A 144,179-nucleotide genomic window follows, 5' to 3' on the forward strand; every position below is an offset into this window, starting at 1 on the left:
AGGTTTAAGGGAAAGCCTTTCCATCTTCCATCATTACCATCACTATATTTTTCCTGTTCCTTAATTGTTTGAATCCTGGACATTTTACTTCATATTATGAGGCATGTCTTGCCTTGCATCAATGTAACCTAGAGCCACAATCCCACCATAGAAACATGGAGGCAATTATTTAATTTAGACTTCCTCATTATGCGTTCTCCTGTTCTATTGGTTTTCTTTCAACTGTCTTTCATTGCCTAGCAGCCAAAGACATTATCCTTGTCATATTAACAACCCATTATCCTAGTCATATTAACAATCCATTATCCTATTCATTATCCCAGTCATATTAACAACCCATTATCACAGTCATATTAACAACCAATTATCCCAGTCATATTAACAACCCATTATCCTAGTCATATTAACAACCCATTATCCCAGTCATATTAACAATCCATTATCCCAGTCATATTAACAACCCACTATCCCTGTCATATTAACAACCCATTATCCCAGTCATATTAACAACCCATTATCCCAGTCATATTAACAACCCATTATCCCAGTCATATTAACAACCCATTATCCTAGTCATATTAACAACCATTTATCCTAGTCATATTAACAACTACATTTGACCAGGGTCTATAGGACTCTGTAGTGCACTCCATTTGACCAGGGTCTATAGGACTCTGTAGTGCACTCCATTTGACCAGGGTCTATAGGACTCTGTAGTGCACTCCATTTGACCAGGGTCTATAGGGCTCTGTAGTGCACTCCATTTGACCAGGGTCTATAGGACTCTGTAGTGCACTCCATTTGACCAGGGTCTATAGGACTCTGTAGTGCACTCCATTTGACCAGGGTCTATAGGACTCTGTAGTGCACTCCATTTGACCAGGGTCTATAGGGCTCTGTAGTGCACTCCATTTGACCAGGGTCTATAGGACTCTGTAGTGCACTCCATTTGACCAGGGTCTATAGGACTCTGTAGTGCACTCCATTTGACCAGGGTCTATAGGACTCTGTAGTGCAGTCCATTTGACCAGGGTCTATAGGGCTCTGTAGTGCACTCCATTTGACCAGGGTCTATAGGACTCTGTAGTGCACTCCATTTGACCAGGGTCTATAGGACTCTGTAGTGCACTCCATTTGACCAGGGTCTATAGGACTCTGTAGTGCACTCCATTTGACCAGGGTCTATAGGGCTCTGTAGTGCACTCCATTTGACCAGGGTCTATAGGACTCTGTAGTGCACTCCATTTGACCAGGGTCTATAGGACTCTGTAGTGCACTCCATTCGACCAGGGTCTATAGGGCTCTGTAGTGCACTCCATTCGACCAGGGTCTCCTATTCCTATTCCCTTAATTTGTGCACTACCTTTGACCAGGACATGTGGGGAAGAGGGTCCCATTTCAGAGAAACCAAATCATCTCCCATAATAGTGGTGTCACACCTCCTCTCCTCCGTCATCGGTTCTCAGTGTTCGATACTAAAGAGCCGAAGACGTTTCCGATCGACAGTGACGTCAACAACAAGGTTAAAATTTCACCAATCAGCATTTTCATTATGACTGATCATTTTCAGTGTTTTACTCTGGGTGTTTTTTTCTCTTTATATTCACTTTGCATATTTTCCGTTGATAAATGGAAACTCTTTTACCAGAATAATAAACTGTACACCTGAATTGGTGGTTTGGTATTACTGGTACTGAGGTATATATGTGCTGTCTATGGCGTCGATCATCGCACAATCTCAAACGTCTTTCCGAAAGACTTGGTAATATAAAAGTCTGAGAAGATCATTTTTTGGGGCGAGGTACACTTCTTCTCATCATCATGAGTCTCAGCCTGTTGACATTTCTCTGTCTCGGTCTTTGCCTCCCAGTGTGGAATGGTGAGTACCTTTTCAAATATGATACAAGACATTTCTTTATTAAGGACTAGATTTAGCCAATGCAGAGTTAGTTGTTAGTTGTATTGTGTTGTTGGGACCTTAGGTGTTATGAGGTGGACCCCTATGTCTGGATGATGCGGACCTGTATTGGATACAAGCTCAGCAACAGCAGTGAGTGAATCTTTACTCTCTTTCTCTCTCTCTCTCTACCCACCTCTCTCTCTCTCTCTCTCTCTACCCACCTCTCTCCAGCCCTGAAGGTTTCCCAGCCGTACCGTGTGGTGAGTCATCGTGGTGAGGTGGAGTTATTCTGCTCCTACCACCACACGGGGAGACATGAACCGGAGGAGCTAAGGATCGCTCTGTATCGGGGGATGTACGGCGAGCAGGAAGAACAGAAGGTGTGCACCTCCTCCTTCACCAACACAAATACAGACTTCCAGACGGAGGGAGAGGCAGAGAGGACGGTGCGTTGTCGAGGCCAGTTAGAGCCTGGCAAGGTGAACCTAACTATCTCTGGTCTCCGGGGTAACGACACTGACCTGTACCGCTGTGCCATAGAAGTCCTGTACCCTCCGCCATACCTCAGGACGTTTGGGAATGGCACCCTTCTCTATATAACAGGTAATATTGAATGCTAACTGTATATTAGGGATACATACATCTAAAGGCTGAATGATAATGACATTATGTACGTACCTATCATGTGGACTTTGAACCACGCTTTGATTCGATTGTGATTTGTGTGAGAATATTGGGGTTGGGTTAAAGACGCAGATTTGAAGTTAGCATTGAGCCCTAGTTCTCAAAACATTATGCTTATTGAATTCAGATATGACTGTTGATAAGCTTGTGTATTTTGGTGAATTTCTGTAGAGGAACCAGAGTGCTTTACCCCAGAGGCCCAGAGAAGAGATGATGTAACGGGAGAGACGTCAGTCAGACTACCCCTAGCAGGACTGGCCGCTGCCACCATATTAATAGTCATCTCTGCCATTGTTATCCTCTTCGTTCATCAGGTGAGCTCTTACAAAAACACGACTTCTGCTTTAACGCCGACCACTCCTTCACGAGCAACAACATTATAACCTGATAACAAGAGTCACTTTCTGTTGATACTCTGTGTCCGGTTTTTAATAGATTTAATAATATATTTAACCTTCTAGGTTCTACAGAGGAAGAGGAGATTTGAAACAATAATACCAATGGCGTCACAGAATGACGGAAGATTTGATTATGGGAACTTCCAATGAAGAATTTTTAAAATAAATTATATATATTTTTTAATCCATTCCATATGTTTCATTGTGTTGTAATATAAAGAAATTGCAGACTAGTGAAATCAAGTCTACGACTAGCCTCGAATAAATTGTTTTTGTTTTTGATCAATAATTTCCGTCTTTGTCACAATCATTTCTTATAAACACACGTTTTGTTGAATAGCCAATTGGTTACTGAACACTCAAGAGTGTGATGATGATCTTACGCAGAGATTTCACCAGTAGCACTAATATCTAGATGGCATTTCAAATTAAATGACTACACATTTACTGAGATTTCTTTGTCTAACTCAACAACAACAAAAAAACACTAGACCACGATAAAGATCAATATTGAGATTGTGGTCGAGACTCAAGACAGCCTTTGATGAGTTATCACTTCCTGTCTGGATTGACAGCCGACAGCTGGAGAAATATTCAAATAAACATGTGTAGGCTATTATAATTAGTTTTACCTTTTAGAAATATGTATTTACCAATCACTCACAAAATCCTAAAATGTGTGTCTTTTTAAGAACCGTATAGCAGAATAATTCCTTAACCTATAGGGCTCTGTAGTGCACTCCATTTGACCAGGGTCTATAGGACTCTGTAGTGCACTCCATTTGACCAGGGTCTATAGGACTCTGTAGTGCACTCCATTTGACCAGGGTCTATAGGGCTCTGTAGTGCACTCCATTTGACCAGGGTCTATAGGACTCTGTAGTGCACTCCATTTGACCAGGGTCTATAGGGCTCTGTAGTGCACTCCATTCGACCAGGGTCTATAGGACTCTGTAGTGCACTCCATTTGACCAGGGTCTATAGGGCTCTGTAGTGCACTCCATTTGACCAGGGTCTATAGGGCTCTGTAGTGCACTCCATTTGACCAGGGTCTTTTAGGACTCTGTAGTGCACTCCATTTGACCAGGGTCTATAGGGCTCTGTAGTGCACTCCATTTGACCAGGGTCTTTTAGGACTCTGTAGTGCACTCCATTTGACCAGGGTCTATAGGGCTCTGTAGTGCACTCCATTTGACCAGGGTCTATAGGACTCTGTAGTGCACTCCATTTGACCAGGGTCTATAGGACTCTGTAGTGCACTCCATTTGACCAGGGTCTATAGGGCTCTGTAGTGCACTCCATTTGACCAGGGTCTATAGGGCTCTGTAGTGCACTCCATTTGACCAGGGTCTTTTAGGACTCTGTAGTGCACTCCATTTGACCAGGGTCTATAGGGCTCTGTAGTGCACTCCATTTGACCAGGGTCTTTTAGGACTCTGTAGTGCACTCCATTTGACCAGGGTCTATAGGGCTCTGTAGTGCACTCCATTTGACCAGGGTCTATAGGACTCTGTAGTGCACTCCATTTGACCAGGGTCTATAGGACTCTGTAGTGCACTCCATTTGACCAGGGTCTATAGGGCTCTGTAGTGCACTCCATTTGACCAGGGTCTATAGGACTCTGTAGTGCACTCCATTTGACCAGGGTCTATAGGACTCTGTAGTGCACTCCATTTGACCAGGGTCTATAGGACTCTGTAGTGCACTCCATTTGACCAGGGTCTATAGGACTCTGTAGTGCACTCCATTTGACCAGGGTCTATAGGGCTCTGTAGTGCACTCCATTTGACCAGGGTCTATAGGACTCTGTAGTGCACTCCATTTGACCAGGGTCTATAGGGCTCTGTAGTGCACTCCATTCGACCAGGGTCTATAGGACTCTGTAGTGCACTCCATTTGACCAGGGTCTATAGGGCTCTGTAGTGCACTCCATTTGACCAGGGTCTATAGGGCTCTGTAGTGCACTCCATTTGACCAGGGTCTTTTAGGACTCTGTAGTGCACTCCATTTGACCAGGGTCTATAGGGCTCTGTAGTGCACTCCATTTGACCAGGGTCTTTTAGGACTCTGTAGTGCACTCCATTTGACCAGGGTCTATAGGGCTCTGTAGTGCACTCCATTTGACCAGGGTCTATAGGACTCTGTAGTGCACTCCATTTGACCAGGGTCTATAGGACTCTGTAGTGCACTCCATTTGACCAGGGTCTATAGGGCTCTGTAGTGCACTCCATTTGACCAGGGTCTATAGGACTCTGTAGTGCACTCCATTTGACCAGGGTCTATAGGACTCTGTAGTGCACTCCATTTGACCAGGGTCTATAGGACTCTGTAGTGCACTCCATTTGACCAGGGTCTTTTAGGACTCTGTAGTGCACTCCATTTGACCAGGGTCTTTTAGGACTCTGTAGTGCACTCCATTTGACCAGGGTCTATAGGACTCTGTAGTGCACTCCATTTGACCAGGGTCTATAGGACTCTGTAGTGCACTCCATTTGACCAGGGTCTATAGGGCTCTGTAGTGCACTCCATTCGACCAGGGTCTATAGGACTCTGTAGTGCACTCCATTTGACCAGGGTCTATAGGACTCTGTAGTGCACTCCATTTGACCAGGGTCTATAGGACTCTGTAGTGCACTCCATTTGACCAGGGTCTATAGGACTCTGTAGTGCACTCCATTTGACCAGGGTCTATAGGGCTCTGTAGTGCACTCCATTTGACCAGGGTCTATAGGACTCTGTAGTGCACTCCATTTGACCAGGGTCTATAGGGCTCTGTAGTGCACTCCATTTGACCAGGGTCTATAGGACTCTGTAGTGCACTCCATTTGACCAGGGTCTATAGGGCTCTGTAGTGCACTCCATTTGACCAGGGTCTATAGGGCTCTGTAGTGCACTCCATTTGACCAGGGTCTTTTAGGACTCTGTAGTGCACTCCATTTGACCAGGGTCTATAGGGCTCTGTAGTGCACTCCATTTGACCAGGGTCTTTTAGGACTCTGTAGTGCACTCCATTTGACCAGGGTCTATAGGGCTCTGTAGTGCACTCCATTTGACCAGGGTCTATAGGACTCTGTAGTGCACTCCATTTGACCAGGGTCTATAGGACTCTGTAGTGCACTCCATTTGACCAGGGTCTATAGGGCTCTGTAGTGCACTCCATTTGACCAGGGTCTATAGGACTCTGTAGTGCACTCCATTTGACCAGGGTCTATAGGACTCTGTAGTGCACTCCATTTGACCAGGGTCTATAGGACTCTGTAGTGCACTCCATTTGACCAGGGTCTATAGGACTCTGTAGTGCACTCCATTTGACCAGGGTCTATAGGGCTCTGTAGTGCACTCCATTTGACCAGGGTCTATAGGACTCTGTAGTGCACTCCATTTGACCAGGGTCTATAGGGCTCTGTAGTGCACTCCATTCGACCAGGGTCTATAGGACTCTGTAGTGCACTCCATTTGACCAGGGTCTATAGGGCTCTGTAGTGCACTCCATTTGACCAGGGTCTATAGGGCTCTGTAGTGCACTCCATTTGACCAGGGTCTTTTAGGACTCTGTAGTGCACTCCATTTGACCAGGGTCTATAGGGCTCTGTAGTGCACTCCATTTGACCAGGGTCTTTTAGGACTCTGTAGTGCACTCCATTTGACCAGGGTCTATAGGGCTCTGTAGTGCACTCCATTTGACCAGGGTCTATAGGACTCTGTAGTGCACTCCATTTGACCAGGGTCTATAGGACTCTGTAGTGCACTCCATTTGACCAGGGTCTATAGGGCTCTGTAGTGCACTCCATTTGACCAGGGTCTATAGGACTCTGTAGTGCACTCCATTTGACCAGGGTCTATAGGACTCTGTAGTGCACTCCATTTGACCAGGGTCTATAGGACTCTGTAGTGCACTCCATTTGACCAGGGTCTTTTAGGACTCTGTAGTGCACTCCATTTGACCAGGGTCTTTTAGGACTCTGTAGTGCACTCCATTTGACCAGGGTCTATAGGACTCTGTAGTGCACTCCATTTGACCAGGGTCTATAGGACTCTGTAGTGCACTCCATTTGACCAGGGTCTATAGGGCTCTGTAGTGCACTCCATTCGACCAGGGTCTATAGGACTCTGTAGTGCACTCCATTTGACCAGGGTCTATAGGACTCTGTAGTGCACTCCATTTGACCAGGGTCTATAGGACTCTGTAGTGCACTCCATTTGACCAGGGTCTATAGGACTCTGTAGTGCACTCCATTTGACCAGGGTCTATAGGGCTCTGTAGTGCACTCCATTTGACCAGGGTCTATAGGACTCTGTAGTGCACTCCATTTGACCAGGGTCTATAGGGCTCTGTAGTGCACTCCATTTGACCAGGGTCTATAGGACTCTGTAGTGCACTCCATTTGACCAGGTTCTAACAGTAATTCAATTCATGATACAGTGTCCTTCAGAAAGTATTCACACCCCATTACTTTTCCCACATTTTATTGTTACAGCCTGAAATTTAAATCGATTCAATTGAGATTGTGTGTCACTGGGCCTACACACAACACACCATAATGTCAAAGTGGAATTATGTCTTTAGACATTTTTTACAAATTAATTAAAAATTAGAAGCTTAAAGGTCTTGAGTCAATAACTATTCAACTTTGTTATGTCGAACCTAAATAAGTTCAGGAATAAACATTTGCTTAACAATCACATTATACTGTTGCGTGGACTCACTCTATGTGCAATAATAGTGTTTAATATGATTTCTGAATGACTACCTCATCTCTGTACCCCTCACATACAGATAATTGTAAGGTCCTTCAGTTGAGCAGTGAATTTCAAACACAGATTCAACCACAAAGACCAGGGAGGTTTTCCAATGCCTCACAAAGAAGGGCACCTATTGGTAGATGGGTAAAAATATAAAAAGCAGACATTGAATTATCCTTTGAGCATGTTGAAGTTATTAATTACACTTTGGGTGGTGTATCAATACACCCAGTCACTCCAAAGATACAGGCGTCCTTCCTAACTCAGTTGCTGGAGTTACTCCACAAAACTAACCTAAATTACTCCACAAAACTAACCTAGCTTACTCCACAAAACTAACCTAAATTACTCCACAAAACTAACCTAGCTTACTCCACAAAACTAACCTAAATTACTCCACAAAACTAACCTAGCTTACTCCACAATACTAACCTAAATTACTCCACAAAACTAACCTAAATTACTCCACAAAACTAACCTAAATTACTCCACAATACTAACCTAAATTACTCCACAATACTAACCTAAATTACTCCACAATACTAACCTAAATTACTCCACAATACTAACCTAAATTACTCCGCAATACTAACCTAAATTACTCCACAATACTAACCTAAATGACAGAGTGAAAAGAAGGAAGCCTGTACAGAATAAAAATATTCCAAAACATGCACTCTGGTGGTGACTGCATCATGTTATTGGTATGCTTGTCATCGGCAAGGACTAGGGAGTTTTTCAGAATAAAAAATAAATGGAATAGAGCTAAGCCCAGGTAAAATACTGGAGGAAAACCTAGTTTAGTCTGCTTTCCAACAGACACTGGGAGACGAATCCACCTTTCAGCAGGACAATAACCTAAAACACAAGGCTATATACATGTAATATTCCTGAAGAGCTGGCCTATTACATTTTTGACTAAAATTGTCTTGAACATCTATGTCAATACTTGAAAATGGCTTTCTAGCAATGATCACAACCAACTTGACAAAGCTTGAAGAATATTAAAGAGAATAATGTGCAAATATTGTACAATCAAGATGAGTAAAGCTCTTCGATACTTACTCAGAAATACTCACAGCTGTAATCGCAGCCAACGGTGAATCTAACATGTGTTGACTAAAGGGTGTGAATACTTATTTTTGTTTAAAAAAAAAAAAATAATAATTTTCAATAAAATTAGCAAACATTTCTAAAAATCATATTTTCACTTTTTCATTGTGAAGTAAATGGGTTTTAGCAGCACAACAATGTAAATGGGTTTTAGCAGCACAACAATGTAAATGGGTTTTAGCAGCACAACAATGTAAATGGGTTTTAGCAGCACAACAATGTAAATGGGTTTTAGCAGCATAACAATGTAAATGGGTTTTAGCAGCACAACAATGTAAATGGGTTTTAGCAGCACAACAATGTAAATGGGTTTTAGCAGCACAACAATGTAAATGGGTTTTAGCAGCATAACAATGTAAATGGGTTTTAGCAGCACAACAATGTAAATGGGTTTTAGCAGCACAACAATGTAAATGGGTTTTAGCAGCACAACAATGTAAATGGGTTTTAGCAGCACAACAATGTAAATGGGTTTTAGCAGCACAACAATGTAAATGGGTTTTAGCAGCACAACAATGTAAATGGGTTTTAGCAGCACAACAATGTAAATGGGTTTTAGCAGCACAACAATGTAAATGGGTTTTAGCAGCACAACAATACGTGGAATCATTTCAGGGGTATAAATACTTTCGGAAGGCATTGTAGATTACCAGGTGCCAAGAACTTTGACCGTTGACCCCCACAACAACCGTTGACCCCCCCCACAACAACCGTTGACCCCCCCACAACAACCGTTGACCCCCCCCACAACAACCGTTGACCCCCCCACAACAACCGTTGACCCCCCCACAACAACCGTTGACCCCCACAACAACCGTTGACCCCCACAACAACCGTTGACCCCCACAACAACATTTTCTTAAAAATATTCCTCTAAGTTGATGCAGTCTTATTTTGTTACCATAGTAATAATAAGAAAGAAAAGTGAATCAAACCTCAAAAGCACTTCTTCATTATCAATCCATCTCCCAGTGTCTGTCAGTTTCCCCACGGACACCCTGTTCCCTACGTAGCGCACTGCTTCTAACCAGGGCCCATAGGACACGTTGGTAGCGAATAGCGTGCCATTTGGGACACAGTTTCCAGCGTGTGCTTTTACAGCATAATAACAGGATGTCAGGATCGGGGCCCCATGCAGCTCTGGGGTTCAAGTACTATTTGAAATCACTTCAAATGCTTTAGCTGGGCTTGATTGGCTGCTTGACAGTTACAATGGAACCAGCAGGAAGTTCCTATACGCCCCAAACCCTGTCCATCTGCTACTCCAGGCAGGCTAGAGCTAACACTTACAAGTATTTGAAAGATTTCAAATAGTATTTGAACCCAGGCGTGCCTTACAGGAGGCCTCTTCTTCTAGAGACTACCGCACCTTTACAGCTAGTGTGCGTCCCAAACGGCACCCTATTCCCTACATAGTGCACTACTTTAGACCAGAGCCCTATGGGCCGTAGCACCCTATTCCCTACATAGTGCACTACTTTAGACCAAAGCCCTATGGGCCGTAGCACCCTATTCCCTACATAGTGCACTACTTTAGACCAGAGCCCTATGGGCCGTAGCACCCTTTTCCCTACATAGCGCACTACTTTTTACCAGAGTCCTATGGCACCCTATGTAGGGAATAGAATGCCATTTGGGACGCAGGGCCCAGCCTCTTTACTGCTGACTGACTTCGGTCTAGTTCCTAGTGACAAACTTCAGAGAAACACACTCAACACAACAGGATGTGGCATTAACATCAACCACTGATTAGGCTCACCTAGTTAGAAATCAAAGGGTTTTTCCTTTTTTACTGATAACAGAAAATGTCCGTAAACATGCTGGTACAGCAGATTTACATGGCCTACAACAAAAATGACGAAAATGGAGAAAAGGAAAATGTGTACATTTAATAACTAACAAGGTACGGGTGCTGTAATTACCCTATTTAGTGGAGCCTATTAGTCTGCTAACAACAGAAAAACACAACCGTACCACTGGTAAGGAACCTGTTAAGCTAACTCCATTTATTCTCATGGGAATGCAAATGCCTCCATATTTCCATTTCTACTAAATCAAAACTAGAAAGATTTTCAAGTGTGGTCAAAAGTGTTTAACCGTGAACAAGTCCTCTGTCTTCACTTTAACCATTCACAGTCACTATCCATTTTAGCGTATGAAATGGTCTTTCATAATAATAGACATTAGATATTAAAATAAATGTGAGGGGGGGGGGGGGGGGCATCACAGTTTAATATGTTTTAACATCTTTATTAATATTTTCAAAATTACATTAAATAAAAAAAATTAAAAAAAAATTAAAATTAAAAATGACATTAAATAAATCATAGACAACAACCTGCTTTAGTCGGGAATCCATCTATACTTTACCACTTGGTGTCTGTGACACTCTCGATGACAGACAAGTACACCAATTAAAGCCTCGTGATAGGAGGAGAGCTAGAGAGTTATGAGGAGAGATTTCCCCTCTAGTCATCACTGTTCATTTGGGCGTCTGTCAGAGTTAGGCTCAGCTAGCTAAAGGTTCAAACACAAAAAATAATAAGAAGAAGAGTTGAAATGCGATTTGGAATCATCTCAGTGGCTGCCTGGTTTCTGACCCTTCTCTGCTCCAGCCACGGTGAGATCTCTACCTTATGTTTCATTACATACAATATATATCAATGTTAGTAATGTCATACTTTTTTTGGGGGAAAATGGAGATTGTATTTATATCCACCTGACACATAATAACGAAAAGTCATGGAAATGTATATAAGTTTATCCTCTTCAACCTGTCTGGGATAAAAGTCCTCAAGAAATGAGTCTGTCTAAAATACCATTGTTTTCCATAGATTCATTTTTTGTGAGACAAAGTGCCACGTCTTCCTCAAACAAATGACTTTCCGTTGAGATTCTACAGTATGTTATCTTCTCTCTTCGCGTTTCACTCTGACTGTCTCTCCCCTCCCAGGGTTTCAGGTGATGCAGCCTGTGAAACAGACACTCAACCCCGACGGTACTGTCTCCATCACCTGTAGTCACACAGACCCAGTTGAGCTCTTTGTCATTGACGCCAGGCTAAACAGACTCAATAACTCTCATGTTACCATGGTTTGTCAGGTGAGTGACAGACCATGGACCGCTCTAGCCACTCCCCACTGCTTTCAAGTCCCCATGACAGGTGTCCAGACCGTAGGGGGACCGAGCACTCCCTTTGTCCTGGGCCTATGGATTGCTCTCCCTGTGACCATCTGAAAGACGCTCCAGCCACAGACCAACTCTATCTGTCAAGACTCTTTTGGCCTTGTTTTTTAACTGCCTTGATTCTTTAATTCAATTCAATTCAACTTTATAACTTTATGACTTTATTAATTTATGACTTCATAACTTTATAAATGTATGACTTTATGACTTTATAACTTCATTAATTTATGACTTTATAACTTTATTAATTTATGACGTTATAACTTTATAACTTTATAAATTTATGACTTTATAACTTTGTATTTTTTGTCTTTATTGTTTGTTTGTTGTTTAGTTTCTGCCTACGTAGAGTATTGAGATTCCTCTGTATATTAAATGTATTATTAGGTGAATAACAGTCAGTTGGCTGACTGCACCTACATGAAGGTGACATGGAACCAGTACAAGTTCACGTTACACAACTTAAAGGCCGAGGACATCAGTTGTCTGTTCCAGTGTGAGTTCTCATTGACATCTGCTTTGACCATGAAACCCATCACAACTGTAATGGGGAACCCCTCCACCAAACTGCTGCCAGGTTAGTGGAACATTTTCCATTGTACATTTAGGTTACGTCCCAAGTGCTGTAATAGCTATTAGGGTGCACTACTTTTGACCAGGGATCTGGTCTGAATTAGTGCACCATACACTATAGGGTTCTACTTGGGACACAAACCTTAGATTGATTACCTGTGTTTTATGTTTATAAAGTTCAAATGATGCATGTGATGTACAGCAGGTTACAGTATGTAACTAAATGATGCATGTGATGTACAGCAGGTTACAGTATGTAACTAAATGATGCATGTGATGTACAGCAGGTTACAGTATGTAACTAAATGTTGCATTTGATAGTGATACAAATCCACTAGGAATTACTGCAGTGTCTGACTGGCATACGGTAGTGTCTAGATAATCCATGAAGTACTTCATAATGTATTATGATAATGGTCGTTTCTAGATATTCCATGAAGTACTTCATAATGTATTATGATAACGGTAGTGTATAGATATTCCATGATGTACTTCATAAAGAGCTTCAATGCCATACAACACTCCTTCCGTGGCCTCCAACTGCTTTTAAATGCAAGTAAAACTAAATGCTTTCTCTTCAACCGACTGCTGCCCGCTCCCTCCCGCCCGACTACCATCACTACTCTGGACGGACAAATACCTAGGTGTCTGGTTAGACTGTAAACTCTCCTTCCAGACTCAAATTAAGCATCTCCAATCCAAAATTAAATCTAGAATTGGCTTCCTATTTCGCAAACAAAGCCTCCTTCACTCATGCTGCCAAACATACCTTCGTAAAACTGACTTGTCAGGACCCGGTGCGAGAAACAGTCACTAATAATCGTCAGAACCCAGAAGATGAGGCAGACACAGCAGTACTAGAGATGGTGGTTTAATTAAAGAACAAAATCTTCAGGCAAAGAAACTAAATCCACAATGTCCAAAAATAAAGCCAAAAGGCACAAAATGGAAATCCTCCAAAATACAAAAGAAACTCCACAAAGTGGTAAAAACAGCAGGGAAAAACAAACCTCAAAAGACTACTCAAATAATACACAAGAACTAAACCAGAGAACCTCTGGAAAATCCAACAAGAGAAATATCTGTATAAAACAAGGCTTGGGCTGGGGCTGGGTGCTAACTTACAAACACTGAGCAAGGAACTGAGGAACACACAGGGTTTAAATACTAACAAGGGAATGACCTACAGGTGCAAACAATAATAAGAGCAAGAAAAACAAAAGGTACAAAAAAGGTGCAATGGGGACATCTAGTGACCAAAACCCGAACAGTCTTGGCCAAAACCTGACATGACTATCCTACCGATCCTCGACTTCGGCGATGTAATTTACAAAATAGCCTCCAACACTCTACTCAGCAAATTGGATGCAGTCTATCACAGTGCCAGCCGTTTTGTCACCAAAGCCCCATATACTACCCACCACTGCGACCTGTATGCTCTCGTTGGCTGGCCCTCGCTTCATATTCGTCGCCAAACCCACTGGCTCCAGGTCATCTATAAGTCTTTGCTAGGTAAAGCTCTGCCTTATCTCAGCTCACTGGTCACCATTGCAGCACTCACCCGTAGCACGCGCTCCAGCAGGTATATTTCACTGGTCATCCCCAAAGCCAACACCTCCTTTGGCTGCCTTTCCTTCCAGGTCTCTGCTGCCAATGACTGGAACGAAGTGCAAAAATCACTGAAGCTGGAGACTCATATCTCCCTGTCTAACTTTAAGCATCAGCTGTCAGAGCAGCTTACCGATCACTGTACCTTTACACAGCCCATCTGTAAATAGCACACCCAACTACCTCATCCCCATATTGTTATTAATGTATTTATTTTTGTCATGCCCTGACCTTAGTTATGTTTTCTGTATTATTTTGGTCAGGTCAGGGTGTGACGAGGGTGGGTATGTGTGTTTTTGTCCTGTCTAGGGTTTTTGTTTATCTATGGGGATTTTGTATGTCTAAGTAATGTAGGTCTGTGGTGGCCTGAATTGGTTCCCAATCAGAGACAGCTGTTTATCGTTGTCTCTGATTGGGGATCCTATGTAGGTTGCCATTTCCCTTTTGGTTTTGTGGGTTATTGTCTATGTGTAGTTGCATGTCAGCACTTGTTGTGAAATAGCGTCACGTTCGTTTTTGTTGTTTTGTTAGTTTGTTTAGTGTTTAATTACTTCATTAAAATAGAATGTATTCATATCACACTGCGCCTTGGTCTCCTCTATACGACGAACGTGACAATTTTGCTCTTTTGCACCCCAGTATCTCTACTTGCACATCTATCACTCCAGTGTTAATGCTAAATTTAAATTATTTCGCCACTATGGCCTATTTAAATAAAGGTGAAATATATATATTTTTCAATAATGATAATAATGTATTATGATAATGGTAGTTTCTAGATAATCCATGAAGTACTTCATAATGTATTACGATAATGGTAGTTTCTAGATATTCCATGAAGTACTTCATAATGTATTACGATAATGGTCGTTTCTAGATAATCCATGAAGTACTTCATAATGTATTATGATAATGGTCGTTTCTAGATATTCCATGAAGTACTTCATAATCTATTATGATAACGGTAGTTTCTAGATAATCCATGAAGTACTTCATAATGTATTATGATAATGGTAGTGTATAGATATTCCATGAAGTACTTACGAGTTAATACTTATGTATTACGATAATGTATTGTCTCATGTCTAAACTCCATTTCCTCCTCTGTCGTGTTTGCTATACTTTATGTTTTCCCGGAGAAGGTTGTGTTGAAGATATTCCATGTGTTTGACTGTCTGTTCCCAGGACTAGCAGGAGATGCTCCTGTCCCCGTGTGTCCTTCACCTCTACCCGAGTCTCTTGAGGCTGAGCTGATTCACCGACTGAAGTGGATTGTGATTGGCCTGTCTGTGTTCCTCTGCTTCTACAGCTTCACCGTCACCTTCTTCTATATCAGGCTGAGGGTCAGGCTCATTATAATATATAAAAACGTTACAGCTGATTGGCTGATTGAAATGTCAGGAGAGGAAAACAATCAACAGGCTTTAAGAACAACTTGTGTTCGGAACACGTTGTCTAGTATTCATGTCAAAGCCATCATTATTTCAACTTGTGTTAGGAACACGTTGTCTAGTATTCATGTCAAAGCCATCATTATTTCAAGCTATGTTTGTGTATATTGGAGTTTCTCTACCTTATTGTTATTCATTGCCAAGCACCAGACTTTTCTTTTGTTTACTTCTCTGATCTCTAGTGTTTTGGGGTCATTTTTTTTCAGGTCCTTCGATCTGAGGAGCTGTATGATTCGCTGACATACGTCCCCATGCAGGTTTGGATCCTTTTTTTTTTTAATGAGAGATCAAATTTGAGTCCAACCAATATAGGACTGGTTTCCTGGAAACAGATTACGTCTTGGACTAGGCTCAATCTGTGTCCGGGAAACGGCCCATTCATGTTTGAAGTGCTGGCACAACCTAAAGCTCTTACACTGAGTTCAAGTTGTTGCAGTGACCAACATATACAGAGCCTTCAGAAAGACCCGTTGACTTTTTCTCCATTTTGTTACGTTACAGCCTTATTCTAAAATCGACACAATACCCCATAATGACAAAGCGAAAACAGATTTATAAAAAAATGTAAAACAGAAATACCTTATTTTCATAAGTATTCAGACCCTTTGCTATGTGACTTGAAATTGAGCTCAGGTGCATCCTGTTTTCATTGATCATCCTTGAGATGTTTCTGCTACTTCATTGGAGTCCACCTGTGGTAAATTCAATTGATTGGACATGATTCGTGAGGGTGGCATGTAGCCTGGTGGTTAGAGCGTTGGGCCAGTAACCGAAAGGTTGCTAGATCGAATCCCCGAGCTGACAAGGTAAAAATATATCGTTATGCCCCTGAACAAGGCAGTTAACCCACTGTTCCCCGGTAGGCCATCATTGTAAATAAGAATTTGTTCTTAACTGACTTGCCTAGTTAAATAAAATAAAAAAATGTCTGTAGAGCTCCGAGACAGGATTGTGTCGAGGCACAGCTCTGGGGAAGGGTACCAAAAAAATGTCTGCAGCATTTAAGGTCCCCAAGAACACAGTGGCCTCCATCATTCTTAAATGGAAGAAGTTTGGAACCACCAAGACTTCTCCAAGAGCTGGCCGCCCGGCTAAACTGAGCAATCGGGGGAGAAGGGCCTTGGTCAGGGAGGTGACCAAGAACCTTCCAGAACCCTGCAGCACTCCACCAATCAGGCCTTTATGGTAGAGTGGCCAGGCAGAAGCCACTACTCAGTAAAAGGCACATGACAGCCCGCTTGGAGTTTGCCAAAAGTCACCTAAAGGACTCTCAGACCATACGAAACAAGATTCTCTGGTCTGGTGAAACCAGATTTAACTCTTTGGCCTGAATGCCTGGAAGAAACCTGGCACCATCCCTACAGTGTAGCATGGTGGTGGCAGTATCATGCTGTGGGTATGCTTTTCAGGGACTGGGAGACTAGTCAGGATCGAGGGAAAGATGAATGGAGCAAAGTACAGAGAGATCCTTGATGAAAGCCTGCTACAGAGGGCTCAGGACCTCAGATTGGGGAGAAGGTTCACCGTCCAACAGGACAACGACCCTAAGCACACAGCCAAGACAACGCAGGAGTGACTTCGGGACAAGTCTCTGAATGTCCTTGAGTGGCCCAGTCAGAGCCTGGACTTGAACCCGATCTAACATCTCTAGAGTCCTGAAAATAGCTGTGCAGTGACGCTCCCCATCCAACCTGACAGAGCTTGAGAGGATCTGCAGAGAAGGATGGGAGAAACTCCCCAAATACAGGTGTGCCAAGCTTGTAGCGTCATACCCAAGAATACTCGAGCCTGTAATCGCTGCCAAAGGTGCTTCAACAAAGTACTGAGTAAAGGGTCTGAATACTTATGTAAATGTGAGATTTCTGTTTTGTAGCAAAAATTGTGTTTTGGCATTGTGTGTGTGTAGATTGATGAGGAAAAGTAACAATTTAATCAATTTTAGCATTGGGCTGTAACCTAACAACATTTTGAAAGAGTCAAGGTGTCTGAATACTTTTCAAAGGCAATGTAATTGCACAGTTATAAAAGCACATCTTGAAGCCAATATATTGGACAATTCTGTACATAATCTTCAAAACAAAATAATGAAAATGTTAAAATAATAATATTTCTGTTCTAATTTGTTTCCTCAGCCTAATCAGACCCAACCTACGGTGAGAATATTCAATACACGTGCTTCCAACATTGTCACAACAGTAGTTCCCTGTGCTTCCAACGTTGTCACAACAGTAGTTCCCTGTGCTTCCTACGTTGTCACAACAGTAGTTCCCTGTGCTTCCTACGTTGTCACAACAGTAGTTCCCTGTGCTTCCAACGTTGTCACAACAGTAGTTCCCTGTGCTTCCTACGTTGTCACAACAGTAGTTCCCTGTGCTTCCAACATTGTCACAACAGTAGTTCCCTGTGCTTCCAACGTTGTCACAACAGTAGTTCCCTGTGCTTCCTACGTTGTCACAACAGTAGTTCCCTGTGCTTCCTACGTTGTCACAACAGTAGTTCCCTGTGCTTCCAACGTTGTCACAACAGTAGTTCCCTGTGCTTCCTACGTTGTCACAACAGTAGTTCCCTGTGCTTCCAACGTTGTCACAACAGTAGTTCCCTGTGCTTCCTACGTTGTCACAACAGTAGTTCCCTGTGCTTCCTACGTTGTCACAACAGTAGTTCCCTGTGCTTCCTACGTTGTCACAACAGTAGTTCCCTGTGCTTCCTACGTTGTCACAACAGTAGTTCCCTATGCTTCCTACGTTGTCACAACAGTAGTTCCCTGTGCTTCCTACGTTGTCACAACAGTAGTTCCCTGTGCTTCCTACGTTGTCACAACAGTAGTTCCCTGTGCTTCCTACGTTGTCACAACAGTAGTTCCCTGTGCTTCCTACGTTGTCACAACAGTAGTTCCCTGTGCTTCCTACGTTGTCACAACAGTAGTTCCCTGTGCTTCCAACGTTGTCACAACAGTAGTTCCCTGTGCTTCCTACGTTGTCACAACAGTAGTTCCCTGTGCTTCCTACGTTGTCACAACAGTAGTTCCCTGTGCTTCCTACGTTGTCACAACAGTAGTTCCCTGTGCTTCCTACGTTGTCACAACAGTAGTTCCCTGTGCTTCCTACGTTGTCACAACAGTAGTTCCCTGTGCTTCCTACGTTGTCACAACAGTAGTTCCCTGTGCTTCCAACGTTGTCACAACAGTAGTTCCCTGTGCTTCCTACGTTGTCACAACAGTAGTTCCCTGTGCTTCCTACGTTGTCACAACAGTAGTTCCCTGTGCTTCCTACGTTGTCACAACAGTAGTTCCCTGTGCTTCCTACGTTGTCACAACAGTAGTTCCCTGTGCTTCCTACGTTGTCACAACAGTAGTTCCCTGTGCTTCCTACGTTGTCACAACAGTAGTTCCCTGTGCTTCCTACGTTGTCACAACAGTAGTTCCCTGTGCTTCCTACGTTGTCACAACAGTAGTTCCCTGTGCTTCCAACATTGTCACAACAGTAGTTCCCTGTGCTTCCTACGTTGTCACAACAGTAGTTCCCTGTGCTTCCTACGTTGTCACAACAGTAGTTCCCTGTGCTTCCGACGTTGTCACAACAGTAGTTCCCTGTGCTTCCTACGTTGTCACAACAGTAGTTCCCTGTGCTTCCTACGTTGTCACAACAGTAGTTCCCTGTGCTTCCTACGTTGTCACAACAGTAGTTCCCTGTGCTTCCAACATTGTCACAACAGTAGTTCCCTGTGCTTCCTACGTTGTCACAACAGTAGTTCCCTGTGCTTCCTACGTTGTCACAACAGTAGTTATAACTTGTCAACAATGTGATCTAACTTCTTGTTAAAAACCCAATGGGTCTTTCCTCCTGGTTTAGGATCACTAATTATCCATGTTAGCGACGCATATCATTAAATAATGATCCTACTTATTCATTCCAGTCTAAAAGGGTAAATTATAAAAGGTTCAAGTTGACACAGTTGATATTTTCTGTATTTCAGACGGGAAGAGGGAACATTAATTCAACCTACATGGATATGAGGAAGGTACCAGTTGGAGTGAGAGGCTCACGATCCATCAACCACAATTCCCAATTCAATTGTTGACCAAGTAAAGAGACCTTCAACGGATCAGATCAATGAAATCAGATTCAGAACCTTTTGAAGCCTAATGTATGAAAGAGCCGGTAACACTTAAAAGGCCCATTGTTTTATTAGTTATAAGAATGTATAGGAGGCTTTCTAAAGTCCCATCCCGCTGGGCACAGACGTCAGCTCAACGTTCAGTTTTGTTTCACATTTGGTTGAGTTGTAAACTAAATGTGAATTCAAAGTGAACTCATTTTTAATTATTATTTTTTTTAAATGGGTGAAAACAATTATTTCTTTACGTCGATGACATTTTGCACGTTGATTCTTTACGTCGATGACATTGTGCACGTTGATTCAGCATCATCACACCGAGAGAGAAAAAAAGTTTTGAAATGATGTGAAAACAACGTTACGTTTTTGCCAAGTGCGATGCTGCTTACTAGTCTAGAATGTGTATAATATATATAGATATGCTTACTAGTCTAGAATGTGTATAATATATATAGATATAAGTGCCTAAGTAAGGCTTTCCCGACTCGTCACAATGATTGTAGAAACAGAAAAAGTGCTGCTTGTTATATTCAAATGGAATTTTAATAAACTCATGATGCATATTGGAGAGAGCAGAGTATAGTACGTGAAGTGGATTTACATCTGGGTAACAGAATTGCGGTAACAGAATTTCATCATGGGTCCCTGATCTGTACCACACAGAAATGCATAATTCTGAATATTAATGTCATTTTCTTCTTGATGATGTATCCTAAATAGATACACAAAGGTAGAAATATGCAATACTCTCCTTTGCATATTTGTGTATTATTCTACACACGGGCTATTATTCTAATGAGCTCGGCCCCTAAACAAGACCAAATTTGATTGGTTCGGACCGGATCTAATCTGAACCAATCGTAGGTGTCTGTCTATGTTTCACAAGTTTGTACATGACAGTATAGTACAGATGAAGCAGCGGTTCTCAAGCTATTTGACCCGGGACCCATGATTCAAGATTGTGACACTCCCAATGATGTATATAAACCCTGGATGGCTGATGTCATGTATTTGCCAGTGAGAGGCATTGAAGCCACAGTTCGGCCATATTGGTATTCCCCAGAAGAAGCAGTCCTCCATAGGAATGAATTGAATTCAACTGTATTTCAATTAGATGTTTCAAGGACAAAATTACACGTATTAAAGTATTTTCTTGTTGTTTTGAGGACAGTAAACTTTCAAAAAAATTATACTTGACAAAAAATGTTTTTATATATTTTATTAAAAATATAAATATGTTTAGCTCACATAATATAACTTAAAAGTAGGCTTTCAATTGTCTGTAATAGAATAAACCTGGCAAAAAACAAACGTAGACATTAATAAATGCATTTTTTATAGCTTCTAAAATATATTTTTTACACTGGTGGGGGAATGCTAAGATGGAGGCGCGGAGGCTTCAGAACAGCGCCCTGTCGGCCGTCTGTCGGCCGTCTAGTGTATATCTGAATGATTGGTCACTACAGCCAATCATTTTCAAAATGGATGGATGGTTGTGGATTGGTGTGCGTTATAACGCAAACATCTAGCAACCCAAAGGTTGCATGTTTGAATCTCATCAAGGACAACTTTAGCATTTGAGCAACTTTGCCACTACTTGCTACTTTGCAACTTCTTAGCATCTTAACCCTAAACTAACTCCTAACCTTAACCATTAGCCCTATGACATGTAGGAGTGTTGGGCCAGTGACCGAAAAGGTTGCTGGATCGAATCCCCAAGGCAAAAATATGTGGTTCTGCCCCTGAGCAAGGCAGTTAACCCATTGTTCCCCGGGCGCCAATGTCGATTAAGGCAGCCCCCCCCCCCCCCCCCCGCACCTCTCTGATTCAGAGGGGTTGGGTTAAATGCGGAAGACACATTTCAGTTTAGTTGTACAACTGACTAGGTATCCCCGTTTCCTAACCTGGCTAACATTAGCAACCTAGCTAACATTAGCATTAGCCACATAGCTAACTTTAGCCACAACAAATTGGATTTTCGTAACATATCATATGTTTGGTAAATTTATAACATATTATACAAATTACAATTTGTCACATATTGTACGAATTGCAATTCGTAACATATACTCATAAACTCAAAAAGTCATAAACTCCTCCTGAGTTTATCAGGAAGTGTTTAGGAGATGTTGTACCCACTGTGACTATTAACACCTACCCTAACCAGAAACCGTGGATAGATGGCGGTATTCGCGTAAAAAATTGAAAGCGTAAACCAACGCATTCAAACGTGGGAATATGGCCGAATACAAACAGTGTAGTTATTCCCTGATCCTCAACACTGGGGCCCCACAATCCCCTCCTGTACTCATAACATGGGATCCCGAGTGGCGCAGCGGTCTAATGCACGGCATCGCAGTGCTTGAGGCGTCAAGCACCATAAATTAATACATATCATACTAAATTGAGTGTGCTGGATTTACGTTTACTATGTTCCGTCTAATCTATGAGACCAGGCTGGTCTGTCTGCACTGCACACTATCACTTTGAAGGGCAGCCTGCCTGCAGAATGCTAGTTGCTAACTAGGTAGCCCCTTCCCCCCCCCAACATATACCAGAATATGTGACATCTTCATCCCATAATATTGAAGGCAGTACTATGTTACAGCTGCTTATCTTTATACATATAGCCAGTAGCCACCCAACCTTATCTGAAACATGATCAATCAAATCGCCAGGTTATTGATATGCCTCCGTAGTAGATTTATATGTATTTTATATGGATAATATAAACGTTCCACTGGTTGGACAGACTATGCTTTCCATCTGATCCAAACTGATTAATAAATCAACGTTGTTTCAACGTAATTTGTCAACGTATGGTGACGTGGAATCTGCGTGGAAAATGCTTTTTATTTTATTTTTAAAAAGTAATCACCGTAAACTGTTGTTGTTTTGAGGGTGAAATTATAACCAGAGAATTGTCATTATGGTAACAAAATGTCAACAAAGACATTGGATAAAATATGTTGATTTCGTACCTTTTAAAACAAAGTCAGAACCTCACTTTGAGAACCACTGTAGTAGAGTTCAGTAGTTGTATGAAAAGCTGCCAGCTTTCGACCTGTTCTCAGTGGACCTGTTCTCTTTGGAGAGAGCTGAAAGTCCGTATTGCCCAGCGACAGCCCCGAAACCTGAAGGATCTGGAGAAGGTCTGTATGGAGGAGTGGGCCAAAATCCCTGCTGCAGTGTGTGCAAACCTGGTCAAGAACTACAGGAAACGTATGATCTCTGTGTTTGCAAACAAAGGTTTCTGTACCAAATATTAAGTTCTGCTTTTCTGATGTATCAAATACTTATGTCATGCAATAAAATGCAAATTAATTACTTAAAAATCATACAATGTGATTTTCTGGATTTTTGTTTTAGATTCCATCTCTCACAGTTGAAGTGTACCTATGACAAAAATTACAGACCTCTACATGCTTTGTAAGTAGGAAAACCTGCAAAATCATCAGTGTATCAAATACTTGTTCTCCCCACTGTATATATATTATGATTCCTTTAGTAACCACTCATACGCACGCTGGGTTAGTTAATCACTAAACATCTGAGAATTAAGAGCTTATTCAAAAGCCTCAGAAGTGCTGATCTAGGATCAGGTTATAAACATCTGAGAATTAAGAGCCTATTCAAAAGCCTCAGAAGTGCTGATCTAGGATCAGGTTATAAACATCTGAGAATTAAGAGCCTATTCAAAAGCCTCAGAAGTGCTGATCTAGGATCAGGTTATAAACATCTGAGAATTAAGAGCCTATTCAAAAGCCTCAGAAGTGCTGATCTAGGATCAGGTTATAAACATCTGAGAATTAAGAGCCTATTCAAAAGCCTCAGAAGTGCTGATCTAGGATCAGGTTATAAACATCTGAGAATTAAGAGCCTATTCAAAAGCCTCAGAAGTGCTGATGTAGGATCAGGTTATTCATTGTGATTTAGGCCTAAAGGTCAAACTGATCCTAGATCACCGCTCTAACTCTGAGACGCTTTGTAAATATGAGCGTTTGTGAATATGGACGCTTTGTAAACATACTGTATTTAGAACCGTATGTCAAAGTTAACATTTTCTCAACATTGAGAGGTAACATCTATCTCCTACTGGGCTCCCAGTGGCGTAGTGGTCTAAGGCACTGCATCTCAGTGCAAGAGGCGTCACTACAGTTCCTGGTTCAAATCCAGGCTGAATCACAACCAGCGGTGATTGGGAGTCCCATAGGGCAGCACGCAATTGGCACAGGTTTGGCCGGAGTAGGCCGTCATTGTAAATAAGAATTTGTTCTTAACTGACTTGCCTAGTTAAATAAAGAAGAGGTGTCACTACAGTCCCTGGTTCAAATTGTGAAGGATGGTTTTGTTCTCCTTTTAACAAAAATGTATGCCTTATATAAATAGGACATGTTAATCACAAACATAGTGTGTTGCTAACCCAGCTATTATAGTGTTGCACAAAAATAGCGTGACTGCAGTAAAGCTGTTGCTAATCTGGGGTGTCGACTGTGCAAACCACAAGGTTGAGACAAGATGGAAAAATGCTGAATAACAACAAAACAGGAACTGAGGAATGTGTAGCAATCGACAACTCAGCTCAATCTTCACAACAATATTCTCGGACATCTGAATACTGAGTGCTGTGGGGCTGGGACCAGCCTGGGCACCACCGATAGGCTAGCAAGTTTAAACCACGCTAAGCCTCTACGGTGACAGGCCAACTCTAAAGTTGGAACTACCTCTGTCCCAGTATAAAAGAAGATGTCTGTACTATTCTAGTCAGTTCTTTGCTTTACCCTGCATGGTGATACAGTGAACCCGTATATACAAAAATTGCATTTACCATTTATCGCTTATGTTAAATAAAAATACTTAAAGTATATTCGGTGACTGAATCACATTTTATCCTGATACCAGATTCGATTGACGCAACCCTTTACAAAATCCAGGCTGAATCACAACTGCCGGTGATTGGGAGTCCCATTGGGTGGTCCAGGTTTGGTCGGAGTAGGCCGTCATTGTAAATAAGAATTTGTTCTTAACTGACTTGCCGCTAGTTAAATAAAGGTAACATTTGAGACTCCACCTCGTCAACAACATCACACACGCTGATCTATCTTTGTCTCCATCTCAAAACTTTCCCAGTCAGCGGAAAACTACCTGGGTGTGAGTCACTCAGACACTGTTACTGGTTCTTTCATCATCAAACAGGCCACAGCATCGCCACAACATCACGTCCGCACTCATCTGGTTGTGACGAACTGCTGAAAACAGCAATAACATTAGGTCTACAAGCCTAATTTGTCCCTGTGTAACTCTGTGTTGTTGTTTTTGTCGCACTGCTTTGCTTTATCTTGGTCAGGTCGCAGTTGTAAATGAGAACTTGTTCTCAACTGGCCTACCTGGTTAAATAAAGGTGAAATAAATATATATTTTTTAAAAACAATCCTTGATATGTGTCTAAAGCCATATAGGAGTCAACAGTCATGTTTCCGGGTATAGGCCTACCTACTTACACTGAGAGCAAAACATATTACCATGCTTTAAAGCCAATTACTCCTAAATCTATAACTCTTATGTGACTAAATGCAACTTCAAAATTCTAATTTTAGCAAACGACATTGTATTAAAGCCACATAAATCCATACTTTACACAGCAAACCTTTTTACCCACTAGGCACACCACATCATTCCAACTTGGAAATGTGTGTAATATTATTTGGTTGAGATGTTGATCAATGAGATTTTAACCTTTATTCATCCACTCAAAAAGTCTGTTGAAGTCTGTTGAATTCCCAATGTGTTATCACTATGCTTTCAACCATTTAAAAGCACAACCAAGTTTCAAAATGTGAATACAATGTCAGATATTTTGTATTTATACAACAAATGAATGTGTTTCCACTGTGCTTCATATAATAGCACAACCAAATGAACTGCATTAGAGTTGAGATTACATTTAACGTACATACTGCAAATGGTAAATGCTGTTGGAGATTCTGCACAGATTATTACAGTGGTGGTGAAGTTCTCCACAGACCTGCATGCTTTCTATGACGACATATGAAGGCATTTATAGTTACAGGAACCTCCAAATATGGCCGTGGATGATACTCATTTCAAGGTTGAATAAATACTGTTACATTCGTTTGTAAAATAGTCTTAACTTTTAGTCTATTAACTGTATTACAAAAGTATTATTGATTTTTGTTTAGTTGTCAACGCAACCAAATATCTAAATTAAAGAATAAGACTACAAGTTTTATTTAGTCCTATTAATTAACTGTGATTTTTAAGTTGAGATGGAGACATGAATCCAGCAAATCAATTATGGATTTGTAGACAAACTGGAATTAAAGCCAAACTAAGTCAGTGTCTCAGATGGAACTATCCATGTAGAAGATACAGCTCCTTTAAATGTTGATATTTGTTTGCGCTGACAACCAAAGACTATTTAATATCCAGTTTGTCTACAAATTAAGAATTGATACGTTAGATTCACATCTCATCATCCAACATATTATTTATTAACTTGAATATTCAATTTGTAATGAGCCAAAGCTAGTCTATTTTTAGTTGGACACTGTGTTGAATTGAAACAGTAGCTGTTGATCACTTCCCTAATGCAATATAGGCCTAAAGAGTTGAATTGCTGATTTATAAAGTATGGGTTAATGTACATTTAATTGGATCTGTTAAACCTACCCTTTGGATTGACCTTGATAGCAATAGTGAATATTTTAAGTTATTAAAAGATCTCTCAATAATACTTTTTTAAAGATAACACATTGGCAGTAGTCAGTGACAAATATCACAGTTAAGCAAGGGTTGGGTTTGGTTAAAAGCCTGGATGAGAGACCAAATGGATAGTTGTAGATTGATCAACTCACCAGTAGGAGATGCTGCCCAGCCAATTTTTTGGGGGTAGTGGATATAACGTTCAAGATCTGATGTTGTTTCAAAGGTACAAATTCAACATTTTATATACAAGGTTTGTCTATGTTGCCAATTGGTTACCATGCTGACAATCCTGTGGTTGTAATGTCACCATCAAAAAACAATAGTTGATTACTAATCCAAAGTATTATTCACATAGATTCCACATCACAATGCGTTGACAAATAACGTTGAAACAACTTTGATTCAACCAGTTTGTGTCCAGTGTGTAGGTCATCAAATATGTATTGTACCTTCCCGGAACTTAAACCACCAGAGATGACGGACGCATTTGATGAAACACAGGAAATATCAAAGGAAGAATACCTTTGTTTACATTGGTCCGAAGAAGCAGGAAACGCTTCAATTTGATTAGTTTAGAAATTATCTAGGCACGTTTTCTTGTTGAATCACTTTGCAAAACAATGAAAAACGATCCAATTGTCTTGTTTAGTTAGCTCTCTGGAGCATGGTGATGATGTCAGCTTGCTACGATGGTAGCTAGCTAGCTATCTCGACGTTAGCAACAATCAGTCGCTAGCTAAACAGTTCACGGAGGACGACTGACTATGATTTTTGACCTCCGATGTTATTAAGAAATTAAAAGATTTATAAACGTTTAAACAAAATGGATATCAGTCTAACAGTTTCCCTAATGCAGGGCCAGATGGGTACCGTGATAGAGAGAGCGGTGAGTGCCGCTGTTGAGACGGTGTTAGGGGAGATGCTGAAGGTGGTCGGTATTAAATTCGACGAGCTGAAGAGGGAGGTCGCAGCAAAAGAAAAAGAGACCGAGGGCATCAGACAGATGCTGGACATATCCCGATCTCAGATGAAGACAATGCGGAAGTACATGAACGCTCTGGGTGCCAGGCAGCAGGAGCACTCTGCCACTTACCGGACCAACCAGAGTACAGCATTCGGCCATTCGGATCCGCATAGACCTCACGGTTCCTCAGCGGCTGCATCCGAGGCAGCACAGTCCTCAGGTTTACCACAACCACAGAGAAGGACGGTTACCAACACCCACATTGGCATTACAAATGGAAACGTACAGTCAAGAAATCAAATCACTATCGCCCTACCTTTTGATAACTTAGCCGGTTCCTCCCAACCTTCTGAGAATATTATCAGGGCCACATCATCATCGTTTGACAGCCATGATGACCTGACTGCCACGGTCTCACAAGCTCTGGAGGGCCCATCGTTGATCACCACTGTCTCTGCAATAAACAGTTCATCAGAGCACCTGGAACCTTTGAAAGGTAAAATAAAATATGCTTTGTTGAGTATGTATGGGTATTTTTCAGTGTTTGCTTGAATATGTAAATTGATGACCTGACTGATGGCCCTATTGACTGAGACCTAGTACGGCCGTAGTGACTGAGACCTAGTACAGCCCTATTGACTGAGACCTAGTACGGCCCTATTGACTGAGACCTAGTACGGCCCTATAGACTGAGACCTAGTACAGCCCTATTGACTGAGACCTAGTACAGCCCTATTGACTGAGACCTAGTACGGTTCTATTGACTGAGACCTAGTACAGCCCTATTGACTGAGACCTAGTACGGCCCTATTGACTGAGACCTAGTACGGCCCTATTGACTGAGACCTAGTACGGTCCTATTGACTGAGACCTAGTACGGCCCTATTGACTGAGACCTAGTACGGCCCTATTGACTGAGACCTAGTACGGCCCTATTGACTGAGACCTAGTACAGCCCTATTGACTGAGACCTAGTACGGCCCTATTGACTGAGACCTAGTACAGCCCTATTGACTGAGACCTAGTACGGCCGTAGTGACTGAGACCTAGTACGGCCGTAGTGACTGAGACCTAGTACAGCCCTATTGACTGAGACCTAGTACGGCCCTATAGACTGAGACCTAGTACGGCCCTATTGACTGAGACCTAGTACGGCCCTATTGACTGAGACCTAGTACGGTCCTATTGACTGAGACCTAGTACGGCCCTATTGACTGAGACCTAGTACGGCCCTATTGACTGAGACCTAGTACAGCCCTATTGACTGAGACCTAGTACAGCCCTATTGACTGAGACCTAGTACGGCCCTATTGACTGAGACCTAGTACGGCCCTATTGACTGAGACCTAGTACGGTCCTATTGACTGAGACCTAGTACGGCCCTATTGACTGAGACCTAGTACGGCCCTATTGACTGAGACCTAGTACGGTCCTACTGACTGAGACCTAGTACGGCCCTACTGACTGAGACCTAGTACGGTCCTATTGACTGAGACCTAGTACGGCCCTATTGACTGAGACCTAGTACGGTCCTATTGACTGAGACCTAGTATGGCCGTAGTGACTGAGATCTATTTTCTCCCTGTGTTAGTTGACCAACATGTTCCCTCTCTATCCCTCCAGAGGAGCCCCTAGCCCCCCTTGACCCCGAGGTGTCTGATGAGAGCCAGAGGAGGGAGGAGGAAGAAGAGTGTCTGGCTGAGTGGACCATCATTACACAGCCACCAGAGACCAGCACAGACCCTGGGGACCAGCCGGTCCTCTCCCCACCCAGGACTGACGGAGCAGATTGCTTTGCCACCACGGCTGCTGGGAGTGCCCAGCCACCCTCTCAGTTCCTGTCCCAGCCTCGGCTCCAGGTGAAAGAGGAGGAGGCCGAGGTGGACATCATCTGTATCAAGCAGGAACCTGAGGACGTCGAGAGTTTGCTGTTCAACCTGGCTGCTGAGGTCCTCAACGCCCAGGGAAACCTTTTAGACAGGCACACTCAGGGGAGCCTCCTGGACTGTCACAGGACAGTAGCCTCACAGGGCCAGAGCGACAGGACAGTAGCCTCACAGGGCCAGAGCGTCAGGACAGTAGCCTCACAGGGCCAGAGAGACAGGACAGTACCCTCACAGGGCCAGAGAGACAGGACAGTACCCTCACAGGGCCAGAGAGAGAGGACAGTACCCTCACAGAGCCAGAGGACATTAACAGAGCACACAGTGTTCAGCTCAGCCAGCCCTTGTACATGTGAGTAGAGTAAAGTTCTGCTGTGTTGTTGTTTTACTGTGTTGTCAGTTCAGTAGGATGTCACCTAGCCTGGTCCCAGATCTGTTTGTGCTGTATAGCCAAGTCCTATGGTCGTATTACCAGAGGACTTGGCCAGACAGCACAAACACATCTTTTTATTTATTTATTTTATTTAACCTTTATTTAACCAGGTAGGCAAATTGAGAACACGTTCTCATTTACAATTGCGACCTGGCCAAGATAAAGCAAAGCAGTTCGACACATACAACACATAGTTACACATGGAGTAAAACAAACATATAGTCAATAATACAGTGAAAAAAAATAAATAAGTCTATATACAATGTGAGCAAGTGAGGTGAGATAAGGGAGGTGAAGGCAAACAAATATATGTATAAATAAATAAAAATATAAAAGGCCATGGAGGCGAAGTGAGTACAACACAGCAAGTAAAATAAAAACTAAAAAAAACAAACAATGGAATGGTTGGTTTGCAGTGGAAGAAAGTGCAAAGTAGAGACAGAAATAATGGGGTGCAAAGTAGCAAAATAAATTAATAAATAAATACAGTAGGTAAAGAGGTAGTTGTTTGGGCTAAATTGTAGATGGGTTATGTACAGGTGCAGTAATCTATGAGCTGCTCTGACAGCTGGTGCTTAAAGCTAGTGAGGGAGATAGGTGTTTCCAGTTTCAGAGATTTTTGTAGTTCGTTCCAGTCATTGGCAGCAGAGAACTGGAAGGAGAGGCGTCCAAAGGAAGAATTGGTTTTGGGGGTGACTAGAGAGATATACCTGCTGGAGCGCGTGCTACAGGTAGGTGCTGCTATGGTGACCAGCGAGCTGAGATAAGGGGGGACTTTACCTAGCAGGGTCTTGTAGATGACCTGGAACCAGTGGGTTTGGCGACGAGTATGAAGCGAGGGCCAGCCAACGAGAGTGTACAGGTCGCAGTGGTGGGTAGTATATGGGGCTTTGGTGACAAAACGGATGGCACTGTGATAGACTGCATCCAATTTATTGAGTAGGGTTTTGGAGGCTATTTTGTAAATGACATCACCGAAGTCGAGGATTGGTAGGATGGTCAGTTTTACAAGGGTATGTTTGGCAGCATGAGTAAAGGATGCTTTGTTGCGGAATAGGAAGCCAATTCTAGATTTAACTTTGGATTGGAGATGTTTGATGTGAGTCTGGAAGGAGAGTTTACAGTCTAACCAGACACCTAGGTATTTGTAGGTGTTCACATATTCTAAGTCAGAGCCGTCCAAAGTAGTGATGTTGGACAGGCGGGCAGGAGCAGGCAGTGATCGGTTGAAGAGCATGCATTTGGTTTTACTTGTATTTAAGAGCAGTTGGAGGCCACGGAAGGAGAGTTGTATGGCATTGAAGCTCGCCTGGAGGGTTGTTAACACAGTGTCAAAAGAAGGGCCAGAAGTATACAGAATAGTGTCGTCTGCGTAGAGGTGGATCAGAGAATCACCAGCAGCAAGAGCGACATCATTGATGTAAACAGAGAAGAGAGTCGGTCCAAGAATTGAACCCTGTGGCACCCCCATAGAGACTGCCAGAGGCCCGGACAACAGACCCTCCGATTTGACACACTGAACTCGATCAGAGAAGTAGTTGGTGAACCAGGCGAGGCAATCATTAGAGAAACCAAGGCTGTCGAGTCTGCCAATGAGGATGTGGTGATTGACAGAGTCAAAGGCCTTGGCCAGGTCAATGAATACGGCTGCACAGTATTGTTTCCTATCGATGGCGGTTACGATATCGTTTATGACCTTGAGCGTGGCTGAGGTGCACCCATGACCAGCTCTGAAACCAGATTGCATTGCGGAGAAGGTGTGGTGGGATTCGAAATGGTCGGTAATCTGTTTGTTGACTTGGCTTTCGAAGACCTTAGAAAGGCAGGGTAGGATAGATATAGGTCTGTAGCAGTTAGGGTCAAGGGTGTCCCCCCCTTTGAAGAGGGGGATAACCGCAGCTGCTTTCCAATCTTTGGGGATCTCAGACGACACGAAAGAGAGGTTGAAGAGGCTAGTAATAGGGGTGGCAACAATTTCAGCAGATAGTTTTAGAAAGAAAGGGTCCAGATTATCTAGCCCGGCTGATTTGTAAGGGTCCAGATTTTGCAGCTCATTTAGAACATCAGCTGACTGTATTTGGGAGAAAGAGAAATGGGGAAGGCTTGGGCGAGTAGCAGAGGGGAGGGCAGTGCTGTTGTCCGGGGTAGGGGTAGCCAGGTGGAAGGCATGGCCAGCCGTAGAAAAATGCTTATTGAAATTCTCAATTATAGTGGATTTGTCGGTGGTGACAGTGTTTCCTATCTTCAGAGCGGTTGGAAGCTGGGAGGAGGTGTTCTTATTCTCCATGGACTTTACGGTGTCCCAGAACTTTTTTGAATTTGTGTTGCAGGAAGCAAATTTCTGCTTGAAAAAGCTAGCCTTGGCTGTTCTAACTGCCTGTGTATATTGGTTTCTGGCTTCCCTGAAAAGTTGCATATCACGGGGGCTGTTCGATGCTAATGCAGAACGCCATAGGATGTTTTTCTGTTGGTTAAGGGCAGTCAGGTCAGGAGAGAACCAAGGGCTATATCTGTTCCTGGTTCTAAATTTCTTGAATGGGGCATGCTTATTCAAGATGGTGAGGAAGGCATTTTTAAAAAATGACCAGGCATCCTCTACTGACGGGATGAGATCAATATCCTTCCAGGATACCCCGGCCAGGTCGATTAGAAAGGCCTGCTCGCTGAAGTGTTTCAGGGAGCGTTTGACAGTGATGAGTGGAGGTCGTTTGACCGCTGACCCATTACGGATGCAGGCAATGAGGCAGTGATCGCTGAGATCTTGGTTGAAAACAGCAGAGGTGTATTTGGAGGGCAAGTTTGTTAGGATGATATCTATGAGGGTACCCGTGTTTACGGAATTGGGGTGGTACCTGGTAGGTTCATTTATAATTTGTGTGAGATTGAGGGCATCAAGCTTAGATTGTAGGGTGGCTGGGGTGTTGAGCATGTTCAAATTTAGGTCGCCTAGCAGCACGAGCTCTGAAGATAGATGGGGGGCAATCAGTTCACATATAGTGTCCAGAGCACAGCTGGGGGCAGAGGGTGGTCTATAGCAGGCGGCAACGGTGAGAGACTTGTTTTTAGAGAGGTGGATTTTTAAAAGTAGAAGTTCAAATTGTTTGGGAACAGACCTGGATAGTATAACAGAACTCTGCAGGCAGTCTTTGCAGTAGATTGCAACACCGCCCCCTTTGGCCGTTCTATCTTGTCTGAAAATCTTGTAATTGGGGATGAAAATGTCTGAATTTTTGGTGGTCTTTCTAAGCCAGGATTCAGACACGGCTAAAACATCCGGGTTGGCAGGAACCAGGCTACATATTATTCACCTGAACTAATGACTTGTCTGTCCTCTTCATCCTCAGATGGGCTGTCCCAGGCAGTATATCTAATGGAATGTTGTTTGTCCTCTTCATCCTCAGATGGGCTGTCCCAGGCAGTGATATCTAATGACTTGTTGTCTGTCCTCTTCATCCTCAGATGGGCTGTCCCAGCCAGTGATATCTAATGACTTGTTGTCTGTCCTCTTCATCCTCAGATGGGCTGTCCCAGCCAGTGATATCTAATGACTTGTTGTCTGTCCTCTTCATCCTCAGATGGGCTGTCCCAGCCAGTGATATCTAATGACTTGTTGTCTGTCCTCTTCATCCTCAGATGGGCTGTCCCAGCCAGTGATGTCCATGTCACGCGGAGTTGCTCCCAGGCCGATGGTGCGTCCGTGGCCCAAAGACCTGAGTCTCTACGAGGAGTTTAAAATGAGACGAACTGAGCTGAGGAGGAGGAGCCAGACCCGTCGGAGGGAGATGGAGAAGAACCTTCCCCAGCCTCTATTAGCTGACCTGGTGAAGGAGAGACGGGAGAAGACCCGGCTCAGAGTGGCCCGCTGGAGAGCCAAGAGGAAGATGCAGGCCTGTCTACTGACTCAGATGAGCAAGACACAACACCAGGCTGGACCGGGTCTGGGCCAGGGGAACAGTGGGCTGGGGAATCATAGCCCGATTAGCCACCACACACAGCACAAAACCACAGGCCCCACTCAGGCTCAGCAGAGGAACCATGCTGCCGTCTCTCAGTCCAATCACAGTTTTCTGTACAACAGAAGTCAGTGTGAGACTGGGGCTGGTCACGTTGACCCTCTCCACTTCAACTCCTCCTCTCTAATGCCGGGGCAACGTGGAGGACACAATATGGTGGAACCTGTTATGCAGCCTGCCGTGATGTCATCCTCACAGCAGGGCCTCTCACTGACTGACTCAGAGCTCTACCAGTAACAGAACAACGGGACCAGTTCTACTCTACCAGTAACAGAACAACGGGACCAGTTCTACTCTACCAGTAACAGAACAACGGTACCAGTAACAGAACAACGGTACCAGTTCTACTCTACCAGTAACAGAACTCAACGGTACCAGTTCTACTCTACCAGTAACAGAACAACGGTACCAGTTCTACTCTACCAGTAACAGAACAACGGTACCAGTAACAGAACAACGGTACCAGTTCTACTCTACCAGTAACAGAACTCAACGGTACCAGTTCTACTCTACCAGTAACAGAACAACGGTACCAGTTCTACTCTACCAGTAACAGAACAACGGTACCAGTTCTACTCTACCAGTAACAGAACAACAGTACCAGTTCTACTCTACCAGTAACAGAACAACGGTACCAGTTCTACTCTACCAGTAACAGAACAACGGTACCAGTTCTACTCTACCAGTAACAGAACAACGGTACCAGTTCTACTCTACCAGTAACAGAACAACGGTACCAGTTCTACTCTACCAGTAACAGAGCTCAACGGTACCAGTTCTACTCTACCAGTAACAGAACAACGGTACCAGTTCTACTCTACCAGTAACAGAACAACGGTACCAGTTCTACTCTACCAGTAACAGATCAACGGTACCAGTTCTACTCTACCAGTAACAGAACAACGGTACCAGTTCTACTCTACCAGTAACAGAGCTCAACGGTACCAGTTCTACTCTACCAGTAACAGATCAACGGTACCAGTTCTACTCTACCAGTAACAGAACAACGGTACCAGTTCTACTCTACCAGTAACAGAACAACGGTACCAGTTCTACTCTACCAGTAACAGAACAACGGTACCAGTTCTACTCTACCAGTAACAGAACAACGGTACCAGTTCTACTCTACCAGTAACAGAACAACGGTACCAGTTCTACTCTACCAGTAACAGATCAACGGTACCAGTTCTACTCTACCAGTAACAGAACAACGGTACCAGTTCTACTCTACCAGTAACAGAACAACGGTACCAGTTCTACTCTACCAGTAACAGAACAACGGTACCAGTTCTACTCTACCAGTAACAGAACAACGGTACCAGTTCTATTCTACCAGTAACAGAACAACGGTACCAGTTCTACTCTACCAGTAACAGAACAACGGTACCAGTTCTACTCTACCAGTAACAGAACTCAACGGTACCAGTTCTACTCTACCAGTAACAGAACAACGGTACCAGTTCTACTCTACCAGTAACAGAACAACGGTACCAGTTCTACTCTACCAGTAACAGAACAACGGTACCAGTTCTACTCTACCAGTAACAGAACAACGGTACCAGTTCTACTCTACCAGTAACAGAACAACGGTACCAGTTCTACTCTACCAGTAACAGAACAACGGTACCAGTTCTACTCTACCAGTAACAGAACAACGGTACCAGTTCTACTCTACCAGTAACAGAACAACGGTACCAGTTCTACTCTACCAGTAACAGAACAACGGTACCAGTTCTACTCTACCAGTAACAGAACAACGGTACCAGTTCTACTCTACCAGTAACAGAACAACTGTACCAGTTCTACTCTACCAGTAACAGAACAACGGTACCAGTTCTACTCTACCAGTAACAGAACAACGGTACCAGTTCTACTCTACCAGTAACAGAACAACGGTACCAGTTCTACTCTACCAGTAACAGAACAACGGTACCAGTTCTACTCTACCAGTAACAGAACAACGGTACCAGTTCTACTCTACCAGTAACAGAGCTCAACGGTACCAGTTCTACTCTACCAGTAACAGAACAACGGTACCAGTTCTACTCTACCAGTAACAGAACAACGGTACCAGTTCTACTCTACCAGTAACAGATCAACGGTACCAGTTCTACTCTACCAGTAACAGAACAACGGTACCAGTTCTACTCTACCAGTAACAGAGCTCAACGGTACCAGTTCTACTCTACCAGTAACAGATCAACGGTACCAGTTCTACTCTACCAGTAACAGAACAACGGTACCAGTTCTACTCTACCAGTAACAGAACAACGGTACCAGTTCTACTCTACCAGTAACAGAACAACGGTACCAGTTCTACTCTACCAGTAACAGAACAACGGTACCAGTTCTACTCTACCAGTAACAGAACAACGGTACCAGTAACAGAACAACGGTACCAGTTCTACTCTACCAGTAACAGATCAACGGTACCAGTTCTACTCTACCAGTAACAGAACAACGGTACCAGTTCTACTCTACCAGTAACAGAACAACGGTACCAGTTCTACTCTACCAGTAACAGAACAACGGTACCAGTTCTACTCTACCAGTAACAGAACAACGGTACCAGTTCTATTCTACCAGTAACAGAACAACGGTACCAGTTCTACTCTACCAGTAACAGAACAACGGTACCAGTTCTACTCTACCAGTAACAGAACTCAACGGTACCAGTTCTACTCTACCAGTAACAGAACAACGGTACCAGTTCTACTCTACCAGTAACAGAACAACGGTACCAGTTCTACTCTACCAGTAACAGAACAACGGTACCAGTTCTACTCTACCAGTAACAGAACAACGGTACCAGTTCTACTCTACCAGGATCAGAACAACGGTACCAGTTCTACTCTACCAGTAACAGAACAACGGTACCAGTTCTACTCTACCAGTAACAGAACAACGGTACCAGTTCTACTCTACCAGTAACAGAACAACGGTACCAGTTCTACTCTACCAGTAACAGAACAACGGTACCAGTTCTACTCTACCAGTAACAGAACAACGGTACCAGTTCTATTCTACCAGTAACAGAACAACGGTACCAGTTCTACTCTACCAGTAACAGAACAACGGTACCAGTTCTACTCTACCAGTAACAGAACAACGGTACCAGTTCTACTCTACCAGTAACAGAACAACGGTACCAGTTCTACTCTACCAGTAACAGAACAACGATACCAGTTCTACTCTACCAGTAACAGAACAACGGTACCAGTTCTATTCTACCAGTAACAGATCAACGGGACCAGTTCTACTCTACCAGTAACAGAACAACGGTACCAGTTCTACTCTACCAGTAACAGAACAACGGTACCAGTTCTACTCTACCAGTAACAGAACAACGGTACCAGTTCTACTCTACCAGTAACAGAACAACGGTACCAGTTCTACTCTACCAGTAACAGAACAACGGTACCAGTTCTATTCTACCAGTAACAGAACAACGGTACCAGTTCTACTCTACCAGTAACAGAACAACGGGACCAGTTCTACTCTACCAGTAACAGATCAACGGTACCAGTTCTACTCTACCAGTAACAGAACAACGGTACCAGTTCTACTCTACCAGTAACAGAACAACGGTACCAGTTCTACTCTACCAGTAACAGAACAACGGTACCAGTTCTATTCTACCAGTAACAGATCAACGGTACCAGTTCTACTCTACCAGTAACAGAACAACGGTACCAGTTCTATTCTACCAGTAACAGAACAACGGTACCAGTTCTACTCTACCAGTAACAGAACAACGGTACCAGTTCTACTCTACCAGTAACAGATCAACGGTACCAGTTCTACTCTACCAGTAACAGAACAACGGTACCAGTTCTACTCTACCAGTAACAGAACAACGGTACCAGTTCTACTCTACCAGTAACAGAACAACGGGACCAGTTCTATTCTACCAGTAACAGAACAACGGTACCAGTTCTACTCTACCAGTAACAGAACAACGGTACCAGTTCTACTCTACCAGTAACAGAACAACGGTACCAGTTCTACTCTACCAGTAACAGAACAACGGTACCAGTTCTACTCTACCAGTAACAGAACAACGGTACCAGTTCTACTCTACCAGTAACAGAACAACGGTACCAGTTCTACTCTACCAGTAACAGAACAACGGTACCAGTTCTACTCTACCAGTAACAGAACAACGGGACCAGTTCTACTCTACCAGTAACAGAACAACGGTACCAGTTCTACTCTACCAGTAACAGAACAACGGTACCAGTTCTACTCTACCAGTAACAGAACAACGGTACCAGTTCTACTCTACCAGTAACAGAACAACGGTACCAGTTCTACTCTACCAGTAACAGAACAACGGTACCAGTTCTATTCTACCAGTAACAGAACAACGGTACCAGTTCTACTCTACCAGTAACAGAACAACGGTACCAGTTCTACTCTACCAGTAACAGAACTCAACGGTACCAGTTCTACTCTACCAGTAACAGAACAACGGTACCAGTTCTACTCTACCAGTAACAGAACAACGGTACCAGTTCTACTCTACCAGTAACAGAACAACGGTACCAGTTCTACTCTACCAGTAACAGAACAACGGTACCAGTTCTACTCTACCAGTAACAGAACAACGGTACCAGTTCTACTCTACCAGTAACAGAGCTCAACGGTACCAGTTCTACTCTACCAGTAACAGAACAACGGTACCAGTTCTACTCTACCAGTAACAGAACAACGGTACCAGTTCTACTCTACCAGTAACAGATCAACGGTACCAGTTCTACTCTACCAGTAACAGAACAACGGTACCAGTTCTACTCTACCAGTAACAGAGCTCAACGGTACCAGTTCTACTCTACCAGTAACAGATCAACGGTACCAGTTCTACTCTACCAGTAACAGAACAACGGTACCAGTTCTACTCTACCAGTAACAGAACAACGGTACCAGTTCTACTCTACCAGTAACAGAACAACGGTACCAGTAACAGAACAACGGTACCAGTTCTACTCTACCAGTAACAGATCAACGGTACCAGTTCTACTCTACCAGTAACAGAACAACGGTACCAGTTCTACTCTACCAGTAACAGAACAACGGTACCAGTTCTACTCTACCAGTAACAGAACAACGGTACCAGTTCTACTCTACCAGTAACAGAACAACGGTACCAGTTCTATTCTACCAGTAACAGAACAACGGTACCAGTTCTACTCTACCAGTAACAGAACAACGGTACCAGTTCTACTCTACCAGTAACAGAACAACGGTACCAGTTCTACTCTACCAGTAACAGAACTCAACGGTACCAGTTCTACTCTACCAGTAACAGAACAACGGTACCAGTTCTACTCTACCAGTAACAGAACAACGGTACCAGTTCTACTCTACCAGTAACAGAACAACGGTACCAGTTCTACTCTACCAGTAACAGAACAACGGTACCAGTTCTACTCTACCAGTAACAGAACAACGGTACCAGTTCTACTCTACCAGTAACAGAACAACGGTACCAGTTCTACTCTACCAGTAACAGAACAACGGTACCAGTTCTACTCTACCAGTAACAGAACAACGGTACCAGTTCTACTCTACCAGTAACAGAACAACGGTACCAGTTCTATTCTACCAGTAACAGAACAACGGTACCGGTTCTACTCTACCAGTAACAGAACAACGGTACCGGTTCTACTCTACCAGTAACAGAACAACGGTACCAGTTCTACTCTACCAGTAACAGAACAACGGTACCAGTTCTACTCTACCAGTAACAGAACAACGGTACCAGTTCTATTCTACCAGTAACAGAACAACGGTACCAGTTCTATTCTACCAGTAACAGAACAACGGTACCAGTTCTACTCTACCAGTAACAGAACAACGGTACCAGTTCTATTCTACCAGTAACAGATCAACGGGACCAGTTCTACTCTACCAGTAACAGAACAACGGTACCAGTTCTACTCTACCAGTAACAGAACAACGGTACCAGTTCTACTCTACCAGTAACAGAACAACGGTACCAGTTCTACTCTACCAGTAACAGAACAACGGTACCAGTTCTACTCTACCAGTAACAGATCAACGGTACCAGTTCTACTCTACCAGTAACAGAACAACGGTACCAGTTCTACTCTACCAGTAACAGAACAACGGTACCAGTTCTACTCTACCAGTAACAGAACAACGGTACCAGTTCTACTCTACCAGTAACAGAACAACGGTACCAGTTCTACTCTACCAGTAACAGAACAACGGTACCAGTAACAGAACAACGGTACCAGTAACAGAACAACGGTACCAGTTCTACTCTACCAGTAACAGAACAACGGTACCAGTAACAGAACAACGGTACCAGTTCTACTCTACCAGTAACAGATCAACGGTACCAGTTCTACTCTACCAGTAACAGAACAACGGTACCAGTTCTACTCTACCAGTAACAGAACAACGGTACCAGTTCTACTCTACCAGTAACAGAACTCAACGGTACCAGTTCTACTCTACCAGTAACAGAACAACGGTACCAGTAACAGAACAACGGTACCAGTTCTACTCTACCAGTAACAGATCAACGGTACCAGTTCTACTCTACCAGTAACAGAACAACGGTACCAGTAACAGAACAACGGTACCAGTTCTACTCTACCAGTAACAGAACAACGGTACCAGTTCTACTCTACCAGTAACAGAACAACGGTACCAGTAACAGAACAACGGTACCAGTTCTACTCTACCAGTAACAGAACAACGGTACCAGTTCTACTCTACCAGTAACAGAACAACGGTACCAGTTCTACTCTACCAGTAACAGAACAACGGTACCAGTTCTACTCTACCAGTAACAGAACAACGGTACCAGTTCTACTCTACCAGTAACAGAACAACGGTACCAGTTCTACTCTACCAGTAACAGAACAACGGTACCAGTTCTACTCTACCAGTAACAGAACAACGGTACCAGTTCTACTCTACAGGAGAACAACAGTACCAGTTCTACACTACAGGAGAACAACGGTACCAGTACCAGGATATCAGAGGACATTTGTTTTGTAGAGTATTGTAAAGCATCATATTCTCTATGTGGTGCTCTACTTTTGACAAGGGCCTTTTTGTCTTTCTAGGGAATACGTTGACTTATGGGACACAACCTATTCCTTCTGTCTGGGCTAACAACATGACATATTTCACATGGAATTGTGTGAATGCAAAATGATCTAACTAAGACAAAATGTATTTAAATGTGCTTTTATTTTAGGATAACAGCCTAATAATTATTTCATTTCTGTAAAAAAATAACCCCAAAATGTTTTGTTGTTCAACAATTCTTTATTAAAGTCCATTATTTATGTTAAAATAGAGACAATGACCATCCTTACATGTCTAGAAATATACATACTACATTACCTGTATAACTGATAGGATCATAACATGGAGGATACTGTACTGAATAACTGATAGGATCATAACATGGAGGATACTGTACTGAATAACTGATAGGATCATAACATGGAGGATACTGTACTGAATAACTGATAGGATCATAACATGGAGGATACTGTACTGAATTACTGATAGGATCATAACATGGAGGATACTGTACTGAATAACTACTAGGATCATAACATGGAGGATACTGTACTGTATAACTGATAGGATCATAACATGGAGGATACTGTACTGAATAACTGATAGGATCATAACATGGAGGATACTGTACTGAATAACTGATAGGATCATAACATGGAGGATACTGTACTGAATAACTGATAGGATCATAACATGGAGGATACTGTACTGAATAACTACTAGGATCATAACATGGAGGATACTGTACTGAATAACTGATAGGATCATAACATGGAGGATACTGTACTGTATAACTGATAGGATCATAACATGGAGGATACTGTACTGAATAACTGATAGGATCATAACATGGAGGATACTGTACTGAATAACTACTAGGATCATAACATGGAGGATACTGTACTGAATAACTGATAGGATCATAACTACTAGGATCATAACATGGAGGATACTGTACTGAATAACTGATAGGATCATAACTACTAGGATCATAACATGGAGGATACTGTACTGAATAACTGATAGGATCATAACATGGAGGATACTGTACTGAATAACTACTAGGATCATAACATGGAGGATACTGTACTGAATAACTACTAGGATCATAACATGGAGGATACTGTACTGAATAACTGATAGGATCATAACATGGAGGATACTGTACTGAATAACTACTAGGATCATAACATGGAGGATACTGTACTGAATAACTGATAGGATCATAACATGGAGGATACTGTACTGAATAACTGATAGGATCATAACATGGAGGATACTGTACTGAATTACTGATAGGATCATAACATGGAGGATACTGTACTGAATTACTGATAGGATCATAACATGGAGGATACTGTACTGAATTACTGATAGGATCATAACATGGAGGATACTGTACTGAATTACTGATAGGATCATAACATGGAGGATACTGTACTGAATAACTGATAGGATCATAACATGGAGGATACTGTACTGAATTACTGATAGGATCATAACATGGAGGATACTGTACTGAATAACTGATAGGATCATAACATGGAGGATACTGTACTGAATAACTACTAGGATCATAACATGGAGGATACTGTACTGTACTGAATAACTGCACCCATGCCAAGCAAATTGTTGTCCTTGGGCAAACTTTGTCAATATTGTTGAATCTAAAATGTTATTTATACTCTTTCTGCAACTGTATTTAAATAAATGTTAATATATAATATGCTGTTGTGATATTGCCACATTAGGAAACATTATTATGAAGTCCTGAGTTAGTTGTCAGACTATTTCACTAGCTTCAGTCCCGACTGTAGATTGATTTAGACTTTTGAGCCCCAGTCAGTTAGTCAGCCAGCTAGTTAGTCAGCCACCCTGTCAGTCAGCCAGCTAGTCAGCCAGCTAGTCAGTCAGCCACCCTGTCAGTCAGCCACCCAGTCAGCCAGCTAGTCAGTCAGCCACCCTGTCAGTCAGCCAGCTAGGCAGTCAGCCAGCTAGTCAGCCAGCTAGTCAGTCAGCCACCCTGTCAGTCAGCCAGCTAGTCAGTCAGCCAGCTAGTCAGTCAGCTAGTCAGTCAGCCAGCTAGTCAGTCAGCCAGCTAGTCAGTCAGCCAGCTAGTCAGTCAGCCAGCTAGTCAGCCAGCTAGTCAGTCAGCCACCCTGTCAGTCAGCTGTGGTAGTGCAGTGTGTTAACCATTGACTATCTTCTGAGAGATGGCTGCTGGCAGGGTGTAGAGGAGCAGGGCGATGAACAGAGCTGTGATGAGCAGGACCAGAGCGATGATGATGTACTTCTTATAGTTCCTCCAGATCAGGTGGAAAAAACACTTAAAAGGGTTCACGAACCACGAGAATGACGTGTCTGGCCGGCTAGAGAGAGAGAGAAAAAACACTTTAACCAGGGGTCGTATTCACAAAGTGTCTCAGGGTAGAGCTGCTGATCTAGGATCAGGTCTCCCGCTGTCTATGTAATCCTATTTATTATGAGCTAAATGACAAAACTGGTCCTAGATCTGCAGTTAATCGGATTCAGGAAGCAGGAGGAGGACTTGTCTAGACGGCCAGAGAGAAGAATAGAATAGATAGAATATATAATATATATATATATATAAAATGCTGATCATACTTGGGTTTTTCCAGGGGTTCCGGCTCCTTGCGGGCTCGACCAACCGGATTCTTCTCTGCCTCCTCTGATGTCACCAGGTGGAACTCCGCCTCTACTTTCCCCTGGAGACAACCAAAACATGTTACCGCCCCTGAATCTCAAATCACCTCCGAGACAGTAGACACAACCCCTAGGCCCTACCTCCTAGACAGTAGACACAACCCCTAGCCCCTACCTCCTAGACAGTAGACACAACCCCTAGGCCCTACCTCCTAGACAGTAGACACAACCCCTAGCCCCTACCTCCTAGACAGTAGACGCAACCCCTAGCCCCTACCTCCTAGACAGTAGACACAACCCCTAGCCCCTACCTCCTAGATAGTAGACACAACCCCTAGGCCCTACCTCCTAGACAGTAGACACAACCCCTAGCCCCTACCTCCTAGACAGTAGACACAACCCCTAGCCCCTACCTCCTAGACAGTAGACACAACCCCTAGCCCCTACCTCCTAGACAGTAGACACAACCCCTAGCCCCTACCTCCTAGACAGTAGACACAACCCCTAGCCCCTACCTCCTAGACAGTAGACACAACCCCTAGCCCCTACCTCCTAGGCAGTAGACACAACCCCTAGCCCCTACCTCCTAGACAGTAGACACAACCCCTAGCCCCTACCTCCTAGACACAACCCCTAGCCCCTACCTCCTAGGCAGTAGACAAAACCCCTAGCCCCTACCTCCTAGACAGTAGACACAACCCCTAGCCCCTACCTCCTAGACAGTAGACACAACCCCTAGCCCCTAGACAGTAGACACAACCCCTAGCCCCTACCTCCTAGACAGTAGACACAACCCCTAGCCCCTAGACACAACCCCTAGCCCCTAGACAGTAGACACAACTCCTAGCCCCTACCTCCTAGACAGTAGACACAACCCCTAGCCCCTACCTCCTAGACAGTAGACACAACCCCTAGCCCCTACCTCCTAGACAGTAGACAAAACCCCTAGCCCCTACCTCCTAGACAGTAGACACAACCCCTAGCCCCTACCTCCTAGGCAGTAGACACAACCCCTAGCCCCTACCTCCTAGACAGTAGACACAACCCCTAGCCCCTACCTCCTAGACAGTAGACACAACCCCTAGCCCCTACCTCCTAGACAGTAGACAACCCCTAGCCCCTACCTCCTAGACAGTAGACACACTCCCTACCTCCTAGACAGTAGACACAACCCCTAGCCCCTACCTCCTAGACAGTAGACACAACCCCTAGCCCCTACCTCCTAGACAGTAGACACAACCCTAGCCCCTACCTCCTAGACAGTAGACACAACCCCTAGCCCCTACCTCCTAGACAGTAGACACAACCCCTAGCCCCTACCTCCTAGACAGTAGACACAACCCCTAGCCCCTACCTCCTAGACAGTAGACACAACCCCTAGCCCCTACCTCCTAGACAGTAGACAACCCCTAGGCCCTACCTCCTAGACAGTAGACACAACCCCTAGCCCCTACCTCCTAGACAGTAGACAACTCCTAGCCCCTACCTCCTAGACAGTAGACACAACCCCTACCTCCTAGACAGTAGACACAACTCCTAGCCCCTACCTCCTAGACAGTAGACACAACCCCTAGCCCCTACCTCCTAGACAGTAGACACAACCCCTAGCCCCTACCTCCTAGACAGTAGACACAACCCCTAGCCCCTACCTCCTAGGCAGTAGACACAACCCCTAGCCCCTACCTCCTAGACAGTAGACACAACCCCTAGCCCCTACCTCCTAGACAGTAGACACAACCCCTAGTCCCTACCTCCTAGACAGTAGACACAACCCCTAGCCCCTACCTCCTAGGCAGTAGACACAACCCCTAGCCCCTACCTCCTAGACAGTAGACAAAACCCCTAGCCCCTACCTCCTAGACAGTAGACACAACCCCTAGCCCCTACCTCCTAGACAGTAGACACAACCCCTAGCCCCTACCTCCTAGACAGTAGACACAACCCCTAGCCCCTACCTCCTAGACAGTAGACACAACCCCTAGCCCCTACCTCCTAGACAGTAGACACAACCCCTAGCCCCTACCTCCTAGACAGTAGACACAACCCCTAGCCCCTACCTCCTAGACAGTAGACACAACCCCTAGCCCCTACCTCCTAGGCAGTAGACACAACCCCTAGCCCCTACCTCCTAGACAGTAGACACAACCCCTAGCCCCTACCTCCTAGACAGTAGACACAACCCCTAGCCCCTACCTCCTAGACAGTAGACACAACCTCTAGCCCCTACCTCCTAGACAGTAGACACAACCCCTAGCCCCTACCTCCTAGACAGTAGACACAACCCCTACCTCCTAGGCAGTAGACACAACCCCTAGCCCCTACCTCATAGACAGTAGACACAACCCCTAGCCCCTACCTCCTAGACAGTAGACACAACCCCTAGCCCCTACCTCCTAGACAGTAGACACAACCCCTAGCCCCTACCTCCTAGACAGTAGACACAACCCCTAGCCCCTACCTCCTAGACAGTAGACACAACCCCTAGCCCCTACCTCCTAGACAGTAGACACAACCCCTAGCCCCTACCTCCTAGACACAACCCCTAGTCCCTACCTCCTAGGCAGTAGACAAAACCCCTAGCCCCTACCTCCTAGACAGTAGACACAACCCCTAGCCCCTACCTCCTAGACAGTAGACACAATTCCTAGCCCCTACCTCCTAGACAGTAGACACAACTCCTAGCCCCTACCTCCTAGACAGTAGACACAACCCCTAGCCCCTACCTCCTAGACAGTAGACACAACCCCTAGACCCTACCTCCTAGACAGTAGACACAACCCCTAGCCCCTACCTCCTAGACAGTAGACACAACCCCTAGGCCCTACCTCCTAGACAGTAGACAAAACTCCTAGCCCCTACCTCCTAGACAGTAGACACAACCTCTAGCCCCTACCTCCTAGACAGTAGACACAACCCCTAGTCCCTACCTCCTAGACAGTAGACACAACTCCTAGCCCCTACCTCCTAGACAGTAGACACAAATTGTAGCTCTGACGGGATTGGAAAGTTGTTAGCAATTAGGTGGAAGCTCTGTCTTGTCCTGTGCTAGGTGAAATTGTCATCATATTGCTTACACCTATTCAATCCTCGCAGAAGATCCGCAGGGGTAAAGGGGGCTAGGGGTTGATTTGAGAGTATGTCTGCGTCCCAGACGACACCTACCAGACCCCATTGGGTTCTGGTCAAAAGCGGTGCACTATATAATAGGGTGCCATTAAGGGAAGCAGCCTAGTTGTCATCACAAGTAAAGGTGTTGATCGGTATGGGTACCGTGAGCTCCCCAGCCTTGACAAAGGGCCACCAGCCTCTGGACCTCTTCTGTTGGAAGATGGAGATGGTCTCTAAGCTGTCCGTCAGCATGTCCATCTTACAGGCCTTGGCTGACTTGGCGCCGCGGGGAAACCCATGTAAGTCCAACTCCACGGTACCTGAGAAACAGATAAGATTAGATGTCAAATCAAAGTTTAACTCTCGTTTCACTCATACAGGAAGTATGAGAACAGAGAAACATAGATCGTTTCACACATACAGGAAGTATGAGAACAGAGAAACATAGATCGTTTCACTCATACAGGAAGTATGAGAACAGAGAAACATAGATCGTTTCACACATACAGGAAGTATGAGAACAGAGAAACATAGATCGTTTCACTCATACAGGAAGTATGAGAACAGAGAAACATCTATATTAACTCTTGTTTCACACATACAGTGTTAATGGGAAAACAAACGTGCTGGGTTGGGATGTGATTTCCCTGATTGATTAGCAATACCTGATCGTGATCATTGAAATAAACATGTCCACCTTCCTCCTATTGCCTACTGTCTATACAGCCCAGGGAAAGGAGTCAAACCAGAGTCTCTTTCTCTCTCTTACCCAAGAAATCATCAGAAGACAGCCTGTCAAAGTCCCAGACCTGCATCACCAACATGGCCGGTAGCTTCTGCTCCGTCTTGTCCAGGGAGAAGATGCTCCCCCTCTTACTGACTACCACCACCTTCTCGGCAGGCAGGTAGTTAAAGGGGAACACCAGGCGCCAGTTGAAGTTACCCTCCCCAGTCAGAGAGTTGTAGTGAACATCAGTCTCCTGGCGATCGTCCTCAAAGCCCTTAAGCCACCTGAAAAAAAGTATACAATTATACAAATATAATTTTCAGCCTATTGAGTGAGAGGATGATAGTGGAGAAATATATAGAGGATGACAGTAGAGAAATATATATAGAGGATGACATTAGAGAAAGATAGAGAGGATGACAGTAGAGAAAGATATATAGAGGATGACAGTGGAGAAATATATATAGAGGATGACAGTGAAGAAATATATATAGAGGTTGACAGTAGAGAAAGATATATAGAGGATGACAGTGGAAAAATATATATAGAGGATGACAGTAGAGAAAGATAGAGAGGATGACAGTGGAGAAAGATAGAGAGGATGACAGTAGAGAAAGATAGAGAGGATGACAGTAGAGAAATATATATAGATGACAGTAGACAGACAGAGAGGATGACAGTAGACAGATAGAGACGATGACAGTAGAGAAAGATAGAGAGGATGACAGTGGTAAGGTTTTACTAGTGATTGTGATGTGGTGGTTTAACTTCAGTTGAATGTGCTGGTTGTAACTCGTCTGGTTAAGAGAGTCTGCTAAATTACTGTGAATGCAAGGTCGAGTCAGGAAATAATAGATCTGTAAAACGGGTATTCAAAACCGAACCGACAAGGTCCGTCAAGGTCCGTTTCATAAGCCTGATCTTCAGGGATGAGCTGAATGTAATCTAATCATCAATGTCTGTCTTATGTTTGGATACGTTTTGAAAACACTGTCGCTCCACTCACCCTTTAACGTAGATGTCACTAGACTGTGTTCCTGTGAGGATGTTAGTGTCTTCCAGAATCACATCTTCAGTGTTCCAGATGATGATTCTCAACTCAAACCTTCACAGGACCAACAATGAATCAATCAACTCATACCTTCACAGGACCAACAATCAATCAATCAACTCAAACCTTCACAGGATCAACAATCAATTAATCAACTCATACCTTCACAGGACCAACAATCAATTAATCAACTCATACCTTCACAGGACCAACAATCAATTAATCAACTCATACCTTCACAGGACCAACAATCAATTAATCAACTCATACCTTCACAGGATCAACAATCAATGAATCAACTCATACCTTCACAGGACCAACAATCAATTAATCAACTCATACCTTCACAGGATCAACAATCAATCAACTCATACCTTCACAGGACCAACAATCAATTAATCAACTCATACCTTCACAGGATCAACATTCAATTAATCAACTCATACCTTCACAGGACCAACAATCAATCAATCAACTCATACCTTCACCGGATCAACAATCAATTAATCAACTCATACCTTCACAGGATCAACAATCAAGGAATCAATCAACTCATACCTTCACAGGACCAACAATCAATGAATCAACTCATACCTTCACAGGACCAACAATCAATGAATCAACTCATACCTTCACAGGACCAACAATCAATGAATCAACTCATACCTTCACAGGACCAACAATCAATGAATCAACTCATACCTTCACAGGACCAACAATCAATTAATCAACTCATACCTTCACAGGACCAACAATCAAGGAATCAATCAACTCATACCTTCACAGGATCAACAATCAATGAATAAATCAACTCAAACCTTCACAGGATCAACAATCAATGAATAAATCAACTCATACCTTCACAGAACCAACAATCAATTAATCAACTCATACCTTCACAGGACCAACAATCAATTAATCAACTCATACCTTCACAGGACCAACAATCAAGGAATCAATCAACTCATACCTTCACAGGATCAACAATCAATGAATAAATCAACTCAAACCTTCACAGGACCAACAATCAATGAATGAATCAACTCATACCTTCACAGGACCAACAATCAATGAATAAATCAACTCATACCTTCACAGGACCAACAATCAATGAATAAATCAACTCATACCTTCACAGGACCAACAATCAATGAATAAATCAACTCATACCTTCACAGGACCAACATTTTATTGAACTGGTTTGAGGTATATTGGTCTTGTATTGAACTGGCCTGGTTTGAGGTATATTGGTCTTGTATTGAACTGGCCTGGTTTGAGGTATATTGGTCTTGTATTGAACTGGCCTGGGGTATATTGGTCTTGTAATGAACTGGTCTGGTTTGAGTTATATTGGTATTGAACTGGCCTGGTTTGAGGTATATTGGTCTTGTATTGAACTGGCCTGGTTTGAGGTATATTGGTATTGTATTGAACTGGCCTGGGGTATATTGGTCTTGTATTGAACTGGCCTGGGGTATATTGGTCTTGTAATGAACTGGTCTGGTTTGAGTTATATTGGTCTTGTATTGAACTGGCCTGGGGTATATTGGTCTTGTATTGAACTGGCCCGGTTTGAGGTATATTGGTCTTGTATTGAACTGGCCTGGTTTGAGGTATATTGGTCTTGTATTGAACTGGCCTGGTTTGAGGTATATTGGTCTTGTATTGAACTGGCCTGGTTTGAGGTATATTGGTCTTGTATTGAACTGGCCTGGGGTATATTGGTCTTGTATTGAACTGGCCTGGGGTATATTGATCTTGTATTGGCCTGGTTTGAGGTATATTGGTCTTGTATTGAACTGGCCTGGGGTATATTGGTCTTGTATTGAACTGGCCTGGGGTATATTGGTCTTGTATTGAACTGGCCTGGTTTGAGGTATATTGGTCTTGTATTGAACTGGCCTGGTTTGAGGTATATTGAAATTGAACTGGCCTGGTTTGAGGTATATTGGTCTTGTATTGAACTGGCCTGGGGTATATTGGTCTTGTATTGAACTGGCCTGGTTTGAGGTATATTGGTCTTGTATTGAACTGGCCCGGTTTGAGGTATATTGGTCTTGTATTGAACTGGTCTGGGGTATATTGGTCTTGTATTGAACTGGCCTTGTTTGAGGTATATTGGTCTTGTATTGAACTGGCCCGGTTTGAGGTATATTGGTCTTGTATTGAACTGGCCTGGTTTGAGGTATATTGGTCTTGTATTGAACTGGCCTGGTTTGAGGTATATTGGTCTTGTATTGAACTGGCCTGGTTTGAGGTATATTGGTCTTGTATTGAACTGGCCTGGTTTGAGGTATATTGATCTTGTATTGGCCTGGTTTGAGGTATATTGATCTTGTATTGGCCTGGTTTGAGGTTTATTGTTCTTGTATTGAACTGGCCTGGTTTGAGGTATATTGGTCTTGTATTGAACTGGCCTGGTCTGGGGTATATTGGCCTTGCATTGAACTGGCCTGGTTTGAGGTATATTGGTCTTGTATTGAACTGGCCTGGTTTGAGGTATATTGGTCTTGTATTGAACTGGCCTGGTTTGAGGTATATTGGTCTTGTATTGAACTGGCCTGGTTTGAGGTATATTGGTCTTGTATTGAACTGGCCTGGTTTGAGGTATATTGGTATTGTATTGAACTGGGGTATATTGGTCTTGTATTGAACTGGCCTAGATTGAGGTATATTGGTCTTGTATTGAACTGGCCTGGTTTGCGGTATATTGGTCTTGTATTGAACTGGCCTGGGGTATATTGGTCTTGTATTGAACTGGCCTGAGGTATATTGATCTTGTATTGGCCTGGTTTGAGGTATATTGGTCTTGTATTGAACTGGCCTGGTTTGAGGTATATTGGTGTTGTATTGAACTGGCCTGGTTTGAGGGATATTGGTGTTGTATTGAACTGGCCTGGTTTGAGGTATATTGGTCTTGTATTGAACTGGCCTGGGGTATATTGATCTTGTATTGGCCTGGTTTGAGGTATATTGGTCTTGTATTGAACTGGCCTGGTTTGAGGTATATTGGTCTTGTATTGAACTGGCCTGGTTTGAGGTATATTGGTCTTGTATTAAACTGGCCTGGTTTGAGGTATATTGGTCTTGCATTGAACTGGCCTGGTTCGAGGTATATTGGTGTTGTATTGAACTGGCCTGGTTTGAGGTATATTGGTCTTGTATTGAACTGGCCTGGGGTATATTGGTCTTGTATTGAACTGGCCTGGTTTGAGGTATATTGATCTTGTATTGGCCTGGTTTGAGGTATATTGGTATGGTATTGAACTGGCCTGGTTTGAGGTATATTGATCTTGTATTGGCCTGGTTTGAGGTATATTGGTCTTGTATTGAACTGGTTTGAGGTATATTGGTCTTGTATTGAACTGGCCTGGTTTGAGGTCTGGGGTATATTGGTGTTGCATTGAACTGGCCTATCTGGCGTATAGTTGCCCTGGTGATACAGAGGGACCTTACCCTTTAGGTTTACGAGGGGAGATGTCCACAGAGGGGCCTGGGTGGGGCATATCCATGGGGAACATGTCCACCCACATCTGGAGCTGGCCCTGAACCACACACACACACACACACACACACACACACACACACACACACACACACACACACACACACACACACACACACACACACACACACACACACACACACACACACACACACACACAGATACTTGTGAAGCTGATCAAATTGCATAATATATATTAAAAAAAAAGTGAAGTGATTATTTTGATACAAGAGATGTAATACCTGGTCCATCCCAGGCCTGGCCTTGTTGTACAGAGTCCGTGTCTCGATGTGCTCAGGGACAAGTCTACACCCCACCCCTGGAATCTCAGTCCATCTGTGAAGGATCTTCAGAGCCAGATGTTCATAGGATTCCACCGTCTGCTCTGTATACAGCAGCACATAATAATCAGTACCTTATTGGATGGAAATATACAAGTCTTGTCACCGTGACTCGATACAGTCGTTGCCTGTCACTGTGACCTGATACAGTCGTTGCCTGTCACTGTGAAGTGATACAGTCGTTGCCTGTCACTGTGACTCGATACGGTCGTTGCCTGTCACTGTGACTCGATACGGTCGTTGCCTGTCACTGTGACTCGATACAGTCGTTGCCTGTCACTGTGACTCGATACAGTCGTTGCCTGTCACTGTGACGTGATACAGTCGTTGCCTGTCACTGTGACTCGATACAGTCGTTGCCTGTCACTGTGACTCGATACAGTCGTTGCCTGTCACTGTGACTCGATACAGTCGTTTCCTGTCACTGTGACTCGATACAGTCTTTGCCTGTCACTGTGACGTGATACAGTCGTTGCCTGTCACTGTGACGTGATACAGTCTTTGCCTGTCACTGTGACTCGATACAGTCGTTGCCTGTCACTGTGACGTGATGAAGTCTTTGCCTGTCACTGTGACGTGATACAGTCGTTGCCTGTCACTGTGACGTGATACAGTCTTTGCCTGTCACTGTGACTCGATACAGTCGTTGCCTGTCACTGTGACGTGATGAAGTCTTTGCCTGTCACTGTGACTCGATACAGTCGTTGCCTGTCACTGTGACTCGATACAGTCTTTGCCTGTCACTGTGACTCGATACAGTCGTTGCCTGTCACTGTGACGTGATACAGTCTTTGCCTGTCACTGTGACTCGATACAGTCGTTGCCTGTCACTGTGACGTGATACAGTCTTTGCCTGTCACTGTGACTCGATACAGTCGTTGCCTGTCACTGTGACGTGATGAAGTCTTTGCCTGTCACTGTGACGTGATGCAGTCTTTGCCTGTCACTGTGACGTGATACAGTCGTTGCCTGTCACTGTGACCCGATACAGTCGTTGCCTGTCACTGTGACGTGATACAGTCGTTGCCTGTCACTGTGACGTGATGCAGTCGTTGCCTGTCAATGTGACGTGATACAGTCGTTGCCTGTCACTGTGACGTGATACAGTCTTTGCCTGTCACTGTGACTCGATACAGTCGTTGCCTGTCACTGTGACGTGATACAGTCGTTGCCTGTCACTGTGACGTGATACAGTCGTTGCCTGTCACTGTGACGTGATGCAGTCGTTGCCTGTCACTGTGACGTCATACAGTCGTTGCCTGTCACTGTGACGTGATACAGTCGTTGCCTGTCACTGTGACTCGATACAGTCGTTGCCTGTCACTGTGACTCGATACAGTCGTTGCCTGTCACTGTGACGTGATACAGTCGTTGCCTGTCACTGTGACGTGATACAGTCTTTGCCTGTCACTGTGACTCGATACAGTCGTTGCCTGTCACTGTGACGTGATACAGTCTTTGCCTGTCACTGTGACTCGATACAGTCGTTGCCTGTCACTGTGACGTGATGCAGTCGTTGCCTGTCACTGTGACGTGATGCAGTCGTTGCCTGTCACTGTGACGTGATGCAGTCGTTGCCTGTCACTGTGACCTGATGCAGTCGTTGCCTGTCACTGTGACGTGATACAGTCGTTGCCTGTCACTGTGACGTGATACAGTCGTTGCCTGTCACTGTGACGTGATACAGTCTTTGCCTGTCACTGTGACGTGATACAGTCTTTGCCTGTCACTGTGACGTGATACAGTCTTTGCCTGTCACTGTGACGTGATACAGTCGTTGCCTGTCACTGTGACTCGATACAGTCGTTGCCTGTCACTGTGACGTGATACAGTCGTTGCCTGTCACTGTGACTCGATACAGTCGTTGCCTGTCACTGTGACTCGATGCTGTCGTTCCCTTCATTTTCAGGTCGTTATTTTAATTGGTTTAGCAAAAAGCAATAAACAAATCCATTTTCAGTTCTGTAAACTAAGTTAAATACCTTCATCCATGAACAGTGTTTTCCCAGCGAAGACATTGTCCCCGATGGTGATTTTTCCGGGTCTGAAGTAGGGTCCATCTAGCCTGTTCTCCTTACAGAGCTTAGTCAACAGCTCAGATGGCTTGGTGGAATCTCTCCAGGCGTTATAACCGTCACTAAGACACGTGGATAACATGTTATAACAGCATCGTGACATGGTTATAAACATGACATAATGAATATCTCTGTCAGTAACTCTGACAGCTTGGTGGAATCTCTCCAGGCGTTATAACCGTCACTAAGACACGTGGATAACATGTTATAACAGCATCATGACATGGTTATAACCATCACTAAGACAGATGGATAACATGTTATAACCTTCACTAAGACAGATGGATAACATGTTATAACAGCATCATGACATGGTTATAACCATCACTAAGACAGATGGATAACATGTTATAACAGCATCATGACATGGTTATAACCATCACTAAGACAGATGGATAACATGTTATAACCATCACTAAGACACGTGGATAACATGTTATAACAGCATCATGACATGGTTATAACCATCACTAAGACAGATGGATAACATGTTATAACAGCATCATGACATGGTTATAACCATCACTAAGACAGATGGATAACATGTTATAACAGCATCATGACATGGTTATAACCATCACTAAGACAGATGGATAACATGTTATAACCTTCACTAAGACACGTGGATAACATGTTATAACAGCATCATGACATGGTTATAACCATCACTAAGACAGATGGATAACATGTTATAACCATCACTAAGACACGTGGATAACATGTTATAACAGCATCATGACATGGTTATAACCGTCACTAAGACAGATGGATAACATGTTATAACAGCATCATGACATGGTTATAACCATCACTATGACAGATGGATAACATGTTATAACCATCACTAAGACAGATGGATAACATGTTATAACAGCATCATGACATGGTTATAACCATCACTAAGACAGATGGATAACATGTTATAACAGCATCATGACATGGTTATAACCATCACTAAGACAGATGGATAACATGTTATAACAGCATCATGACATGGTTATAACCATCACTAAGACAGATGGATAACATGTTATAACCTTCACTAAGACAGATGGATAACATGTTATAACAGCATCATGACATGGTTATAACCATCACTAAGACAGATGGATAACATGTTATAACCTTCACTAAGACAGATGGATAACATGTTATAACAGCATCATGACATGGTTATAACCATCACTAAGACAGATGGATAACATGTTATAACAGCATCATGACATGGTTATAACCATCACTAAGACAGATGGATAACATGTTATAACCTTCACTAAGACAGATGGATAACATGTTATAACAGCATCATGACATGGTTATAACCATCACTAAGACAGATGGATAACATGTTATAACCATCACTAAGACACGTGGATAACATGTTATAACCATCACTAAGACAGATGGATAGAACACAACACAATAATATCCAATGAGGAGATAAGAGCAAGGCAGAAGGAAGAGACCCAAACCAAGGGTGAAGAAGAAGAAGATGACGAAGGTGTTTCCTCACATGCTGTACTCAGTGGGCAGTCCGCAGGTGGCCCGGTGTCGGCTGTAAAAGCGGTTCTCCAGATCTATGCACGTCTCCCCGATCAGATCGTCAGTCCCAATGGTGTCATGGTCATAGATCAGAGTAGTCAGCAGGGAGTCTTTAGGAAACGTGGCCTGGATCTCAAAGGACCTGGTGGGGAACAGGACAAAAGGATGTGTGTGTCAGTGAGTGAGTGTGTGGGCGTGTGTGTGTGTGTGTGTGTGTGTGTGTGTGTGTGTGTGTGTGTGTGTGTGTGTGTGTGTGTGTGTGTGTGTGTGTGTGTGTGTGTGTGTGTGTGTGTGTTTGTCAGTGAGTGTGTGTGTGTGTGTTTGTCAGTGAGTGTGAGTGTGTGTGTTTGTCAGTGAGTGTGTTTGTCAGTGAGTGTGTGTGTGTTTGTCAGTGAGTGTGTGTGAGTGAGTTTGTGAGTGAGTGAGTGAGTGAGTGAGTGAGTGTGTGTGTGTGTGTGTGTGTTTGTCAGTGAGTGAGTGAGTGAGTTTGTCAGTGAGTGAGTGAGTGAGTGAGTGAGTGAGTGAGTGAGTAAGTGTGTGTGTGTGTGTGTGTGTGTTTCATCTCTGCCAACATACCAGTACATTATGCTTTTGTTCAGCTGACTAAACTACAAACCGCTGGTGAAAAATAGTATAAAATCCTTCCTAGGTGGGAATAAAATCCCATGGATATTGTGGTTAACAATTGGTCCTTTCTGCACTGACACCCACCAGCATATTGGATTTTGTAAATGTTTGCTTGCTCATCTGACTAAAATATAACCAGGGAAACAGCTTCTGTTAAAGGATGGTATAAAATGTATTATAAACTGGGTGGTTCGAGCCCTGAATGCCGATTGACTGACAGCCGTGGTATATTAGACCCGTATACCACTGGTATGACGAAACATGTATTTTTCCTGCTCTAATTACGTTGGGTAACCATTTTATAATAGCAATAAGGCACCTATGGGGGTTTTGTGGTATATGGCCAATATACCACGGCTACGGGCTGTCCTTATTGGCCATATACCACACCTCCTCGGGCATTATTACTTAATTGTCCCACCTGCCAAAGACTGGGTTGAGTTGCTTGGGGATGTAGTTGTCTCTGTCTTTTATCTCAGTTTTCCCCAGCCTCAGAACGATGTAGGGGTCAGACTTCCCATCGGTATCGGCTGGGTGGAGGTTGGATGCCTGAGGTACGGACAGATATAGCCAGGGTTGTGTTCATTTGGAACCAAATGGAAGAAAATGACACAGATGTTGTTTTTTTTGTCTTCCATTGTAAAATGTTTTTGCTACAGTGTAGCCCCTAGGGAACATGATGACCCAGGTCGATGATGACATGTGACGTGACACATCTCTTACGGTCACAGTCAACCCAAAGGTTCTACTACCACTACTCACAGATACGATGTAAACCCTGATGAGAACCTTCACCGAGGTGTTGGGTGGGATCCCTCGGGTGATCTTAAACTGGCCTGAGTTCGGACTCTCCTCCCACTCATCATCCTCCTCAGTTAGCTTGTATACGCAGAACCGACCCTAGATGTACACAGGAGTTTGGGATCGTCATTACTGACCCTGACCAAACGAATGCATTCTTTTGATAGTGGTTACATAGCATAATATTCTAATCACTGTAGCCTGGTCTCAGATCTGTTTGTGTTGTCTTGCCAAGTCCTAGGAGTTGAACAGATCAGGGACCAGGCTAGAACCGCAGGTGGACGTTTATTGTCATGAGTCTTGTCCTGGAGGCAGAACTGAGTGATCTCCAGTGAGATAGACCAGCTGCAAACTCAAAAAAAAGTGTTTTTTTGTCTTAATTTAAGGTTAGGATTAGACATTCGGGTTAGCAGTGTGGTTACGTTTAGGTTAAAAATCAGATTTGAATGACTTTGTGGCCGTTTTTGCAGCGTTGCCTCCAGAACAAGATTCATGACAGAAAAAAAGCACAGAACCAGTCACCTTGAACTTCCCGACGACCCTCTCCTCATTAGAACGGCCCACCTCGTCGTTGGCTTTCCCTCTGAACAGCTCGAAGGTGTTGACCCAGTCATCAAACGGACCAAACTCTGACTCCAGCTCCTTGTCATAGAGCTTTACAGGGGGATTTACATATTGTTCATACTCAGCAATATGGTACAGAACAAATACACACTGCTACGACAGTTGGATGGTTTACACAGCAATGTGATCTCATCAGAACATGACAATATTACACTTTTAATAACCTTACAATACACAAAAACATACTAAAACTCTGTACATGTTCATACACAGCAAAGCTTCAAATAACTAATGCACACGTCTCCTAGATATGATTGATTGGAAAAGGGTAATTTAATGACACCTCCATCTTTTACTTGTGACAGGAACAGAGAACATACAGCAGCTTTTACCTGTAATGTTGCCAGTTTGGACACACCTTCCTGAGGGACTTTCAATATTGGTTTCTTCTTGTTGTCTCCATCCTGCTGTCCACTGACTAGGGCAAAAGGAAATAAATTACTGACATTCACACACACACATATATATATATATATATATATATATATATATATATATACATCAGGGACCAGGCTATATATATATATATATATATATATATATATATATATATATATATATATATATATATATACACAGTTGAAATCGGAAGTTTACATACACTTAGGTTGGAGTCATTAAAACATGTTTTTCAACCACTCCACAAATTTCTTATTGACAAACTATAGTTTTGGCAAGTTGGTTAGGACATCTACTTTGTGCATGACACAAGTAATTTTTCCAACAATTGTTTACAGACAGATTATTTCACTTATAATTCACTGCATCACAATTCCAGTGGGTCAGAAGTTTACATACACTAAGTTGACTGTGCCTGTAAACAGCTTGGAAAATTCCAGAAAATTATGTCATGGCTTTAGAAGCTTCTGATGGGCTAATTGACATAATTTGAGTCAATTAGAGGTTTACCTGTGGATGTATTTCAAGGCCTACCTTCAAACTCAGTGCCTCTTTGCTCGACATCATGGGAAAATCAAAAGAAATCAGCCAAGAACTCAGAATAAAATCTGGTTCATCCTTGGGAACAATTTCCAAATACCGGAAAGTACCACGTTCATCTGTACAAACAATAGTACGCAAGTATAAACACCATGGGACCACGCAGCCGTCATACCGCTCAGGAAGGAGACGCGTTCTGTCTCCTAGAGATGAACGTACTTTGGTGCGAAAAGTGCAAATCAATCACAGAACAACAGCAAAGGACCTTGTGAAGATGCTGGAGGAAACCGTTACAAAAGTATCTATATCCACAGTAAAACGAGTCCTATATCAACATAACCTGAAAGGCCGCTCAGCAAGGAAGAAGCCACTGGTCCAAAACCGACATAAAAAAGCCAGACTACGGTTTGCAACTGCACATGGGAACAAAGACCGTACTTTTTGGAGAAATGTCCTCTGGTCTGATGAAACAAAAATAGAACTGTTTGGCCATAATGACTATCGTTATGTTTGGAGGAAAAAGGGGGACGCTTGCAAGCCGAAGAACACCATCCCAACCGTGAAGCACGGGGGTGGCGGAATATGTTGTGGGGGTGCTTTGCTGCAGGAGGGACTGGTGTACTTCACAAAATAGATGGCATCATGATGTAGGAAAATTATGTGGATATATTGAAGTAGGATCTCAAGACATCAGTCAGGAAGTTAAAGCTTGGTCGCAAATGGGTCTTCCAAATGGACAATGACCCCAAGCATACTTCCAAAGTTGTAGCAAAATGGCTTAAGGACAACAAAGTCAAGGTATTGACGTGGCCATCACAAAGCCCTGACTTCAATCCTATAGAAAATATGTGGGCAGAAGTGAAAAAGCGGGCCTACAAACCTGACTCAGTTACACCAGCTCTGTCAGGAGGAATGGGTCAACATTGTAAACTTCTGACCCACTGGGAATGTGATGAAAGAAATAAAAGCTGAAATAAATAATTCTCTCTACTTTTATTCTGACATTTCACATTCTTTAAAATAAAGTGGTGATCCTAACTGACCTACGACAGGGAATTTTTTACTAGGATTAAATATCAGGAATTGTGTAAAAACTGAGTTTCAATGTATTTGGCTAAAGTGTATGTAAACTTCTGACTTCAACTGTATATATAAACAACAAAGTAAACAGCTAGATGTCCAGTTAGATGAACTGAATTATTAAAGCACAAAGCAACCAAGGTCGAACTCAGGTGCAAACAATTACAGTTTGCTATGATTGCTAAATAGGTTGCTAGGTGTACCGCCATCTACGGATACCGACCTTGTGACACCCATAGGCCTTCTCCCCCACAACCATTGTATTTCACAGCCTTACCCCCAAAACACTATTCTACTGGGGTGCAATGGACTATACTTGCCACCAAAAAGGATTGATAGAAGGAACCATGCCATGAATTACTCCTGTTATGCTATCCATATCCTTACCCAAGGAACCATGCGATAAATTACTCCATTAGAGGTCGACCGATTAATCGGAATGGCCGATTAATTAGGGCCGATTTCAAGTTTTCATAACAATCGGAAATCGGTATTTTTGGCCGCCGATTTGCCGATTATTTTTATTTTTTTATTTTTTACACCTTTATTTAATCTTTATTTAACTAGGCAAGTCAGTTAAGAACACATTCTTATTTTCAATGACGGCCTAGGAACGTTATGCCTTGTTCAGGGGTTCGAATTTTACGTAATTATGACATAACATTGAAGGTTGTGCAATGTAACAGGAATACTTAGACTCATGGATGCCACCCGTTAGATAAAATACGGAACGGAATAAACGTTTTGTTTTCGAGGTGATAGTTTCCGGATTAGTCAAAGGTATATGGTTTAGAGAGAAATAGTCGACGCGTTATAATTCCTGTAATAACTCGCGGCTGAACTTGAAAGGGGTTCCTTCGTTATTTTACTGTTCATGTCTTCCATAGAGAATGTCTTGATCTACTTCAAATAAGGTCTGTGTTTCGCGGAGGAGCAGACTGACAGGGGACCATGCAGACAAGCTCTGCTTTCTGCACTACAACCTAAAACTTAACTGGGAATATTGAAGACCCATGAAAGCTGGTGGTTCGTTTTAACATATGTTCTCATGTTATTTGAGACTAAATTGATTTTATTTATGTATTATATTAAGTTAAAATAAAATTGTTCATTGAGTATTGTTGCAATTGTCATTATTACAAACATGTGTGTGTCTGTATGATATATATACATTTTTTTTTTTTATCGGCCGATTAAATCGGTATCGGCTTTTTTTTGTCCCCCAATAATCGGTATCGGTGCTGAAAAATCATAATCGGTCGACCTCTACTATCCATTTCCGTACCCAATGAGCCATGCGATAAATTACCAGTGTCTTGCTATGCATGTCCTTACTCAAGGAACCATGTGATAAATTACTACTGTCTTACTATTCAGGTCCTTACCCAAGGAGTCTACTCCATCGGAGAGCAAAGTTTGGAATGGAAATACTGTAATACACAACAATGACAGCAAGGTTTGGAATGGAAATACGGTAATACACAACAATGACAGCAAGGTTTGGAATGGAAATACGGTAATACACAACAATGACAGCAAGGTTTGGAATGGAAATACGGTAATACACAACAATGACAGCAAGGTTTGGAATGGAAATACGGTAAAACACAACAATGACAGCAAGGTTTGGAATGGAAATACGGTAAAACACAACAATGACAGCAAGGTTTGGAATGGAAATACAGTAATACACAACAATGTGTGGTGAGGCGCTGTCAAAAGTTACTGTATTCATGAAGAAAATAAACTCAAAAGACACCAAAAACCTCAACAACAACAATAAACTCTGGCACTCAAGTCATAGGCTGTTCTCTCTGCTACCACACAGCAAGTCTGGAACCAACAGGACCCTGAACAGCTTCTACCCCCAGAACCATAAGAAGGCTAAATAGTTAGTCTGGGCAGCTATTGGTGAACTACTGTATTTAACTATCTGCATTGAGCCTACCGTTGTCTAATAACTTTACCCCTACCTACAGTACACTGCTGTTACTGTTTATTATCTATCCTTTACCCCTACCTACAGTATACTGCTGTTACTGTCTATTATCTATCCTTTACCCCTACCTACAGTATACTGCTGTTACTGTCTATTATCTATCCTTTACCCCTACCTACAGTATACTGCTGTTACTGTCTATTATCTATCCTTTACCCCTACCTACAGTATACTGCTGTTACTGTCTATCTATCCTTTACCCCTACCTACAGTATACTGCTGTTATTGTCTATTATCTATCCTTTACCCCTACCTACCGTACACTGCTGTTACTGTCTATTATCTATCCTTTACCCCTACCTACAGTATACTGCTGTTACTGTCTATTATCTATCCTTTACCCCTACCTACAGTATACTGCTGTTACTGTCTATTATCTATCCTTTACCCCTACCTACAGTATACTGCTGTTACTGTCTATTATCTATCCTTTACCTCTACCTACAGTATACTGCTGTTACTGTCTATTATCTATCCTTTACCCCTACCTACAGTATACTGCTGTTACTGTCTATTATCTATCCTTTACCCCTACCTACAGTATACTGCTGTTACTGTCTATTATCTATCCTTTACCTCTACCTACAGTATACTGCTGTTACTGTCTATTATCTATCCTTTACCCCTACCTACAGTATACTGCTGTTACTGTCTATCTATCCTTTACCCCTACCTACAGTATACTGCTGTTATTGTCTATTATCTATCCTTTACCCCTACCTACAGTACACTGCTGTTACTGTCTATTATCTATCCTTTACCCCTACCTACAGTATACTGCTGTTACTGTCTATTATCTATCCTTTACCCCTACCTACAGTATACTGCTGTTACTGTCTATTATCTATCCTTTACCCCTACCTACAGTATACTGCTGTTATTGTCTATTATCTATCCTTTACCCCTACCTACAGTATACTGCTGTTACTGTCTATTATCTATCCTTTACCCCTACCTACAGTATACTGCTGTTACTGTCTATTAACTATCCTATACCCCTACCTACAGTATACTGCTGTTACTGTCTATTAACTATCCTTTACCCCTACCTACAGTATACTGCTGTTACTGTCTATTATCTATCCTTTACCCCTACCTACAGTATACTGCTGTTACTGTCTATTAACTATCCTATACCCCTACCTACAGTATACTGCTGTTACTGTCTATTAACTATCCTTTACCCCTACCTACAGTATACTGCTGTTACTGTCTATTATCTATCCTTTACCTCTACCTACAGTATACTGCTGTTACTGTCTATTATCTATCCTTTACCCCTACCTACAGTATACTGCTGTTACTGTCTATCTATCCTTTACCCCTACCTACAGTATACTGCTGTTATTGTCTATTATCTATCCTTTACCCCTACCTACAGTACACTGCTGTTACTGTCTATTATCTATCCTTTACCCCTACCTACAGTATACTGCTGTTACTGTCTATTATCTATCCTTTACCCCTACCTACAGTATACTGCTGTTACTGTCTATTATCTATCCTTTACCCCTACCTACAGTATACTGCTGTTATTGTCTATTATCTATCCTTTACCCCTACCTACAGTATACTGCTGTTACTGTCTATTATCTATCCTTTACCCCTACCTACAGTATACTGCTGTTACTGTCTATTAACTATCCTATACCCCTACCTACAGTATACTGCTGTTACTGTCTATTAACTATCCTTTACCCCTACCTACAGTATACTGCTGTTACTGTCTATTATCTATCCTTTACCCCTACCTACAGTATACTGCTGTTACTGTCTATTATCTATCCTGTTGTCTAGTCACTTTACCCCTACCTACAGTATACTGCTGTTACTGTCTATTATCTATCCTTTATCCCTACCTATACTGTAAGTACATATCTACCTCATTACCTCGTACCCCTGCACATTGGCTCGGTGTATATAGCCTGGTACTCTGTGTATATAGCCTGGTACCCCGTGTATATAGCCTGGTACCCCGTGTATATAGCCTGGTACCCCGTGTATATAGCCTGGTACCCCGTGTATATAGCCTGGTACCCCGTGTATATAGCCTGGTACCCTGTGTATATAGCCTGGTACCCCGTGTATATAGCATGGTACCCCGTGTATATAGCCTGGTACCCTGTGTATATAGCCTGGTACCCCGTGTATATAGCCTGGTACCCCGTGTATATAGCCTGGTACCCCGTGTATATAGCCTGGTAGTTATCGTTACTCATTGTGGATTTATTCCTTGTGTTATTATTTTTCCTAATATTTAAATAAATGTCTCTCTGCATTGTTGGGAAGAGCCCGTAAGTAAGCATTTCACTGTTAGTCTACACCTGTTGTTTACGAAGTGTGTGACGACGAAAACTATTTGATTTCATTTGAACAGTCAATCGGTTGTTTGAAAAAAAAGTTTCCCGTCTGGAACATCTGTTAAAGATCTTACTCACCATTATCATAGACGTATGGAAAGGGATGTACCTCCTTCTGCTTGGCCTGGAGAGAGAACAGAGGTCCTCATTCGTTTAGGTCCATAGACGGTGCTTCACACAAGCCGTTATGACAAAGATAGGGAGTGTGCTCTCTGCTCCATCTCTATGGACCGACTACAGTCCAACATATGGACCGGTATCTAGGTGTTTGGATGTACCTGCTGGATCTTGTCTACCGAGGCGTAGTACTTGGACCACCAGTCGAGGACGTTATCCCCAGACTCATCCGCTACGGTTCGCTTCCTCCTCTTAGTTGACTTCCGAGAGCTCTTCCTCCAGTCCTGTTTTATACGGAGAAGGCTTGTTCATGCGTTTCTGTGTGTGTGTGTGTGTGTGTGTGTGTGTGTGTGTGTGTGTGTGTGTGTGTGTGTGTGTGTGTGTGTGTGTGTGTGTGTGTGTGTGTGTGTGTGTGTGTGTGTGTGTGTGTGTGTGTGTGTGTGTGTGTGTGTGTGTGCATGCCTGTGTGCATGCCTGTGTGTGTGTGTGTGTGTGTGTGTGTGTGTGTGTGTCTGTGTGTGTGTGTGTGTGTGCTTCTGTGTGTGTGTGTGTGTGCATGCTTGCGTTTATGCGCATGTGTGTGCATGCCTGTGTGTGTGTGTGTGCTTGTGTGTGTGTGTATGTGTGGGTGCGCTTGCATTTATGCGTGTGTGTGTGTGTGTATGTGCATGCCTGTGTGTGTGTGTGTGTCTTCTTCCTCTCACCTTTTCCTTCTTGTCTGGTTCAGGTGGGGGTGGGGGTGCAGGAGAGATCTCCTGGTAGATGTTGATTGAAACATCCTCAGATGACAAAGTCATTACATTGTCTACATTAGACTGGGGCGTCATACCTAAATCTGAAAACACACAGTACACCAGGGGTGGTAAAACAGCACAGTCCTGTTCAACAGTCGGTAAAACAGCACCACCTGAAAGTCCTGTTCAACAGTCGGTAAAACAGCACCACCTGAAAGTCCTGTTCAACAGTCGGTAAAACAGCACCACCTGAAAGTCCTGTTCAACAGTCGGTAAAACAGCACCACCTGAAAGTCCTGTTCAACAGTCGGTAAACCAGCACCACCTGAAAGTCCTGTTCAACAGTCGGTAAACCAGCACCACCTGAAAGTCCTGTTCAACAGTCGGTAAACCAGCACCACCTGAAAGTCCTGTTCAACAGTCGGTAAAACAGCACCACCTGAAAGTCCTGTTCAACAGTCGGTAAAACAGCACAGTCCTGTTCAACAGTCGGTAAAACAGCACCACCTGAAAGTCCTGTTCAACAGTCGGTAAAACAGCACCACCTGATAGTCCTGTTCAACAGTCGGTAAAACAGCACAGTCCTGTTCAACAGTCGGTAAAACAGCACCACCTGAAAGTCCTGTTCAACAGTCGGTAAAACAGCACCACCTGAAAGTCCTGTTCAACAGTCGGTAAAACAGCACCACCTGAAAGTCCTGTTCAACAGTCGGTAAAACAGCACCACCTGAAAGTCCTGTTCAACAGTCGGTAAAACAGCACCACCTGAAAGTCCTGTTCAACAGTCGGTAAAACAGCACCACCTGAAAGTCCTGTTCAACAGTCGGTAAAACAGCACCACCTGAAAGTCCTGTTCAACAGTCGGTAAAACAGCACCACCTGAAAGTCCTGTTCAACAGTCGGTAAAACAGCACCACCTGAAAGTCCTGTTCAACAGTCGGTAAAACAGCACCACCTGAAAGTCCTGTTCAACAGTCGGTAAAACAGCACCACCTGAAAGTCCTGTTCAACAGTCGGTAAAACAGCACCACCTGAAAGTCCTGTTCAACAGTCGGTAAAACAGCACCACCTGAAAGTCCTGTTCAACAGTCGGTAAAACAGCACCACCTGAAAGTCCTGTTCAACAGTCGGTAAAACAGCACCACCTGAAAGTCCTGTTCAACAGTCGGTAAAACAGCACCACCTGAAAGTCCTGTTCAACAGTCGGTAAAACAGCACCACCTGAAAGTCCTGTTCAACAGTCGGTAAAACAGCACCACCTGAAAGTCCTGTTCAACAGTCGGTAAAACAGCACCACCTGAAAGTCCTGTTCAACAGTCGGTAAAACAGCACCACCTGAAAGTCCTGTTCAACAGTCGGTAAACCAGCACCACCAGAAAGTCCTGTTCAACAGTCGGTAAAACAGCACCACCTGAAAGTCCTGTTCAACAGTCGGTAAAACAGCCCCACCTGAAAGTCCTATTCAACAGTCGGTAAAACAGCACCACCTGAAAGTCCTGTTCAACAGTCGGTAAAACAGCACCACCTGAAAGTCCTGTTCAACAGTCGGTAAACCAGCACCACCTGACAGTCCCGTTCAACAGTCGGTAAAACAGCACCACCTGAAAGTCATGTTCAACAGTCGGTAAAACAGCACCACCTGAAAGTCCTGTTCAACAGTCGGTAAACCAGCACCACCTGAAAGTCCTGTTCAACAGTCGGTAAAACAGCACCACCTGAAAGTCCTGTTCAACAGTCGGTAAAACGGCACCACCTGAAAGTCCTGTTCAACAGTCGGTAAACCGGCACCACCTGAAAGTCCTATTCAACAGTCGGTAAACCAGCACCACCTGAAAGTCCTGTTCAACAGTCGCTATCCCAGCACCACCTGATAGTCCTGTTCAACAGTCGGTAAACCAGCACCACCTGAAAGTCCTGTTCAACAGTCGGTAAACCAGCACCACCTGAAAGTCCTGTTCAACAGTCGGTAAACCAGCACCACCTGAAAGTCCTGTTCAACAGTCGGTAAACCAGCACCACCTGAAAGTCCTGTTCAACAGTCGGTAAACCAGCACCACCTGAAAGTCCTGTTCAACAGTCGGTAAAACAGCACCACCTGAAAGTCCTGTTCAACAGTCGGTAAACCAGCACCACCAGAAAGTCCTGTTCAACAGTCGCTATCCCAGCGGACAAAACTGGTTGAAAGGACGTTGTTACAACAAGAGACCGTTTGTAGGATTTGACTTTTACCCTCTCTGCTGGCAGGTCCCCGTGGTGAGGTTGGCGCGGACAGCGCGGGGGGAGGGGTGTATTTGAAGGGCTTCAGGTTGTTGATGGTGTAGTTTCCCACCACGGTGGAGCGTCCGAACGCTCGCCAGTCCACCACACTGATGTTCAGGGGAGGGTGAAGGTTCTCATTCTCAGGCAGCTCCTGTGGGAAGGGACAGACAGGGAGGAGATAAAGATTGAAGGTCAGGCCAACTCTGCATGTATCTCTATTTGTGTCCCAAATGGCACCTGATTCCCTATATAGTGCACTACTTTTGACCAGAGAACTAAAGGACATACGGAATAAGGTGGCATGTGGGACGCAGATTACACCTGTCCACTAATCTACCTCGTTAACAGATAACACCGGTCCACTATTCTACCTCATTAACATCACACCTGTCCACTATTCTACCTCGTTAACAGATCACACCTGTCCACTATTCTACCTCATTAACATTACACCTGTCCACTAATCTACCTCGTTAACAGATAACACCTGTCCACTATTATACCTCGTTAACAGATTACACCTGTCCACTAATCTACCTCGTTAACAGATAACACCTGTCCACTATTCTACCTCATTAACATAACACCTGTCCACTATTCTACCTCGTTAACAGATTACACCTGTCCACTATTCTACCTCGTTAACAGATAACACCTGTCCACTATTCCACCTCGTTAACAGATCACACCTGTCCACTAATCTACCTCGTTAACAGATAACACCTGTCCACTATTCTACCTCGTTAACAGATAACACCTGTCCACAATTCTACCTCATTAACAGATGACACCTGTCCAATATTCTACCTCGTTAACAAATTACACCTGTCCACTATTCTACCTCGTTAACAGATAACACCTGTCCACTATTCTACCTCGTTAACAGATTACACCTGTCCACTATTCTACCTCGTTAACAGATAACACCTGTCCACTATTCTACCTCGTTAACAGATAACACCTGTCCACTATTCTACCTCGTTAACAGAATACACCTGTCCACTAATCTACCTAGTTAACAGATTACACCTGTCCACTAATCTACCTCTTTAACAGATTACACCTGTCCACTAAACTACCTCGTTAAAAGATAACACCTGTCCACTATTCTACCTCGTTAACAGATAACACCTGTCCACTATTCTACCTCGTTACAGAATACACCTGTCCACTATTCTACCTCGTTAACAGTGGGCAGACTAGTCAACAAGTCACTTTAAGCAAGTTGACCCAAGTCAGGTCTGGTGTCTTTGAGGATGAGTCAGAGCAGGTCTGGTGTCCTTGAGGATGACTGACCAACAGCAGAAGTGGACATTGTGCAATATTAAAATTAGTTAGTTACCAGGTCAAAGGTAACACCTGTCCACCAGAGTGGTGGTTTGGGTTATTCAGGTTAGTTACCAGGTCAAAGGCGTCCACCAGTGTGGTGAAGTTTGGGTTGGTCAGGTTAGCTACCAGGTCAAAGGCGTCCACCAGTGTGGTGAAGTTTGGGTTGTTCAGGTTAGTTACCAGGTCAAAGGCGTCCACCAGAGTGGTGAAGTTTGGGTTGGTCAGGTTAGTTACCAGGTCAAAGGCGTCCACCAGTGTGGTGGTTTGGGTTGGTCAGGTTAGCTACCAGGTCAAAGGCGTCCACCAGTGTGGTGAAGTTTGGGTTGGTCAGGTTAGTTACCAGGTCAAAGGCGTCCACCAGTGTGGTGAAGTTTGGGTTGGTCAGGTTAGTTACCAGGTCAAAGGCGTCCACCAGTGTGGTGAAGTTTGGGTTGGTCAGGTTAGTTACCAGGTCAAAGGTGTCCACCAGTGTGGTGGTTTGGGTTGGTCAGGTTAGTTACCAGGTCAAAGGCGTCCACCAGTGTGGTGGTTTGGGTTGGTCATGTTAGTTACCAGGTCAAAGGTGTCCACCAGTGTGGTGGTTTGGGTTGGTCAGGTTAGTTACCAGGTCAAAGGTGTCCACCAGAGTGGTGGTTTGGGTTGGTCATGTTAGTTACCAGGTCAAAGGTGTCCACCAGAGTGGTGGTTTGGGTTGGTCATGTTAGTTACCAGGTCAAAGGTGTCCACCAGTGTGGTGGTTTGGGTTGGTCATGTTAGTTACCAGGTCAAAGGCGTCCACCAGTGTGGTGAAGTTTGGGTTGGTCAGGTTAGTTACCAGGTCAAAGGCGTCCACCAGTGTGGTGAAGTTTGGGTTGGTCAGGTTAGTTACCAGGTCAAAGGTGTCCACCAGTGTGGTGGTTTGGGTTGGTCATGTTAGTTACCAGGTCAAAGGCGTCCACCAGTGTGGTGAAGTTTGGGTTGGTCTTGTAGCTCTGGATAACAGAGGAGCGCAGGCTTTTCCCAGCACACTCTATAAACACCTGGGGACGATCCACAGACAGGAGCTGCACCTTCTTCAGCTCCCTCAGGCCCCAGAACAACACCTGGACGACACAGAGAACACCGTCACAACACCCAGAACACCACCTGGACGACACAGAGAACACCGTCACAACACCCAGAACAGAAACCTTTAATATCCCATAGGAACAACCAAACAAAGTACATACACAAAACATATCATACTCCAGACCATTCCAACTGATACACAGTGGAATAATGCCCTGCCACCTATTCTAGAGTTACTGCACTCTAGTGGGTTGGTTGATCTCCCTCTCACCTCTAATCGATACCTGTTCAGTACAGGTCTGATGTTGCCAGGTACAGGGTAGATCTGACCGTCTGGTTCGTCCAGCGCAGGCAGATACTCTTCTCCTGACTCTGGGATCTATGAGATGAATAACAATCAAACAACCACGACTCATAGAGTGGGAGAAAAATCACGGAGCGAGAGGAAAAAGAACAGAGAATGAATTCCCCCTCGACTCAGCTTTACAAAACTATGAATTCCCCCCTCGACTCAGCATTACTAAACTATGAATTCCCCCTCAACTCAGCTTTACTAAACTATGAATTCCCCTTCAACTCAGCTTTACTAAACTATGAATTCCCCCTCAACTCAGCTTTACTAAACTATGAATTCCCCTCGACTCAGCTTTACTAAACTATGAATTCCCCTCGACTCGGCTTTACTAAACTATGAATTCCCCCTCGACTCAGCTTTACTAAACTATGAATTCCCCTTCAACTCAGCTTTACTAAACTTTGAATTCCCCTTCAACTCAGCTTTACTAAACTTTGAATTCCCCTTCAACTCAGCTTTACTAAACTTTGAATTCCCCCTCGACTCAGCTTTACTAAACTATGAATTCCCCCTCAACTCAGCTTGACAGAATAGAAAACAAACATATCCATTGTACTATATAGGGGAATATGTTTCATGTTGTGCCTCAGTCTCCAGTAAGGTCTTACCTGTATGAGCTCAAAGGCCCCCAGCAGTTCTCCTCCAGACTGGGATCCAGAAAACAGAGGACTGTACTGGAGCTGGGGAGGAGAGTAGGGCTGCTCTGACACCCTCACCACGGGCACTGCCACCGTGCTGCCCAGGTACTCTGCCTTGCCCTGGGGGGGGGGGGGGGGGGGGGGGGGGGAGAAGCACAAGATACATAGAGGTGAATAAATATGTGCTTAAATCTCAGAGCACAGAGACAAATCCTCATGGGTGTTAAGTTCATGTTTTAAGTATCCCTATACTTCTGTTATTACGGGGCTATCACTCAGTCAAGAGTGCGCCTGCGCAGGGAGTGAGAGGGTTGATGGACCTAGCCTTGTAGTGTGTTCATATAGTATAGTAAACTTTGTTAAACTGGAACCTTGTCGTTGTGTCATTTCGAGTTAACAATGGGTGCTGGATAGCTACCCAATTTTAATAGTCTGTCCCAACACGAGACACTCCAACCGGATTATAAATCAATTCTGTAAAGGTCACTGTCGTCAAGGGATTCACTTAAACCAATATATTTTCACCTTTGATTATTATTTAACCTTTAAACTTTACATTTTAAGTGATGAAATGATATCCTGGGTGCCAGTCTGTTTCTGATCTCTTGCCAACGTGAGCACCAAGAGATCAGAAACAGACTTGGCACTGTGTCTGTTGAAACGAAGGCATATCGTAACGTCAGAGAAGGGGGTGTTGGTCTGTTGAAACGAAGGCATATCGTAACGTCAGAGAAGGGGGTGTTGGTCTGTTGAAACGAAGGCATATCGTAACGTCAGAGAAGGGGGTGTTGGTCTGTTGAAACGAAGGCATATCGTAACGTCAGAGAAGGGGGTGTTGGTCTGTTGAAACGAAGGCATATCGTAACGTCAGAGAAGGGGGTGTTGGTCTGTTGAAACGAAGGCATATCGTAACGTCAGAGAAGGGGGTGTTGGTCTGTTGAAACGAAGGCATATCGTAACGTCAGAGAAGGGGGTGTTGGTCTGTTGAAACGAAGGCATATCGTAACGTCAGAGAAGGGGGTGTTGGTCTGTTGAAACGAAGGCATATCGTAACGTCAGAGAAGGGGGTGTTGGTTTGTTGAAACGAAGGCATATCGTAACGTCAGAGAAGGGGGTGTTGGTCTGTTGAAACGAAGGCATATCGTAACGTCAGAGAAGGGGGTGTTGGTTTGTTAGCTCACCAGAGCGTCGTCATCATACACCTCGATGACGATGCACGGTGGCTCCTGCTCCAGGTGCGCTAGGTCTCCATGCAGCGTGACCCGGGTCATCAACAACATCTGGTTCCAGGTCGGGGTTAACGTCTGGTTGATGATCTAAGAGGTACAGGGAGCACTTAGAACCACGACTGGGGTCAGAGGTAGAACTTGGTGCCACAGATTGGGGCATAGGTAGAACGTAGTGCCACAGATTGGGTCAGAGGTAGAACTTAGTGCCACAGATTGGGTCATAGGTAGAACACAGTGCCACCGATTGGATCATAGGTAGAACTTAGTGTCACCGATTGGGTCATAGGTAGAACTTAGTGCCACAGAATGGGTCAGAGGTAGAAGTTAGTGCCACAGATTGGGTCAAAGGTAGAACTTAGTGCCACAGATTGGGTCAGTGGTGGAACGTAGTGCCACAGATTAGGTCAGAGGTGGAACTTAGTGCCACAGATTGGGTCAGAGCTAGAACTTAGTGCCACAGATTGGGTCAGAGGTAGAATTTAGTGACACAGATTGGGTCAGAGGTAGAATTTAGTGCCACAGATTGGGTCAGAGGTAGAATTTAGTGCCACAGATTGGGTCAGAGGTAGAATTTAGTGCCACAGATTGGGTCAGAGGTAGAATTTAGTACCACAGATTGGGTCAGAGGTAGAATTTAGTGCCACAGATTGGGTCAGAGGTAGAATTTAGTGCCACAGATTGGGTCAGAGGTAGAATTTAGTGCCACAGATTGGGTCAGAGGTAGAACTTAGTGCCACAGATTGGGTCAGAGGTAGAACTTAGTGCCACAGATTGGGTCAGAGGTAGAATTTAGTGCCACAGATTGGGTCAGAGGTAGAACTTAGTGCCACAGATTGGGTCAGAGGTATAATTTAGTGCCACAGATTGGGTCAGAGGTAGAACTTAGTGCCACAGATTGGGTCAGAGGTATAATTTAGTGCCACAGATTGGGTCAGAGGTAGAATTTAGTGACACAGATTGGGTCAGAGGTAGAATTTAGTGACACAGTTTGGGTCAGAGGTAGAACTAAGAAACATGGCTGGGGTTAGTAAGTCAGGAAATGAATCGAAACTCTCAAAGTAAATAGCACTTGGAAACTTAGCTCATCTAATGAATGAAAACAGATGGATAACTCCAACCCTGGTTAGAACTACCCCCCTCAAAGGCCCCTTTTCTTCTTAGGGACCTTCTCTGTAGCTAGATCCTATGAGAGTTTGTGGACCTTACGGCCGTGGTGTGGCTATGTGTCAGGAAGGTGACCCTGGCGAAGGGGTCTGAGAGTCCTGTAGTGTCTGCTGCTATCAGCCCTCGAGCCTGGTACATGTGGGCGCGCATCTGGAACTTGTGCTCGTCTGGAGGGAAGAGAAACAGGTTATTATTCCTAAAATCAATGTCTGTCTGTCTCTCCCTCTCTCTCTCTCTGTCTATCTATCTGTCTGTCTGTCTGTCTGTCTGTCTGTCTGTCTGTCTGTCTGTCTGTCTGGCACTCTCTCTCTCTCTCTGTCTGTCTGTCTCGCCCTCTCTCTCTCTCTGTCTATCTATCTATCTATCTATCTATCTATCTGTCTGTCTGTCTGTCTGTCTGTCTGGCACTCTCTCTCTCTCTCTCTCTCTCTCTCTGTCTGTCTGTCTGTCTGTCTGTCTGTCTGTCTGTCTGTCTGTCTGTCTGTCTGTCTGTCTGTCTGTCTCGCCCTCTCTCTGTCTGTCTGTCTCGCCCTCTCTCTCTCTCTCTGTCTGTCTGTCTGTCTGTCTCGCCCTCTCTCTCTCTCTCTCTCTCTCTGTCTGTCTGTCTGTCTCGCCCTCTCTCTCTCTGTCTGTCTGTCTGTCTGTCTGTCTCGCCCTCTCTCTGTCTGTCTGTCTCGCCCTCTCTCTCTCTCTCTCTCTGTCTGTCTGTCTGTCTGTCTGTCTGTCTGTCTGTCTGTCTGTCTGTCTGTCTGTCTGTCTGTCTGTCTGTCTGTCCGTCCGTCCGTCCGTCCGTCCGTCCGTCCGTCCGTCCGTCCGTCCGTCCGTCCGTCCGTCCGTCCGTCTGTCTATCCGTCTGTCCGTCCGTCTGTCTGTCTCTCCATCTCTCCGTCTCTCTGTCGGTCCGTCCGTCTGTCTGTCTCGCCCTCTCTCGCTCTGTCTGTCTGTCTGTCTATCCGCCCGTCCGTCCGTATCTCTCTATCTATCTATCGTACCTCTATATTCCAGATGTACAGGTAGGTTGCCAGGTAGAAGCTGCTCCTCAGTGGCGCCCCCATTGGGCTCAAACCCTCCAGGCAGGTTATCCAGCATATGAGAGGAGTCTCTGGAGCTGCCCAGCCACAGGTACACGTCCAGTTTGGCCTGAATTGACCAGCCTGCTACACGCTTCCCTGGTGGCTGGGGCAGTAAAGGAGAGGACATCACAAGACTGGCACTCTATTTACTATATAGTGTAGTACATTTGGACTGAACTGACCAGCCAGCTACAGTCTTCCCTGGTGGCTGGGGCAGAAAAGGAGAGGACATCAAACTGTGCACCCTAATCCCTATATAGAACACTACTTTAGTGCCTGTGAAAATCACTTCTCTCACTACTGGTATATAGTACCAGTCAAAAGTTTGGAAACACCTACTAATTCTAGGGTTTTTCTTTATTTTTACTATTTTCTACATTGTGTAATAATAGTGAAGACATCAAAACCATGAAATAACACATATGGAATTATGTAGTAACCCAAAAAAGTTAAACAAATCAAAATCTATTTTATATTTGAGATTCTTCAAATAGCCACCATGATGACAGCTTTGCGCACTCTTGACATTCTCTCAACCAGCTTCACCTGGAATGCTGTTCTTGCCTTAATATGGACTTGGTCTTTTAGCAAATAGGGCTGTCTTCTGTATACCACCCCTACCTTGTGACAGCACAACTGATCAGCTCAAATGCATTAAGAAGAAAAGAAATTAGACAAATTCACTTTTAAGAAGGCACAATGCATTCCAGGTGACTACCTCGTGAAGCTGGTTGAGAGAATGCCAAGAGTGTGTAAAGCTGTCATCAAGGCAAAGGGTGACTACTTTGAAAAATCTCAAATATAAAATATATTTTGATTTGTTTAACATCGTTTTGATATCTTTAGTATTATTCTACAATGTACAAAATAGTAGATATAAAGAAAAACCCTGGAATGAGTAGGTGTATCCAAAACCTCTGACTGGTACTGTATAAAACCCATGAATTAAAATGTAAATGAGCTATATTATAAGGACATCTACAGTACACTCTCTACTCATCCTGTTTGTGAAAATGATGAGTTTAAGCACAGCCCAAAAATAATTGGAGAGGTGCTGGAGACAGGAACAGCCATGACTGCTGTGAGTCTCTTTACCTTCAAGAATAAAGTCTGGATCTTGCCACAGTCTTTGCCTCTCTCCTCAGGGCTGGCAGAGTAGATCAGGTCACGGGCAGTGATGCGGGCATACGCCACACGCTTGTTGTTACTCAGCATCCACACAAACACATCTGGGATGGTATGCTGGGGCTAATGGAGAGAGATAGGAGAGAAACCAACTCAGTGTCATCTCTGGGATACACACGGTCAATATGCTACTCACACACACAGACACACCTCTTCCACTAGGAATCTCAGTTTCTGTGTGAGTTTTAGGGCCTCCTGCAACATCTCCTTCATACTGCGAGCCTTCCTCTTCCCCTCCGAGATGGTTTCTGCCTTTCCAACCATACTCTCCTGTAGGAGGGACATCATCATCATCATCACCATCATCATCATCACCATTATCATCATAATCACCACCATCATCACCACCATCATCATCACCATTATCACCACCACCATCATCGCCACCATCATCACCACCATTATCACCACCATTATCACCACCATCATCACCACCATCATCATAATCACCACCACCATTATCACCACCACCACCATCGCCACCATCATCGCCACCATCATCGCCACCATTATCACCACCATCATCACCACCATCATCATCATAATCACCACCACCATTATCATCATCATCATCATCATCACCACCATCACCACCGTCATCACCACCATCATCATCATCATCACCACCATCACCATCATAATCACCACCATCATCATCATCATCACCATCATCATCATCATCATCACCACCATTATCACCACCATCATCACCACCATTATCACCACCATCATCACCACCATCATCATCATCACCACCATCATTTATCAATACTGTCTCAGAAGGAAGGTTCTAGAGGCCAGAGCACCAACCAGCTCCTGTTTACACATGGTGAGGCGTTTCTTATCCAACATGGTCAAATGGTTCATTCTCACTTTCCCTTCTGCAAAGGCTATGAATCTCCTGCAGCAGAACAGACACACACACACACACACACACACACACACACACACACACACACACACACACACACACACACACACACACACACACACACACACACACACACACACACACACACACACACACACACACACACACACACGAGTTACCATCAGTACCAGAACACATGCACCACATAGTCAACAGTGTAGTCAGTTTCCACCATATAGTCAACAGTGTAGTCAGTTTCCACCATATAGTCAACAGTGTTGTCAGTTTCCACCATATAGTCAACAGTGTTGTCAGTTTCCACCATATAGTCAACAGTGTAGTCAGTTTCCACCATATAGTCAACAGTGTTGTCAGTTTCCACCATATAGTCAACAGTGTAGTCAGTTTCCACCATATAGTCAACAGTGTAGTCAGTTTCCACCATATAGGCAACAGTGTAGTCAGTTTCCACCATATAGTCAACAGTGTTGTCAGTTTCCACCATATAGTCAACAGTGTAGTCAGTTTCCACCATATAGTCAACAGTGTAGTCAGTTTCCACCATATAGTCAACAGTGTAGTCAGTTTCCACCATATAGTCAACAGTGTAGTCAGTTTCCACCATATAGTCGACAGTGTTGTCAGTTTCCACCATATAGTCAACAGTGTAGTCAGTTTCCACCATATAGTCAACAGTGTTGTCAGTTTACACCATATAGTTAACAGTGTAGTCAGTTTCCACCATATAGTCAACAGTGTAGTCAGTTTCCACCATATAGTCAAAAGTGTAGTCAGTTTCCACCATATAGTCAACAGTGTTATCAGTTTCCACCATATAGTCAACAGTGTTATCAGTTTCCACCATATAGTCAACAGTGTTGTCAGTTTCCACCATATAGTCAACAGTGTTGTGTGGTATCCCAGGAGGTCTACCCCGGGGGATGGTAATAGAGGTGAGGTACGTGATGCGACGTTGGCTCCCTCTGCTGGGAGATACATGAGCTGGGCACCCCGACACGGACAGCTCTAAGTGGAGGTAATTAGGGGAAAGTGCCAACCAGCCGTGGAGGCCAAATAAAAGGAGTACTATGGGAAACCGCGAGAGAGAACCGGGAGAGACCGACACAGAGCCTAAGCTGAGGAGAAGAACCGAGCCAACCTGATGTGATTTACTTTATTTTACAGACTAGTAAAGTTGTGTTTGCTGACTAAAACCTCCCGGGTCTCTGTGTTAATCTCTGGCACGCTCAACTGAACACCACCACCGGTTTACCACAGTTGTCAGTATCATCAGTTTGATGGTGTCGTCTAGGTTACCTACCTGGCGTCCATGATAAACTCATGAAAGACTCGGCGCGCGAGAGCTTCCGTTCCTGGATCTGACAACTTGTTCAGGTCATCTGCCTTGGCCACGCCTTCTTCCTGTGTGGAATATGATGACATCACCGCAATGACATCACCACTCAAATAGGGTACAAACACGTGACGTACCATTACAATGGTATTACTAGAGTCCATGTTAGTACCCTGTCTAAACCATGTAATGGTATCACTAGAGTCCATGTTAGTACCCTGTCTAAACCATGTAATGGTATCACTAGAGTCCATGTTAGTACCCTGTCTAAACCATGTAATGGTATTACTAGAGTCCATGTTAGTACCCTGTCTAAACCATGTAATGGTATTACTAGAGTCCATGTTAGTACCCTGTCTAAACCATGTAATGGTATCACTAGAGTCCATGTTAGTACCCTGTCTAAACCATGTAATGGTATCACTAGAGTCCATGTTAGTACCCTGTCTAAACCATGTAATGGTATTACTAGAGTCCATGTTAGTACCCTGTCTAAACCATGTAATGGTATTACTAGAGTCCATGTTAGTACCCTGTCTAAACCATGTAATGGTATTACTAGAGTCCATGTTAGTACCCTGTCTAAACCATGTAATGGTATTACTAGAGTCCATGTTAGTACCCTGTCTAAACCATGTAATGGTATTACTAGAGTCCATGTTAGTACCCTGTCTAAACCATGTAATGGTATTACTAGAGTCCATGTTAGTACCCTGTCTAAACCATGTAATGGTATTACTAGAGTCCATGTTAGTACCCTGTCTAAACCATGTAATGGTATTACTAGAGTCCATGTTAGTACCCTGTCTAAACCATGTAATGGTATTACTAGAGTCCATGTTAGTACCCTGTCTAAACCATGTAATGGTATTACTAGAGTCCATGTTAGTACCCTGTCTAAACCATGTAATGGTATTACTAGAGTCCATGTTAGTACCCTGTCTAAACCACGTAATGGTATTACTAGAGTCCATGTTAGTACCCTGTCTAAACCACGTAATGGTATTACTAGAGTCCATGTTAGTACCCTGTCTAAACCACGTAATGGTATTACTAGAGTCCATGTTAGTACCCTGTCTAAACCATGTAATGGTATTACTAGAGTCCATGTTAGTACCCTGTCTAAACCATGTAATGGTATTACTAGAGTCCATGTTAGTACCCTGTCTAAACCATGTAATGGTATTACTAGAGTCCATGTTAGTACCCTGTCTAAACCATGTAATGGTATTACTAGAGTCCATGTTAGTACCCTGTCTAAACCATGTAATGGTATTACTAGAGTCCATGTTAGTACCCTGTCTAAACCATGTAATGGTATTACTAGAGTCCATGTTAGTACCCTGTCTAAACCATGTAATGGTATCACTAGAGTCCATGTTAGTACCCTGTCTAAACCATGTAATGGTATTACTAGAGTCCATGTTAGTACCCTGTCTAAACCATGTAATGGTATTACTAGAGTCCATGTTAGTACCCTGTCTAAACCATGTAATGGTATTACTAGAGTCCATGTTAGTACCCTGTCTAAACCATGTAATGGTATTACTAGAGTCCATGTTAGTACCCTGTCTAAACCATGTAATGGTATTACTAGAGTCCATGTTAGTACCCTGTCTAAACCATGTAATGGTATTACTAGAGTCCATGTTAGTACCCTGTCTAAACCATGTAATGGTATTACTAGAGTCCATGTTAGTACCCTGTCTAAACCATGTAATGGTATTACTAGAGTCCATGTTAGTACCCTGTCTAAACCATGTAATGGTATTACTAGAGTCCATGTTAGTACCCTGTCTAAACCATGTAATGGTATTACTAGAGTCCATGTTAGTACCCTGTCTAAACCATGTAATGGTATTACTAGAGTCCATGTTAGTACCCTGTCTAAACCATGTAATGGTATTACTAGAGTCCATGTTAGTACCCTGTCTAAACCATGTAATGGTATTACTAGAGTCCATGTTAGTACCCTGTCTAAACCATGTAATGGTATTACTAGAGTCCATGTTAGTACCCTGTCTAAACCATGTAATGGTATTACTAGAGTCCATGTTAGTACCCTGTCTAAACCATGTAATGGTATTACTAGAGTCCATGTTAGTACCCTGTCTAAACCATGTAATGGTATTACTAGAGTCCATGTTAGTACCCTGTCTAAACCATGTAATGGTATTACTAGAGTCCATGTTAGTACCCTGTCTAAACCATGTAATGGTATTACTAGAGTCCATGTTAGTACCCTGTCTAAACCATTACAATGGTATTACTAGAGTCCATGTTAGTACCCTGTCTAAACCATGTAATGGTATTACTAGAGTCCATGTTAGTACCCTGTCTAAACCATGTAATGGTATTACTAGAGTCCATGTTAGTACCCTGTCTAAACCATGTAATGGTATTACTAGAGTCCATGTTAGTACCCTGTCTAAACCATGTAATGGTATTACTAGAGTCCATGTTAGTACCCTGTCTAAACCATTACAATGGTATTACTAGAGTCCATGTTAGTACCCTGTCTAAACCATTACAATGGTATTACTAGAGTCCATGTTAGTACCCTGTCTAAACCATGTAATGGTATCACTAGAGTCCATGTTAGTACCCTGTCTAAACCATGTAATGGTATTACTAGAGTCCATGTTAGTACCCTGTCTAAACCATGTAATGGTATTACTAGAGTCCATGTTAGTACCCTGTCTAAACCATGTAATGGTATTACTAGAGTCCATGTTAGTACCCTGTCTAAACCATGTAATGGTATAACTAGAGTCCATGTTAGTACCCTGTCTAAACCATGTAATGGTATTACTAGAGTCCATGTTAGTACCCTGTCTAAACCATGTAATGGTATTACTAGAGTCCATGTTAGTACCCTGTCTAAACCATGTAATGGTATTACTAGAGTCCATGTTAGTACCCTGTCTAAACCATGTAATGGTATTACTAGAGTCCATGTTAGTACCCTGTCTAAACCATGTAATGGTATTACTAGAGTCCATGTTAGTACCCTGTCTAAACCATGTAATGGTATCACTAGAGTCCATGTTAGTACCCTGTCTAAACCATGTAATGGTATCACTAGAGTCCATGTTAGTACCCTGTCTAAACCATGTAATGGTATTACTAGAGTCCATGTTAGTACCCTGTCTAAACCATGTAATGGTATTACTAGAGTCCATGTTAGTACCCTGTCTAAACCATGTAATGGTATCACTAGAGTCCATGTTAGTACCCTGTCTAAACCATGTAATGGTATCACTAGAGTCCATGTTAGTACCCTGTCTAAACCATGTAATGGTATTACTAGAGTCCATGTTAGTACCCTGTCTAAACCATGTAATGGTATTACTAGAGTCCATGTTAGTACCCTGTCTAAACCATGTAATGGTATTACTAGAGTCCATGTTAGTACCCTGTCTAAACCATGTAATGGTATTACTAGAGTCCATGTTAGTACCCTGTCTAAACCATGTAATGGTATTACTAGAGTCCATGTTAGTACCCTGTCTAAACCATGTAATGGTATTACTAGAGTCCATGTTAGTACCCTGTCTAAACCATGTAATGGTATTACTAGAGTCCATGTTAGTACCCTGTCTAAACCATGTAATGGTATTACTAGAGTCCATGTTAGTACCCTGTCTAAACCATGTAATGGTATTACTAGAGTCCATGTTAGTACCCTGTCTAAACCATGTAATGGTATTACTAGAGTCCATGTTAGTACCCTGTCTAAACCATGTAATGGTATTACTAGAGTCCATGTTAGTACCCTGTCTAAACCACGTAATGGTATTACTAGAGTCCATGTTAGTACCCTGTCTAAACCACGTAATGGTATTACTAGAGTCCATGTTAGTACCCTGTCTAAACCACGTAATGGTATTACTAGAGTCCATGTTAGTACCCTGTCTAAACCACGTAATGGTATTACTAGAGTCCATGTTAGTACCCTGTCTAAACCATGTAATGGTATTACTAGAGTCCATGTTAGTACCCTGTCTAAACCATGTAATGGTATTACTAGAGTCCATGTTAGTACCCTGTCTAAACCATGTAATGGTATTACTAGAGTCCATGTTAGTACCCTGTCTAAACCATGTAATGGTATTACTAGAGTCCATGTTAGTACCCTGTCTAAACCATGTAATGGTATTACTAGAGTCCATGTTAGTACCCTGTCTAAACCATGTAATGGTATCACTAGAGTCCATGTTAGTACCCTGTCTAAACCATGTAATGGTATTACTAGAGTCCATGTTAGTACCCTGTCTAAACCATGTAATGGTATTACTAGAGTCCATGTTAGTACCCTGTCTAAACCATGTAATGGTATTACTAGAGTCCATGTTAGTACCCTGTCTAAACCATGTAATGGTATTACTAGAGTCCATGTTAGTACCCTGTCTAAACCATGTAATGGTATTACTAGAGTCCATGTTAGTACCCTGTCTAAACCATGTAATGGTATTACTAGAGTCCATGTTAGTACCCTGTCTAAACCATGTAATGGTATTACTAGAGTCCATGTTAGTACCCTGTCTAAACCATGTAATGGTATTACTAGAGTCCATGTTAGTACCCTGTCTAAACCATGTAATGGTATTACTAGAGTCCATGTTAGTACCCTGTCTAAACCATGTAATGGTATTACTAGAGTCCATGTTAGTACCCTGTCTAAACCATGTAATGGTATTACTAGAGTCCATGTTAGTACCCTGTCTAAACCATGTAATGGTATTACTAGAGTCCATGTTAGTACCCTGTCTAAACCATGTAATGGTATTACTAGAGTCCATGTTAGTACCCTGTCTAAACCATGTAATGGTATTACTAGAGTCCATGTTAGTACCCTGTCTAAACCATGTAATGGTATTACTAGAGTCCATGTTAGTACCCTGTCTAAACCATGTAATGGTATTACTAGAGTCCATGTTAGTACCCTGTCTAAACCATGTAATGGTATTACTAGAGTCCATGTTAGTACCCTGTCTAAACCATGTAATGGTATTACTAGAGTCCATGTTAGTACCCTGTCTAAACCATGTAATGGTATTACTAGAGTCCATGTTAGTACCCTGTCTAAACCATGTAATGGTATTACTAGAGTCCATGTTAGTACCCTGTCTAAACCATTACAATGGTATTACTAGAGTCCATGTTAGTACCCTGTCTAAACCATGTAATGGTATTACTAGAGTCCATGTTAGTACCCTGTCTAAACCATGTAATGGTATTACTAGAGTCCATGTTAGTACCCTGTCTAAACCATGTAATGGTATTACTAGAGTCCATGTTAGTACCCTGTCTAAACCATGTAATGGTATTACTAGAGTCCATGTTAGTACCCTGTCTAAACCATTACAATGGTATTACTAGAGTCCATGTTAGTACCCTGTCTAAACCATTACAATGGTATTACTAGAGTCCATGTTAGTACCCTGTCTAAACCATGTAATGGTATCACTAGAGTCCATGTTAGTACCCTGTCTAAACCATGTAATGGTATTACTAGAGTCCATGTTAGTACCCTGTCTAAACCATGTAATGGTATTACTAGAGTCCATGTTAGTACCCTGTCTAAACCATGTAATGGTATTACTAGAGTCCATGTTAGTACCCTGTCTAAACCATGTAATGGTATAACTAGAGTCCATGTTAGTACCCTGTCTAAACCATGTAATGGTATTACTAGAGTCCATGTTAGTACCCTGTCTAAACCATGTAATGGTATTACTAGAGTCCATGTTAGTACCCTGTCTAAACCATGTAATGGTATTACTAGAGTCCATGTTAGTACCCTGTCTAAACCATGTAATGGTATTACTAGAGTCCATGTTAGTACCCTGTCTAAACCATGTAATGGTATTACTAGAGTCCATGTTAGTACCCTGTCTAAACCATGTAATGGTATTACTAGAGTCCATGTTAGTACCCTGTCTAAACCATGTAATGGTATTACTAGAGTCCATGTTAGTACCCTGTCTAAACCATGTAATGGTATTACTAGAGTCCATGTTAGTACCCTGTCTAAACCATGTAATGGTATCACTAGAGTCCATGTTAGTACCCTGTCTAAACCATGTAATGGTATTACTAGAGTCCATGTTAGTACCCTGTCTAAACCATGTAATGGTATTACTAGAGTCCATGTTAGTACCCTGTCTAAACCATGTAATGGTATTACTAGAGTCCATGTTAGTACCCTGTCTAAACCATGTAATGGTATTACTAGAGTCCATGTTAGTACCCTGTCTAAACCATGTAATGGTATTACTAGAGTCCATGTTTGTACCCTGTCTAAACCATGTAATGGTATTACTAGAGTCCATGTTTGTACCCTGTCTAAACCATGTAATGGTATTACTAGAGTCCATGTTAGTACCCTGTCTAAACCATGTAATGGTATAACTAGAGTCCATGTTAGTACCCTGTCTAAACCATGTAATGGTATTACTAGAGTCCATGTTAGTACCCTGTCTAAACCATGTAATGGTATTACTAGAGTCCATGTTAGTACCCTGTCTAAACCATGTAATGGTATTACTAGAGTCCATGTTAGTACCCTGTCTAAACCATGTAATGGTATTACTAGAGTCCATGTTAGTACCCTGTCTAAACCATGTAATGGTATTACTAGAGTCCATGTTAGTACCCTGTCTAAACCATGTAATGGTATCACTAGAGTCCATGTTAGTACCCTGTCTAAACCATGTAATGGTATCACTAGAGTCCATGTTAGTACCCTGTCTAAACCATGTAATGGTATTACTAGAGTCCATGTTAGTACCCTGTCTAAACCATGTAATGGTATTACTAGAGTCCATGTTAGTACCCTGTCTAAACCATGTAATGGTATCACTAGAGTCCATGTTAGTACCCTGTCTAAACCATGTAATGGTATCACTAGAGTCCATGTTAGTACCCTGTCTAAACCATGTAATGGTATTACTAGAGTCCATGTTAGTACCCTGTCTAAACCATGTAATGGTATTACTAGAGTCCATGTTAGTACCCTGTCTAAACCATGTAATGGTATTACTAGAGTCCATGTTAGTACCCTGTCTAAACCATGTAATGGTATTACTAGAGTCCATGTTAGTACCCTGTCTAAACCATGTAATGGTATTACTAGAGTCCATGTTAGTACCCTGTCTAAACCATGTAATGGTATTACTAGAGTCCATGTTAGTACCCTGTCTAAACCATGTAATGGTATTACTAGAGTCCATGTTAGTACCCTGTCTAAACCATGTAATGGTATTACTAGAGTCCATGTTAGTACCCTGTCTAAACCATGTAATGGTATTACTAGAGTCCATGTTAGTACCCTGTCTAAACCATGTAATGGTATTACTAGAGTCCATGTTAGTACCCTGTCTAAACCATGTAATGGTATTACTAGAGTCCATGTTAGTACCCTGTCTAAACCACGTAATGGTATTACTAGAGTCCATGTTAGTACCCTGTCTAAACCACGTAATGGTATTACTAGAGTCCATGTTAGTACCCTGTCTAAACCACGTAATGGTATTACTAGAGTCCATGTTAGTACCCTGTCTAAACCACGTAATGGTATTACTAGAGTCCATGTTAGTACCCTGTCTAAACCATGTAATGGTATTACTAGAGTCCATGTTAGTACCCTGTCTAAACCATGTAATGGTATTACTAGAGTCCATGTTAGTACCCTGTCTAAACCATGTAATGGTATTACTAGAGTCCATGTTAGTACCCTGTCTAAACCATGTAATGGTATTACTAGAGTCCATGTTAGTACCCTGTCTAAACCATGTAATGGTATTACTAGAGTCCATGTTAGTACCCTGTCTAAACCATGTAATGGTATCACTAGAGTCCATGTTAGTACCCTGTCTAAACCATGTAATGGTATTACTAGAGTCCATGTTAGTACCCTGTCTAAACCATGTAATGGTATTACTAGAGTCCATGTTAGTACCCTGTCTAAACCATGTAATGGTATTACTAGAGTCCATGTTAGTACCCTGTCTAAACCATGTAATGGTATTACTAGAGTCCATGTTAGTACCCTGTCTAAACCATGTAATGGTATTACTAGAGTCCATGTTAGTACCCTGTCTAAACCATGTAATGGTATTACTAGAGTCCATGTTAGTACCCTGTCTAAACCATGTAATGGTATTACTAGAGTCCATGTTAGTACCCTGTCTAAACCATGTAATGGTATTACTAGAGTCCATGTTAGTACCCTGTCTAAACCATGTAATGGTATTACTAGAGTCCATGTTAGTACCCTGTCTAAACCATGTAATGGTATTACTAGAGTCCATGTTAGTACCCTGTCTAAACCATGTAATGGTATTACTAGAGTCCATGTTAGTACCCTGTCTAAACCATGTAATGGTATTACTAGAGTCCATGTTAGTACCCTGTCTAAACCATGTAATGGTATTACTAGAGTCCATGTTAGTACCCTGTCTAAACCATGTAATGGTATTACTAGAGTCCATGTTAGTACCCTGTCTAAACCATGTAATGGTATTACTAGAGTCCATGTTAGTACCCTGTCTAAACCATGTAATGGTATTACTAGAGTCCATGTTAGTACCCTGTCTAAACCATGTAATGGTATTACTAGAGTCCATGTTAGTACCCTGTCTAAACCATGTAATGGTATTACTAGAGTCCATGTTAGTACCCTGTCTAAACCATGTAATGGTATTACTAGAGTCCATGTTAGTACCCTGTCTAAACCATGTAATGGTATTACTAGAGTCCATGTTAGTACCCTGTCTAAACCATTACAATGGTATTACTAGAGTCCATGTTAGTACCCTGTCTAAACCATGTAATGGTATTACTAGAGTCCATGTTAGTACCCTGTCTAAACCATGTAATGGTATTACTAGAGTCCATGTTAGTACCCTGTCTAAACCATGTAATGGTATTACTAGAGTCCATGTTAGTACCCTGTCTAAACCATGTAATGGTATTACTAGAGTCCATGTTAGTACCCTGTCTAAACCATTACAATGGTATTACTAGAGTCCATGTTAGTACCCTGTCTAAACCATTACAATGGTATTACTAGAGTCCATGTTAGTACCCTGTCTAAACCATGTAATGGTATCACTAGAGTCCATGTTAGTACCCTGTCTAAACCATGTAATGGTATTACTAGAGTCCATGTTAGTACCCTGTCTAAACCATGTAATGGTATTACTAGAGTCCATGTTAGTACCCTGTCTAAACCATGTAATGGTATTACTAGAGTCCATGTTAGTACCCTGTCTAAACCATGTAATGGTATAACTAGAGTCCATGTTAGTACCCTGTCTAAACCATGTAATGGTATTACTAGAGTCCATGTTAGTACCCTGTCTAAACCATGTAATGGTATTACTAGAGTCCATGTTAGTACCCTGTCTAAACCATGTAATGGTATTACTAGAGTCCATGTTAGTACCCTGTCTAAACCATGTAATGGTATTACTAGAGTCCATGTTAGTACCCTGTCTAAACCATGTAATGGTATTACTAGAGTCCATGTTAGTACCCTGTCTAAACCATGTAATGGTATTACTAGAGTCCATGTTAGTACCCTGTCTAAACCATGTAATGGTATTACTAGAGTCCATGTTAGTACCCTGTCTAAACCATGTAATGGTATTACTAGAGTCCATGTTAGTACCCTGTCTAAACCATGTAATGGTATCACTAGAGTCCATGTTAGTACCCTGTCTAAACCATGTAATGGTATTACTAGAGTCCATGTTAGTACCCTGTCTAAACCATGTAATGGTATTACTAGAGTCCATGTTAGTACCCTGTCTAAACCATGTAATGGTATTACTAGAGTCCATGTTAGTACCCTGTCTAAACCATGTAATGGTATTACTAGAGTCCATGTTTGTACCCTGTCTAAACCATGTAATGGTATTACTAGAGTCCATGTTTGTACCCTGTCTAAACCATGTAATGGTATTACTAGAGTCCATGTTTGTACCCTGTCTAAACCATGTAATGGTATTACTAGAGTCCATGTTAGTACCCTGTCTAAACCATGTAATGGTATTACTAGAGTCCATGTTAGTACCCTGTCTAAACCATGTAATGGTATTACTAGAGTCCATGTTAGTACCCTGTCTAAACCATGTAATGGTATTACTAGAGTCCATGTTAGTACCCTGTCTAAACCATGTAATGGTATTACTAGAGTCCATGTTAGTACCCTGTCTAAACCATGTAATGGTATTACTAGAGTCCATGTTAGTACCCTGTCTAAACCATGTAATGGTATTACTAGAGTCCATGTTAGTACCCTGTCTAAACCATGTAATGGTATTACTAGAGTCCATGTTAGTACCCTGTCTAAACCATGTAATGGTATTACTAGAGTCCATGTTAGTACCCTGTCTAAACCATGTAATGGTATTACTAGAGTCCATGTTAGTACCCTGTCTAAACCATGTAATGGTATTACTAGAGTCCATGTTAGTACCCTGTCTAAACCATGTAATGGTATCACTAGAGTCCATGTTAGTACCCTGTCTAAACCATGTAATGGTATTACTAGAGTCCATGTTAGTACCCTGTCTAAACCATGTAATGGTATTACTAGAGTCCATGTTTGTACCCTGTCTAAACCATGTAATGGTATTACTAGAGTCCATGTTAGTACCCTGTCTAAACCATGTAATGGTATTACTAGAGTCCATGTTAGTACCCTGTCTAAACCATGTAATGGTATTACTAGAGTCCATGTTAGTACCCTGTCTAAACCATGTAATGGTATTACTAGAGTCCATGTTAGTACCCTGTCTAAACCATGTAATGGTATTACTAGAGTCCATGTTTGTACCCTGTCTAAACCATGTAATGGTATTACTAGAGTCCATGTTAGTACCCTGTCTAAACCATGTAATGGTATTACTAGAGTCCATGTTAGTACCCTGTCTAAACCATGTAATGGTATTACTAGAGTCCATGTTAGTACCCTGTCTAAACCATGTAATGGTATTACTAGAGTCCATGTTAGTACCCTGTCTAAACCATGTAATGGTATTACTAGAGTCCATGTTAGTACCCTGTCTAAACCATGTAATGGTATTACTAGAGTCCATGTTAGTACCCTGTCTAAACCATGTAATGGTATTACTAGAGTCCATGTTAGTACCCTGTCTAAACCACGTAATGGTATTACTAGAGTCCATGTTAGTACCCTGTCTAAACCACGTAATGGTATTACTAGAGTCCATGTTAGTACCCTGTCTAAACTATGTAATGGTATTACTAGAGTCCATGTTAGTACCCTGTCTAAACCATGTAATGGTATTACTAGAGTCCATGTTAGTACCCTGTCTAAACCATGTAATGGTATTACTAGAGTCCATGTTTGTACCCTGTCTAAACCATGTAATGGTATTACTAGAGTCCATGTTAGTACCCTGTCTAAACCATGTAATGGTATTACTAGAGTCCATGTTAGTACCCTGTCTAAACCATGTAATGGTATTACTAGAGTCCATGTTAGTACCCTGTCTAAACCATGTAATGGTATTACTAGAGTCCATGTTAGTACCCTGTCTAAACCATGTAATGGTATTACTAGAGTCCATGTTAGTACCCTGTCTAAACCATGTAATGGTATTACTAGAGTCCATGTTAGTACCCTGTCTAAACCATGTAATGGTATTACTAGAGTCCATGTTAGTACCCTGTCTAAACCATGTAATGGTATTACTAGAGTCCATGTTAGTACCCTGTCTAAACCATGTAATGGTATTACTAGAGTCCATGTTAGTACCCTGTCTAAACCATGTAATGGTATTACTAGAGTCCATGTTAGTACCCTGTCTAAACCATGTAATGGTATTACTAGAGTCCATGTTAGTACCCTGTCTAAACCATGTAATGGTATTACTAGAGTCCATGTTAGTACCCTGTCTAAACCATGTAATGGTATTACTAGAGTCCATGTTTGTACCCTGTCTAAACCATGTAATGGTATTACTAGAGTCCATGTTAGTACCCTGTCTAAACCATGTAATGGTATTACTAGAGTCCATGTTAGTACCCTGTCTAAACCATGTAATGGTATTACTAGAGTCCATGTTAGTACCCTGTCTAAACCATGTAATGGTATTACTAGAGTCCATGTTAGTACCCTGTCTAAACCATGTAATGGTATTACTAGAGTCCATGTTAGTACCCTGTCTAAACCATGTAATGGTATTACTAGAGTCCATGTTAGTACCCTGTCTAAACCACGTAATGGTATTACTAGAGTCCATGTTAGTACCCTGTCTAAACCACGTAATGGTATTACTAGAGTCCATGTTAGTACCCTGTCTAAACCATGTAATGGTATTACTAGAGTCCATGTTAGTACCCTGTCTAAACCATGTAATGGTATTACTAGAGTCCATGTTAGTACCCTGTCTAAACCATGTAATGGTATTACTAGAGTCCATGTTAGTACCCTGTCTAAACCATGTAATGGTATTACTAGAGTCCATGTTAGTACCCTGTCTAAACCATGTAATGGTATTACTAGAGTCCATGTTAGTACCCTGTCTAAACCATGTAATGGTATTACTAGAGTCCATGTTAGTACCCTGTCTAAACCATGTAATGGTATTACTAGAGTCCATGTTAGTACCCTGTCTAAACCATGTAATGGTATTACTAGAGTCCATGTTAGTACCCTGTCTAAACCATGTAATGGTATTACTAGAGTCCATGTTAGTACCCTGTCTAAACCATGTAATGGTATTACTAGAGTCCATGTTAGTACCCTGTCTAAACCATGTAATGGTATTACTAGAGTCCATGTTAGTACCCTGTCTAAACCATGTAATGGTATTACTAGAGTCCATGTTTGTACCCTGTCTAAACCATGTAATGGTATTACTAGAGTCCATGTTAGTACCCTGTCTAAACCATGTAATGGTATTACTAGAGTCCATGTTAGTACCCTGTCTAAACCATGTAATGGTATTACTAGAGTCCATGTTAGTACCCTGTCTAAACCATGTAATGGTATTACTAGAGTCCATGTTAGTACCCTGTCTAAACCATGTAATGGTATTACTAGAGTCCATGTTTGTACCCTGTCTAAACCATGTAATGGTATTACTAGAGTCCATGTTAGTACCCTGTCTAAACCATGTAATGGTATTACTAGAGTCCATGTTAGTACCCTGTCTAAACCACGTAATGGTATTACTAGAGTCCATGTTAGTACCCTGTCTAAACCATGTAATGGTATTACTAGAGTCCATGTTAGTACCCTGTCTAAACCATGTAATGGTATTACTAGAGTCCATGTTAGTACCCTGTCTAAACCATGTAATGGTATTACTAGAGTCCATGTTAGTACCCTGTCTAAACCATGTAATGGTATTACTAGAGTCCATGTTTGTACCCTGTCTAAACCATGTAATGGTATTACTAGAGTCCATGTTAGTACCCTGTCTAAACCATGTAATGGTATTACTAGAGTCCATGTTAGTACCCTGTCTAAACCATGTAATGGTATTACTAGAGTCCATGTTAGTACCCTGTCTAAACCATGTAATGGTATTACTAGAGTCCATGTTAGTACCCTGTCTAAACCATGTAATGGTATTACTAGAGTCCATGTTAGTACCCTGTCTAAACCATGTAATGGTATTACTAGAGTCCATGTTAGTACCCTGTCTAAACCATGTAATGGTATTACTAGAGTCCATGTTAGTACCCTGTCTAAACCATGTAATGGTATTACTAGAGTCCATGTTAGTACCCTGTCTAAACCATGTAATGGTATTACTAGAGTCCATGTTAGTACCCTGTCTAAACCATGTAATGGTATTACTAGAGTCCATGTTTGTACCCTGTCTAAACCATGTAATGGTATTACTAGAGTCCATGTTAGTACCCTGTCTAAACCATGTAATGGTATTACTAGAGTCCATGTTAGTACCCTGTCTAAACCATGTAATGGTATTACTAGAGTCCATGTTAGTACCCTGTCTAAACCATGTAATGGTATTACTAGAGTCCATGTTTGTACCCTGTCTAAACCATGTAATGGTATTACTAGAGTCCATGTTAGTACCCTGTCTAAACCATGTAATGGTATTACTAGAGTCCATGTTAGTACCCTGTCTAAACCATGTAATGGTATTACTAGAGTCCATGTTAGTACCCTGTCTAAACCATGTAATGGTATTACTAGAGTCCATGTTAGTACCCTGTCTAAACCATGTAATGGTATTACTAGAGTCCATGTTAGTACCCTGTCTAAACCATGTAATGGTATTACTAGAGTCCATGTTAGTACCCTGTCTAAACCACGTAATGGTATTACTAGAGTCCATGTTAGTACCCTGTCTAAACCATGTAATGGTATTACTAGAGTCCATGTTAGTACCCTGTCTAAACCATGTAATGGTATTACTAGAGTCCATGTTAGTACCCTGTCTAAACCATGTAATGGTATTACTAGAGTCCATGTTAGTACCCTGTCTAAACCATGTAATGGTATTACTAGAGTCCATGTTTGTACCCTGTCTAAACCATGTAATGGTATTACTAGAGTCCATGTTAGTACCCTGTCTAAACCATGTAATGGTATTACTAGAGTCCATGTTTGTACCCTGTCTAAACCATGTAATGGTATCACTAGAGTCCATGTTAGTACCCTGTCTAAACCATGTAATGGTATTACTAGAGTCCATGTTAGTACCCTGTCTAAACCATGTAATGGTATTACTAGAGTCCATGTTAGTACCCTGTCTAAACCATGTAATGGTATTACTAGAGTCCATGTTAGTACCCTGTCTAAACCATGTAATGGTATTACTAGAGTCCATGTTAGTACCCTGTCTAAACCATGTAATGGTATTACTAGAGTCCATGTTAGTACCCTGTCTAAACCATGTAATGGTATTACTAGAGTCCATGTTAGTACCCTGTCTAAACCACGTAATGGTATTACTAGAGTCCATGTTAGTACCCTGTCTAAACCACGTAATGGTATTACTAGAGTCCATGTTAGTACCCTGTCTAAACCATGTAATGGTATTACTAGAGCCCATGTTAGTACCCTGTCTAAACCATGTAATGGTATTACTAGAGTCCATGTTAGTACCCTGTCTAAACCATGTAATGGTATCACTAGAGTCCATGTTAGTACCCTGTCTAAACCATGTAATGGTATTACTAGAGTCCATGTTAGTACCCTGTCTAAACCATGTAATGGTATTACTAGAGTCCATGTTAGTACCCTGTCTAAACCATGTAATGGTATCACTAGAGTCCATGTTAGTACCCTGTCTAAACCATGTAATGGTATCACTAGAGTCCATGTTAGTACCCTGTCTAAACCATGTAATGGTATTACTAGAGTCCATGTTAGTACCCTGTCTAAACCATGTAATGGTATTACTAGAGTCCATGTTAGTACCCTGTCTAAACCATGTAATGGTATTACTAGAGTCCATGTTAGTACCCTGTCTAAACCATGTAATGGTATTACTAGAGTCCATGTTAGTACCCTGTCTAAACCATGTAATGGTATTACTAGAGTCCATGTTAGTACCCTGTCTAAACCATGTAATGGTATTACTAGAGTCCATGTTAGTACCCTGTCTAAACCATGTAATGGGTACGTGGAAAAAAGTGACGTACAAACACGACAGCGATGTTCTCCAGGAAGTTAGAGCTGTGAAGACGGTAGGTCCGGTCCTCCCAGCAGCTCATCACATGGACACAGGGCTTCTGCTGGTGGATGGGCAGGTAATTGTAATGCCTGGAGACGGATACAGAGTCAAAGTTTACTACGTTGACGTTGGTGCTTTTAGACTCCACGGGCTGGTTTATCAGACACAGATTAAAGTCAGATTCTGGACATTGAGGCACAGTTTTCTGGAACCCTCTACCTGAACTAACAGGCGTGATTAATGGAGAATTTCTAATCGGAAAAGCTGTCTAGTCCGGGACTTAAAATATGTGTCTGTGAAACTGCCATTGTGTGACATCAGGATCAATTCAACAAGGTACAAGGACCTGTTTCCATCAGTGAGGGGTTTCTCTGGGGGTGTGGTGGACTGGCACGGAGACTGCCAGAGCCCAGGTTTGGGGTCCTGGGAGTCCATCAGGGGGGTACTGTCGAGATCCTGACCCTCCCACACCCTCTCTGCTACTGGCTTCTCTACCTTCCTCCTACCGCTGGCCTGGGGAGAGCCCTCCTGGACGTTCCCAAAGTTACCTACACACACACACACAGACAGACAGACACAAGGATAGAACAGAGTAGAGTAGAATATAATATGATACGATATAATAGAGGAGAATACAGAAGAGGAGAATAGAAAGGAGAGGAATACAGTAGAGTAGAGAGGGAGAAGAAAGGTGGAGAGAAGGAGAGAAGAGAAGAAAGGTGGAGGAGAGGAGAGGAGACTAGAGTATAGTAAACTAGAGTAGAGTAAAGTAGAATAGAATAGAGTAGAGGAGAGTAAAGTAGAATAGAATAGAGGAGAGTAAAGTAGAATAGAATAGAGTAGAGGAGAGTAAAGTAGAATAGAATAGAGGAGAGTAAAGTAGAATAGAGTAGAGAAGAGGAGAGTAAAGTAGAATAGAATAGAGGAGAGTAAAGTAGAATAGAGTAGAGAAGAGTAAAGTAGAATAGAATATAGTAGAGTAGAGTAAAGTAGAATAGAATAGAGGAGAGTAAAGTAGAATAGAGTAGAGAAGAGTAAAGTAGAATAGAATATAGTAGAGTAGAGTAAAGTAGAATAGAGTAGAGTAGAGAAGAGTAAAGTAGAATAGAGTAGAGAAGAGTAAAGTAGAATAGAGTAGAGTAGAGAAGAGTAAAGTAGAATAGAGTAGAGTAGAGACGAGTAAAGTAGAATAGAATAGAGTAGAGGAGAATAAAGTAGAATAGAGTAGAGTAGAGAAGAGAAAAGTATAGTAATGTAAACTAGAATAGAGAAGAGGAGAGTAAAGTAAAGTAGAGCAGAGTAGTGTATAATAGAGTAGAGTAGAAAATAGTACAGTAGAGTAGAGTAGTGTACAGTATAGTAGTGTATAATAGAGTAGAGTAGAGCAGAGTATAGTACAGTAGAGTAGAGCAGAGTAGAGCAGAGTAGAGTATAGTAGAGTAGAGTAGAGTAGTGTAGAGTAGAGTAGTGTAGAGTATAGTAGAGTAGTGCAGAGTATAGTACAGTAGAGTAGAGTATAGTACAGTAGAGTAGAGCAGAGTAGAGTATAGTACCGTAGAGTAGAGCAGAGTAGAGTATAGTACAGAAGAGTAGAGTAGTGTAGAGTATAGTAGAGTAGTGCAGAGTATAGTACAGTAGAGTAGAGTAGAGCAGAGTATAGTACAGTAGAGTAGTGTAGAGTATAGTACATCAGAGTAGAGTATAGTACAGTATAGTAGAGTAGTGTAGAGTATAGTAGAGTAGAGTACAGCAGAGCAGAATAGTGTATAATAGAGTAGAGTAGAGTAGAGTAGTGTATAATAGAGTAGAGTAGAGTATAGTAGAGCAGAGTAGAGTAGAGTAGTGTAGAGTATAGTACAGCAGAGCAGAATAGTGTATAATAGAGTAGAGTAGTGTATAATAGAGTAGAGTAGAGTAGTGTATAATAGAGTAGAGCAGAGTAGTGTATAATACAGTAGAGTAGAGTAGTGTATAATAGAGTAGAGCAGAGCAGAATAGTGTATAATAGAGTAGAGCAGAGTAGAGTAGTGTATAATAGAGTAGAGTAGAGTATAGTAGAGTAGAGTAGAGTAGTGTAGAGTATAGTAGAGTAGAGTACAACAGAGCAGAATAGTGTATAATAGAGTAGAGTAGTGTATAATAGAGTAGAGTAGAGTAGTGTATAATAGAGTAGAGCAGAGTAGTGTATAATACAGTAGAGTAGAGTAGTGTAGAGTAGAGTAGAGTAGAGTAGTGTATAATAGAGTAGAGTAGTGTATAATATAGTAGAGTAGAGTATAATAGAGTAGAGTAGTGTATAATATAGTAGAGTAGAGTAGAGTAGTGTATAATAGAGTAGAGTAGTGTATAATAGAGTAGAGTAGTGTATAATATAGTAGAGTAGAGCAGAAGTGTATAATAGAGTAGAGTAGAGTAGAGTAGTGTATAATAGAGTAGAGTAGTGTAGAGTAGTGTATAATAGAGTAGAGTAGTGTATAATAGAGTAGAGTAGTGTATAATATAGTAGAGTAGAGTAGAGTAGTGTATAATAGAGTAGAGTAGTGTATAATATAGTAGAGTAGAGCAAAGTACTGTATAATAGAGTAGAGTGGAGTAGAGTAGTGTATAATAGAGTAGAGTAGCGTAGAGTAGAGTGGAGTAGAGTAGTGTATAATAGAGTAGAGTACAATATAGTAGAGTAGAGCAGAGTACTGTATAATAGAGTAGAGTAGAGTGGAGTGGAGTAGTGTATAATAGAGTAGAGTAGAGTGGAGTAGAGTAGAGCAGAGTAGTGTATAATATAGTAGAGTAGAGTAGAGCAGAGTAGTGTATAATATAGTAGAGTAGAGCAGAGTATTGTATAATATAGTAGAGTAGAGCAGAGTATTGTATAATAGAGTAGAGTAGAGCAGAGTAGTGTATAATACAGTAGAGTAGCATAGAGTAGAGTGGAGTAGAGTAGTGTATAATAGAGTAGAGTAGTGTATAATAGAGTAGAGTAGTGTATAATAGAGTAGAGTAGCATAGAGTAGAGTGGAGTAGAGTAGTGTATAATAGAGTAGAGTAGAGTGGAGTAGAGTAGTGTATAGTAGAGTAGTGTAGAGTAGAGTAGAGTAGTGTAGAGTAGAGTAGAGTAGAGTAGAGTAGTGTAGAGTAGAGTAGAGTAGAGTAGTGTAGAGTAGAGTAGAGTAGAGTAGAGTAGAGTAGTGTAGAGTAGTGTAGTGTAGAGCAGTTGACGGACTGTCAGTGATTTATCAATACCTACCAACAGACAACTCAAAGCTGATGGGTTTGTCTCCGATCTTTCTGTCGATCATCGTGGCCTCGAATACCGTTCCAAACAGCAAAAAGCTGTCCTTGTCAATGAGCTGAGTGGGGGACAGGACAGGACAAAATAGGACAAAATAGGTTCACAACTGAAATGAGTAGGAGTGTTCTGTCTATAATGTCTTCCTGTGTGTGTATAAACCCCAAGTAGATTAGCTGTAGTCATGGCGTCAGCTAGTGGGGATCTTAATCAATAATTACAAAACAAATCTTTCCATCATTACCCACTCTGTATATATATATATCTCTCTCTCCTCACCTGAGGTGGAGAATCCACCGGCATCACCTCCGCCCCGATGGCCTTGGCTTTCTCCTCCTCCCCTGCTCCTCCTCCTCCTCCTCCTCCTGCTCCTCCTGCCCCTTTAGGGTCCTTTACTGCTTTACCCGCCTTGGTATCCTTCAGAGGTTTGACTAACCGGGGCAGCTTGGACTCCCCGCCCCCTCCCCCCCCTGACAGTATCTCTACAGCCAGTTCCAGGTACACCCTGCCCCGCCACGACACTCCTTCCCCGACCCCCTCGTTCAGTTCGGGGTTGTCATCCACCATAGAGAAGTTACGGGCCGAACCATAGATGTTGACCCAGGCCGGTCCGAACGTAGGGAGGAAGCCTGGAGACAGAGGGAGGAGATTACAACACACGACCATTATAATAACATACCGGGACAGACGGGAACTTATAATAACATACCGGGACAGACGGGAACTTATAATAACATACCGGGACAGACGGGAACTTATAATAACATACCGGGACAGACGGGAACTTATAATAACATACCGGGACAGACGGGAACTTATAATAACATACCGGGACAGACGGGAACTTATAATAACATACCGGGACAGACGGGAACTTATAATAACATACTGGGACAGACGGGAACTTATAATAACATACTGGGACAGACGGGAACTTATAATAACATACCGGGACAGACGGGAACTTATAATAACATACCGGGACAGACGGGAACTTATAATAACATACTGGGACAGACGGGAACTTATAATAACATACCGGGACAGACGGGAACTTATAATAACATACCGGGACAGACGGGAACTTATAATAACATACCGGGACAGACGGGAACTTATAATAACATACTGGGACAGACGGGAACTTATAATAACATACCGGGACAGACGGGAACTTATAATAACATACCGGGACAGACGGGAACTTATAATAACATACAGGGACAGACGGGAACTTATAATAACATACCGGGACAGACGGGAACTTATAATAACATACCGGGACAGACGGGAACTTATAATAACATACTGGGACAGACGGGAACTTATAATAACATACTGGGACAGACGGGAACTTATAATAACATACTGGGACAGACGGGAACTTATAATAACATACTGGGACAGACGGGAACTTATAATAACATACCGGGACAGACGGGAACTTATAATAACATACCGGGATAGACGGGAACTTATAATAACATACCGGGACAGACGGGAACTTATAATAACATACCGGGACAGACGGGAACTTATAATAACAGACTGGGAAAAATTGTTCTCCACTTTTGGCACCACTTTTGGCACTACCTCATAAAGCTCTGGTTAGAAGTAGTGTACTATATAGGGAATAGGGTTCTATAGGGTTCTGGACAGAAGTAGTGTACTATATAGGGAATAGGGTTCTATAGGGCTCTGGTCTAAAGTAGTGCACTAGATATAGGGAATGGGGTTCCATTTTGAAAACATCTTATAATTCATCCTATAACAGTATGATGTCAATCAGTCAATCAGTCAGTCATAACTCCTGACCTTTGTCCCCGTCCTGTTTGTTGGAGATCCTCCGCAGGTCGATGTAGTGTGTTCCTATGGCCACGTCGTTCATACTGCCCTCGTCCCACACCTGGATCTTCAGCCGCTGACACAGAGGAGGGAACATCTCAGTGAACACTATCTGCTCGTTCCACACAGGGTCTGCTGTACTCTTCTGGGTGGCCGTTCTGCCCTGTAACAGCAAAACATAGAGAGAGAGAGAGAGACATGAAGTAGCTAGGACCAAGTATTCTTCACACTTCTGTCTGCGGCCTGTTCTTGTAGCCTGGTCCAGAATCTGTTGGTGCTGTCTTGCCGACTCTTATGGTCATTGTCACCTGTGACAATACAACACAAATAGATCTGGATCCAGGCTAAGAACATTTTAGCATTTTAACAACTCTGTCTGTCTGGCTCCTTATCAATAATCTTACTGTAGAATCATGTACTAGTGTCTGTCTGTCTGTCTCCTTATCAATAACCTTACTGTAGAATCATGTAATAGTGTCTGTCTCCTTATCAATAACCTTACTGTAGAATCATGTACTAGTGTCTGTCTGTCTCCTTATCAATAACCTTACTGTAGAATCATGTACTAGTGTCTATCTCCTTATCAATAACCTTACTGTAGAATCATGTACTAGTGTCTGTCTCCTTATCAATAACCTTACTGTAGAATCATGTACTAGTGTCTGTCTGTCTCCTTATCAATATCCTTACTGTAGAATCATGTACTAGTGTCTGTCTGTCTCCTTATCAATAACCTTACTGTAGAATCATGTACTAGTGTCTGTCTCCTTATCAATAACCTTACTGTAGAATCATGTACTAGTGTCTGTCTGTCTCCTTATCAATAACCTTACTGTAGAATCATGTACCAGTGTCTATCTCCTTATCAATAACCTTACTGTAGAATCATGTACTAGTGTCTATCTCCTTATCAATAACCTTACTGTAGAATCATGTACTAGTGTCTATCTCCTTATCAATAACCTTACTGTAGAATCATGTACTACTGTATGTCTCCTTATCAATAACCTTACTGTAGAGTCATGTACTAGTGTCTGTCTCCTTATCAATAACCTTACTGTAGAATCATGTACTATTGTCTGTCTGTCTCCTTATCAATAACCTTACTGTAGAATCATGTACTAGTGTCTGTCTCCTTATCAATAACCTTACTGTAGAATCATGTACTAGTGTCTGTCTGTCTGTCTCCTTATCAATAACCTTACTGTAGAATCATGTACTAGTGTCTGTCTGTCTCCTTATCAATAACCTTACTGTAGAATCATGTACTAGTGTCTGTCTCCTTATCAATAACCTTACTGTAGAATCATGTACTAGTGTCTGTCTGTCTCCTTATCAATAACCTTACTGTAGAATCATGTACTAGTGTCTGTCTGTCTCCTTATCAATAACCTTACTGTAGAATCATGTACTAGTGTCTGTCTGTTTCCTTATCAATAACCTTACTGTAGAATCATGTACTAGTGTCTGTCTGTTTCCTTATCAATAACCTTACTGTAGAATCATGTACTAGTGTCTGTCTGTCTCCTTATCAATAACCTTACTGTAGAATCATGTACTAGTGTCTGTCTCCTTATCAATAACCTTACTGTAGAATCATGTACTAGTGTCTGTCTGTCTGTCTCCTTATCAATAACCTTACTGTAGAATCATGTACCAGTGTCTATCTCCTTATCAATAACCTTACTGTAGAATCATGTACTAGTGTCTATCTCCTTATCAATAACCTTACTGTAGAATCATGTACTACTGTATGTCTCCTTATCAATAACCTTACTGTAGAGTCATGTACTAGTGTCTGTCTCCTTATCAATAACCTTACTGTAGAATCATGTACTATTGTCTGTCTGTCTCCTTATCAATAACCTTACTGTAGAATCATGTACTAGTGTCTGTCTCCTTATCAATAACCTTACTGTAGAATCATGTACTAGTGTCTGTCTGTCTGTCTCCTTATCAATAACCTTACTGTAGAATCATGTACTAGTGTCTGTCTGTCTCCTTATCAATAACCTTACTGTAGAATCATGTACTAGTGTCTGTCTCCTTATCAATAACCTTACTGTAGAATCATGTACTAGTGTCTGTCTGTCTGTCTCCTTATCAATAACCTTACTGTAGAATCATGTACTAGTGTCTGTCTGTCTCCTTATCAATAACCTTACTGTAGAATCATGTACTAGTGTCTGTCTGTTTCCTTATCAATAACCTTACTGTAGAATCATGTACTAGTGTCTGTCTGTTTCCTTATCAATAACCTTACTGTAGAATCATGTACTAGTGTCTGTCTGTCTCCTTATCAATAACCTTACTGTAGAATCATGTACTAGTGTCTGTCTCCTTATCAATAACCTTACTGTAGAATCATGTACTAGTGTCTGTCTGTCTGTCTCCTTATCAATAACCTTACTGTAGAATCATGTACTAGTGTCTGTCTGTCTCCTTATCAATAACCTTACTGTAGAATCATGTACTAGTGTCTGTCTCCTTATCAATAACCTTACTGTAGAATCATGTACCAGTGTCTATCTCCTTATCAATAACCTTACTGTAGAATCATGTACTAGTGTCTATCTCCTTATCAATAACCTTACTGTAGAATCATGTACTAGTGTCTGTCTCCTTATCAATAACCTTACTGTAGAATCATGTACTAGTGTCTGTCTCCTTATCAATAACCTTACTGTAGAATCATGTACCAGTGTCTATCTCCTTATCAATAACCTTACTGTAGAATCATGTACTAGTGTCTATCTCCTTATCAATAACCTTACTGTAGAATCATGTACTAGTGTCTATCTCCTTATCAATAACCTTACTGTAGAATCATGTACTAGTGTCTGTCTGTCTGTCTCCTTATCAATAACCTTACTGTAGAATCATGTACTAGTGTCTATCTCCTTATCAATAACCTTACTGTAGAATCATGTACTAGTGTCTGTCTGTCTGTCTCCTTATCAATAACCTTACTGTAGAATCATGTACTAGTGTCTGTCTGTCTGTCTCCTTATCAATAACCTTACTGTAGAATCATGTACTAGTGTCTGTCTCCTTATCAATAACCTTACTGTAGAATCATGTACTAGTGTCTGTCTCCTTATCAATAACCTTACTGTAGAATCATGTACTAGTGTCTGTCTCCTTATCAATAACCTTACTGTAGAATCATGTACTAGTGTCTGGCTCCTTATCAATAACCTTACTGTAGAATCATGTACTAGTGTCTGTCCCCTTATCAATAACCTTACTGTAGAATCATGCACCAGTGTCTGTCTCCTTATCAATAACCTTACTGTAGAATCATGTACTAGTGTCTATCTCCTTATCAATAACCTTACTGTAGAATCATGTACTAGTGTCTATCTCCTTATCAATAACCTTACTGTAGAATCATGTACTAGTGTCTGTCTGTCTGTCTCCTTATCAATAACCTTACTGTAGAATCATGTACTAGTGTCTATCTCCTTATCAATAACCTTACTGTAGAATCATGTACTAGTGTCTGTCTGTCTGTCTCCTTATCAATAACCTTACTGTAGAATCATGTACTAGTGTCTGTCTCCTTATCAATAACCTTACTGTAGAATCATGTACTAGTGTCTGTCTCCTTATCAATAACCTTACTGTAGAATCATGTACTGGTGTCTGTCTCCTTATCAATAACCTTACTGTAGAATCATGTACTAGTGTCTGTCTCCTTATCAATAACCTTACTGTAGAATCATGTACCAGTGTCTATCTCCTTATCAATAACCTTACTGTAGAATCATGTACTAGTTTCTGTCTGTCTCCTTATCAATAACCTTACTGTAGAATCATGTACTAGTGTCTATCTCCTTATCAATAACCTTACTGTAGAATCATGTACCAGTGTCTATCTCCTTATCAATAACCTTACTGTAGAATCATGTACTAGTGTCTGTCTCCTTATCAATAACCTTACTGTAGAATCATGTACCAGTGTCTGTCTCCTTATCAATAACCTTACTGTAGAATCATGTACCAGTGTCTATCTCCTTATCAATATCCTTACTGTAGAATCATGTACTAGTGTCTGTCTGTCTCCTTATCAATAACCTTACTGTAGAATCATGTACTAGTGTCTGTCTGTCTGTCTCCTTATCAATAACCTTACTGTAGAATCATGTACTAGTGTCTGTCTGTCTCCTTATCAATAACCTTACTGTATAATCATGTACTAGTGTCTGTCTCCTTATCAATAACCTTACTGTAGAATCATGTACTAGTGTCTGTCTGTCTGTCTCCTTATCAATAACCTTACTGTAGAATCATGTACTAGTGTCTGTCTGTCTCCTTATCAATAACCTTACTGTAGAATCATGTACTAGTGTCTGTCTGTTTCCTTATCAATAACCTTACTGTAGAATCATGTACTAGTGTCTGTCTGTTTCCTTATCAATAACCTTACTGTAGAATCATGTACTAGTGTCTGTCTGTCTCCTTATCAATAACCTTACTGTAGAATCATGTACTAGTGTCTGTCTCCTTATCAATAACCTTACTGTAGAATCATGTACTAGTGTCTGTCTGTCTGTCTCCTTATCAATAACCTTACTGTAGAATCATGTACTAGTGTCTGTCTGTCTCCTTATCAATAACCTTACTGTAGAATCATGTACTAGTGTCTGTCTCCTTATCAATAACCTTACTGTAGAATCATGTACCAGTGTCTATCTCCTTATCAATAACCTTACTGTAGAATCATGTACTAGTGTCTATCTCCTTATCAATAACCTTACTGTAGAATCATGTACTAGTGTCTGTCTCCTTATCAATAACCTTACTGTAGAATCATGTACTAGTGTCTGTCTCCTTATCAATAACCTTACTGTAGAATCATGTACCAGTGTCTATCTCCTTATCAATAACCTTACTGTAGAATCATGTACTAGTGTCTATCTCCTTATCAATAACCTTACTGTAGAATCATGTACTAGTGTCTATCTCCTTATCAATAACCTTACTGTAGAATCATGTACTAGTGTCTGTCTGTCTGTCTCCTTATCAATAACCTTACTGTAGAATCATGTACTAGTGTCTATCTCCTTATCAATAACCTTACTGTAGAATCATGTACTAGTGTCTGTCTGTCTGTCTCCTTATCAATAACCTTACTGTAGAATCATGTACTAGTGTCTGTCTGTCTGTCTCCTTATCAATAACCTTACTGTAGAATCATGTACTGGTGTCTGTCTCCTTATCAATAACCTTACTGTAGAATCATGTACTGGTGTCTGTCTCCTTATCAATAACCTTACTGTAGAATCATGTACTAGTGTCTGTCTGTCTGTCTCCTTATCAATAACCTTACTGTAGAATCATGTACTACTGTATGTCTCCTTATCAATAACCTTACTGTAGAGTGTCTGTCTCCTTATCAATATCCTTACCATCTGCTTGAAGAAGGACACCACCACGTATGGGTCTATGAGGGCTGTGTTGTCCCCTATGAAGGCCTTGGTGACGTTAGCCATGATGGAGGAGTTGTTACGAGGTAGACCCTCCGCTCTGTACACCTTCACATAGAACCTGGCCCAGGGACGCTCTGAGGGGAACCCCTCGGGAACCAACAGGTTCCTGGGTCAGAGGGTGAAAACATTTTGAGAGAGAATGGCATCTGAATGGACTAACCTCCTGGATTTGCCTCCTGGACTAGCCTCCTGGATGAACCTCCTGGACGAACCTCCTGGACGAGCCTCCTGAACTAACCCCCTGGACTAGCCTCCTGGACGAGCCTCCTGAACTAACCCCCTGGACTAGCCTCCTGGACTAGCCTCCTGGACGAGCCTCCTGAACTAACCCCCTGGACTAGCCTCCTGGACGAGCCTCCTGAACTAACCCCCTGGACTAGCCTCCTGGACTAGCCTCCTGGACTAACCTCCTGAACTAGCCTCCTGAACCAAACTCCTGGACTAACCTCCCGGACTAGCCTCCCGGACTAGCCTCCCGGACTAACCTCCCGGACTAGACTCCCGGACTAACCTCCCGGACTAACCTCCCGGACTAGCCTCCTGGACTAACCTCCTGGACTAACCTCCTGGACTAACCTCCTGGACTAACTTCCAGATCTGTTTGTGCTGTCTTTTTAACTTCATTGCTGTGCTTGAATTTATTTTAATTGATTTGGGTGAAAACATATACAGAAAGATGTCCATTGTATTCCCAGAGGATAGCTGAGGACTGCAGGGTTTGATGAAAACCATATACAGTGCCTTGGGAAAGTATTCAGACCCCTTGACTTTTTCCACAGTTTGTTACATTACAGCCTTATTCTAAAATGTATTATACTGTTTTTTTACCTGATCAATCTACACACAATACCCTATAATGCTAAAGCAAAAACAGGTTTTTAGAAATGTTTGCTAATTTATGAGAAATTAAAAACTGAAATATCACATTTACATAACTATTCAGACCCTTTACTCAGTACTTTGTTGAAGCACATTTGGCAGCGATTACAGACCTGAATATTCTTGGGTATGACGCTACCAGCTTGGCACACCTGTATTTGGGGAGTTTCTCCAATTCTTATCTGCAGATCCTCTCAAGCTCTGTCAGGTTGGATGGGGAGCTTCGCTGCACAGCTATTTTCAGGTCTCTCCAAAGATGTTCGATCGGGTTCAAGTCCGGGCTCTGACTGGGCCACTCAAGGACATTCAGAGACTTGTCCCGAAGCCATTCCTGCGTTGTCTTGGCTGTGTGCTTAGGGTCGTTGTCCTGTTGGAAGGTAAACCGTCACCCCAGTCTGAGGTCCTGAGAGCTCTGGAGCAGGTTTTCATCAAGGATCTCTCTGTACTTTGCTCTCTTCATCCCTGCCTTGATCCTGACTAGTCTCCCAGTCCCTGCCGCTGAAAAACATCCCCACAGCATGATGCTGCCACCACCAAGCTTCACTGTAGGGATGGTGCCAGGTTTCCTCCAGAAGTGACGCTTGACATTCAGACCAAAGAGTTCAATCTTTCATCAGACCAGAGATGTTTCTCATGGTCTGAGAGTCTCTAGGTGACTTTTGGCAAACTCCAAGCGGGTTGTCATATGCCTTTTACTGAGGAGTGGCTTCCGCCTGGCCACTCAACCGTAAAGGCCTGATTGGTGGAGTGCTGCAGAGATGGTTGTCCTTCTGGAAGGTTCTCCCATCTCCACAGAGGAACTCTGGAGCTCTGTCAGAGTGACCATCTGGTTCTTGGTCACCTCCCTGACCAAAGTCCTTCTCCCCCGATTGCTCAGTTTGGCCAGCTCGAAGAAGAGTCCTGGTGGTTCCAAACATCTTCCATTTAAGAATGGCGGAGGCCGCTGTGTTCTTGGGGACCTTCAATGCTGCATAAATGTTTTGTTACCCTTCCCCAGATCTGTGCCTCGACAAAATCCTGTCTTGGAGCTCTACAGACAATTTCTTCAACCTCCTGGCTTGGTTTTTGCTCTGACATGCACTGTCAACTGTGGGACCTTATATAGACAGGTGTGTGTCTTTCCAAATCATGTGCAATCAATTGAATTTACCACAGGTGGATTCCAATCAAGTTGTAGAAACATCTCAAGGATGATCAATGGAAACAGGATGCACCTGAGTTCAATTTTGAGTCTCATAGCAAAGGGTCTGAATACTTCTGTAAATAGGTTTTTATTTTTTGTTGTTGCAAATTTATCAAAAATAAAAAACAAAAAAAACTTTTATTTATTTATTTTTGATACATTTGCACACAAAGAAATGTTTTTGCTTCATCATTATGGGGTATTGTGTGTAGATTGCTGAGGATTTGTTATTTATTTAATCCATTTAAGAATAATTCTGTAACGTAACAAAATGTGGAAAAAGTCAAGAGATCTGAAAACTTTACAGTTGTACATCAACAAAGGGCTTTGTCAACATACCAGATAAACCTCCTTCCTACATGATAACAGGCTTCTGGTGAAACGGTGTGTTTATTTTGTCCTTTTACGTTGTATTTGTCGATGATAAGGATTACTCAGAATTTAATCTCATAAAGCCAGACGAGTGTCTCTGAATAATGATATTATGCTATGTTGCTATATTGTCGGCGCGTGAGATTTCTCATTGACCCACTATTTAAACACACCTGTCTGCATGCTACTACTTAAACACACCTGTCTTCATGCTACTACTTAAACACACCTGTCTGCATGCAGGTCAAACAAGAGTGTGTCTTTCTTGTCTGTTACTCAGCATCGCTGGTCTTCTGAGAGGTGTGTGTGCGTGTGTGTGTGTGTGTGTGTGTGTGTGTGTGTGTGTGTGTGTGTGTGTGTGTGTGTGTGTGTGTGTGTGTGTGTGTGTGTGTGTGTGTGTGTGTGTGTGTGTGTGTGTGTGTGTGTGTGTCTTACTTGTCTATCTGCTCCTCAGCATCGCTGGTCTTCTGAGAGGGCTGTATGGCGTCTCCCTTCCCCAGCACGCTGATGTCGCACTTCAGGTAACCTTTGACCCCGGTCCTGATGTCTGCCGGGTCCGTCAGCACCGCCCACTTATTGGTGAACTGGTGACCTAAGACGGGGACGTTCATAACACGTTCAAGTTCATTTGCTGTAACGAATCAATTGGGACATCTTACTCACCAGAACTCACATTGAAAAACAGCAAGAAAGTTAGCATTAGCATTTAGTTAGCGTTTCAGCAAACCAGTCAGTTATGAAGGAGCACTGGGCTGAAGCGTGGGGAGGGGGGGGGGGGGGGGACCATGTGGGGACATAGGGGGGGTTCGTTCTCTTACCAGGTTGTCTATAGACCGTTCCCACATCCATCTTGAAGGAGCCCACACAGAAACCTTTCATGATCTTGGTATGCATCACCTGGAGAAGAGACAGACAAACGGGGGGGTTATATGACTCTTGAAAATATGGTCAAATATCTTCATGAATGAGCAATGTATTTACTTACTGATAGTTTGATGACTCTGTCAAAAAATCTCTCTTGATGGCCGTAATAATCAAACACGAAGTACTGTTTCAAAAAAAGAAAGATTAGATGGATTGTTACAGATCTTTGAGCAACAAGGAAAGACAATGATTATTAGTATTATTCCAATACCAACATCCGGTAACACTTCATTTTAAGGGTCCTTGTTACAGTGTAATTACATTGTAACAGGTATTGTAATAATTCATAGTTACATTGTAATAACATTTACATTTACATTTAAGTCATTTAGCAGACGCTCTTATCCAGAGCGACTTACAAATTGGTGCATTCACCTTATGATATCCAGTGGAACAACCACTTTACAATAGTGCATCTAACTCTTTTAAGGGGGGGGGGGGGGTTAGAAGGATTACTTTATCCTATCCTAGGTATTCCTTAAAGAGGTGGGGTTTCAGGTGTCTCCGGAAGGTGGTGATTGACTCCGCTGACCTGGCGTCGTGAGGGAGTTTGTTCCACCATTGGGGTGCCAGAGCAGCGAACAGTTTTGACTGGGCTGAGCGGGAACTGTACTTCCTCAGAGGTAGGGAGGCGAGCAGGCCAGAGGTGGATGAACGCAGTGCCCTTGTTTGGGTGTAGGGCCTGATCAGAGCCTGAAGGTACGGAGGTGCCGTTCCCCTCACAGCTCCGTAGGCAAGCACCATGGTCTTGTAGCGGATGCGAGCTTCAACTGGAAGCCAGTGGAGAGAGCGGAGGAGCGGGGTGACGTGAGAGAACTTGGGAAAGTTGAACACCAGACGGGCTGCGGCGTTCTGGATGAGTTGTAGGGGTTTAATGGCACAGGCAGGGAGCCCAGCCAACAGCGAGTTGCAGTAATCCAGACGGGAGATGACAAGTGCCTGGATTAGGACCTGCGCCGCTTCCTGCGTGAGGCAGGGTCGTACTCTGCGAATGTTGTAGAGCATGAACCTACAGGAACGGGTCACCGCCTTGATGTTAGTTGAGAACGACAGGGTGTTGTCCAGGATCACGCCAAGGTTCTTAGCACTCTGGGAGGAGGACACAATGGAGTTGTCAACCGTGATGGCGAGATCATGGAACGGGCAGTCCTTCCCCGGGAGGAAGAGCAGCTCCGTCTTGCCGAGGTTCAGCTTGAGGTGGTGATCCGTCATCCACACTGATATGTCTGCCAGACATGCAGAGATGCGATTCACCACCTGGTTATCAGAGGGGGGAAAGGAGAAGATGAATTGTGTGTCGTCTGCATAGCAATGATAGGAGAGACCATGTGAGGATATGACAGAGCCAAGTGACTTGGTGTATAGCGAGAATAGGAGAGGGCCTAGAACAGAGCCCTGGGGGACACCAGTGGTGAGAGCACGTGGTGCGGAGACAGATTCTCGCCACGCCACCTGGTAGGAGCGACCTGTCAGGTAGGACGCAATCCAAGCGTGGGCCGCGCCGGAGATGCCCAGCTCGGAGAGGGTGGAGAGGAGGATCTGATGGTTCACAGTATCAAAGGCAGCCGATAGGTCTAGAAGGATGAGAGCAGAGGAGAGAGAGTTAGCTTTAGCAGTGCGGAGCGCCTCCGTGACACAGAGAAGAGCAGTCTCAGTTGAATGACTAGTCTTGAAACCTGACTGATTTGGATCAAGAAGGTCATTCTGAGAGAGATAGCAGGAGAGCTGGCCAAGGACGGCACGTTCAAGAGTTTTGGAGAGAAAAGAAAGAAGGGATACTGGTCTGTAGTTGTTGACATCGGAGGGATCGAGTGTAGGTTTTTTCAGAAGGGGTGCAACTCTCGCTCTCTTGAAGACGGAAGGGACGTAGCCAGCGGTCAAGGATGAGTTGATGAGCGAGGTGAGGTAAGGGAGAAGGTCTCCGGAAATGGTCTGGAGAAGAGAGGAGGGGATAGGGTCAAGCGGGCAGGTTGTTGGGCGGCCGGCCGTCACAAGACGCGAGATTTAATTTTTTCAAAAGAGATCAAGTTTTAATTACGAGTTTTTACACAAAAGGCTTTATAAATGCTTATCTCTTGGCTTCGCAGGAACAGAGCGAACACAGTTGGAGTCAGTCATGGTGAAAGACCAAACGAGCTCAATGCTGAGTTGACTGTGGTTGGACAAGTCACACATTCAAACTCACACACACTCAGAAAGGACAGAAGGTAGAAATGTAGAGTTCCTGGAAATTCAGCTCTCTTTTTTACTGTATTTTCCCAGGGTGTGCTCTGGTTGAGAGCGTTTGAGATATAGCCTACACAAATCTCACCTAGGGCCCTCCCAAGAGGCTAGGCCAGCCCTGTTTGTGTGAGTGGGCAAGCAAGGAAGGTAAGCTGTTAGTCACAGGATACTTCAGCTTTCACACCATTTGCTCAAACCAACTCCCATCGACCAGAGATGTGGTGTAGCATGTGTATGGGACGTCTCTCCGTGTGTGTGTACAGTGCCTTCAGAAAGTCTACACACCCCTTGACTTTTGCCACATTTTGTTGTTTTTTACAGCCTAAACTAAAAAATGAATTACATTGAGATGTTGTGTAACTGGCCTACAAACAATACCCCCCAAAAGTGGATAAATGTTTACAAATTAATATAAAATGAAAAGCTGAAATGTCTTGAGTCCTTTGTTATGGAAAGCCTAAATAACTTCAGGTGTAAAAATGAACAAGTCACATAATAAATTGCATGGACTCACTCTGTGTGTAATAATAGTGTTTAACATTATTTTTTAAATGACTACCTCATCTCTGTACCCCACACATACAGTTAGCTGTAAGGTCCCTCAGTTGAACAGATTCCAACCAACAAAGTCCAGGGAGGTTTATCAACACCTCGCAAAAAAGGGAACATTAGGTTAGGGCCAGGTAGGGCCTTTAAAAATAAAATAAAATCAATAACTAGTGCACGGGCAGAGCTCAGGGATCACTAACATTTTGAAGATGTGCCATTTGCTCGTGCTCTGCTGCGCAATACAGTCTTAATTGACTAAGATCATAACATTGTCACAAGTGCTTCAACCTCGTCAAATATAAGACAGGACAGATTATTACACAGAAAATAATAATGTTTCTTGAGTTTTGTTGGGGTTTAGAGTGACAGACAGAGAGAATCTAATGGATTTTCTAATGGAAGAAGTTATTTCTGATTTCGGGCCGGGCCTTGAATTTGGCAGAAGCAACCGGGCCTGGGTAGGGTAGGGCCTGTTGTAGGCCTGGGTAGGGTAGGGCATGAATGTTGTAGGCCTGGTAGGGCTCAGGCTACAAATTGCCCTTGAAACGGTCTCAGCTGATCTTCCTTCTCCAGCAGTGTATATCCAGCCTATTGATTAGCCTCCCTGTGGCTATGCTATCGATCCATGGCCCGCTATCCCCCCACTGAGAGAAGAGCGCGGTCTCTGTGTGTGAGTGTGTAAAGAGGGGGAGGCAGTTATTAGTCACCTGGATGCTGCTCGTTTGGGCTGCCAGTACATGTGTGTGCATGTTCGTGTGTGTTTATGTGTAACTGTGCATGCAAGAGGGGTGGGCTGTTAGGCACAGGATACTGCTGCTTTGAGCCCCATTCAAACCATTTGCGCAAACTATCTCCTATCAACCAGAGATAGCGCATGGTGTAGCATGTGTATGTGACGTCTCTGTGTGTGTGTTGTATCCTATCTCCCTCTCAGACCCCATCCCCGCCCAGATGTGCTGTGCCCCCCTCTCCCTGATACAGTACCCCTAAATCCCCAGACTGTTACAGTAGCTGTCACAAACGCGTTCCATGCAGGGAACAGCACTAGTTCTCCTTTGATATTTATTTATGGACTGAAATAAAGAAACCGTACGCTCCCGCTCCGATGGGAGGGAGACGCCTTGTTGTTTGGCAGGAGGGAGGGAAACAGAGAGCGAATGAGAGAGAGACGGTGAGACAGAAACTGAGAGAGCGCAGAAAAGCTTGTGAATGATAGAGTGAGTGGAAAGGATAGATAGAGGGACTGCCTTGTGCATGGCTGTCTATGCCCAAGGCAACACACCTGTGTGTCACCCGAAATCACACCACTGTTGTATATGCCATTACCTCAAAATGTACTGCGGTTTGTGCACATGTTTTCCCCTCTCCATCTCTGTACCCTTCCCCCTCCCAATAAAATACACTACCTCACCACCCCTCTTCCCTCGCATCCTACACACTGTCACACACACACTCACTGCAGGTGTTACACTCTGACTTTGCACTCAGCCAGAGTTCAGCCAATGAGAATTGACACAGAGAGAGACCAGCAGATGGCCAGAATCATGGCTAGAGCCTAATTAGGCCTACAGCCCAAAGGCAGTGGACATACAGGGGAGGTGGGTTAGGAGGGGGGTAATAGAGAAAGGAGAGAGGAAAAGAGAATACAGATGGAGAGAGAAAAGGAAGGGCAAAGGGATGAATGAGAGAGAGGGGTGTGATGGATAGATGGATAAGAACAGGTGAGAAAGCATCTGTGCATGTTGAATTTGTTCATCAAAATGTAGAACTACATAGCCTTCAATAGCGAAGAGAATCTTAATAATCCTAGTTAAACCCAGGCAGTAGGCTATCCAACTAATCAGATGCTGAGGGAGGATCACTCTGATGCAAATAAGTTACCTAACAGCAGCCAGACGTTATTCCATAACAACATGTAATTGGTGGTAATTGCAGTCTGTAATTACAGGGGTGTAATAACAAATGTTTACTACCATGCTTGTTACAAATGTTAAAGTTTCCGATAGCATCCCATTTTTGTAAACCTTGACTAGCTAGCTAAAGCTGGCAAATATGCTACGGTCGCTACACGCTAGCTAACAAGCTAGCTAGCTAACGTTAGCTGGACTTGATGGTCTTTATCTTCCCTGAACCTTGTTCTCACGGTATGCGTTATTAACCAAGGGTTAACACACACTTAACATGTTAACGTTAATTGTGTCAACACACTATGAGTAGAGTTAGTTCCTTTTAAATGTAGCTAAACACAGATGACTTATTAGTATTAGCAAGCAGTATTATTGCTAACTAGATAACACAACAACTGGTAGCTAGCAAGGCCTAGCTAGCTATATGCCTTAACTAGTTGTCATGGCGATGATAACTAGGGGTAAAGTAGTAGAAAGTGTCAATCCTAAATAGTCATCCATTATTTTTCTCTACCACAGATTCCCAACAAGATAGAAAATAGAAAATAGAATAGAAAAGACAATCCCAACTCTTTAGGCTACTCCTACTATAGGCTACAGATACGAGTCACCATTAGAATAGTGATTTTTAAGTTATTGAGTAGGCCTATAGCTTTGTTTAAACTAATTCATTAAATCATTAATCTAACAATAAAAATCCTTATTATTTTGTCAGAAATGTAAGGTCTTTTTTACATGTTGCAATAAAGTTGACAAAAGTAGAAGCTCATCTTTTGTTTTGTAGGCATCTTCACTTGGTAACGTGTAGTAAGTCATTATATAGAATCAATTTAACCCTTTTTATTACATTTTTTAGGTGCAAGTGCTAGCAAAAACATTGAGTGCAGATTTTGAAGAGTGCATTCACCGGTAGGCAATAAGAGCCTTTTGAGCCTCCAACCTTTGTAATCTCAGACACCCGGTGCATCTGTCCACCAGAGATTACAACCTTTGTAATCTCAGACACCCAGTGCAAAAAACTACCTAGAAGGCAGGATCCTAGGAAGAAACCTAGAGAGGAACCAGGCTCAGAAGGGGAAAACTCCCTAGGAGGCAGGATCCTAGGAAGAAACCTAGAGAAGAACCAGGCTCAGAGGGTAAAAAATATCCCTAGAAGGCAGGATCCTAGGAAGAAACTTAGAGAGGAACCAGGCTCAGAGGGTAAAAAAAATCTCCCTAGAAGGCAGGAACCTAGGAAGAAACTTAGAGAGGAACCAGGCTCAGAGGGTAAAAAAAATCTCCCTAGAAGGCAGGAACCTAGGAAGAAACTTAGAGAGGAACCAGGCTCAGAGGGTAAAAAAAATCTCCCTAGAAGGCAGGAACCTAGGAAGAAACTTAGAGAGGAACCAGGCTCAGAGGGTAAAAAAAAATCTCCCTAGAAGGCAGGAACCTAGGAAGAAACTTAGAGAGGAACCAGGCTCAGAGGGTAAAAAAAATCTCCCTAGAAGGCAGGAACCTAGGAAGAAACTTAGAGAGGAACCAGGCTCAGAGGAGAAGGTTCACCTCATTGATGAAGGGGGCGTTGGTGCCCTCTTTGACAGAGGTCTGTTTCTTCTCGTCTCCTATCTCCATGATTACGCTAGGGTCAATGTTCTCCCCCACCAGCTGTTTGGCCTCGGTGATGTTGATGGCAATCTGGAGGGAAGATAATCAAAATCACCTTTATTCGCCAAGTGAAATGGTTCTGCCAGCAATGGACAGACAGAACATACACAGAGGAATGTACACATAATATACTTGCAGCATATACAATATGGATACAGTACAAATTACACATGATAGGAGAGGACATTTACAGTTAAGAATATACAGATTTCGTCATATGAGGACCGAATTTTGGGACCAGATACAATATGAATCAATCAGGGTTATTCCCTCAACATAGGAGTAACAGATACAATATGAATCAATCAGGGTTATTCCCTCAACATAGGAGTAACAGATACAATATGAATCAATCAGGGTTATTCCCTCAACATAGGAGTAACAGATACAATATGAATCAATCAGGGTTATTCCCTCAACATAGGAGTAACAGATACAATATGAATCAATCAGGGTTATTCCCTCAACATAGGAGTAACAGATACAATATGAATCAATCAGGGTTATTCCCTCAACATAGGAGTAACAGATACAATATGAATCAATCAGGGTTATTCCCTCAACATAGGAGTACCAGATACAATATGAATCAATCAGGGTTATTCCCTCAACATAGGAGTAACAGATACAATATGAATCAATCAGGGTTATTCCCTCAACACAGGAGTACCAGATACAATATGAATCAATCAGGGTTATTCCCTCAACATAGGAGTACCAGATACAATATGAATCAATCAGGGTTATTCCCTCAACATAGGAGTAACAGATACAATATGAATCAATCAGGGTTATTCCCTCAACAGAGGAGTAACAGATACAATATGAATCAATCAGGGTTATTCCTTCAACACAGGAGTACCAGATACAATATGAATCAATCAGGGTTATTCCCTCAACATAGGAGTACCAGATACAATATGAATCAATCAGGGTTATTCCCTCAACACAGGAGTAACAGATACAATATGAATCAATCAGGGTTATTCCCTCAACATAGGAGTAACAGATACAATATGAATCAATCAGGGTTATTCCCTCAACATAGGAGTAACAGATACAATATGAATCAATCAGGGTTATTCCCTCAACATAGGAGTAACAGATACAATATGAATCAGTCAACCTACCTGGAAAGTCTGTGGCTTTTTCTCACTGTCCAGAATCTTTGGTCTTAGTTTAGACCTGTGTGGAGTTATTAAATTGACATTATTACCATGAGCTGGCACCACAGGCAAACATTTTGATCCGTCCATTTTCAGATTTTCGGATATTTTACAACTATACTTCCATAAAATGTACAAATACATCGGCAATACCGTATACAAATTATTGATTTGTATAATTTTACCCAAACTCCGTCAACTACACATTCCGCAAAATGTCGTTCTTGTTCTCATGTTTCATGTAGAACTTCAACCGGTATTTTTTTAAACTCTCCATGTTGAATCCTACATCCTTCAGAAGCTTGTTTTCCTGGGGGGGGGGCATATCGTTAGCTAGTCCATTACATCGCGATATCGTTAGCTAGTCCATTACATCGCGATATCCTTTATAGACGTAGCGCTGAGAGATTAGTAACTTCCGGTCACCTGATTGGTTAAAAGGCCTCACAGATGTTTTGAAAATATCTCCCGCGAAGAATCAACGTAATTTGACTCGCCTGTGATTTTATTTGGCCCCCCAAGTTATCTGAGCCCCCCCCCCCCCCCCTTCAAAAAAACATGATATACAGTGCCGGTCAAAAGTTGACACATCTACTCATTCAAGGGTTTTTCTTTATTTTTACTATTTTCTACATTGTAGAATAATAGTGAAGACATCAAAACTATGAAATAACACATATGGAATCATGTAGTAACTAAAAAAAAAAGTGTTAACTTAAACAAATCAAAATATATTTTATATTTGAGATTCTTCAAAGTTAGTTTTGATGTCTTCACTATTATTCTACAATGTAGAAAATAGTACAAATAAAGAAAAACCCTTGACTGAGTAGGTGTGTGCAAACTTTTGACTGGTACTGTATATATATATATTTATTTATTTTACATAAAAGACTGTAAAAGCACCAGCAAATCAGCTCCAAGTGATTTTAATTTTGCAAATCTGTTCCAAAATATTCCCACGCATAATAGAGATATATGTGATTTACACAAATGTAAGCAAGGTTTGAAATTATTATGTTAAATAATCTATCGGTTTGGGCTTCTTGCGGCCAATTTGTAATTATGTTCCGGCCCCCTGACCATCCGCTCGAGAAACAGTTGGCTGAATCTAGACGATGATCCCTGCTGTAGTCATTGCATTCCCATTTCCAGAACCATCGCTGTTAATATGGCCAGTAGTGACTTTGCCACGTGAAAGGTAAACAAGCACACCGGCTAATAGCCGTTAAACGGATTCAGAAACACGGACAGTGACAGGAATTGCTGCGATTTGACGGTTATGTCCAACAGAGGAAAGTGTAAAATGCATCTTTTTTTTTTACAACGAAAAACAATAAGCTGTCTTTTTTTAAATAACTTGATTTTCCTAAACAGGCTTCCTACAGTCACTGACACCTTTCATGCAATGGGCATCGACCATAATGAGTCCAAACGTTTCACAGAAGCTGGACAAAAATAATGTCCCAATATTAATAAAAAAAGGGTAATGTCTGTTGACTGTTTGTGGCTGCTCGTGATATTATAATAAAACATTGTGATGTACCCGATAAGGCTACTGTGTTTGCACCTCCGCTAGCAAAATCAATGCAATAACCAATTAGCGTTACCGCTTAGAGCAGCTTTTGGTCAGTCTTGGATATCCCTTGTTGCCTGACTGAAATTGGCATATTGGCGCATGTTTTTAAGGACACACCTCAAATATTTCCACCGTTCTCACCTCAGTGCAAGTGAGCTAATATTAGACAGGTAAATAACCAACTCTGCCGTAAGGGGTGGAAAATGCCAGTGCGCCAGTTTTTACATGATAAAATTACAAACGAACGTTTCTTTGAAACTTGCGCCTCCTTAGAGCCTAAAATGTTTTTTTTATTTTTTTTAATGTATTTATTTAACATTTATTTAACCAGGAAAAGACGGGGGACCTCGCAAGAGGTCAGCAGGAAGTAGTCATTGTGTACACACAATATAACACAACACAATACAATAAAACACAACACAATATAACACAACACAATATAACACAATACAACACAACACAATATAACACAACACAATATAACACATTACAACACAACACAATATAACACAACACAATATAACACAACACAATATAACACAACACAATATAACACAACACAATATAACACAATAAAACACAACACAATATAACACAACACAATATAACACAACACAACACAACACAATATAACACAACACAATATAACACAACACAATATAACACAACACAACACAACACAATATAACACAACACAATATAACACATTACAACACAACACAATATAACACAACACAATATAACACAACACAACACAATATAACACAACACAACACAACACAACACAATATAACACAACACAACACAACACAACACAACACAACACAACACAACACAACACAATACATTAAAAAACATATGTTGTGATGTACCTCTTGGTCTGGGGTAGCTGTCTGACAGGTAGGGTTCCCGAAGGGCCAGGCTGACCATCGTCGGGATACTGTCCTTCTAACAGACCAGTGACCTCAGCATTACCCTCTGGCTCTGTACCATCTGGCAGGGCATGACACAAATCAATCAATCAATTTTGATCAAGAGTAAAGGACATTGGCAAGAAAACATTCCCTAGTAGGAAGAAACATAGAGAGGAACCAGACTCAGAGGGGGGAGGTCCATCATCCTCTGGCCATACCAGCTAGAAGTTCAGCTATGGAAGTCCACATGTCATGATGTATTGAATCTAAAACAACTACTGGCACTGCATGTTTAAAAGTAAGTGATCCATGATGGTTAAATATCAGGAGGTTACATGATCACATGTGTATCCTTAATCCAAGAGTACATATTGCAATACTCCATAAACACAGAAGCAAATGACTGTTTGATCAGGGTTAACCCCACTGGAGCTGACTGTATGGATATGGCTTAGAGGCTGCATCCCAAATGAAACCCTATTCCCTATGGGCTCTAGTCGAAACTAGTGCACTACCCTATGGGCCCTGGTCAAAACTAGTGCACTACCCTATGGGCCCTGGTCGAAACTAGTGCACTACATAGGGAATAGTGAGCCATTTTGGTACGCACCCATCTCCAATCACAATCTGCTCTTACTGTTTACAGCAGAGTGTTTGTTTTCAAGGCCGTACCTAGAGCTGCTTTATTGGCCAAGACCAGATCAGACGTGGGGACTTTCTTCTTCTTCTTCGCTTTCAGCCCGAACATCCCCTTCCCCTTCCTGTAGACAACATTAGACATTAGACTCCTTCCTGTAGACAACATTAGACATGAGACCCCTTCTCCTTCCTGTAGACAACATTAGACATTAGACTCCTTCCTGTAGACAACATTAGACATGAGACCCCTTCCCCTTCCTGTAGACAACATTAGACATTAGACTCCTTCCTGTAGACAACATTAGACATGAAACCCCTTCCCCTTCCTGTAGACAACATTAGACATTAGACTCCTTCCCCTTCCTGTAGACAACATTAGACATGAGACCCCTTCCTGTAGACAACATTAGACATGAGACCCCTTCCCCTTCCTGTAGACAACATTAGACATGAGACCCCTTCCTGTAGACAACATTAGACATGACACCCCTTCCCCTTCCTGTAGACAACATTAGACATGAGACTCCTTCCCCTTCCTGTAGACAACATTAGACATGAGACCCCTTCCCCTTCCTGTAGACAACATTAGACATGACACCCCTTCCCCTTCCTGTAGACAACATTAGACATGAGACCCCTTCCCCTTCCTGTAGACAACATTAGACATGAGACCCCTTCTCCTTCCTGTAGACAACATTAGACATGAGACCCCTTCCTGTAGACAACATTAGACATGACACCCCTTCCCCTTCCTGTAGACAACATTAGACATGAGACCCCTTCCCCTTCCTGTAGACAACATTAGACATGAGACCCCTTCTCCTTCCTGTAGACAACATTAGACATGAGAGCCCTTCCCCTTCCTGTAGACAACATTAGACATGAGACCCCTTCCCCTTCCTGTAGACAACATTAGACATGAGACCCCTTCTCCTTCCTGTAGACAACATTAGACATGAGACCCCTTCCCCTTCCTGTAGACAACATTAGACATGAGACCCCTTCCCCTTCCTGTAGACAACATTAGACATGAGACCCCTTCCCCTTCCTGTAGACAACATTAGACATTAGGCCCCTTCTCCTTCCTGTAGACAACATTAGACATGAGACCCCTTCCCCTTCCTGTAGACAACATTAGACATTAGACCCCTTCCCCTTCCTGTAGACAACATTAGACATGAGGCCCCTTCCCCTTCCTGTAGACAACATTAGACATGAGACCCCTTCTCCTTCCTGTAGACAACATTAGACATTAGACCCCTTCCCCTTCCTGTAGACAACATTAGACATGAGGCCCCTTCCCCTTCCTGTAGACAACATTAGACATTAGACCCCTTCCCTTCCCGTAGACAACATTAGACATGAGGCCCCTTCCCCTTCCTGTAGACAACATTAGACATGAGACCCCTTCTCCTTCCTGTAGACAACATTAGACATTAGACCCCTTCCCCTTCCTGTAGACAACATTAGACATGAGGCCCCTTCTCCTTCCTGTAGACAACATTAGACATGAGACCCCTTCCCCTTCCTGTAGACAACATTAGACATTAGACCCCTTCCCCTTCCTGTAGACAACATTAGACATGAGACCCCTTCCCCTTCCTGTAGACAACATTAGACATGAGACCCCTTCCCCTTCCTGTAGACAACATTAGACATGAGACCCCTTCCCCTTCCTGTAGACAACATTAGACATTAGACTCCTTCCTGTAGACAACATTAGACATGAGACCCCTTCCCCTTCCTGTAGACAACATTAGACATTAGACCCCTTCCCCTTCCTGTAGACAACATTAGACATGAGACCCCTTCCCCTTCCTGTAGACAACATTAGACATGAGACCCCTTCCTGTAGACAACATTAGACATTAGACCCCTTCTCCTTCCTGTAGACAACATTAGACATGAGACCCCTTCTCCTTCCTGTAGACAACATTAGACATGAGACCCCTTCCCCTTCCTGTAGACAACATTAGACATGAGACCCCTTCCCCTTCCTGTAGACAACATTAGACATGAGACCCCTTCCCCTTCCTGTAGACAACATTAGACATGAGACCCCTTCCCCTTCCTGTAGACAACATTAGACATGAGACCCCTTCCTGTAGACAACATTAGACATTAGACCTTTCTCCTTCCTGTAGACAACATTAGACATGAGACCCCTTCTCCTTCCTGTAGACAACATTAGACATGAGACCCCTTCCCCTTCCTGTAGACAACATTAGACATGAGACCCCTTCCTGTAGACAACATTAGACATTAGACCTTTCCCCTTCCTGTAGACAACATTAGACATGAGGCCCCTTCCCCTTCCTGTAGACAACATTAGACATGAGACCCCTTCCCCTTCCTGTAGACAACATTAGACATGAGACCCCTTCCCCTTCCTGTAGACAACATTAGACATGAGACCCCTTACCCTTCCTGTAGACAACATTAGACATGAGACCCCTTCCCCTTCCTGTAGACAACATTAGACATTAGACCCCTTCCTGTAGACAACATTAGACATTAGACTCCTTCCTGTAGACAACATTAGACATTAGACTCCTTCCTGTAGACAACATTAGACATTAGACCCCTTCCCCTTCCTGTAGACAACATTAGACATGAGACCCCTTCCTGTAGACAACATTAGACATTAGACTCCTTCCTGTAGACAACATTAGACATTAGACCCCTTCCCCTTCCTGTAGACAACATTATACATGAGACCCCTTCTCCTTCCTGTAGACAACATTAGACATGAGACCCCTTCTCCTTCCTGTAGACAACATTAGACATGAGACCCCTTCTCCTTCCTGTAGACAACATTAGACATTAGACCCCTTCCCCTTCCTGTAGACAACATTAGACATTAGACTCCTTCCTGTAGACAACATTAGACATTAGACTCCTTCCTGTAGCCAACATTAGACATGAGACCCCTTCCCCTTCCTGTAGACAACATTAGACATTAGACTCCTTCCTGTAGACAACATTAGACATTAGACTCCTTCCTGTAGACAACATTAGACATGAGACCCCGTCCCCTTCCTGTAGACAACATTAGACATTAGACTCCTTCCTGTAGACAACATTAGACATTAGACCCCTTCCTGTAGACAACATTAGACATTAGACCCCTTCCCTTTCCTGTAGACAACATTAGACATTAGACCCCTTCCTGTAGACAACATTAGACATGAGACCCCTCCCCTTCCTGTAGACAACATTAGACATGAGACCCCTTCCCCTTCCTGTAGACAACATTAGACATTAGACTCCTTCCTGTAGACAACATTAGACATGAGACCCCTTCCCCTTCCTGTAGACAACATTAGACATTAGACCCCTTCCCCTTCCTGTAGACAACATTAGACATGAGACCCCTTCCCCTTCCTGTAGACAACATTAGACATGAGACCCCTTCCCCTTCCTGTAGACAACATTAGACATTAGACTCCTTCCTGTAGACAACATTAGACATGAGACCCCTTCTCCTTCCTGTAGACAACATTAGACATGAGACCCCTTCCCCTTCCTGTAGACAACATTAGACATGAGACCCCTTCCCCTTCCTGTAGACAACATTAGACATGACACCCCTTCCCCTTCCTGTAGACAACATTAGACATGAGACCCCTTCTCCTTCCTGTAGACAACATTAGACATTAGACTCCTTCCTGTAGACAACATTAGACATGAGACCCCTTCCCCTTCCTGTAGACAACATTAGACATTAGACTCCTTCCTGTAGACAACATTAGACATGAGACCCCTTCCCCTTCCTGTAGACAACATTAGACATGAGACCCCTTCCCCTTCCTGTAGACAACATTAGACATGAAACCCCTTCCTGTAGACAACATTAGACATGAGACCCCTTCCCCTTCCTGTAGACAACATTAGACATTAGACCTTTCCCCTTCCTGTAGACAACATTAGACATGAGACCCCTTACACTTCCTGTAGACAACATTAGACATGAGACCCCTTCTCCTTCCTGTAGACAACATTAGACATGAGACCCCTTACCCTTCCTGTAGACAACATTAGACATTAGACCCCTTCCATGTAGACAACATGAGACCCCTTCCCCTTCCTGTAGACAACATTAGACATGAGACCCCTTCCCCTTCCTGTAGACAACATTAGACATGAGACCCCTTCCCCTTCCTGTAGACAACATTAGACATGAGACCCCTTACACTTCCTGTAGACAACATTAGACATGAGACCCCTTACACTTCCTGTAGACAACATTAGACATGAGAACCCTTCTCCTTCCTGTAGACAACATTAGACATGACACCCCTTTCCCTTCCTGTAGACAACATTAGACATGAGACCCCTTACACTTCCTGTAGACAACATTAGACATGAGACCCCTTACACTTCCTGTAGACAACATTAGACATGAGAACCCTTCTCCTTCCTGTAGACAACATTAGACATGACACCCCTTCCCCTTCCTGTAGACAACTTTAGACATGAGACCCCTTACACTTCCTGTAGACAACATTAGACATAAGACCCCTTCCTGTAGACAACATTAGACATGAGACACCTTCTCCTTCCTGTAGACAACATTAGACATGAGACCCCTTCACCTTCCTGTAGACAACATTAGACATGAGACCCCTTCCCCTTCCTGTAGACAACATTAGACATGAGACCCCTTACACTTACTGTAGACAACATTAGACATAAGACCCCTTCCTGTAGACAACATTAGACATGAGACCCCTTACACTTCCTGTAGACAACATTAGACATAAGACCCCTTCCTGTAGACAACATTAGACATGAGACACTTTCTCCTTCCTGTAGACAACATTAGACATGAGACCCCTTCTCCTTCCTGTAGACAACATTAGACATGAGACCCCTTACCCTTCCTGTAGACAACATTAGACATGAGACCCCTTACCCTTCCTGTAGACAACATTAGACATGAGACCCCTTACCCTTCCTGTAGACAACATTAGACATGAGACCCCTTACCCTTCCTGTAGACAACATTAGACATGATACCCCTTTCCACTCTCACTCATGAACAGCAATACACCTTAAATACACATAATGCATTGGATACATACCAACAGACATACAAAGAGGATGTTACCTTTATACATGAAGACAAGGCTAATTCACGTGATTGAATACCGCAGGATGACCTGACATGTTTGTAAATCCTGTGATTCTCAACTTATTTTACTCAGGTAAATAGTACACCTGGTTCAACTAATCAAGGGCTTGATGATGAGTCCCTAGGGGTACACCATACTGGGCTGGAATAAACATGTCCATCCCTGGGGATACACCATACTGGGCTGGAATAAACATGTCCATCCCTGGGGGTGCACCGGCTGGAATAAACATGTACATCCCTGGGGGTACACCATACTGGGCTAGAATAAACATGTCCATCCCTGGGGGTGCACCGGCTGGAATAAACATGTACATCCCTGGGGGTACACCATACTGGGCTGGAATAAACATGTCCATCCCTGGGGGTACACCATACTGGGCTGGAATAAACATGTCCATCCCTGGGGGTACACCATACTGGGCTGGAATAAACATGTACATCCCTGGGGGTACACCATACTGGGCTGGAATAAACATGTACATCCCTGGGGGTACACCATACTGGGCTGGAATAAACATGTCCATCCCTGGGGGTGCACCGGCTGGAATAAACATGTACATCCCTGGGGGTGCACCATACTGGGCTGGAATAAACATGTACATCCCTGGGGATACACCATACTGGGCTGGAATAAACCTGTACATCCCTGGGGGTACACCATACTGGGCTGGAATAAACCTGTCCATCCCTGGGGGTACACCATACTGGGCTGGAATAAACATGTCCATCCCTGGGGGTACACCATGACTGGGCTGGAATAAACATGTCCATCCCTGGGGGTACACCATACTGGGCTGGAATAAACCTGTCCATCCCTGGGGGTACACCATGACTGGGCTGGAATAAACATGTCCATCCCTGGGGGTACACCATGACTGGGCTGGAATAAACATGTCCATCCCTGGGGGTACACCATACTGGGCTGGAATAAACCTGTCCATCCCTGGGGATACACCATGACTGGGCTGGGAAAAACCTGTCCATCCCTGGGGGTACACCATACTGGGCTGGAATAAACATGTCCATCCCTGGGGGTACACCATACTGGGCTGGAATAAACCTGTCCATCCCTGGGGGTACACCATACTGCGCTGGAATAAACATGTACATCCCTGGGGGTACACCATACTGGGCTGGAATAAACATGTCCATCCCTGGGGGTGCACCATACTGGGCTGGAATAAACATGTCCATCCCTGGGGGTACACCATACTGGGCTGAAATAAACCTGTCCATCCCTGGGGGTGCACCATACTGGGCTGGAATAAACATGTCCATCCCTGGGGGTACACCATACTGGGCTGGAATAAACCTGTCCATCCCTGGGGGTACACCACGACTGGCATTGAGAAACACTGTTCTAACTAACATAACAATTTGCAGAGGTTGAGAGTTGTTTTTAAGATCTTACCTGTATGTGGCTGGACTGCCACTGTGACCTGCTGGATCCTTATCCATTTTGACAGGATAATATTCCCAGGAGTCCCTGACACACTCCCCCCCTCACACACAGCTGATAACTTAGATATTATTAACACACTATCCCGATTCCTATCCTGATGCTACCAATAACACTACGTTGTATTAAAATAGTACTCTCGGATACACTGTCTGACCGAAAGTGTCTGACTGCTCTCTGTCTCACAATACAACTTCCAGTTCCTCGTGTCCACTCAGCCAATCAGTCACTCTTGTCACTCTCATCCTCCCTTGTTTGACTTTCAGTGGTTTGAATTTCCTTCCTGCATAATTATCCTGCATATTGATATTATCCTTGCTTGAGCCCCTCTCTCCCCAGTTCACATATAGTAAATGACTGAACCAATGGGACACTGTTGAATCCTATAGCTTTCTCTGTTGAGTGTCTCTATTCAGTTTCTCTATTGAGTCTCTCCATTGAGTTTCTCTGTCTCTGTTGAGTTTCTGTTGAGTTTCTCTGTTGAGTCTCTATTCAGTCTCTCTGTTGAGTCTCTGTTGAGTTTCTCTATTGAGTCTCTATTGAGTCTCTGTTGAGTCTCTCTGTTGAGTCTCTGTTGAGTTTCTCTATTGAGTCTCTGTTGAGTTTCTCTATTGAGTCTCTGTTGAGTTTCTCTATTGAGTCTCTGTTGAGTTTCTCTATTGAGTCTCTGTTGAGTTTCTCTATTGAGTCTCTGTTGAGTTTCTCTGTTGAGTTTCTCTGTTGAGTTTCTCTGTTGAGTTTCTGTTGAGTCTCTCTGTTGAGTCTCTATTGAGTTTCTCTGTTGAGTTTATGTTTTGAATCTCTATTCAGTTTCTCTTTTCAGTTTCTTTATTGGAAAGTAGAACAATGATCTTGACATGTTGACAAAATTATCAGATTCAGTAAATATTTTCAAAATGTAGATAGGATTGGCTATAGAGGGCCTGTTTCCCGCATCCAGATTAAGCCTGCGCTAAAAAAAAGCATTTAAATAAGTGATTCTCCATTGAGCATACATTTTTGTCCAGGTCAAGTCTGAGCATAATCTGTGTCCGGGAAACCACTCCATACACACTTCTACAACTGTGCACTGCCTCATATTGTCACATACTGCCACATACTGCCACATACTGCCAAATACTGCCACATACTGCCACATACTGCCACATACTGCCAAATACTGCCACATACTGCCACATACTGCCTCATACTGACACATACTGACACATACTGACACATACTGACACATACTGCCAAATACTGACACATACTGCCAAATACTGACACATACTGCCACATACTGACACATACTGCCAAATACTGCCAAATACTGCCACGTACTGCCACGTACTGCCACATACTGACAAGTACTGACACGTACTGACACGTACTGACACATACTGCCAAATACTACCACATACTGACACGTACTGTCACGTACTGCCACGTACTGTCACGTACTGACACGTACTGACACATACTGCCAAATACTACCACATACTGACACATACTGCCACATACTGACACGTACTGTCACGTACTGACACATACTGCCAAATACTACCACATACTGACACATACTGACACATACTGCCACATATACTGCCACATACTGCCTCATACTGCCACATACTGACACATACTGACACATACTGACACATACTGCCACATACTGCCTCATACTGACACATACTGACACATACTGACACATACTGACACATACTGACACATACTGCCACATGTACTGTACGTTGTAAGTGGGGAAGAAGGTGAAACAAACAACTTACTTGGGTTTGGGCTCCATTTTGATTATTTTAGGAAGGTTGCAGTTTCTCTCTCAGTCTGAAATTGGACAGTTCAAGCACACGGACATTGTTGTCAGACGAGGCGATACGAGCTTAGAAGAACAGCGTCTAGACATACTCGTAGCTGGAGTGGTATTGGCTGGTGCCACTGCTCTTTCCTGAGAACAGAAAACAGACAAACTATAGCTTGAGGTGACCCCAGACTTTATGATTATTTGCTCATGAATCATTCCATAATCTGATCTGGTTTTTATCACTGGGAACAGCGTTACTTTCAAACTCCCAATTGTTTAAAACAATTCCCCCACCACAATGGTGTAATTTGCATTTACAGTAAATGTATTCCTACTTGGTTGTTTAACAATAAGACAGTGTGAAACTATCACCAGAATTACAGTATGTATTGTATATATCAATAGAATATCAATTGGCAGCGGTCCACCTGAAGATGTTTACACAATGTGGAGAACAGGATCTAGAAGCTGGCAGGGAACACACACCCGCTTGGTAAACAGAGCTCGACTCACTATGCAGACCTGACAGTCTCCATCTGCATAGCGCACACAAAGGTGTCATTCAATGAATGTATGACATCTTATTAACACGAGGGACGGAGAGGTTGTTTTGGTAACTTGATCGCATGTAGCTTTAGTTGTCTGTAGTATTTGAATAAATATACTGAACACAACTATAAAACGCAACATGCAACATCCCAACATCGCTGGTGTGAAGGTGCCGATTGGATGGTTTTAGACTTGTTGAACAAATGTTTGTTTGGTAGACTGCTCGGGTATGAATGTTGTAGCAGTGAAAGCTTATGTTGGGGTCGGGGTGGGTTCTCCACCGAGAGAATGACCTCTTGGAGAAGAGATCCTTCCTCAGATCATTGAGATAATCTAGGATGGTTGTCTTGTCAACGAGAGCTCAGGTATCTCTCAAGCAATGTGGAAAAAGGGACAAATTCAGATCGAGGTGTCGAAATGGTTCAGCTGCCACAGAAACAAAGGCCTCTGGAAATGACTTCCATGCACCCCTTTGACCCCTTTTTTTCCCCCCCAGGTCAAAACCTGTGAATACCAAAAACAACCCACAGCTTTATGGTTGGATAACCTTTGTTAAGATGGAAGAACAGCCCAGTAAGGAGGAGAATGATATCTATATCCACTGTGTTGTAATGGTAATGGTCTGTGTACCCTTCTGAAGGGTATCTGCATATTACTGTGTCTGCCTTCTTCGTGGGCACATTCCGGCACTGATGTCAGAGAGCCCTTTTGAGAGCCACAGACGCATCAATTGAATCCTACAGACGAAGAACCATATATGTGACAATTTTTCCATTTTAAGATAATCAGTTATTTTTATATCCTTAATTGTGTGTACCACATTAGGTGTTTTATGGTTGACAAATAATTCACCCATATCTTCCAACAACAATTAATATTTTTTTGTTATTTCAAAAAATACTTTTTTTTAATTGTCGTTTTTAATTTTTAGAATGTGGAACAGTATATCTCCAGTGATGATTTCAGTTTGTGGAAGAACAGTATATGTGACATTTTGCATGACTCTTGTAAGATGTCCTTTTTTAACACCTGATATGATGTTTTAAGTACTTTCGAGTACAGATGCCCTTCACGTAAATAACTGCAATATGTAGTTAATTCATTTGTATGGAGGTTCATTTAAAGGTGGTCTATCAACTTCAGCACTGAGGACTTTTCTGAAAAGTTGAGTCATGAAATCTTAGTCTCATTTCAAACGAAGCCCTCAATGTGAACATACCATAGAATAACCACACAAATAGAATACAATTCAATTAATTCAATCAAAACAAGCACAACTTGTACATATCAAATATGGATCAATGTGATGTGCCAATATGCATGTCCATTATGCAGGTCCCTACAGTCAATGTTACAAAACGTTCAGAAAACCATTCACTTTGCGTTTAACACTATGATCAGCAATTAAGTTTTGAATTGCGTTAAACCCATGCTAAAGGCAAGAAATGTCCTTCTGTACTGAGGTGACAGCAGTAAATAAGTATTAACTGCTTAGAGTTACTGCTAAATGTGGTGACAGAGAGACGTACTGTATATTGTAATGAAAAAAAAAAGGGAATCAAGATCAAACGAATACTCACATACTGTATGTGGTGACGTATTTGTTTTTAATTAATTCAGATTAAAAAAATGTTCAAATGATCACACACAAAATAATTCTCAACAGAACACATTGTACATAACATTTTCTACACTAGGAACAACATCTTAAAATTAAATTAATTCAATATATTGTGCTGGTTCAAATCCTACACAAATTGATTCACATAGAAAACACCTACTATACATTTAATTTCCTACAATAGGGGTGACATGTCTTCTGAAATGTATTCAGATTCAACATACTATACAGGTTCAGGGGATCATAAACTCACAGAAAAAACAACAAATTATTCACTCTGCAGTGATTTATAAAAAGAGCGTGCAGCAGCTGGCAAGTAGTTGAGCATGGTCATCAGATCTTGGTACTTGTTTTTTTTGATGGGCAGAGGACTCTCATATGCTCTCGGGTAGTGGCTTGCAAAATAGGGAGGTTGAGGTGTAGCTCCTTGTTTTGGTTTGGAGATCAGCCACGATTTCCATCCCTCAAATAGACTGTGAGTCTGTCTGGCGTACAGATTCCAAGGATCCTCAACTGAAATTAGAACAGAAACATTTTAAGTTCCCGACGTCAATAAACAACTTTCATAGTCAAGCATTAGGATATTTTATTGTTAGAACAACATGTTGCATGTTGATGGGATGTTAGTAAACTATTCTCTGTGCAATACCTGTGACTTTTAACCACCTCACTGAGGTGATCTGTAGTCCAGCTGGTCGCTTGAGGACAGAATCTGGGAGGTGCCTGAAGTCTTAACATTGCATCCTCATCACCTTGAATGGTTTTGCTGGTTGTGCTTCAAGTATCATCTTTGAAACATCATCAGGTGTATGAAGGACTGACACCTTGCGCCTCTTCTCGATGGTGGCAAAAGATCGATCGCGAGGAAGAAAAAAATGACCAGAGACCATGAACGTCTGCTCAACTTGGGTAAAGTAACCCATAGAGACGAGCATCGACATCAGATTGAGCATCCGCCAGTTGTTATTCTGCCCACAGCATCTGTCACTGAAGATGATCAACTTGGGCACCTCTGGTTTGGTGAGTGGCGTGAATTTTGTCTTCACCCACTTCAATATGCAGCTTGCCACCTCAATGGACCCTTGGTGTGCAATCCCCTCATGCCAAACACACATGCATGCAGGATCTTCTTTTCCAAGTTCCTGGATGCAAAGGTTACAATTTGACAGCTGCCGCTGGTAGTAGACATTGGAGTGGGTCAGATTAGGGGTGTACATCACCCCCTGTAGATCCACAGAAATGACATGGCAGTCAGCATTGGCTTTAGCCCACTCAGTGTCACTTTGAAGCTGTGTGTAGGCCTTTTCAACTCACTTTCAACTGCAATCTTCCTCTTCTCCTCTTCAGATGTTGCTGCTGACATCTTAGTGAAGAATGCGTCACATTTGCCACAGGTGTCACTCCTTGGTTGGCCTGAAATTGAGACTCTGCTGTTTGAAAATGCTGTGGTATTCTTCTCTTCTCTTCATATTTTTCACTTGCCTGAAGACGGCTGTTGGTTAGCTGGAACACGGACATGAAAGTGACCGTGCACACATTCAATCTCTGGCCTGCTTGCTGTACATGGTATTTGAAGGTTTGTTTCCGTCGTTTGTTCTCCTTTGTATCCTCAGGTTTACGTCTCAGTTTCACCTCATGCTGTAATAAAAATTGACAACGATAAATTCAGAATTGAATATACTGTAGCACATTCAGGGTATTGCTTGATCAGGACCTCCATCTTTCACACACTCCCAACCTATACACAGAATGAGTTTGTAATTGCACCATTGTGTAACACTGCACTTTTAGAGTTAATTAATGTACGTATCATTACTGTCAAAGTTAAACTATGCAAGTGTTCAATATAGCTATTATAATAATAGGCGTTTTATCTTATTTCTAACCTGTTCTAAGCCGGGGGGGAATCAACACTTGTTGTTTCTCGTATGGGACAGTTTAGAAACTGTTGAACAGATGCAGCTTTGCGCTCATCAGTCAACTGTCCACAATCCTTTGTGCACGTCGTGGAACACGCTCTTCCCTGCAGGATACAGTGTAACGTTACCGATAACTAGCTAGCTACTGTAGCCATGTCGAATCATCCGGTGGATGGAGAAAAAGTAGCTAGTGTTAGTAAAACGTTTATTGGAGACAGGAGATCAAGTGGAGACATAGGACGAGGTGGATTATTATATAATAAGGCCTTTTATTAATATGTAAAAATATCTTAGTAAATCGTACAGTACGGCTCCTTCTGTCTGACTTGTATGAAATCGTCGGAAGAGAGCCCCTCTACACAGTACATACAGATTATATAGGCAACAAGCAAAGTAGGTTGATCTTGTCGTCTGGCCTTCCGATTGGTCGATCTGGGTCGTGGGTAGTCCTGTTCGGCCTGATGTCGACGTTTCCATTGGCCCTTCCCACAGTTCTTTGTCCTAGTCACATCCAAAGGCATCCTGCATGTGCGTTTGTTTTCACAGGCCCTATTCATGGGGGAGGGGATGTGTGTGTGGGTCTGACAAAGTAGAGGGGATGGGTGTGTGGGTCTGACAAAGTAGAGGGGATGGGTGTGTGGGTCTGACAAAGTAGAGGGGATGGGTGTGTGGGTCTGACAAAGTAGAGGGGATGGGTGTGTGGGTCTGACAAAGTAGTGGGGATGGGTGTGTGGGTCTGACAAAGTAGAGGGGATGGGTGTGTGGGTCTGACAAAGTAGAGGGGATGGGTGTGTGGGTCTGACAAAGTAGAGGGGATGGGTGTGTGGGTCTGACAAAGTAGTGGGGATGGGTGTGTGGGTCTGACAAAGTAGAGGGGATGGGTGTGTGGGTCTGACAAAGTAGAGGGGATGGGTGTGTGGGTCTGACAAAGTAGAGGGGATGGGTGTGTGGGTCTGACAAAGTAGAGGGGATGGGTGTGTGGGTCTGACAAAGTAGAGGGGATGGGTGTGTGGGTCTGACAAAGTAGAGGGGATGGGTGTGTGGGTCTGACAAAGTAGAGGGGATGGGTGTGTGGGTCTGACAAAGTAGTGGGGATGGGTGTGTGGGTCTGACAAAGTAGTGGGGATGGGTGTGTGGGTCTGACAAAGTAGAGGGGATGTGTGTGTGGGTCTGACAAAGTAGTGGGGATGTGTGTGTGGGTCTGACAAAGTAGAGGGGATGTGTGTGTGGGTCTGACAAAGTAGTGGGGATGTGTGTGTTGGTCTGACAAAGTAGAGGGGATGTGTGTGTGGGTCTGACAAAGTAGAGGGGATGGGTGTGTGGGTCTGACAAAGTAGAGGGGATGGGTGTGTGGGTCTGACAAAGTAGAGGGGATGGGTGTGTGGGTCTGACAAAGTAGAGGGGATGGGTGTGTGGGTCTGACAAAGTAGAGGGGATGGGTGTGTGGGTCTGACAAAGTAGAGGGGATGGGTGTGTGGGTCTGACAAAGTAGTGGGGATGGGTGTGTGGGTCTGACAAAGTAGTGGGGATGGGTGTGTGGGTCTGACAAAGTAGAGGGGATGGGTGTGTGGGTCTGACAAAGTAGTGGGGATGGGTGTGTGGGTCTGAAAAAGTAGAGGGGATGGGTGTGTGGGTCTGACAAAGTAGAGGGGATGGGTGTGTGGGTCTGACAAAGTAGAGGGGATGGGTGTGTGGGTCTGACAAAGTAGAGGGGATGGGTGTGTGGGTCTGACAAAGTAGTGCGGATGGGTGTGTGGGTCTGACAAAGTAGTGGGGATGGGTGTGTGGGTCTGACAAAGTAGTGGGGATGGGTGTGTGGGTCTGACAAAGTAGTGGGGATGGGTGTGTGGGTCTGACAAAGTAGTGGGGATTTGTGTGTGGGTCTGACAAAGTAGAGGGGATGGGTGTGTGGGTCTGACAAAGTAGTGGGGATGGGTGTGTGGGTCTGACAAAGTAGAGGGGATGGGTGTGTGGGTCTGACAAAGTAGTGGGGATGTGTGTGTGGGTCTGACAAAGTAGAGGGGATGGGTGTGTGGGTCTGACAAAGTAGTGGGGATGGGTGTGTGGGTCTGACAAAGTAGTGGGGATGGGTGTGTGGGTCTGACAAAGTAGTGGGGATGGGTGTGTGGGTCTGACAAAGTAGTGGGGATGTGTGTTTGGGTCTGACAAAGTAGAGGGGATGGGTGTGTGGGTCTGACAAAGTAGTGGGGATGGGTGTGTGGGTCTGACAAAGTAGAGGGGATGGGTGTGTGGGTCTGACAAAGTAGTGGGGATGTGTGTGTGGGTCTGACAAAGTAGAGGGGATGGGTGTGTGGGTCTGACAAAGTAGTGGGGATGGGTGTGTGGGTCTGACAAAGTAGTGGGGATGGGTGTGTGGGTCTGACAAAGTAGAGGGGATGGGTGTGTGGGTCTGACAAAGTAGAGGGGATGGGTGTGTGGGTCTGACAAAGTAGTGCGGATGGGTGTGTGGGTCTGACAAAGTAGTGGGGATGGGTGTGTGGGTCTGACAAAGTAGTGGGGATGGGTGTGTGGGTCTGACAAAGTAGTGGGGATGGGTGTGTGGGTCTGACAAAGTAGTGGGGATGGGTGTGTGGGTCTGACAAAGTAGAGGGGATGGGTGTGTGGGTCTGACAAAGTAGTGGGGATGTGTGTGTGGGTCTGACAAAGTAGAGGGGATGGGTGTGTGGGTCTGACAAAGTAGTGGGGATGGGTGTGTGGGTCTGACAAAGTAGTGGGGATGGGTGTGTGGGTCTGACAAAGTAGTGGGGATGGGTGTGTGGGTCTGACAAAGTAGTGGGGATGTGTGTGTGGGTCTGACAAAGTAGTGGGGATGGGTGTGTGGGTCTGACAAAGTAGTGGGGATGGGTGTGTGGGTCTGACAAAGTAGAGGGGATGGGTGTGTGGGTCTGACAAAGTAGTGGGGATGTGTGTGTGGGTCTGACAAAGTAGAGGGGATGGGTGTGTGGGTATGACAAAGTAGTGGGGATGTGTGTGTGGGTCTGACAAAGTAGTGGGGATGTGTGTGTGGGTCTGACAAAGTAGTGGGGATGGGTGTGTGGGTCTGACAAAGTAGTGGGGATGTGTGTGTGGGTCTGACAAGGTAGAGGGGATGGGTGTGTGGGTCTGACAAAGTAGTGGGGATGGGTGTGTGGGTCTGACAAAGTAGAGGGGATGGGTGTGTGGGTCTGACAAAGTAGTGGGGATGGGTGTGTGGGTCTGACAAAGTAGTGGGGATGGGTGTGTGGGTCTGACAAAGTAGGGGGGATGGGTGTGTGGGTCTGACAAAGTAGAGGGGATGGGTGTGTGGGTCTGACAAAGTAGAGGGGATGGGTGTGTGGGTCTGACAAAGTAGTGGGGATGGGTGTGTGGGTCTGACAAAGTAGAGGGGATGGGTGTGTGGGTCTGACAAAGTAGTGGGGATGTGTGTGTGGGTCTGACAAAGTAGTGGGGATGGGTGTGTGGGTCTGACAAAGTAGAGGGGATGGGTGTGTGGGTCTGACAAAGTAGTGGGGATGTGTGTGTGGGTCTGACAAAGTAGAGGGGATGGGTGTGTGGGTCTGACAAAGTAGTGGGGATGTGTGTGTGGGTCTGACAAAGTAGTGGGGATGTGTGTGTGGGTCTGACAAAGTAGTGGGGATGGGTGTGTGGGTCTGACAAAGTAGTGGGGATGTGTGTGTGGGTCTGACAAAGTAGAGGGGATGGGTGTGTGGGTCTGACAAAGTAGTGGGGATGGGTGTGTGGGTCTGACAAAGTAGAGGGGATGGGTGTGTGGGTCTGACAAAGTAGAGGGGATGGGTGTGTGGGTCTGACAAAGTAGAGGGGATGGGTGTGTGGGTCTGACAAAGTAGAGGGGATGGGTGTGTGGGTCTGACAAAGTAGTGGGGATGTGTGTGTGGGTCTGACAAAGTAGAGGGGATGGGTGTGTGGGTCTGACAAAGTAGAGGGGATGGGTGTGTGGGTCTGACAAAGTAGTGGGGATGTGTGTGTGGGTCTGACAAAGTAGTGGGGATGTGTGTGTGGGTCTGACAAAGTAGAGGGGATGTGTGTGTGGGTCTGACAAAGTAGAGGGGATGGGTGTGTGGGTCTGACAAAGTAGAGGGGATGGGTGTGTGGGTCTGACAAAGTAGTGGGGATGTGTGTGTGGGTCTGACAAAGTAGTGGGGATGTGTGTGTGGGTCTGACAAAGTAGAGGGGATGTGTGTGTGGGTCTGACAAAGTAGAGGGGATGTGTGTGTGGGTCTGACAAAGTAGTGGGGATGTGTGTGTGGGTCTGACAAAGTAGAGGGGATGGGTGTGTGGGTCTGACAAAGTAGTGGGGATGGGTGTGTGGGTCTGACAAAGTAGAGGGGATGGGTGTGTGGGTCTGACAAAGTAGAGGGGATGGGTGTGTGGGTCTGACAAAGTAGATTGGATGGGTGTGTGGGTCTGACAAAGTAGTGGGGATGTGTGTGTGGGTCTGACAAAGTAGAGGGGATGTGTGTGTGGGTCTGACAAAGTAGAGGGGATGGGTGTGTGGGTCTGACAAAGTAGAGGGGATGGGTGTGTGGGTCTGACAAAGTAGAGGGGATGGGTGTGTGGGTCTGACAAAGTAGAGGGGATGGGTGTGTGGGTCTGACAAAGTAGAGGGGATGGGTGTGTGGGTCTGACAAAGTAGAGGGGATGGGTGTGTGGGTCTGACAAAGTAGAGGGGATGGGTGTGTGGGTCTGACAAAGTAGAGGGGATGGGTGTGTGGGTCTGACAAAGTAGAGGGGATGGGTGTGTGGGTCTGACAAAGTAGAGGGGATGGGTGTGTGGGTCTGACAAAGTAGTGGGGATGGGTGTGTGGGTCTGACAAAGTAGAGGGGATGGGTGTGTGGGTCTGACAAAGTAGAGGGGATGTGTGTGTGGGTCTGACAAAGTAGAGGGGATGGGTGTGTGGGTCTGACAAAGTAGGGGGGATGTGTGTGTGGGTCTGACAAAGTAGAGGGGATGGGTGTGTGGGTCTGACAAAGTAGTGGGGATGTGTGTGTGGGTCTGACAAAGTAGTGGGGATGGGTGTGTGGGTCTGACAAAGTAGAGGGGATGGGTGTGTGGGTCTGACAAAGTAGAGGGGATGTGTGTGTGGGTCTGACAAAGTAGAGGGGATGGGTGTGTGGGTCTGACAAAGTAGTGGGGATGTGTGTGTGGGTCTGACAAAGTAGTGGGGATGTGTGTGTGGGTCTGACAAAGTAGAGGGGATGTGTGTGTGGGTCTGACAAAGTAGAGGGGATGTGTGTGTGGGTCTGACAAAGTAGTGGGGATGTGTGTGTGGGTCTGACAAAGTAGAGGGGATGGGTGTGTGGGTCTGACAAAGTAGTGGGGATGTGTGTGTGGGTCTGACAAAGTAGAGGGGATGGGTGTGTGGGTCTGACAAAGTAGAGGGGATGGGTGTGTGGGTCTGACAAAGTAGAGGGGATGGGTGTGTGGGTCTGACAAAGTAGTGGGGATGTGTGTGTGGGTCTGACAAAGTAGAGGGGATGTGTGTGTGGGTCTGACAAAGTAGAGGGGATGGGTGTGTGGGTCTGACAAAGTAGAGGGGATGGGTGTGTGGGTCTGACAAAGTAGAGGGGATGGGTGTGTGGGTCTGACAAAGTAGAGGGGATGGGTGTGTGGGTCTGACAAAGTAGAGGGGATGGGTGTGTGGGTCTGACAAAGTAGAGGGGATGGGTGTGTGGGTCTGACAAAGTAGAGGGGATGGGTGTGTGGGTCTGACAAAGTAGAGGGGATGGGTGTGTGGGTCTGACAAAGTAGTGGGGATGGGTGTGTGGGTCTGACAAAGTAGTGGGGATGGGTGTGTGGGTCTGACAAAGTAGTGGGGATGGGTGTGTGGGTCTGACAAAGTAGAGGGGATGGGTGTGTGGGTCTGACAAAGTAGTGGGGATGGGTGTGTGGGTCTGACAAAGTAGTGGGGATGGGTGTGTGGGTCTGACAAAGTAGAGGGGATGGGTGTGTGGGTCTGACAAAGTAGAGGGAATGGGTGTGTGGGTCTGACAAAGTAGAGGGGATGTGTGTGTGGGTCTGACAAAGTAGATGGGATGGGTGTGTGGGTCTGACAAAGTAGAGGGGGTGTGTGTGTGGGTCTGACAAAGTAGAGGGGATGGGTGTGTGGGTCTGACAAAGTAGAGGGGATGGGTGTGTGGGTCTGACAAAGTAGAGGGGATGTGTGTGTGGGTCTGACAAAGTAGAGGGGATGGGTGTGTGGGTCTGACAAAGTAGAGGGGATGGGTGTGTGGGTCTGACAAAGTAGAGGGGATGGGTGTGTGGGTCTGACAAAGTAGAGGGGATGTGTGTGTGGGTCTGACAAAGTAGAGGGGATGGGTGTGTGGGTCTGACAAAGTAGAGGGGATGTGTGTGTGGGTCTGACAAAGTAGAGGGGATGGGTGTGTGGGTCTGACAAAGTAGTGGGGATGGGTGTGTGGGTCTGACAAAGTAGTGGGGATGGGTGTGTGGGTCTGACAAAGTAGTGGGGATGGGTGTGTGGGTCTGACAAAGTAGAGGGGATGGGTGTGTGGGTCTGACAAAGTAGAGGGGATGTGTGTGTGGGTCTGACAAAGTAGTGGGGATGTGTGTGGGTCTGACAAAGTAGAGGGGATGTGTGTGTGGGTCTGACAAAGTAGAGGGGATGTGTGTGTGGGTCTGACAAAGTAGAGGGGATGGGTGTGTGGGTCTGACAAAGTAGAGGGGATGGGTGTGTGGGTCTGACAAAGTAGAGGGGATGGGTGTGTGGGTCTGACAAAGTAGAGGGGATGTGTGTGTGGGTCTGACAAAGTAGTGGGGATGGGTGTGTGGGTCTGACAAAGTAGAGGGGATGGGTGTGTGGGTCTGACAAAGTAGTGGGGATGGGTGTGTGGGTCTGACAAAGTAGAGGGGATGGGTGTGTGGGTCTGACAAAGTAGAGGGGATGTGTGTGTGGGTCTGACAAAGTAGTGGGGATGGGTGTGTGGGTCTGACAAAGTAGAGGGGATGTGTGTGTGGGTCTGACAAAGTAGAGGGGATGTGTGTGTGGGTCTGACAAAGTAGTGGGGATGGGTGTGTGGGTCTGACAAAGTAGAGGGGATGTGTGTGTGGGTCTGACAAAGTAGAGGGGATGGGTGTGTGGGTCTGACAAAGTAGAGGGGATGTGTGTGTGGGTCTGACAAAGTAGTGGGGATGGGTGTGTGGGTCTGACAAAGTAGAGGGGATGGGTGTGTGGGTCTGACAAAGTAGAGGGGATGGGTGTGTGGGTCTGACAAAGTAGTGGGGATGGGTGTGTGGGTCTGACAAAGTAGAGGGGATGGGTGTGTGGGTCTGACAAAGTAGTGGGGATGGGTGTGTGGGTCTGACAAAGTAGTGGGGATGGGTGTGTGGGTCTGACAAAGTAGAGGGGATGGGTGTGTGGGTCTGACAAAGTAGAGGGGATGGGTGTGTGGGTCTGACAAAGTAGTGGGGATGGGTGTGTGGGTCTGACAAAGTAGTGGGGATGGGTGTGTGGGTCTGACAAAGTAGTGGGGATGGGTGTGTGGGTCTGACAAAGTAGAGGGGATGGGTGTGTGGGTCTGACAAAGTAGTGGGGATGGGTGTGTGGGTCTGACAAAGTAGTGGGGATGGGTGTGTGGGTCTGACAAAGTAGTGGGGATGGGTGTGTGGGTCTGACAAAGTAGTGGGGATGGGTGTGTGGGTCTGACAAAGTAGTGGGGATGGGTGTGTGGGTCTGACAAAGTAGTGGGGATGGGTGTGTGGGTCTGACAAAGTAGAGGGGATGGGTGTGTGGGTCTGACAAAGTAGAGGGGATGGGTGTGTGGGTCTGACAAAGTAGTGGGGATGGGTGTGTGGGTCTGACAAAGTAGAGGGGATGGGTGTGTGGGTCTGACAAAGTAGTGGGGATGGGTGTGTGGGTCTGACAAAGTAGTGGGGATGGGTGTGTGGGTCTGACAAAGTAGTGGGGATGGGTGTGTGGGTCTGACAAAGTAGAGGGGATGGGTGTGTGGGTCTGACAAAGTAGAGGGGATGGGTGTGTGGGTCTGACAAAGTAGAGGGGATGGGTGTGTGGGTCTGACAAAGTAGAGGGGATGGGTGTGTGGGTCTGACAAAGTAGTGGGGATGGGTGTGTGGGTCTGACAAAGTAGAGGGGATGTGTGTGTGGGTCTGACAAAGTAGAGGGGATGTGTGTGTGGGTCTGACAAAGTAGTGGGGATGTGTGTGTGGGTCTGACAAAGTAGAGGGGATGTGTGTGTGGGTCTGACAAAGTAGAGGGGATGTGTGTGTGGGTCTGACAAAGTAGAGGGGATGTGTGTGTGGGTCTGACAAAGTAGAGGGGATGGGTGTGTGGGTCTGACAAAGTAGAGGGGATGGGTGTGTGGGTCTGACAAAGTAGAGGGGATGGGTGTGTGGGTCTGACAAAGTAGAGGGGATGGGTGTGTGGGTCTGACAAAGTAGAGGGGATGGGTGTGTGGGTCTGACAAAGTAGAGGGGATGTGTGTGTCGGTCTGACAAAGTAGTGGGGATGGGTGTGTGGGTCTGACAAAGTAGAGGGGATGTGTGTGTGGGTCTGACAAAGTAGAGGGGATGTGTGTGTGGGTCTGACAAAGTAGAGGGGATGGGTGTGTGGGTCTGACAAAGTAGTGGGGATGGGTGTGTGGGTCTGACAAAGTAGAGGGGATGTGTGTGTGGGTCTGACAAAGTAGAGGGGATGGGTGTGTGGGTCTGACAAAGTAGAGGGGATGTGTGTGTGGGTCTGACAAAGTAGTGGGGATGGGTGTGTGGGTCTGACAAAGTAGAGGGGATGGGTGTGTGGGTCTGACAAAGTAGTGGGGATGGGTGTGTGGGTCTGACAAAGTAGTGGGGATGGGTGTGTGGGTCTGACAAAGTAGAGGGGATGGGTGTGTGGGTCTGACAAAGTAGAGGGGATGTGTGTGTGGGTCTGACAAAGTAGAGGGGATGGGTGTGTGGGTCTGACAAAGTAGAGGGGATGGGTGTGTGGGTCTGACAAAGTAGAGGGGATGGGTGTGTGGGTCTGACAAAGTAGAGGGGATGTGTGTGTGGGTCTGACAAAGTAGAGGGGATGGGTGTGTGGGTCTGACAAAGTAGAGGGGATGGGTGTGTGGGTCTGACAAAGTAGAGGGGATGGGTGTGTGGGTCTGACAAAGTAGTGGGGATGGGTGTGTGGGTCTGACAAAGTAGTGGGGATGGGTGTGTGGGTCTGACAAAGTAGTGGGGATGGGTGTGTGGGTCTGACAAAGTAGAGGGGATGGGTGTGTGGGTCTGACAAAGTAGAGGGGATGTGTGTGTGGGTCTGACAAAGTAGAGGGGATGTGTGTGTGGGTCTGACAAAGTAGAGGGGATGTGTGTGTGGGTCTGACAAAGTAGAGGGGATGGGTGTGTGGGTCTGACAAAGTAGAGGGGATGGGTGTGTGGGTCTGACAAAGTAGAGGGGATGGGTGTGTGGGTCTGACAAAGTAGAGGGGATGGGTGTGTGGGTCTGACAAAGTAGAGGGGATGTGTGTGTGGGTCTGACAAAGTAGTGGGGATGGGTGTGTGGGTCTGACAAAGTAGAGGGGATGTGTGTGTGGGTCTGACAAAGTAGAGGGGATGTGTGTGTGGGTCTGACAAAGTAGTGGGGATGGGTGTGTGGGTCTGACAAAGTAGAGGGGATGGGTGTGTGGGTCTGACAAAGTAGAGGGGATGGGTGTGTGGGTCTGACAAAGTAGAGGGGATGTGTGTGTGGGTCTGACAAAGTAGTGGGGATGGGTGTGTGGGTCTGACAAAGTAGTGGGGATGGGTGTGTGGGTCTGACAAAGTAGTGGGGATGGGTGTGTGGGTCTGACAAAGTAGAGGGGATGTGTGTGTGGGTCTGACAAAGTAGTGGGGATGGGTGTGTGGGTCTGACAAAGTAGAGGGGGTGTGTGTGTGGGTCTGACAAAGTAGAGGGGATGGGTGTGTGGGTCTGACAAAGTAGAGGGGATGTGTGTGTGGGTCTGACAAAGTAGAGGGGATGTGTGTGTGGGTCTGACAAAGTAGTGGGGATGTGTGTGTGGGTCTGACAAAGTAGAGGGGATGGGTGTGTGGGTCTGACAAAGTAGAGGGGATGTGTGTGTGGGTCTGACAAAGTAGTGGGGATGGGTGTGTGGGTCTGACAAAGTAGTGGGGATGGGTGTGTGGGTCTGACAAAGTAGTGGGGATGGGTGTGTGGGTCTGACAAAGTAGTGGGGATGGGTGTGTGGGTCTGACAAAGTAGAGGGGATGTGTGTGTGGGTCTGACAAAGTAGAGGGGATGTGTGTGTGGGTCTGACAAAGTAGTGGGGATGGGTGTGTGGGTCTGACAAAGTAGAGGGGATGTGTGTGTGGGTCTGACAAAGTAGAGGGGATGGGTGTGTGGGTCTGACAAAGTAGAGGGGATGTGTGTGTGGGTCTGACAAAGTAGTGGGGATGGGTGTGTGGGTCTGACAAAGTAGAGGGGATGGGTGTGTGGGTCTGACAAAGTAGAGGGGATGGGTGTGTGGGTCTGACAAAGTAGTGGGGATGGGTGTGTGGGTCTGACAAAGTAGAGGGGATGGGTGTGTGGGTCTGACAAAGTAGTGGGGATGGGTGTGTGGGTCTGACAAAGTAGTGGGGATGGGTGTGTGGGTCTGACAAAGTAGAGGGGATGGGTGTGTGGGTCTGACAAAGTAGAGGGGATGGGTGTGTGGGTCTGACAAAGTAGAGGGGATGTGTGTGTGGGTCTGACAAAGTAGAGGGGATGGGTGTGTGGGTCTGACAAAGTAGTGGGGATGGGTGTGTGGGTCTGACAAAGTAGTGGGGATGGGTGTGTGGGTCTGACAAAGTAGTGGGGATGGGTGTGTGGGTCTGACAAAGTAGAGGGGATGGGTGTGTGGGTCTGACAAAGTAGTGGGGATGGGTGTGTGGGTCTGACAAAGTAGTGGGGATGGGTGTGTGGGTCTGACAAAGTAGTGGGGATGGGTGTGTGGGTCTGACAAAGTAGTGGGGATGGGTGTGTGGGTCTGACAAAGTAGTGGGGATGGGTGTGTGGGTCTGACAAAGTAGTGGGGATGGGTGTGTGGGTCTGACAAAGTAGAGGGGATGGGTGTGTGGGTCTGACAAAGTAGAGGGGATGGGTGTGTGGGTCTGACAAAGTAGTGGGGATGGGTGTGTGGGTCTGACAAAGTAGAGGGGATGGGTGTGTGGGTCTGACAAAGTAGTGGGGATGGGTGTGTGGGTCTGACAAAGTAGTGGGGATGGGTGTGTGGGTCTGACAAAGTAGTGGGGATGGGTGTGTGGGTCTGACAAAGTAGAGGGGATGGGTGTGTGGGTCTGACAAAGTAGAGGGGATGGGTGTGTGGGTCTGACAAAGTAGAGGGGATGGGTGTGTGGGTCTGACAAAGTAGAGGGGATGGGTGTGTGGGTCTGACAAAGTAGAGGGGATGTGTGTGTGGGTCTGACAAAGTAGAGGGGATGGGTGTGTGGGTCTGACAAAGTAGAGGGGATGGGTGTGTGGGTCTGACAAAGTAGAGGGGATGGGTGTGTGGGTCTGACAAAGTAGTGGGGATGGGTGTGTGGGTCTGACAAAGTAGTGGGGATGGGTGTGTGGGTCTGACAAAGTAGTGGGGATGGGTGTGTGGGTCTGACAAAGTAGAGGGGATGGGTGTGTGGGTCTGACAAAGTAGAGGGGATGTGTGTGTGGGTCTGACAAAGTAGTGGGGATGTGTGTGTGGGTCTGACAAAGTAGAGGGGATGTGTGTGTGGGTCTGACAAAGTAGAGGGGATGTGTGTGTGGGTCTGACAAAGTAGAGGGGATGTGTGTGTGGGTCTGACAAAGTAGAGGGGATGGGTGTGTGGGTCTGACAAAGTAGAGGGGATGGGTGTGTGGGTCTGACAAAGTAGAGGGGATGGGTGTGTGGGTCTGACAAAGTAGAGGGGATGGGTGTGTGGGTCTGACAAAGTAGAGGGGATGGGTGTGTGGGTCTGACAAAGTAGAGGGGATGTGTGTGTGGGTCTGACAAAGTAGTGGGGATGGGTGTGTGGGTCTGACAAAGTAGAGGGGATGTGTGTGTGGGTCTGACAAAGTAGAGGGGATGTGTGTGTGGGTCTGACAAAGTAGTGGGGATGGGTGTGTGGGTCTGACAAAGTAGAGGGGATGTGTGTGTGGGTCTGACAAAGTAGAGGGGATGGGTGTGTGGGTCTGACAAAGTAGAGGGGATGTGTGTGTGGGTCTGACAAAGTAGTGGGGATGGGTGTGTGGGTCTGACAAAGTAGAGGGGATGGGTGTGTGGGTCTGACAAAGTAGTGGGGATGGGTGTGTGGGTCTGACAAAGTAGTGGGGATGGGTGTGTGGGTCTGACAAAGTAGAGGGGATGTGTGTGTGGGTCTGACAAAGTAGAGGGGATGTGTGTGTGGGTCTGACAAAGTAGAGGGGATGGGTGTGTGGGTCTGACAAAGTAGAGGGGATGGGTGTGTGGGTCTGACAAAGTAGAGGGGATGGGTGTGTGGGTCTGACAAAGTAGAGGGGATGGGTGTGTGGGTCTGACAAAGTAGAGGGGATGGGTGTGTGGGTCTGACAAAGTAGAGGGGATGGGTGTGTGGGTCTGACAAAGTAGAGGGGATGGGTGTGTGGGTCTGACAAAGTAGAGGGGATGGGTGTGTGGGTCTGACAAAGTAGAGGGGATGGGTGTGTGGGTCTGACAAAGTAGAGGGGATGGGTGTGTGGGTCTGACAAAGTAGAGGGGATGTGTGTGTGGGTCTGACAAAGTAGAGGGGATGGGTGTGTGGGTCTGACAAAGTAGTGGGGATGGGTGTGTGGGTCTGACAAAGTAGAGGGGATGGGTGTGTGGGTCTGACAAAGTAGAGGGGATGGGTGTGTGGGTCTGACAAAGTAGAGGGGATGGGTGTGTGGGTCTGACAAAGTAGAGGGGATGGGTGTGTGGGTCTGACAAAGTAGAGGGGATGGGTGTGTGGGTCTGACAAAGTAGAGGGGATGGGTGTGTGGGTCTGACAAAGTAGAGGGGATGGGTGTGTGGGTCTGACAAAGTAGAGGGGATGTGTGTGGGTCTGACAAAGTAGAGGGGATGGGTGTGTGGGTCTGACAAAGTAGTGGGGATGTGTGTGGGTCTGACAAAGTAGAGGGGATGGGTGTGTGGGTCTGACAAAGTAGAGGGGATGGGTGTGTGGGTCTGACAAAGTAGTGGGGATGTGTGTGGGTCTGACAAAGTAGAGGGGATGGGTGTGTGGGTCTGACAAAGTAGTGGGGATGTGTGTGGGTCTGACAAAGTAGAGGGGATGTGTGTGTGGGTCTGACAAAGTAGTGGGGATGTGTGTGTTGTGCCAAGAATAGCTTATGTTGAGAAGTGGTTAAAACAAGTTACCAGTATCTTATACAATTTCTTACACTAGCTATGTTTCTTCTATAATCTAGCAATAATATTTGTAACGATAATGTATAAAATCAGTAGCCAACGAACTTTAGCTAATATGTTTTCTCTATAGTTACAAAATTAGACAACCCAGAACATACATGTTAGCTACTGTACTCTATAACTAGCTTGATTGTTTGATATACGGTTCTTCCACATACCTCTTCTGGACAGCTTTTCCCCGTTTTTTCTTGACCCTTACGATTTGTATCGGGTTTTCCCGCATCCCGTAAGATCTTCCTTTGCCTGTCTTTCCATTCTTTTATTTTTGTTTTACGTTTCTTTCCCACATTTCGGCGATTTTCATCAGCAACAGAAAAGTTGTGGGCTTGTCCGTGCATTCTGAG

At 43.7% G+C, this 144,179-nt stretch overlaps 5 protein-coding genes across 7 annotated transcripts; 3 read left to right on the plus strand and 2 right to left on the minus strand.

Annotated features, from left to right (window-relative positions):
- The first annotated feature begins 1,689 nt into the window (after positions 1–1,689).
- LOC139538549 (cytotoxic T-lymphocyte protein 4-like) lies at positions 1,690–3,271 on the plus strand. The gene is made up of 4 exons (XM_071340711.1): positions 1,690–1,879; positions 2,132–2,503; positions 2,756–2,898; positions 3,046–3,271. The coding sequence occupies exons 1-4, from the start codon at positions 1,822–1,824 to the stop codon at positions 3,130–3,132; spliced, it is 660 nt and encodes a 219-aa protein (XP_071196812.1). The 5' UTR covers positions 1,690–1,821; the 3' UTR covers positions 3,133–3,271.
- A 7,486-nt stretch (positions 3,272–10,757) lies between these two features.
- LOC139538551 (cytotoxic T-lymphocyte protein 4) lies at positions 10,758–20,335 on the plus strand. 2 transcript variants are annotated; one of them, XM_071340714.1, is made up of 7 exons: positions 10,758–11,458; positions 11,792–11,940; positions 12,412–12,601; positions 15,391–15,548; positions 15,863–15,913; positions 17,789–17,809; positions 19,632–20,335. In XM_071340714.1, the coding sequence occupies exons 1-7, from the start codon at positions 11,398–11,400 to the stop codon at positions 19,734–19,736; spliced, it is 735 nt and encodes a 244-aa protein (XP_071196815.1). In that variant the 5' UTR covers positions 10,758–11,397; the 3' UTR covers positions 19,737–20,335. The 2 variants fall into 2 exon arrangements, with proteins under 2 accessions (XP_071196815.1, XP_071196816.1); XM_071340715.1 differs by having other exon boundaries at positions 11,314–11,458; positions 11,800–11,940.
- A 6,986-nt stretch (positions 20,336–27,321) lies between these two features.
- On the plus strand, positions 27,322–35,324 carry LOC139538550 (uncharacterized). Its single transcript, XM_071340712.1, has 3 exons — positions 27,322–27,958; positions 29,086–29,697; positions 33,412–35,324. Exons 1-3 carry the CDS (start codon positions 27,322–27,324, stop codon positions 34,026–34,028), a joined length of 1,866 nt encoding a protein of 621 aa, XP_071196813.1. The 3' UTR covers positions 34,029–35,324.
- Positions 35,325–41,074: 5,750 nt separating this feature from the next.
- On the minus strand, positions 41,075–42,447 carry LOC139538554 (dynein heavy chain-like). Its single transcript, XM_071340719.1, has one exon. The coding sequence runs from the start codon at positions 42,432–42,434 to the stop codon at positions 41,166–41,168; it is 1,269 nt and encodes a 422-aa protein (XP_071196820.1). The 5' UTR covers positions 42,435–42,447; the 3' UTR covers positions 41,075–41,165.
- Positions 42,448–43,041: 594 nt separating this feature from the next.
- Positions 43,042–118,067, minus strand: fer1l6 (fer-1 like family member 6). Of its 2 annotated transcripts, XM_071340717.1 has the most exons (41): positions 117,982–118,067; positions 117,268–117,388; positions 114,781–114,835; positions 113,549–113,680; positions 107,389–107,451; positions 107,222–107,300; positions 106,839–106,995; positions 103,889–104,075; positions 98,448–98,640; positions 96,912–97,261; positions 96,591–96,693; positions 93,693–93,894; positions 93,315–93,435; positions 77,622–77,722; positions 76,240–76,330; positions 75,580–75,699; positions 75,340–75,492; positions 74,164–74,347; positions 73,214–73,338; positions 71,960–72,094; positions 70,749–70,898; positions 70,057–70,164; positions 69,659–69,820; positions 67,380–67,560; positions 65,121–65,251; positions 64,578–64,700; positions 64,378–64,423; positions 61,326–61,370; positions 58,254–58,339; positions 57,820–57,951; positions 57,259–57,396; positions 56,918–57,045; positions 55,841–56,011; positions 54,235–54,389; positions 52,154–52,296; positions 51,863–51,951; positions 48,362–48,460; positions 47,398–47,639; positions 46,791–46,948; positions 43,482–43,582; positions 43,042–43,225 (listed from the first exon to the last, which is right to left on the minus strand). In XM_071340717.1, exons 1-41 carry the CDS (start codon positions 118,055–118,057, stop codon positions 43,045–43,047), a joined length of 5,517 nt encoding a protein of 1,838 aa, XP_071196818.1. In that variant the 5' UTR covers positions 118,058–118,067; the 3' UTR covers positions 43,042–43,044. The 2 variants fall into 2 exon arrangements, with proteins under 2 accessions (XP_071196818.1, XP_071196819.1); XM_071340718.1 differs by lacking the exon at positions 61,326–61,370.
- Positions 118,068–144,179: the final 26,112 nt, after the last annotated feature.

The sequence above is a fragment of the Salvelinus alpinus genome, chromosome 14 (assembly GCF_045679555.1).
Source record: "Salvelinus alpinus chromosome 14, SLU_Salpinus.1, whole genome shotgun sequence".
Taxonomy (NCBI): domain Eukaryota; kingdom Metazoa; phylum Chordata; class Actinopteri; order Salmoniformes; family Salmonidae; genus Salvelinus; species Salvelinus alpinus.

Coding starts and splice junctions, on each gene's coding strand:
- LOC139538549 (XM_071340711.1), top strand. CDS start 1,822: ATGAGTCTCAGCCTGTTGACATTTCTCTGTCTCGGTCTTTGCCTCCCA. Junction 1,880..2,131: donor TTGCCTCCCAGTGTGGAATG/GTGAGTACCTTT, acceptor ACCTCTCTCCAG/CCCTGAAGGTTTCCCAGCCG. Junction 2,504..2,755: donor CACCCTTCTCTATATAACAG/GTAATATTGAAT, acceptor GAATTTCTGTAG/AGGAACCAGAGTGCTTTACC.
- LOC139538551 (XM_071340714.1), top strand. CDS start 11,398: ATGCGATTTGGAATCATCTCAGTGGCTGCCTGGTTTCTGACCCTTCTC. Junction 11,941..12,411: donor ATGTTACCATGGTTTGTCAG/GTGAGTGACAGA, acceptor ATGTATTATTAG/GTGAATAACAGTCAGTTGGC. Junction 12,602..15,390: donor CTCCACCAAACTGCTGCCAG/GTTAGTGGAACA, acceptor GTCTGTTCCCAG/GACTAGCAGGAGATGCTCCT.
- LOC139538550 (XM_071340712.1), top strand. CDS start 27,322: ATGGATATCAGTCTAACAGTTTCCCTAATGCAGGGCCAGATGGGTACC. Junction 27,959..29,085: donor GCACCTGGAACCTTTGAAAG/GTAAAATAAAAT, acceptor CTATCCCTCCAG/AGGAGCCCCTAGCCCCCCTT. Junction 29,698..33,411: donor CTCAGCCAGCCCTTGTACAT/GTGAGTAGAGTA, acceptor CTTCATCCTCAG/ATGGGCTGTCCCAGCCAGTG.
- LOC139538554 (XM_071340719.1), bottom strand. CDS start 42,434: ATGATCCTAGTAGTTATTCAGTACAGTATCCTCCATGTTATGATCCTA.
- fer1l6 (XM_071340717.1), bottom strand. CDS start 118,057: ATGTTCGGGCTGAAAGCGAAGAAGAAGAAGAAAGTCCCCACGTCTGAT. Junction 117,389..117,981: donor GGCCAATAAAGCAGCTCTAG/GTACGGCCTTGA, acceptor ATGCCCTGCCAG/ATGGTACAGAGCCAGAGGGT. Junction 104,076..106,838: donor GCTGAGGAGCAGATAGACAA/GTAAGACACACA, acceptor CCTCTGACCCAG/GAACCTGTTGGTTCCCGAGG.